This window comes from Delphinapterus leucas, chromosome 3 (genome assembly GCF_059928025.1).
Source record: "Delphinapterus leucas isolate spDelLeu-1000000601 "Yukka" chromosome 3, BTC_Dleu_Yukka2, whole genome shotgun sequence".
Lineage (NCBI taxonomy): Eukaryota > Metazoa > Chordata > Mammalia > Artiodactyla > Monodontidae > Delphinapterus > Delphinapterus leucas.
The window spans coordinates 37,707,472-37,851,650 of record NC_143131.1 but is presented as its reverse complement, the minus strand read 5'-3'; the positions used below and the strand labels follow the sequence as shown (position 1 = coordinate 37,851,650).

At 39.3% G+C, this 144,179-nt stretch overlaps 1 protein-coding gene across 8 annotated transcripts; it reads right to left on the bottom strand.

Moving 5' to 3' along the window:
* Positions 1-42,642: 42,642 nt before the first annotated feature.
* NNT (nicotinamide nucleotide transhydrogenase) lies at positions 42,643-136,461 on the bottom strand. Of its 8 annotated transcripts, none has more exons than XM_022597912.2 (22): positions 136,365-136,461; positions 128,367-128,570; positions 123,106-123,335; positions 120,580-120,797; positions 116,867-116,954; positions 112,341-112,429; positions 108,407-108,594; positions 90,975-91,108; positions 90,281-90,472; positions 89,576-89,729; positions 86,043-86,204; positions 85,111-85,221; positions 84,108-84,253; positions 82,708-82,903; positions 79,648-79,881; positions 78,190-78,350; positions 76,841-77,020; positions 69,473-69,632; positions 67,275-67,356; positions 48,154-48,272; positions 45,984-46,099; positions 42,643-44,446 (listed from the first exon to the last, which is right to left on the bottom strand). In XM_022597912.2, exons 2-22 carry the CDS (start codon positions 128,515-128,517, stop codon positions 44,297-44,299), a joined length of 3,261 nt encoding a protein of 1,086 aa, XP_022453620.2. In that variant the 5' UTR covers positions 128,518-128,570; positions 136,365-136,461; the 3' UTR covers positions 42,643-44,296. The 8 variants fall into 8 exon arrangements, with proteins under 8 accessions (XP_022453620.2, XP_022453602.2, XP_022453611.2 ...); XM_022597894.3 differs by lacking the exon at positions 136,365-136,461 and adding an exon at positions 136,233-136,356; XM_022597903.3 differs by lacking the exon at positions 136,365-136,461 and adding an exon at positions 135,825-135,961.
* Between the last annotated feature and the right edge of the window lie 7,718 nt (positions 136,462-144,179).

Sequence of the window (144,179 nt, the reverse complement as noted above, 5' to 3'; positions counted from 1 at the left end):
CCTCCATTTAAAAAAAGGAGGGGGGGAGTAGCGTGCCCCAAGAGCACGGAAGCTCTGCACCCCTTTCCCCATACCTGCCCTATGCTTCTTTTCCATCTGACTGTTCCTGAGTTATATTCTTTTATAATACACCAGTAATCTAGTAGTAAATGTTTCTCTGAGTTCCTGAGCCTCTCTAGTAAATTAATCAAACCCAAGGAGAAGGTCATTAGAACCTCCAATCTATAGCCCGTCAGGAAGCCCAGGAGGCAACCTGGATTGGCGATTGGCATCAGAAGGGGAGGCAGGAACGGGGTGAGGGATCTTGTAGGACAGAATCCTTAACCTGTGGGGTATGATGCTATCTCCAGGCGGATAGTGTCAGAATTGAGTTGAAATGTAGGGCACCCAGCTGGTGTCAAAGAATTACTTGGTGGTGTGGGGAATCATCCCCCACCACACACACACACACACACACACACACACACACGCGCGCGCGTGCGCACGCGTAGGAACTGTGTGTCAGAATTATACTATGCAATAAAGGAATGATTAGTAAATTTGAAACTTTTGCATAGCATAACAGAAGACAAAAAACAAATGGCAAATTACAATACAGAATATAGATAAAGAACTAATTGTTCCTAATTTTTTTAACTTTTAAAATTTGAGAAACAAATTTAATAGAAGAATGGGCAAATGAACAGAAAATTTAGCAAAAATAGATATAAAAGTCCTTAAGTATATGAAAAGGTGTTCAAGTTCATTATAATGAGACATGCAAGTTAAAACTGCACTGAGATACAATCTTTCTCTCATCAGATTAACACATATTCAAAATATTGACAATTCATTTCGTTGGCCAGGCTGTGAGGGAAAAGAGCTTAGAAGAAGTAAACCCAAGTAGCAATGTGCAGCACAGCTTAGTGCCCCATCTTGTTTTCTAGATTCCATTTCTTACTTAAAGGAAAGAAATGACACCTGGAGCCCCTAGAAGAAATGACTTATTGCAGGGCTATCGGGGAAATTATAATCTGAGCCTGAAATGTCTTGTTGGGTAAAAAACTAAATGCTTCCAAAAAATGATGAGAGCATATCAGGAGGACACAGGAGCCATTTTGAAGGGGCTCCAACTAGTCAAATCTATGATCATTTGAGCATGAAAAGAAATAAGGCTAAATAATAAATTACAACCTTCTGAATAAAATAGGATTCATGAGTCAATACTGATAATAAATGGATAAGTAAATAGGAACGTACAGAGGGTTCTTCCTTACAGTAAAATTCCAACCGATAAATGTGAAGGAAGTGGAGGAGTTTGAAAATCAATATTTGACTGTCGTAATTTATTGTATGACAATTGTATGATATAACAAATGGTCACTACTACTATTATGGATACCAGTGAATGTCTACTTATTGTTTTTTTGTTGTTGCTTTGTTTGTTTTCTACTTATTGTTTTACAATCCTTGACAAAGAGTTTTTTTAAAGCATAAATGAATACATTTCCTAGAAGAAAACAGTAGGTTAGGGAACTTGTTAGGGTTTTGGTGCTCAATTCTTTACCATTTCCTCCTTAAGGTTGTCAAGCAAAGGCAATAACTGCTATTCAAGGAAATAACAACCAAATGGAAACTGGGTGCTGATTTACGAATTGCTGGGAGAGAGTCCAGTAATCTACAATTCCAGAAACTGTGCTGGGGATTAGAGATATAAAGCTAGCTAGTAATGTAGCTAAGAACTAAAGGGAGAGGGGGGATTAGGAACAAAAGGACTTTTAATTTTTTCCCTGATTTTGGAGGAAGTTGATAGTAAAATGCTAAGAATGGGAAATATGACCACTCAGATAAGCCATGGAAAATGAAGGGCCACCCAAATGACTTTTGAGAGAGAATTCTCTCGAAATATTGAGAGTGGGACCTCTGAAGAAGAGTCAGACATCGCCAAGGGCTTCAGGATTTCAAGGACTGGAAAATTCCTTGGATCCCCTTAATGACGTGAGTGACCCCATATACTATTTCAAGATAGACTTTCAGTTTCCATATGTAGTCCATAGATTCACTTTTAGGAGTGGTAAACAAGAGAGAAGGACTTTCTTTTAAAGCACTATTTATAGAGCTAAAGCACTGGGCTTTCCTCTTGGGTGGATTTTTCCCAGATGTGCTATGTGGACAGTCAGCCAATAATGTGTGATTTCCCATCCACTAGTCTATTATCACTCCTTGGTCTGAGGATAAAAGTGATTAAGAAAGTTTACAAAGTAGAAGTTCCAGATTGAATTACATGGAACATTGAAATCCCATGAGCAAATATGGCAAAACCACCAACCATGTAATTACAGGTTCAAAACAACTAAAGAAATCAAGTGATTGAAACTGGACCCCAGAATCTTTAAAAGATCACATCTGGAGATGTCACTTATATTGTGCAGACCATAGCATCATAAAGAAGCAAGTCAAATGTGAAATGGAACCCAACATTGAAATTTTGAAAGTACATTCACTTTCTAAGTCAGTGTAAACATCCAGGATATTGTTGAGTCCCTCTTTAAGTTCACACTTAAGATAGGCCCAACCCACTAGACTTTTTGCACTGCTCCAATCTCAGCCAGTCCAGAGAAGACTCCAGGAGAACAGACTTTTGCCTTTCCCTACACTATGGTTTCTTTCAGACAGTGATGCCAATTAGAAGAACAGGTGAGGCAATGTGTATAATACATTCCGTTAATGACATATTACCTACCAAAATTAGGTCAGTCAGCAGGAAAAGCAACAAGTCTGTAGTAGAATTTCCTGATCATGTGGGCTTGGTTTTATATATTTCTGTGAAATCACCCCACTTCTTCCTCCTTTACAACTGTTTTGACTTGATGCAGATTCTTTCCTCGTAACCTCCTTTAGGAAGGTTATACAGGCTCACTCTCCTTGGACATAACTAGGTCATTTCTTCCAATTACTTCTCTATGTTAACATTTTAACATAGGAGTGGTTTAGAGTCCCATTTAGTTAGGCGCATACATAGACCTTCCTTTGTGGCAATTAAATTAAAGCCAATTTTTTTAGTCCATATATTATACTTCTCTGGGTAAATCTTTGTTAGAGCTAGATAGTACTTGCATTATTTCTTGAGATGCCAATTGGTATTGAGCTCTTTCTTGCCATCCTTTACTTTTGGTTTCTTGGCAAAGGTCTCTTTTCTTAGATTATCCTTATTCTTATTCACTTGTTTCTAACACACTATGAGACCTGCTTTTATATTTGATCTTACTCCTATCACAAGGAACTTTTCCATGTCTTTGGTCTGTTAACATTGGGCCCTGCATACACCAGATACTTTGTCCATGTTAGACCAGTTAGAGAAACCAAAGAAGTTTGAAATCAGAAGCAAGTTTCCAGAAGAGATTCAAAAAGGTAGAAATGGGACACAATGACAAAGCATTGCTGATCAGGACCCTCAATTATATGCCTACGGCTTCACATACTTGATTAGGCCTCAAGTAACCCATGATCATCTTTGCTTCCTACCAAGGCAACTGTATTATAAGAAACCCTAAAAATACAAATTCCATCTTGGCTTTCTGGACCAAGAGATCATCATTCAAATAATACGAAAAACAAAAAAACCAAAAAAACAAAAATACAGAAAAACAAAGAAATGTAATAGTCGTAAAATTCAGAGCCAAGAGAAAAAAATTCACATTAGTGAGAGACAGTGGAACCACCTGAGGAAAGGTATAAAGAAGATACCTTTTAAGAAGCTCAGTATAGCTGCTGAACCATGAAAAATACCACATCCATAAGAAGCACATAGAAGAAAAAGAAAGGTACTTCAAAGGCCTCCAGTTTCCAGCCAAGATCAGTAAGATAAATACATGAAATAAAATTACTGTGGAATTTCAACTCTTTAACTCTTCAGCTGGAATATCTTGTGCTAGAAAGTGAATGATTCTGGAATAGAAAACCTCAGACTTCCAGGTCATGTGTTTGTTCACACCAATGAGCAAGGTATCCTCAGTTCCCTATGAAACCATATATTCTAAATTGTCAAATCTTTCCCCATAGTTCTTTGAGAAGGTCATCACTAGCCATGTTTTCAAGCATATTTTCCTAAAAATAAAATGATTCCGAATTCATTTTTGGTTAAACATACTGCTTTCTAATTGAGATCGTTTCCAACTTCACCTTATACTCCTAGTCTGCAAGATTTCCTTATCCTTCTAGAAGTTACTATCTACCATTCCAAAGCCTATAGTGAACAAAATGAACATGAGAAAAGTGAAAAGCATAGACTACATTAGTACCTACGATTCTTCTTAGAATGCCAACTATCAAAACAACTGCTAGTCTTCTTACTACAACTTTATTCCACACAAATCTATCCCTGGGATTCCTTATTCTTAAACCAGTTTTCTCCACCAAACCTATGCTAACATACCCAGGCCCTTTTGTGATCCCTCCATCACTCATTATATAACAAACAGTACAAAGATCCATTTGATATTGGCTCATAAACTGAAGAAAATAAAACAAGTTTCTCTTGACCAGGCCAAGTATTACTGTTGAGTAGAACATGGTTTTCTGTGGGGTAAAAGATGTAACTGTCTCTAAAAACCTATTTCTCATCTATCAAACTCTATACCTATATCACAGATCTTTCATTATTATTCAACAAACACACATGGCAGCCAAGCTTACCAAGGTCCCTCAGGATTCAACCCATCTTTCATGCCTCCTTGTTTGAGTTCTACCTTTTCAAGCAGGGTCATGTTCCACCAACAGAGGACCAAGCAAAAGAAAGCAGGAGTTTAGCTCTGGGGTAATCCAGGAGGAGCATCTCTTCTCCTAGGCAAATTTAGGTATCAACACCAGAAGATGAATCTTGGGTCTGGTGTAACAATTCCAATCATCTCCCAGAACCCCCCAACCTTGATTAGGTGCAAGTTTTTCATGGACAAATTGCAGCAACCTTTACGTATCATTTATTCCTCTTTTCCCTTGTACAGAAAAAAAAAGGAATTACTAAAAGAAGAGGTCCCAACAAAGGATTTAGTTAGTCTCACTCCAAGAAAAAACTCTTTTTAAACAATAAAAGAGAGATTATCCCTGTCCTGAGATGAATGTGTTATTGTATGAACCCACTTAACTGTTCAGCGTTTGAGAAAATTTCCTTCATCTCCTGGGTCCTGTCTTTTTCCTTATGCCTGGGTAATGTCCCAGCTTAAAATCCTACTCTTGCCTATGCCCAGCTACTGCACCTAAACCTCTTTACTAAACCTTGTCTGGGATCCCTGAGTACAAATCTGCGTTCCCTGTTCCACCAGGCTGCTGCAGACACAGGTTTCTGCATTCTCTAACCATGGACTTGCCTATAACTTCTGCTCAGTTTGAACCCCTGAATGTCCACCCCAAACTGTCTTCTCAAAATCCAAAAAAGTCCAGCTTGGGCTAAACTTTGAGGTTCTAACCTCCAACTTATCCATAAAATTCTCATTAATCAACCTTTCCCTCAGCTCTGCTTTCCCTGTCCCTCCTCCTTCCTGACCTAACATTTGTTCATGCTTACCACCAAGTCCAGATGTTAACTTAGAAGACATCATGGAACGCTTCAGGAATTTCTTCAATGTAATGAAGAAATGAGAGGCCTAGGCATATTCTCTATCAGTTCCCACATCAAGCAGAAAAAAGAAATGGACCTCAGTTGATCATTTCAAAAGAGTTATAGTTAAAGTGATGTGAGGAGAGAATTGACTGAAAACTATATATTTTTTGGCAAACAATTCTACCAGTTTGTAAAGTTAGGGTTTTTTTAAATGATTCAAGGAAGGTACCCTAGCCACACGTGTAAGGACTTGTTAGAGTCAGTCAGGTTTTAATTGTTCTACATCCTAAAGTGTCCCTCTTACAAAAAAGAAAAAGTTAATTCTTTTAGGGAATTGGCATTATATAGCCATCAAATATTTCACCCTCATAGATTTAAGACAGTTTTGAAATCTTGCTACATTCTTCCACAGTTCATTCCAATCTTAACATCAAAGGTGAAATTCCTGAATGTGTAAGACTTAGGTCTTTACATTAAGTTTTAGTAATACCTCTACACAACATCTCTAAATCATTTCTGCCTCAGGGTTCACCACTGGTCATTCACTGTGTGAATAGTGAAATATGCGGTGTTTTTGCAAATGGTACAATATTCCAGTGAAAGACATAATGCCCGGGCCCCTCATTCCATCTGCCTCTGGTTTGTGTCAAGCTGACACTCTGTAGGTCAGTTCACTCATCCTTAATACATTGTTTAAATATACAGTAAAAGCAATATTCATAGGGTGGTATAAATATCATACCCCCAAATTACAACAGTTTTATTTAAATACTTCCATCTTCTACAGAACTCATGGAGATTTCAATGTTTCCACAACTTGGGATTTAAACGGACCAAAAGAAATATTCTGAGATGGATGATACAAAAACAAAATACAAGAGACATAAGTGCAGTTTTTAAAGTCTTTTTTTCAAACATCATTGCTTTGCAACTTTGGGGGGGAATGCTAGTGAACGTATGGATCATTCTAAGGGTTAAAGATCTATAAAACACTTCTATTTATAAAACCCTTTCTCCATCTCCACTGAGGAAGTCAGAGTGATGAAAAGTATAGATGCTGGTGTCAGCAACACCAGACTACATTCATCATTAAGGCAACAAGACTAAGAATCAAACTTCTCCATGTAGAATGAAACTACTGAGACTGTTGAGTTGCTATACTCACCCAGGTGAGTTAGTCTAACATACGATCAGAGAGTAATTTATACCATTAATCACCAATCTCTCTGATGAAAAGGACTCGCTGTTTTGATTTCCCAGAAGTCTGACTATGCTGGTATTTAAACAGTATGCAGTTCACATTGGGTCTAGGGAATGCTCTGAAAGGGGGAAAAAAAAACTTTATTTTTATCCCAAATAATTGCTAAATAAATGTGTGACTTAGCTCAGAAATTAGAGAATAATTTGACTCTTCTTTTAAATATTTATCAAAAATAACCCCCCAAATCCAGAAAGAATAAAATATTTCCTTAAACATGAGAATTTCTAAAGCCAATACCTGTACTTCTGTTTCAAAAATTGTTGTAAGTATTTATCATTATTCATAAAGAAAGTAGATTTCATTTGGAAAGAAATATAAGAAAAATCAAAATAAATGTATATCTCGATATTTCGCTTAGTTTGATTGTTTGCACTACATATATTACCCCCCTCTTATGGTGATTCAATGCTAAAAGGAATACAAACAAGCCTAGCTGAAACAAAGCATATTAAAATAATTTTTCTTTTGAGAGGAATGCATGGCATATCTAAACAAATAGTTTCAGTAGATGAAGAGCTTCCTGACATGAGAGATGGTAACAGATAGTCGATAACATAAGGTAACACTGAGTCATAAACCAAAACTTTAGCTGAAAGCTTCAAAGACCCAAAGAATTACTAGTGAATAACATTTAAATCCATTGATATGAGAAGAATTTTAAGTATTTTTCAAATGCAGATGTCTGTAGAATAATGAATTCAGTGAATACTTGACCTTTATTGAGAACTTTTTTAAAGAAAACCCATCTCCTGATGTTGGTTCAACAATAAAATTTATTGAAATTCAATGGTTGTTAAGTGGGGCCCCCTTCCTCTGCTTTTTTGTAATTGTGGGCGATCACTAGACACAACATTTTCCTGACGTGTGAGCCAAAGCCCCAGATGCCTGCCCAGATTCTATCCTTTCCAATTTACTTTGACATCCTCAGTTCCTTTCATAGGAAATGAACATTAGCCTCTTGTTCATCTTGCCTCCTTGGTGATGTCCCCTCCGAAAAGCTATTGTCAGAAACCAGTCAGTTCCTACCTGACCCAGACACATCATTGAAATTTAATTCTACAGGTGTTTGGCAGATGAACTAAGAGAGAAGCCTCTGCAATTTCCATTTTCATTCTATAACCCCGCTGTCTGGTACTTAAATCATTTTTCCCCTTCTTCTCCTTGAATATAACTGAATGTTAAAACAGTTAATAAACTAAGACCACATTGTAATTTCTGCTATTGGCTGAAATCTGCCAAGCTGGTGTATTGTTTTCATTATTTTGTGAACTGTTCCACATTCTGACATGGGCCTTCTCCCCGTTTGACATGATGAGCTGTGGCATCATTCATGGAAGGATGAAGAGCTTGCCCAACAGCTAATTCCTTGACCATAGTAGTACCTTGTAAGATTTGGCCAAGGCCTCAGCCTGCAGACTTCAGGAAAGCCAGAAAATGGGGTGGGGGGGGGGTGGGGGGTGGGACAGGGCAAGTGTTGCATTTTTGGTTTTTTTATACAAGTTACCTCTGATACAATTTCCTTATGAGCTTGCTGGCAATTCTAGAAGAAAGCGGACTATTTGTTCCTCCATGGGAATTTTCAAAGCCACAGGATAATGGTTCCAAAGAAAGTAAGAGGGAATGATGAAATAAAAACAATGCTATTACCCTTTCAAGGATAAAAACTACCAGCATATTTCAACTGGGTGGTCCAGTGATTACAAATGAATATTTATTTTTTGTTTGTTGGTAGTGTGACTTATTCCAGAAAAGATTTAAAGCAGCTTCAAAAGAAACATGAAATACAGCAAGTTAAAATAACTCTAAAATACATATGGAAAAAAATCAAAGGAAAATTCAGGAGATGGAAAGTGAGAGGGAAAAAGGAATTCAGTAAATAAAATGTATGGTATGGCCTTTGCTTTGCTAAAGGTACGTCACAGATTATTATTATTATTATTAATTAAATAATAAATCCACAAGTAACGAAAGTACTGCTTGTAGAAGGAGAATATAGAATTCAAGAGCTGTAAAAGTTGTACTTGAAATGAAGATTGTAGAATTCTTTGTAGGACAGACGTTGGTGTCACTAACAGATGACCTCATTTTACTTTGAAAGCAAACATGCATATGCCATGACTGAGATGCTCTGCTGCAGTTTTAGTCCCCAAGTTCCTAAGTATTAAAGCTAACCTGAAATATAGCTTTACTGTGAGTTTATATTTATCTGTTAGGGACCATGGCCTGAAATTTTCCACATACAGAAGTATTCATGATTTGCATCCTGAAAGCTGATATCCTAGTATTTCATGGCAATGATAGATGAACTGTGGCACCACCTAATCACCCGTGCAATTTGGGTCCAGCTCTCTGTCGACTCAAGAACGGTTTCTTGCACACCTGTGGAAGAAAATTCACCACCAGATTAAGCAGGGGGAAATGACTCCCTTTCCCAAAAGAGCAGTCCTCCATGGTTTTGGATGAATTATTGCTCTGCACTGTGAAGTTGGCACCTAGAAAGCCAAATCACTGTTCACAGAATTATTCTATTCAAGAACCCTGTGCATGACAGGTGTTCTGATGTGGCAGGGTGATTTTTCAAAATCACTAGTGACTGTCCTTAGCTTTCCCCCGCAAGAAGCAAAGGCTTGAGAACTGCACTGGCTCCTCCTCCATTTCTGCTTTCTCTATTGCCAACTGGACATGTGAAAACATAAAGGACATAAGAGAAATTCAACTGCCTCTTGAATCTCTTATGCTACTCTATCCTTCAATGACATCATGGACTTTTCTGTACTGGCCAAAACACTGGCAACATTTTAAGCTAATGTTAAAATTTTCATCTTAAGGTACAGGTGGCTTGTATGAGCCTTTTCCTTGGCACCAGTGTGGTGAGGGGTGGTGAAGCTCCAATGAACATCAACGTGCTGAGAAGTGTCCTTGGAAACATAATGCTTCACTTCACAGTACAGAATTGAGATTTTCAAAACTTCTTCAAGATTGGTTCCAGCCCAAAGTTAAAATATGTCACAGAAGATGGCCAAATTCTCCTTGCTACAAATGAAACACTGGTTATTGGGAGGTTAAGAAGTGTTGAAGCATGCCTCCAGAACCTCCACTTTCATTTCCAGAGGCCTCTTTCGTGTATCACGGGCAGAATAACAACCTACCTATGTGCTCTCTCACTCTTATCCAGATTCATTCATCTATTCCTGTATCCATGGAAGTAGAAATAACCCACATCATCCTACCATCATCAAAACACCAATAATAATAGCAACAGTTCCCCTTTACAGAAGGCCTACTGATATACCTGGCACCATACTAGATGTTTTATTATGTCCTTTCATTTGGCCTTCACAATGGGTTTATGAAATTGCTTTTATTACCCTCGGTTTGCAGAGGAGGAACCCAAAAGTTAGAGAAATGAAGTAATTTGTCCAAGATCACGCAACTAACAAGTGCTAAGGTTTTAAAAGTGTGAGGCTAATGAAAATTTCTTTCAACTCCTCGGAGAAATATACCATATAAATTACAAATTATCTGAAAAGTATGAAAATTTTTCCACACTATTTATAGACCAACAATGAAATTATTAGGAAATATAATTAATGAAGCATAGAAGACCACATGGACAACACAAGATCTGCCTCCAGGCCAGACAAGCTGAATAGCTTGCTGGTACTATGTTTATGAGTCTGTTGCAAGTTGCTATTTGTTAACCTACACAAATTAAATAATGGCCAACTAAGTGTAGTAACCTTCAGGTCTTCCTGGGAAGGTGGGGCCCACTGGGTATAGTCCACAGTCATTCCTTGGTTCATGATCCACCCAGATACTCAAACTAGCGCAAGCTCCCTGAAAACACCCTATTTGTTTCAAGAATCCCAGCAAAACTCTATCCAACTGAGGGCTTAGTAAAATGCCTACAACTAATCCATGGCCTGTGGGTTCATTGGGAGCTAGTTCGGGAGGTCAAAGCTTAACACACAAGGGAAAACAGAACATGTGCGAATGTAGATGAATCTTTCATCCCAAAGCAGTGCTGGAAAACTCATGTAAATATACAAATATGCTGAGCTGTATTCTGAAAGGAGTCATTTGTTTTACTAAAACAAGTTGGTATGGTGCAAGATTTTTCTTGGCAAATAAAGAGAACACAATGGAAAAATTTGTAAACAATGAGGTTTTCTGGCAATCTTTTAAAAACTGAATGAACAATCTTTCCAAAAGGTAAAAAACTTCCTTTTCCTCAATCCCCCATGAGATACTACTCACATATTATCACTTTGAGACTCAAAGCAGATGAAGAAATATGGCTCAGTGACCAGCAGAATTTGATAAAAGGACCTTTTGGTCACTAACCTGCCAAATTTCCAACTTGGAACTATATAGGCCAAGCCATCCTAGCCAGAATGAGAAGTCACTCAATGATAGTCACGTACTAGAGTTCAGGAGGTGAAGAAATCACTCCTCTTCCCAGAATTCTTCTTAATGTGTAGTCTTCCTCACACTGACAAAGGTTCAAATACAGGAATTGCTTTACTTCCCAAATGTTACTACAGAAACCAAATGTTGTTGCTTAAACACAGGTTTCATTGGAAAAGTGTTGGCTAAAGTTTAAAAATACAGAGGAGAAAAGTTCTCCAAAGATAAGGTATATGACGTTGGCTTAAGAAATCTCAGCCTAGTATGGTCACACCTCTCTTCTGAGTGGTGCCAAACCAAATGGATGAAGTCTGTAAGTCTGTCCGTAGCAAACTATACATCTTTTTTTTCTACTTGGTCATTCAAAAGTGTTGGACACACACACACCATTTTGGAGTCATCGTCTGACTCATTTCATTCTTTAACATGCTTGGAAGGACATTTACATCATTTGTGTCTTAAAACTGCAAAGGACTGTGAATTAAATCTTTTCTTAGATTAATTTATGTCCAAAACATTTTTAACTGAGAACTTTGTACAGTTTACCATACATAACTGTATAAAACTACACATAAAAGATACACATTAGGATTTGCTATCCAATTCCTTCTCCCTATGGAACTGGTAATAACCCTTAATTACTGTGCCTAAGAGAATAATTCTGGTACCATTCTAGATCCTCTTTTCTGTATCCCACACTAGGCTTATTCCACCTGGTTTGCACTGGGATGTATCGTTACTTCAGCGTTCCCCCCATCAAAGTTCATAGATGCTACTTAAGTGCTTAAAGTCCTATCTGCCCTCAGCCAAGTAACCAATGTCAACAATCTGTTAACAACCTGTGTGTATATTTTATACTCTTCTGCATGCTCATATGTTCATGTATACACATATATATATTACATAGGTATGTGTATATACATAATTTGATATATATACTAACATACATGTTAGGAATTTTCTTTGACTGTCAAGAATGAGGCTACATACATACATACATATATATTTTTCTCACTTAAAAATACACCATGGAAATCTCTCCAAGGATTAATTTAGCTTATTCCTTTTAATGGTTGTTTAAAAGGTCATAGCAAGTATTTGCTAGAATTTAATCAACCATTTCTCTGTTGAGGGGAATTCATTTCCTATATTTTCCCACTTAAAATGGCTCTTTGCAATTAGAAGTAAAGCACAGTGGAGATACATGTAAAAGCTTAATCTGTATAGCTAAGAGTACACAAGTCTTACTCCAAATAGAACACCAAAGAGGGACTATACATACACCCTTTCTATTCTTTGTCCCCCTTCAATCCCATGTCACCACATAAAATGTGCAGTAGTTCCCAGCTGGTCTCTCTACTCCCACTCTTGCCCTTCTACATTCCATTCTTCACACAGCAGCGGGTGAACTGTGAAAATAATGAATCATTCCTTTGCTCAGGACCTTCCAACATCTTCCATTCACACAAAAAATGGAGTCCACAGCCAACTAAGTCCTCCGTGGTCCGGTCCTTGGCCGTCTCCCCAACCTCATCAGCTGACACCCTCCCCACACTCACCCCGCTAACCAAATTTCCTTTCTGTTGTTCCTCAGCTGCACCAAGAACCCTCCAAGTACCCATCTTTGCACCTGCTGTTCAAGATACCTGAAACCTCTTCCTCAGAAGTCCTTCACTTTATTCATCCTCTGCTTAAATATCCTCTTATCAGAGAAGCCTTCCCTAACTATCTTTTTTTTTTTTTGCGGTACGCGGGCCTCTCACTGTTGTGGCCTCTCCCGCCGAGGAGCACAGGCTCCGGACGCGCAGGCTCAGCGGCCATGGCTCACGGGCCCAGCCGCTCTGCGGCATGTGGGATCTTCCCGGACCGGGGCACGAACCCGTGTCCCCTGCATCGGCAGGCGGACTCTTAACCACTGCGCCACCAGGGAAGCCCTAATTATCATATTTTAAATAGCCTCTTACCTTGCTATTTTTGTCTTTGACTCCCTGATCACTTCCTGGCATTACGTCACGTAATTCTTTTTTTTTTTTGGCTGCGTTGGGTCTTCACTGCTGCGCGCGGGCTTTCTCTAGTTGCAGCGAGCCATGGCTACTCTTCGTTGCGGCGCTCAGGCTTCTCATTGTGGTGGCTTCTCTTGTTGCAGAGCACGGGCTCTAGGTGCGCAGGCTTCCGTAGTTGTGGCTCACGGGCTCTAGAGTGCAGGCTCAGTAGTCGTGGCGCATGGGCTTAGTTGCTCCGCAGCACGTGGGATCTTCCCGGACCAGGGCTCGAACCCGTGTCCCCTGCATTGGCAGGTAGATTCTTAACCACTGCGCCACCAGGAAAGCCCATGTCACGTAATTCTATAATTATTTCTTTTCCTCCATTAGAATGTAAGCTCCGTGCCTTGTCCTCCACAGTATCCCCAAACCCTAGAACAGTGCATAGCATGTAGTAGGTGCTAAGTAATTTCTGTTGCATAAATGAATGAACAAATCAATGAATCAAGAGAGTTAGAAAGGTAACAGTATGAGATAGATACCATACATGTAGACTTTGAGTCTTTTAGGAGAGTCGTACTTGGAGGAATTTTGCCTGAATTGGCTCCAGCATATGCTTCATCTTGTATTAATACTTTATGTTACTAAATCTTCTCCACAAGCCTAGACAGTTAAAATTTTCTATGAAAGTAGGCAATTTTGTATGGCCCTAAGGATTCATTATGTCATTTGTACTATTGCACACAGTTGCCTGAGTTTCCATTTAATTTCATTCTTTGTGGTCTCCCTGAGCATGAATGCAGAGTTATTAGTGGAGACCAATGACAACACTGGAGAGAAAAATATCCCTACATGTGAGAGGTGTTCTGTTTCCCTTTGGGGAGTTATATGAAAAGGAATAACGGGAAATGCTGAGTTGTATTGTTTCTTATTTTCCTTTGAGTCCAATACAATTCAAAAGACAGACATTCCCATTATCTCCTATTTCAAATATTCATAGTTTGTATACGGATTTGAGTTTCAGTAAAAAGAGCTAGTTAACTAGTATGGGACGAGCGTTCTATGAAATGGGAAGTGGTTGAGGATTCTGTTAAGCAGAATATGAGTAGACAGGGTTAGCTCTAACTAGTTTTAATAGAACAGTCTATCTGCTGACTTGTCATCATTTTACTGTTGTTTCTGCTCCCAGGGCTTTCCTTCAGAGGCAGCAAATTTAGCTGATTGCCTCTACCACAAGCTTTGTGGGATCCTATTTCTTATACTGGGCAGACTCAGAGGAATTTCCCAGTGGATGGAAGGAGGTAGGTTTACCAGATGGTGGAGAGACACGGGTCATATGAAAACAATCAGCCTGTGAATCCCTCCACCATTATTACCACAACAAGGGAAGCAGAGTCATGCCTTTCCTGGCTTGAGCTTTCTCCCTTTGTCCCTACCCCTACCTAAAGGCATCTTTGATGTTGATTTTGATTTAACTTCATCTGAAACAAGATGCTGACAAAGACAGTAAAGTGAAGTGTGTTCTTTTTGTTTTTAATTTATCGAAGAGTTACATAGCTTACTATTTGTCAGACATTGCTCTAAGCGTTTAAAATGTTATCAGGGGCTTCCCTGGTGGCGCAGTGGTTGAGAGTCCGCCTGCCAATGCAGGGGACACAGGTTCGTGCCCCGGTCCGGGAAGTTCCCACATGCCGCGGAGCAGCTAGGCCTGTGAGCCATGGCCGCTGAGCCTGCGCGTCCGGAGCCTGTGCTCCGCAACGGGAGAGGCCACAACAGTGAGAGGCCCGCATACCGCAAAAAAAAAAAAAAAAAAATTGTTATCAGATGCTCTAAGCGTTTAGAATGTTATCTGATTTAATCTTCACATCAACACTATTAGGTCAAAGCTACTTAATGATTAATTTGTTAATTGATTTGTCCACGTCACATAGCCAGAGACTAACCGTCCCAGTATTTGACCCTAGCAGAGTGGCTCTGGGGTCCACGCTTATAACCACAACTATGTTGCCCTTATGCCACTTGCCTCTGACAGTTTGGGGAGAGCAAAATCTTATCACAACTTTTTCTTTTTAATTAAAAAAAGCTATTTGTAAAAACTCAATTAAAAATGGAATAGCAACAAAATGGAATGACTATTTCTGTTTTAAAGCGTATCTACCACTTTAGCAAAACCTAGCTTGAGAAAGAAAATTTTTATTTGAAGAAAAGAACAAGTAAAATATTAATGCTTAACGTCCTGGATTTAGGTTACACCACAACTATTTGCCAATGATAATTGCACTTTCATTGATAATTTAACAGCCTGTTCCAGAAAGTGGTTCTCTTTCACAGGAACATCCATTTATAAGCCTTGTAATCTGTGGTTAATTCCTATAGGATTTCATTTACCCCAAGTTGTACAAACAAAATTAGGCTAGGTTTGTGTTGTATATACATTTGATTGCATGTAATTAAGAATATATGAGCTCAGTATTTCTATTATCTAATATTATTTTATAGCAAATTTTCAGAATGTTCTGTACTGTGGGGAATTTGTCTCATGCAATATAATATGAGGCAGGAATTGAAAAAGAGATTATGTGCTTTGAGAGAGGAAAATGTTAAGGAGAACTGTTTATAAAATACATAAACTAACAATGATGAGTTGAAGAATGCCTTACCACTAGCTTGCATTTTATAGCTCCTCTCATCCCACAGTCTGAGATCTCAAACAAGACCTGTTCCCTTTATTCTAAAAAAGAAAATTAGATTACAGATTAATTGGTGGATAGTCTAGAGTGTTGTAGCCAATTTGCAGTAGAGTAAGGACTCAGATTTTCCACTGATTTAAAAAATCAATACGGAGTATTTCCTGCCTTATCAAAACAGCAATGATCCAAAGCATACTTTTAAAGCAGGTTAAAAGAAATATCCAAAACCTATTTGAGAAAATTTTTAAAATTCTCTGAAACTCACAAAAGCAGAACAAATGGAAATATCTACCATGTTCTTAAAGAGAACTCTACATCATATAGATGTCATCTCTCCCTACATTTATTTATAAATTAACTAAATCCAAATAAAAATCGCTCTCATAATTTTTTTCAAAAACTAGACAAGTTGGTTATAAAGTCTGGAAAAAGAGATAAGCAATAACAGTAAGCAAAAGTCTTAAAACGAGAGCAATGCGAAGGGGTGGTCTTACAGACATTTAATATATTTTAAAGCCCCTGTACTTAAAATTGTATGATATTGACAGACCAATGAAATAGAAAATCTAGAAATAGACCGAAGTACATACAGAAATTTAATACATAATAAACAAAGCATCACAAATAACTGGGGGAAATGAGTTCTTAATAAGTGGTTTCGAGACAACTAAAGAGTCATATGAAAGTCAGCTTTCATACCAAGTAAATTAGGGATCTAAATGTATAAAACCACGAAAGTACTAGACACAAGCATAACCAAATTTCTGAATGATCTGAGAGTAAGAAAAACTTTCCTAACCAGAACTCAAAACCCAGAAGCAATAATCGCAAAGACTGATGTATTTGACTACATTTATACAAATTTAAAAATAATAATTTTATAAGGCAAAAAATTTCATAAGCTAGGTAAAAACACAAATGACAAAATGGGAAGATTATTTGAAATTTACATCACAGACAAAAGGTTAACACCCTTAATATAAAAGGATTATAGCCATCACAATAGGTTAGATTTTGCTGTAGTAACAAACAACCTGAAACGTTTCAGGGGCATAAAACATTATTTCTCACTTACACTTTGTGTCCTTTTTTCGTCAGCAGCGAGCGCTATAATCATTTTGCCTCAGGGACCCAAACTAATGGAGGCTTCATCTCAACACACGCTTCCGCAATAGCCGAGGCAGAGGGAAAAGGGCATGCCTGACCATGGGCTGTTTCTTCAAGCATCTACAGAGAAAGCGCTTCAGTGCTCATTTCATTGGCCAAAGCAAGTCTCATGGAGATGCTGGATTCTATAGGTGGGAGTATCAATCTTCGTGAACAGTGATATCAAACCCTACAAAGAATTTCTAGCAATGAGGAAAAAATTAAGAAATACAACTCTATATGAGAAATGGTCAATAGACACATTTCCAGTAGGGTTTTTCAAACTTGGCACTATTGACATTTTCAGCCAGATAACCTTTTGTTGTGGGAGCGCTGCCTCGTAAATTATAAGATGTCTAACAGCACCTCTGGCATCTATCCATGAGATGCCAGTAGCACCACCCTCCAGTTGTGACAAACAAAAATGTTTCCAGATATTGCCAAATGTCCCCTGGGGGGCAAAATCACCTGCAGCTGAGAAACAGTGGTTTACAGAAAATGAAATGCAAATGACCCTTAAACATATGAATATCTGATCAACCTCACCCATAATAAGAGAAATATAAATCAAAATTACAGCATACCATTTACCACTCATAAGGCTGGATAAAATCTAATAGTTGATCAACATAATCTCTTCCCAAAGATACAGGCGATAACTTCAAACTATATTAAATGGAAAATACAAGGTATTTTCCCGACCAGGGATCAAACCCTTCAGGGGAAGCACAGAGTCCTTTTTTGTTAGTTTGTTTGTTTGCTTTTACTTGTTGAATAGTTTTCATTTCATTTCATTTTATTTATTTTTTTAACATCTTTATTGGAGTATAATTGCTTTACTGGTGTGTTAGTTTCTGCTGTATATCAAAGTGAATCAGCTATATATGTACACATATCCCCATATCCCCTACCTCTTGCGTCTACCTCCCACCATCCTTATCGCACCCCTCTAGGGGGACACAAAGCACCGAGCTGATCTCCCTGTGCTATGCTGCTGATAAAGCACAGAGTATTAACTACTGGACCGCCAGGGAAGGTCCCCAGTTATACCATTTTAAACGATAAAAATTAAACTTCTGAAAAAAATACTTCTGAGTCATAGGAAGCACACAAGTTTTGGAGTCAGGCAAAGCTACATTCAAGGGCTTCCCTGGTGGCGCAGTGGTTGAGAGTCCGCCTGCCGATGCAGGGGACACGGGTTCGTGCCCCGGTCCGGGAAGATCCCACGTGCCGCGGAGCGGCTGGGCCCGTGAGCCATGGCCACTGAGCCTGCGCGTCCGGAGCCTGTGCTCCGCAACGGGAGAGGCCACAACAGTGAGAGGCCCGCGTATCGCAAAAAAAAAAAAAAAAAAAAGCTACATTCAAATCCTACTTCCCCATCACTTACCCAGGTGTGTATCCCATGTGCAGGCTGTTTAACTTCTCTAAGCCTCACTTTGTCAAGTGGATATGAAAATGCCTATTTAACAAGGCTGTTGTAAGCTTTAAAGAAGATCTTCACACACACACACACACACACAAGTGCTTAGCAAAACACATAGTGAGAACTAAATAAATAGTAGCTATTACAGTTACATAAGATGGATTGATGAAATTTTCTAGCCGTTTAAGATGGAGGCTCTAAAACTATTTTGCTACAAAACTGGAAAAAAGGATTTCAACAAACCATTTTAAAGACTATTTCAGCTGCATAACAAAACATGAACACTTTATGGATCATTTATCAATGTTGAATAAAAGTTTCCTCTGATGTGGTGGGAACGGGTATCTAACTCTACATTCAAGAGCTAAAATTACATTACTGAAAATGCCTTGGGTGAAGAGAACTGTTGGTCAGTGGAAATTTCAGTTCAGTTTCAGTTTCGATGGATGAATTTCCATCGCTCCATTTATCACATCACTGTTTCTCATTGATTCCTGCCCAGTCTGATATGCAGTTCCCATGTCTATGCCCACATTGTGTGCTCATCCATTACCTCGCCTCTAAAATACATTTACATTTCTCTTTGTCATGTAAATACAGACTTTCTTCAATGCCCGAGGGGTATTGGGTCAGGACCCCTCCCCATGCATACCAAAAATCCAAGGGTGCTCAAGTCCCTTATATAAAATGGCATAGTATGTGCATACAACCTTTGCTCATCCTCCCATATACTTTATATCATATCTGGATTACTTATAATACCTAATACAATGTAAATACAATGTAAATGCTATGTAAACAGTTGCCAGCATGAGGTTCAAGTTTTGCTTTTGGGGACAATCTGGAATTTTTTATCCAAATATTTTCCATCTGCAGGCCCGGAGATATGGAGGACCAACTGTACTTGGCTGTCCATTTTTTATAGTATAACTTCATAAATTTATTAGGAAGGTCATTTCTAGTGTATGATAATTTGGGTAGGCTAACTCTCACCTAGTGCTTTGCAAACACCATTTATGAAACAAACTAATAGTGTAAACATGCCTCAGTCAGTTGCTCATTCTTTGGTATTTGCAAAACACTTTGTATATGTTTGTCTTAATAACAATAATAGCTAATATTTATTGAGAACTCATCATGAGCTAATAACTCTACTAAGTGTCCAAAATGCATTAAATAGCATAATCCTAATAACAACCCTACAAAAAAGGTACTATTATTATCTCCATTGTATAACATGGAAACCGAGGCTTAGAAAAGTTCAATTCGTTTCTGAAATTCACATAGCAAGTACATGGAGGAATTGGAATAAGAGCTCAGTAAGTCAGATTCTAGAACCCTTCCTATTATTCCTATCATCTATTAGTATTTAGGATTCTGTCTTGTAATTACTGTATAAGCTGTTAATTTTATTTATCAAATAATAAAAATACAAGCTCCAAGCCAGTAGAGATCATGTCTCATTCTTCTGGGTGTCCCCAATGCTTTAAACTAGACCCTGGCACATATATAAACAACCAATCTTTGATGAATGAATAAATCAATTGATATCAAACAAAAATGTAAAATTTTCAGTAAAGTTGTTAGATTTTGCTCTGTTTTGTTTAACCAACTGGAGAATTTAGTATTTCCCATTTACCAAAGGCTAACATATTAATTTTTTTAAACATTAATACAAAACCCCTGAGAACTTCACATGAGCAATATTTCAGTAGCCTAGCATTTTTTAGGTACTTCGGAGTCAACTCCCTCGCCCCTCTCATAAATTTCTAGTTGTAGTAAAATCCAACTTTCTGCCTACTCTGCATAGCCTGAGAAACTCAGTGTGGCTAGAGAAAAGCAAACCACCATACAATGGGTGTCACTTTACACTTATTTCCAGCTACGTAAAAAGGGCTCTTCTTACTGCCTGGCAATTCTCATTTCCCTGGTCCATTCAATGTCCTACTTGCCCAGAAATCTATTTCACACTTCTTTATTCAAACTGCAAATACCTCCTCTGCCTCCTCCCCCTCAGCTCTGGGCTTTAGTTCCTATTTTACTGAGAAAAGAGAAGCCATCAGAAGAGTAACTTCCATGTGTTCCCCCCACCGCATCTACCACTCTGCATACCCTGCCTTCCTGCCTGTTAGAATCGGTGAACTGCCCATGCTCCTAGCAAGGACCAACTCTTCCATGTTTCCATGGTTCTCGCCTGCTCTCACTTAATCAAGGTCATGGCTTCTGCAGTTGCTCCTACTCACCTCTGCATCACCAGTTTTCCTCTCTGCTGGATCCGCAATCTTATTTCATTCTTTTGAAACACTTCCTTCTCTTGGCTTGAGACGTCACTCCCTCTTGGTTCTTTTTCTACTTCAACGACCACTCTTACTCAGTCTCCTTTGCTGATTGTTCCTTATCTTCCAAAACTTTAAATGTTAGAGTACTAAGACCTCTCCTGTTCTCTATACTCACTCGAAGATGAGCTCAAGTCTATAAATTCCATCTATACCCTTATGACCCTCAATCCCAATGTCTCCCTAAACTCCTGCCTCTTATGTACAGCATTTCCATCTAGACGATTAAAGGCATCTCAAATTTAATATGTCCAAAACTGAACTTTTGATTTCCGACCCCAAAACTTACTCCTCTCCAAATTGTTCTCATTCCAATAAATGGCAACACCATCTTTCTTCTTGTTCAGGCCAAAAACTTTAAAGTAATCCTTAACTCTTTTCACTCTATCAGCAAATCTTATTGGCACTGTCTTAACAATAAGTATAGGGTGTGACCACTGTTCACTGCCACTGTTAACATGCTAACTGGAATCACCGGCATTTTACTGAGAGACGACTAGCCTCCCAGCTGGGATCCCTGCTTCTGTCTCAGGTCCTCTTCAGTCTGCTCTCAACAGAATAGCAGAGAGATCTTTTTAAAAATATAAGTCAGCTCTTCCTATTTCCCTTCCCTTTTCTTTCCTTCCTTATCTTCTCATCCCTAGAAATTGGGTCCTAAAGCCATTAGGAAAAGCAAAGCAAGGTAGGCTCCCCCTAGTTGGGGGAGCTATGGTAGCTCAGAATAGGGTATCATAGCCTTGAGCGCAGTAAGTAGTATCCACATAGGAGGGCTTCCTGTGGTGGGAAGGCAGAGCCTTACTGAGGGGAGGACCGAGGGGAGGAGGGCATCCATAGACAGGGGTGGCTCGGGGTAGGGAATCACGGGCCAAGCAGCGTAAAGAGAGGATCAACGTGGGAGAGCAGTCTTAGCTCAAATAGGGTGAGAAGGACATCCATGCAATAGAGTGGTCTGATATGGGGTGTCCAACAGAGAGGTATCCTATGCAAGATGAGGAAGGAGTCCACATGGGTGTGGAGGGGATGGCCAGGGATAAGGCATTGGGTTCAAGACACGGAACAGGAGGAGGAGGACCTTCACAAGGGAAAGTGGCCAGGGAGTATCAGAGCCCAAGTGAGGCAAGAAGGATATCCAAGCCTTCTTGGATATAGACATATCCAAGTACTACTGTCTACAGTAGTAGACAAACTACTACTGTCTGGACACTAGAGTGTGTCCATACAGGTGAGTGACCAAGTGCAGAGGTGAAAACCTAAGCAGGATGATGAGGATGTCCACACACAGAGGTAGCCCAGCAGGGGGAAATAAGGATCTGAACAGAAGAGGGTTCCATGCAGGCAGGCAGCTAGTTGAGGGTATCAAAGCCCAAGCAGGGTGAGGAGAGCATTCACATAAGGGGAGCAGGTGCATATAACATATTGGAGAACCAGTGTGGTAAAAAGAGCATCCCCTGGCACGGTGCCCCAGCAGCATTAGGAACCTGGATACCTACAGAGGGATTGGTCACGTTAGTAAATATATTTAGGGTAATGTGAGCAAGTTTTCTCATTGTTGAGTTACAAATATGGAAAGAGAGAAAAATAGAACCCCGGTAGAATGGGGATGGAATATTGGTGTGAATTTATGGTTTTCAATATATAAAGAGAAATAAATATAATTATAAATATGTATGTGGTTGTGTGTATATATGTGCATGTATGTAAATGGCTAGATTTTTAACAATGAAATCAAGCAACGAACTATTTCCAAGTAACATATCTAAAACAGAAGGGCATAGAAAAGTTGAAAGTAAAATTATCCCAAAAAGGTACACCATGCAAAAACTAAAGAGGAAATCAAGAACCAAATTTTGAAGAACTTTATGTGACACACTAAAGACTCTGGATTTAACCACCATGATGGGTTGGGTATAAGAGGTACAATCTAGTTCTTGAACAAGGTACGTTCATGGGTGAGAAATTCACTCCCTGTGGCAACTGGATAACTCAAAGAGTGTTTAAGTTGAGATAATAACTGTAAAACTTTAATCAAAGAAGTACAGCTCATTCAACTGTGAAGTGGTTGGAGTATTTCTTTTCTGCCTGAGGGAGGCCCGTTGACTGCTCACACAACCTAGCACAAGGCAGCATTATGGTGAATTCTCCAAGCCCAGAATCTTTTTGTTTCTCCAGAGCACCATCCCAACAGGATCCCAGAGTTCATCAGACTCGGGGAAATTTACTCTGACAACACTTACAAAATCCCGGTTTATAAAACCAACATGCTGATTCATCAATATTTAATGAGGAAAAACACTCACGGGTCAGGCCGACCAGCGTATTCTCTCCGTGTACCTACATCAGAAGCCGTACCAGAAGATGATCTAATGAACTTGGAATTTATGTGGTTTTTCTCTGCTCCCTTCCCTTACTCCAGATCCATTTTTCTGCCCTTCTTTGCTTTGCACTATATCCAGAGAGGCTGGCCCCCATGGCCTGTACACACGCCCCTACCCTCCTGGCCAGAGGCTTCTGTTTGGATTCAGCTACTGAAAGGCACCAGCATGAAATTAGAGAGTGGAAAAAGGAAGAGTTGGGATGTTTCTTCCTTGCTCCCTCCTTGCTTGGTTCCATTTATCTGGCAGGAGCCTCATCCCTCAAGACCACAACTGCCACTGGGAATCTCAACATCTGTGGTCCAGCTCCACTCTCTCTGGGCTCTGAGCCTGGAAACACCACTTCCTCCTCCAGGTAGGTAATAATTTCCAGTTGTTCTAGTCTCTGTGGACCACCTCAGTATACACTGTCTGATCTCTCAACCTGTTCACACCTCTGTAAGTCTCTTCATTAGAATTATCTGAGCTGAACTGCATTTCCTGCCATTTGAATGAGTGACAGAGCATTTCTGAAACACCAAGCATTCTCATTTTCTACTTAGGGTGACCTAGGGTCTCAATTTAAGCAGAACTGAGGTGGGATTCAGTCCTTTCTGTTTTCCAGTCAGGATGAGTTGGTCACCCTAATCCTACCTGACTTCACCATATCTGCTTACCACACCTATATGATTATTTATTTAATGTTTTCTTGAAATGGGTTCATTTTGTTTTCTTATTAGTTTTAAAAGAAACTTTAAATCACTGCCTGAAATAGAAAACTAACATCATTTGCCTTTGATCAATTCAAGAAAATATATTATAGAAATAAAAGTAAATGGAAACTAAGCAATAATATTAAATTTAACTAGAAACTATTACTACCTGTGAAGGAAGTTTCTAAGCCTGAGGCCTGCTCTCTCTATACTTAAAAGGAAGATTAGTATCAGGCATTAAACACATACTAGCCCCAAAATTAAACTTTCTGCTTGTTGTATCAGAATATCTGGTAGAAATTTTAAGTGGATAACATTCTCACCACACAAGTCTACATTATTTACGAACGTACATACATTACCTACATCATCTTGACTATGCCCAGTGGTATGTGCTCCATCCTTCGGGAGACAACAGTTTAAAGGATGATCAAACACCTAACAAAGTCAGGCTCTACTACTCTGATGGCCCAATCTCCACAGTAGATATAACCAGCAGACTAACTGGGTGCTACATTGGCCTGACAGGACCTACTTTACCCATCAGTGGTTGCTTCTGACTTTATTTCTATGAATATAAGCCCTATTCTAATGGACAAAGCTTTTTCTTTGAATCCAGTAATTCTTTTACAGGAAATAGTCAAATCTTTTAAGCCACAGAACAATTCGGTCTCTTTAAGGTAACTTTGTAAGTCTATGTTAGAGTATGCATTTATTACACACTTTAACTCAGAATACAATCTTATTTCTTTCCTTTTCATATTTTTAGGTCACTTACTGTTACATTCACGTTCTACCTATAAATACAAAACGCTCTGGCACCTTGTTGGAGTGGGAGTGGTAGGTATATGAGCTGTGGCCAGCCCTAACGTCATAGAAGAGAGGACATTAGAGCTCAGGCTATCAAGATTAAGATGTTTCTCTAGATGGAGAGTGGAAGCAAAGTTCATCTAGGTGGAAGGAAAAGCATGGGAAATAATAAGTAATTCTACCCATTTCACAGAGTTATTATGAGGATTAAATTAGATAATATCCTTAGACCAGTGGTTCTCAACTGGTAATTTTGCCCCCCGCCCAGGGACATTTAGTAATGTGTCTGGAGATATTTTTATTGTTATGACTAGGGGAGGAGGGGAGGCTGCGACTGGCATCTAGTAGGTAAAGGTCAGGGATGCTGCTTAATATCGTACAATGCACTGGACAGCCCCCCACCACAAAGGCTTTTTTGGACCAAAATATGAAAGGTGCAGAAGTTGAGTATCGCTGACTTAGCCTAATGCCTGGCTTACAGTATGCATTCAGTAAATGTTTCCCAAAAGAGGAGGAGAAGGAAGATCTGGAGGAGGGATGGTGCTGTACAAAGGAGATGAGTTCACTGCAGCTGTTTTCTGTTACGGTGAATGCCAAGCCATCATGACCTGCTGTCATCAAGTGCATTCCCTAATCTCAGCCACCAGCTGTCTATCTACATGGACAATTGGTCATAGGGTGACTAGATAAGAAGTACAAACTGGTGAGCCCTTGAAGAGCAGTCAAGCACCAGACCACAGTGAAGTTTTATAAAAACAGAGAGAGTAATCAAACCTCCCTTTAACTCTAACACACAGCCACCATCCCCTATCCTGTGAACACGTGTCTCAGGCCTGAGAACAACAAATGGCAAGACCCAGTAGCCAAGGTTGGCAGTTCATTTGGTCCACCACCCTTGAAATAGTGAATCATTACAACTCAGATCTGGTGGACCAGACATGTTTTTAAAAGGGACCATAGCACACTATTTAAACAGGTCTTGCGTATAAAATCTGGGAGGCTTAAAGACTTCTGATGAACTTTCAATCCAAAGGATGGTGTGGCAAAGCTAAAAATGGCTGGGGACAAAAACAGAGAACACCCTGATGAGTATATAGCATCAGTGATAGTGCAGTCTTGTTCAAACTAAGCTTCAGCTAACCACACTTTGGCATAACGAAATACAGAAGTGAGGCTCTGCCAACAGAGCTTGAGCCACAAACCAAAGAGCAATCTGCATGTATACATGATGTGGAAAGAACCGCTTGTCAGATGTTGGTTTTTCTCAGCCACAGCCTCACAGGCGGTGGTATCATCTTCAAATTATGAAGGACAATTTGATTCTTTAACTGTCCAGGCATGAGGAGAACTAAGGAAGCATAATGCCCTGTGTCGACAAGTTAATGCCTCAGCAGGGAAGACCAATTAGGAAATGTGTCATTTAGGGTGCCGTCTATACCTCCAGAATCAACTCAAACAATGTCTTTGTTTGAACTGACATCTCAGTAAATGCTGAGGCTCTGGAGTCAGACAGAACTGGGTTTGAACACTAGCACCACTGTTCACTGGCTATGTAATCTAGGAAAAGCTATTTAACTTCTCCAAACGCCAATTTCATCAACTCTAGAATGAGGATGATAGCTACTTAGCAGAGTTGCAGTAAGAATTCAATGTAATACTTCAGGTAGAATTCCTACCACCACACCCAGTACAGAGTAACTCTTTGGTAAATACCAGATGCCTGTGGCCATCATCTTATGTTCATATATCATCTCCTACATTTGAGAGCAAAGGACACAGGTCCTATCAAACATATCACATGTTAATAACTGTGAATTGGGGCACCAGGGTCCATACACACTAAAAATAGAACTGTAGACAAAAACTGACTCATGAATTTGTTCATGATTCTTCCTAAAAGTGGACATAGCCTTTCTTCAGTTTTAATATATCTATTCGAATGTTTGTCCTTCCATGGTTTTTCTCACATCTGTATTGCCACTATTTTGACAATATATATATATTTCTTTTGAATAATTTCTGCCTCATATATTTGTCTATCTTTGCCATGATACTGGCCAACCATTGTGGCAACCTTCAGATACCTGTCAGCAACAGATGCTCCACTAGGAAAAGTTTGCTATCAGTCACTGCAATTGTTCAGTCTCAGAAACTAGAATGAGGAAATAAAACCATCTTTTCCTGAAATACAGAAGTTAAGCTATCCCAAACACCACACATTAGAATATAAATGCCTCTATTGAACTTTAGGCGACAGTTTGCTCCCAAAATAAGTAATTTGGTAAAATATAAGTCAGTTTCATAGATAGAGGCAGAGAAGGAATAGGTTAGAATACCAGAATGAGAGAAAGGAAGGAAAGGGCGTTAATGTAATTAAATTGGTATTTCCCCGAATTGTTTTGTGACTGGGAACTTATCAGTCTTCATTAGTAAGTGAAAAATGATAAGAAATGTCATGAAAGTTAACATTTTTTGAGGGTTTACTATGTCCCAGGCACCTGTTCTAAGTCTTTTACATATATTAAGTCACAGTAATCTTATGAAATGGAAACCACGGCACCCTTGTTTTGCAAGATGAGGAAAAGGAAGGTTAGAGAAGTAAAGTACCAAGATCACACAGCTAGTAAGTGACAGATCTGGGGTTTAAACTCAAGCAGTATGAATCCAGAGCCTTCCCTTTTAACTTCTACACTTTTAACTTCTAATACCTCTAAATGGAAGTAAAGGAATATTGCCTATCAGACACCATTTAAAATCTAGTCAACAACCCATTTCACAAAATAACATTATGAAATGAAATGATACTGTCATCATATAACAATTTAAATGGTTTTACTTCCAGCCAAAGATTAATGTTGTATTTTAAGGAGAGTAAGGAGAATTTTTTAGTTCCCTAGACTTGGACAATCAGCCCACAGAACCTTCAGAATTTGGTGATTTAATGATCTTAATGCACAATTTTTTTTCTCCCTAGAGCTTAACATTTTTACCAGAAAGGAAGATGAGATTTTTCTCCGAGTAGTCTAACAACTGTAAAGAGCTGTCTTAAATTTTTCTAATTTTTTATTGCCTTATTCTATTTAATTCACAAGTTTGTGTTTCCCCTTAAATGAATAAACCATGAACTCAATCTTTTTTCTCATTAGCTCATAAGCACCATCTAGTGAAGAAACAGAATAACTACAGAATGATTCTTCCTGGTGAACAGGATTTAATCTGTACTAATAAAGCCTAAGTTAGCACCATTTTATATCACTGTTCTCAAACAGAAGATTTGTTAAATGCAAACATTATGGCTAAGGTTTAAAATATGTATTTCAAGCTTTCTTATTGTTTTAAATTTTTAGAAATTAGAATTAGCTTGCTTTGTATTTCCAACTCCATTGGCCTTTCTGCTACTGTTGACTATATGTCCTTAGACAGCATTTTAAATGGCACATTTTACAGTACCAATAACCCTGGATGGCTTTTGAAATATGTTTTTCTATATCAGCCCACGTTCTGCTTTTTTCCTCCTTCTTTTCATGTATCACATTACGATCTCTTAAATACATTCACCTAATCATTTATCAAGGACAATCTCTGCCCTCCACGAGCCCATTGTCTAGTAAGTACAGACTTTAGGGAAACAAAGTATTACAGGTGTTATGATAGAGTATAATGTAGTGTAGAATCACTATACTACAATTAATCAATTCTAATCAGAAGGGTCAGAAAGAATTGGCTTCCATTTTGCAATTTCCTCAGAAGGCAAGGAACACATCTTATTCTACAGTAGATGCTCTCTTAATCAACCTCCATTTAACCAACTCACCACATTAACCAAAGCTCTCCATTACGTCTATAAAATATATTGACTCATACTCACTGCACAGTGAATGCTTAGGGCTAGAAGGCTTTCTAAACACTCATGAACATCTGTTCCTACCAGCTGAGTTGGATGCTTAACAAGAGGCAGTTGGATTTTGTTCCAAAATATGTTTATGCCAGTTTTAGTTGTAGTTACACAATATTAACTACACAACTTAAATAATTACTACATCAATCAATCAAATATAAGTTCGAAAACTGCTGTCAAATTAGATAGGAGTTAGACAAGTGTAGACGATTGTGGGGAAACAGAACATTCTAGAAGCATTCTGCATTCAAATTGGTTTGAAGATGTTTCTGGATTCTTGCCCTAATTTTTTAAAAAACTTGGAAATCTTAGCTGATACTTATGGGTATATTTTATGCAAGAAAGACAATGTACGGCATTCCTAGGATCTCAAACTTTAAAAGGAAGTAAACATCATAAAAGGATTCATAATCAAGAATAGTATTTTAAAAGTGGCACACAGGTATAAGAAAGTTGTCAAAGAAGGTAAAATATAACATGAGGTCAAGATTGTGGAACAATAGAACAATAAACTAGGCTCTTTAAATCATATTTAGATAAAAATGAGAGCATGAGAGGTGAAAGTCTTCGAACCATGGTAGCTGATGCCATAATAACAAGGAGCAGAGGCAAAGTTGATCTCCTCGAATCCTATTTTCCATTCTTCTGTGTAAAGTATATTGAACTTTAGCTGGAAAAGGTAGGAGACTTTATAAAGAACCTCCTAACTTCTCTACAATGTGCCCAAATGGGACTCGTACATACTATATCCAAGTATAAATTCAGAACACACCTTGAGATTGATGACTCTGTCATCAGCCATCTTTGAGGAATCAGGAAAAATGCTACAAGACTGATCATGGGCAAATATATTCCTTACCTTCCAGAAATGGCAAGAAGTTGATATTGAAAATGATGGATTGGAAATATACTAATTGTCCTCAACAACATTCTAGAACAAATTATTAAAATCTCAGACTATAAGCATCTAAAAAGGGAACAGTGTTGAGTGTGAATCATGATTAGTTCATAGGAAACAAACGCTACCAAAACTAACCTGTAACTATTTTTGTATGTTTATTAAGTTAGTCACTTTCCTATTTCTCTGTATTTTTGGAAAACATTTAACAAAGCTTTTAAAGATACGCTTCTGGACAAAAAGTGAAGAAATGTGAGTTCAATAGATTTATTGCTGCTTGTACTTAAAATGTCCTGATTAACAAATCAAAGTCACTCTCTTGGAGAAGAGTGTGTAGCATGTGTTGTCCTGTTTTGTCCTAAGCCCTACAAAATAAGGAAAATATTTTTCTTCTCAATGAATTCGATGAGAAAATTGATGCCATACTTGCAGGTGACACAAAGTTAGAAGTAACAGCCAACGCTTTGAATGGCAGACTCAAGTTCCTGATCCTCAAGGATAGAAAATAGGCCCAGGGACTTCCCTGGTGGTGCAGTGGTTAATAATCCGCCTGCCAATGCAGGGGACATGGGTTCGAGCCCTGGTCCAGGAATATCCCACGTGCCGTGGAGCAACTGAGCCCGCGAGCCACAACTACTGAGCCCAAGTGCCACAGCTACTGAAGCCCTCATGCCTAGAGCCCGTGCTCTGCAACAAAGAGAAGCCACTGTAATGAGAAGCCCACACACCGCAACAAAGAGTAGCCCCCGCTCGCTGCAACTAGAGAAAGCCTGTGCACGGCAACAAAGACCCAACGCAGCCAAAAATAAATAAATAAATATTTTAAAAAAAGAAAATAGGCCCAAATAAGTTAAAAAAAAAAAAAAGAAAAGTAAAGAAGTGTAAATGGGAGAGAAATTAATTATCAGCAGCCTGTGTAAGGAAAGGGTTAAGGATTTAGTTAAGTTCAATATAATAAAAATAAGTGTCAAAGAGGTAATGTGCTCACAGGCTAAATTAATTACAGTAGTTACAGTAGTAGGACCCTAAAAAAGGAGACATTTTCCATACTGGCTGGTCAATGGTGTCAAATGTTAGAGATGTCCAAGAAAATGAGTTCTGAGGTTTACATTTGGTGATAAGGGCATCATGGTTGACTTTCAAGAGAGTCATTTCTGCTAAATAATTAGGGTAGGAACCAACAACAAAGGTTTTTGAGGCCTAAAAAGAGTATGAGCAAAAGTAAACTACCCACTTGAGAGCCTGACTGGTAAAGGAAAGAAAATAGCATTTAAGTAGAGAAGATAAACTAGTATTGGATTAACGTTAAGTTCTCTTGCTTTAGAGAACTTTGCTAATTTTATGCAATTGCGAGCAAAAACCAAAACTATAATTAAAACTGAGAAGCAATATTAGTTTCCTTAGATTATTATACAGCTTCAGCTATGCTCTGCCCCTAATAATCCATATGGTTTTGTATTTTATTTTAATTTTACATGTATTATATAAATAAGCATATCAGAAAGACTAGTTCTAAGGTAATATAGAGGAACTAGAAAATAGTTTAGCAGAAATATTGGGCTAGTATAAAGAAAGGAGGAGTCTAAACTGTGGATAGAAAGGCAATTTTCTGCAAAAATTTGATCAGCTCTACTGTAAAGCATCAACCTCTACAGGAAACATGGACTAGCATGAAATAAAGAAGTTCAGAAGATAATGGAGAACTCAGATAATAACAAAAAGGAAAGCCAGAAATAGAGGCAGGACAGAGAATCTGCCCAAACCAGACTAGACAACAGCCTTCATAACTTTCCAGTAAAGAAGGAGAAGTAGTTAACACCAGAACCACGATGTGCTTTTGTAGTCGAATTATTTGTAGCCTGTTGTATGGATATGTATGCATAAGTACATAACAAGATCTACAGCTACAGTATTAGAAAGAAACAAAGAGAGAGAGAGAGAGAGAAAGAAAGAGAGAAAGAAAAAGGAAGGAAGGAGGAGAGGGAGGGAGGGAGGGAGGGAGGAAGAAAGAAAAGGAAAACTCAAGAGCAGCCTGCACTTAAAAACAAGTAGTTCATATTCTAGGAGTGATCCTTCTCATGGCACCATGTCAAAATGACAGATTCTGTATTTGTAAAAGGGGAAGAAATCTTTCGGAAAAATTGACTCTGCCAAACACATGCATGATGTTAAGTGAATGTCAAACTGGTACATTAAACTGTACTTCTTTGCTTTTTTGTTTAGAATCCCAAAGAGTTCACAAATTACAAATAGTTCCCAACTTACCAAGAAGTTGTTTTCTAAAAGTTAGTTGCCAAATGGGCTTCCCTGGTGGCGCAGTGGTTAAGAATCCGCCTGCCAATGCAGGGGACACAGGTTCGAGCCCTGGTCTGGGAAGATCCCACAGGTCGCGGAGTAACTAAGCCCGTGCACCACAACTACTGAGCCTGCGCTCTAGAGCCCGTAAGCCACGACTACTGAGCCCACGTGCCACAACTACTGAAGCCCGCATGCCTATAGCCTCTCTGTGCTCCACAACCAGAGAAGCCACCGCGTGAGAAGCCTGCGCACGGCAACAAAGAGTAGCCCCTGCTCACCACAACTAGAGAAAGCCCGCACACGGCAACGAAGACCCAACGCAGCCGAAAATAAATAAATAAAATAAATTTATAAGAAAAAAAAGTTAGTTGGCAAATCAGTTCTATGACAGCATAGTACTTGGTTCAGAGTGGAGCCAGACAGCCCAGGTTCAAATCCTGACTCCACCACCTACGTAATTAATTGAACTCTGAGCTCCCACATCTGTAAAATGGGATACCTACTGAAAGGATTGTTCTGTTGTGATTAATGAGTTATTACATTGAAAATCTTTAGAATCATGCCAGGCACATAGGGAGTATTCAATGAGTTTTAGCTGTTATTATAATTAGCACAGTTGTAGGAACAGAAACACAGTTAAGTAGTTCCTAGAACAGGAGGCTCATAGGGCTGTGGTTAAGGGAAACGACAGGAGAGAAATATGTCACCAGGGGTTTGGTAAATTTCTATACCTTCCCATATGTGTAAGAGGAGACTTCTCTCTGGGTTATATGTCCCAAAGTGTTTAGCAGAATACATTTAAATTCCAAAGAACATGTTAAGCAAAAAATAAATAAATAAAAATGCTTAATTAAATTTAAAAATTCAGTGATCAGATGACAATGGTAAATGCTGTATATTATATCCTTCCTTCTTGGAGATTTACAGCACATATCAGTCCTGTGATTAAAAAGAGAAAACTACCATTGAATTTTGTTTAATCCAGCATTTCTAAACTTCTATAACCATAGAACCTATTTTTCTCTTACCTGCCATTCCCATCACATTTTGGGAAATGCTTCCCCTGGTCAATTACTTCCCAAATATTCTAAATTGAAGAACATATAGCAGTTATCCCTAAAGAAATAAAACTGGAGGCTTTTGACTCACAGCCCTCAAAGAATTATAAAAATGCTATTCATAAGTGGAATATTGGTTAAATCATGATTGTTCTTTTTTTTTTTTTTTTTTTTTGCGGTATGCGGGCGTCTCACTGTTGTGACCTCTCCCGTTGCGGAGCACAGGCTCCGGACGCGCAGGCCCAGCGGCCATGGCTCACGGGCCCAGCCGCTCCATGGCATGTGGGATCTTCCTGGACCAGGGCACGAACCCGTGTCCCCTGCATCGGCAGGCAGACTCCCAACCACTGCGCCACCAGGGAAGCCCCATGATTGCTCTTCTTGCTCAACCCATTCAAAGTCAGAATAGCAATGTTAAAATAAAACATAAAGCTCCAATACTTCCTTTTTCTGCTCATATTAGTAAGCCCACTCTAAGCATTTTTTCTGTTCAACTTAATTATTACAGACTTTAATGAAGATAAATCTGAGAACTGCAAAGTGTATTAAAGCATTACAGTTCTGACTTATTGTGATCATTTCACAGTGTATACAAATATAGAATCATTATGTGGTAGACCTGAAACTAATGTTATATGGCAATTATACCTCAATTAAAAAAGCATTATAGTTCTTCCTTCATAAATCCAAAATTGTTTAATTATAAAAGAAAAGGAAGCTTTTAACTATTATCACATGGAAAAACAGAAATAATTTTTATGGCAGCCCAGTGATGTTTTTACAATGCATGCTAGTACTCATGTCAGCTCTTATTAGTTTTCTTGCTTCTGGGAATGTTTTTATCCATGGGTTAGAATTTAAATGAAGAGGCATTGTAAGGGAGTCCACACTGCTCTAATAAGTCTTAGTTTCACCGTAGCGCTCTTAGCTTTTATTTCCCCTCTTGAAATATCTCATGGAGCTTTTAGAATGCCATGTGCCTGCTTTCTTGCCCACAACAGTAACGAAACATCCAGTCCAGGCACAAAAATTTCTAAAGTACAGAGGTAAGAGAAGATTTAATTGTTCAGAATCTCAGTTCATTCATTCATTCATTCATTCATTCAACAAATATGTATTGAATATGTTCCAGATGTCAGAATATATGCTAAGTATTGACGATACTACAGTGGGCAAAATTAGACAAGATCTCTATCCCTTTGGAGCTTATACTTCCAGGAGGTACAAATATAATTACATATAAAAAAAAGTTGAATTAAAATTTCTCTGAAGAAGAGATATTTGGTTCTATGCATACATATAACATGAGAACTGATTTAATTGGGCGTTCTGGGACACTTCCCTAAGAAAGTATCAATGGAGTCAAGAGCTGAAGGAAGAGTCATAGTTAACTGGATGGCAAAATCAGGGGAGAGCCTAGCAGGCAGGAGTAAACGTGTGGGCAAGGCCCTCTGGCAAGCAAGGGCCTGGTAGCAGTCGCTTTCCTTTAGCCCTTTCTTGGGAAAGGAAACTAACAAACTAATCCTGGCTCAGTAGTGAATGACAAAGAATAATGCTATGTGTCCAGTTAGTTGCATGTTCATCATTGGAGATGTCAATTCTTAGCTTAGCGGGGAAATCATTATTTAAATAATGTTGAAGATTCAAGCACGAGGACAGACTGATAAGGAAGATATTCTGGGGTAAGCAGGGTTTCCAAGTGTCTCCCAACTCATGCTGCCTAGAAGAATGACCATCATGCTTCCACAGGAAAAGGGGAAGTGGAGACAATGGAAAGAAATAAGGAATCCAAGGAAGGGGTAGAAAAAGGAATAGTCAGAACTAAGTTAATGCATAGTTTAAAAAAAAAAAAAAGGGAACCAAGTTTGCTTTTAATGCTTTGTCATAGTTTGTTTCAGTGTAACCAACCACATCCAAACAACAATTTGTTATTTCACAGAATTCTGTTTGTTAGACATTCTGGCAAGGTTCAGCTGGTGGTTCTCCTGCCCCATGGATGTAGCTCATGCAGCTGCCTTCAGCTGGTAAGTCCAAGACAACACCAATCCTCCAAGACTCTCTATAAGTTGCCTCTCGTGATTCAGCCCAGCTTCTTTATACCAAGGCAACAGGCTCCCAGGAGGGAACTTTCAAAAAGGCCAAGCCCCAAGGCACAGGCACTTATCAAGACTCTGTCTGCACGTCACTCGTTAATGCCCCACTGCCCAAAGCAGAGTCAGAGAAGGACTGATCCCCACATGCAAGAATGAGTGCTCTTTGAATTCCTAAAAATGTTGTATTTCTCTGTATGTGAGCATATACTACACCAAAGCATCACTAAAAATATTTAGCCTTGGGCTTCCCTGGTGGCGCAGTGGTTAAGAGTCCGCCTGCTGATGCAGGTGACACGGGTTCGTGCCCCGGTCCAGGAAGATCCCACATGCCGCGGAGCAGCTGGGCCCGTGAGCCATGGCCGCTGAGCCTGCGCGTCCGGAGCCTGTGCTCTGCAACGGGAGAGGCCACAACAGTGAGAGGCACGGGTACCGCAAAAAAAAAAAAAAAAAAATTTAGCCTTCTCTTTTTATCAAATGTTCAAACATTCTCCCCACACACCCCCACTCTCTGCCACAAAGAAGACAGATTTTACAAGTGTTTTAAATCCCCCATGGTAGTAAATGATGTCCTCTGGAAAAAGGAATCATTTATTAGGAGAATCACTAACTGAATCTACCATTCAATCTGTTTGTAAAAGGTGGTGAAATGTGATTCACCTAATTTTAATATTTGTTAGGAGAAATGTTGAAGTCATTAAATGAGATGTTTTGATCATCATAACTTCAATGACTTATGTAAGGAACATTGTGAAAAATCCTAGGAATGTTATTTTTATTTTACTTTTGCTTGAAAGCAGCATAAGGAAAGCAAAATTGACAAATGGCTATTTGTCAAAAAGCTTATGCATAAAATAGGAACCATGACATTATTGAAACAACCAAGCACCCATAATTTAAGAAAAAAAAAGTGATTATTTCAACAGTCATGACCCCCAGCCTCCTCCTCACAAATAACCTAGAAAATACTCGTCCTCTAGCACAAGTTTTATTTAAAACATTAATAGCACTTAATAAAAAAACTATATTGTGATCCACATTGGAAGAGAATGACTACCTTTGAATTTTCTTGATTCAGTTAATTTTCACATGCTTTCTCCTCCATTTAAATATTTACCTGTTCCTTCCCTGTGTGCCTAATCATCTCTCATTTATCTTCCAGAACACTTCTCTGCAAATGCTCACCAGAATTTCCTACTCTTCCCCAGGCAATGATTCTCTTCTATAAGCTACCTCCGTAACTTATATTTACAGAGAAGAGGCCAAACCAAGTCAATGGTGGAGGGGACAGAATTCAGAACATTTCAAGTATAAGCAATTTCTCACATCATCTTCTAATCTAGAAAATGTCATTACTGCTACCATTAGCTCTTTTTATGGCTTCTTTAACTTTGAATTGCAACTCCTTACTCCACATCCCTTCCAAAAATATCACGCCAATGACTGATTCTTCTCTCCTTTGACATTCCTTACCTCCATATTTGGAATCTACAGTAGTTTGGCTTTCACCCATCTCATAAAATGCTCCTTTGGTCTCTCTCTTCCCAGGGGTTTTTCCTCCCCATACCACAGAAGTAAATGGTCCCCCATGCTCAGTGACTCTTCTCACGCTCTGTTCCACCTTGACAAAGCCCTCTCATCCTCAGGCTCAGTTACTTTGGGAACACCAATTACGCTAAGCTCTTCCTTATGGCCCCATGTTCTCCCTTGTAGTCTATTGCAAGTGGTAGCATGAAAATACTAAATCATGGCAGCTTTAAATAGCCGTGATTTAATACCTTCTTTGTTTTGCTCAATTTCCTGCAATTCCATGGGGGGAAAATACTATTCCAGAGGCACAAAAGCTTACGCATAAAATAGGAACCATAACATTATTGAAACAACCAAGCACCCATAATGTAAGAAAAAAATAGTTAATTGAAAGAAGATATAGTTCTTGTTGTTCCATCTGCCACAGGGTAATTACAGGAAGACTGCGATGCTCTGTTTTCCAATTTCACCAGTTGAAAATTACAATTAATAACATACACAGGGGATTCCCTGGTGGCACAGTGGTTGACAGTCCGCCTGCCGTTGCAGGGGACACAGGTTCGTAGCCAGGTCCAGGAAGATCCCACATGCCGCGGAGCGGCTGGGCCCGTGAGCCATGACCGCTGAGCCTGTGCGTCCGGAGCCTGTGCTCCGCAACGGGAGAGGCCACAACAGTGAGAGGCCCGCGTACCGCAAAAAAAAAAAAAACATACATACACAGAAATCACTATTTCTAAAAAAATATTTCATCAGGACAAAAAAAATTAGTTGGGATAGAAACGCTAACCTGTGTCCTTAAAAAGACGCTAATTATCAAAAGAGCTGTGTTTCGACCTTGCATTGTTTCAGATGTGCTCCGACTATGAACGAATGCTTCTTTTCAACTTTTGGCTATAGACTTAACACCAAAGCACTGCTGATAAACTAACAGAAATTAGATGATAGAGCACTTTACATTCCTCACAGGGCAGGGAGGAAAAAAACAAAACAAAAAACCCTTCCCCAAAACAACTCAATGTCTCACTAAATTTTTAAAAATACAGATTTCTGAAGCAATTCAGGTTTTCTCAGGAGAATAATTAAATGACTCCTCCTTAAAACTTCTTTGCTGGAATCATTTGGATCAATTCCATTTCAAATTATTTAAACAGTAGAGCACCTACTTCTTTCTTTGTGGAAATAACATTAATATTCCATTTTCACACAAAGGAGAAAAAGTTTATCCCCAAATATAAATTGTATTTTATTTTTAAAGTTTCACCCCAAATATAAATAGTAATAGGAGAAATTTGCCAAAATACATTGAGATTATCATATCCTTCACCTTATGTATTTCTTCCTCCCCATTCCACATTGCTTTAAACAATCTTGTAACTTCTTTGATTTCATTTAGTAGAGGATGTCAATATGCAAATATATTAGTAACCAGGACTAGACAAGACAATATACATTTCAGAAGATGCCAGACTTCCACCCCGCTTTGCCTCTGAATGAAGATGTGCCCCCAAGAGTAGGAGGACGAAACGCCCTGAATTAAGGTCAAGTTTCCACCACCAGCAAACGTGGGAGGTCTGAGGAATTAACTTCATTTATAGAAAAATAAAGCCAGTTTGTGAAAATTCCCAGCAAAAAAACTGTGGCCTGACTAGCTGTCAGGTGGGAAGGTGCCGGAGGTCAAAGCAGGCAAGGAAATATAGCAAGTATGGTCCTGGAAAGCAAAACCCTGGAAAGTGGAGCACCTACTCCAAAGTCTCCTTTATTCTGCTCCTGAATAGGAGGCATCCTCAGGATTTAGGCTTTTGTGTATGAGGCAAAAAGAGAGAATGAGTGGAAGGACAAATCCTGACTGGATAACCAGCAACTTCTGTTACGCTATATAAAGAGAGTAGGCACTTGTTTCACATTTCTTCCTGTAAGTGGTTGGCATCTTCTTGCTGAAATTTTAAATGGGTTTTTTTATAAAGTATTTAAGGGCTCCCCTGGTGGCTCAGTGGTTGAGAGTCCGCCTGCCGATGCAGAGGATATGGGTTCGTGCCCCGGTCTGGGAAGATCCCACATGCTGCGGAGCGGCTGGGCCCGTGAGTCATGGCCGCTGAGCCTGCGCGTCCGGAGCCTGTGCTCCGCAACGGGAGAGGCCACAACAGTGAGAGGCCCGCGTACCGCAAAAAAACCAAAACAAACAAATAAAAAGTATTTAAATAGTTTCTAATGATGTGGATCTTCCCTTTCATGAGTGCTGTCCTTTCCTTCAGCTATTTTTGTTTAACAAACATCAACAGGGTGGGTAGTGGACCTGCTGGCTGTCAGCCAGATCTGGGTTTAAGTCCCACTCTACCACATGGCAGAATGCACTGAAAACCCTCAGGATGTTGATAGGAGGCTGTCTAGCACAAAATGAGCATCATTAACTAACAGCTGTTACTATTACCCACTCACTGAGCTACTAAAGTGAACTATAACGCAGAGTCTTGCTATCTAAAATTTTTTTGTAAAAGCTAAGATAAGCTTCAAGATAATGAGTCCTAAATACTGAATAGAAGTCAATTGTAACACACATAAAAATGCACCCCCCTCCCTCCTTCTGCCCTGCATGGTAATATATTTATTAAAATGGCTTAATTTACCAAAAGGTGACACACTCCAGAAGTGTAATAAGCATGACCAAAAGTGATTCATTATGTAGAAAACAGTAACATCTTTCATAGTGACACTGCTATCCAACTATTCAATCTGGGTTCATCACTAAAATCCACCTTTGTTGCTACTTTCACGGACAGTATTCTGGGTGAGACGCATTACAGCAAGGACCAAAGCCAGTATAGGAACTCTGAAATTCTTATGTATACAGTATCCTCATAAGATTTTTTGCCATAGTCTTTAAATGTTCTATTAGTCTCATTTACAATGATCATTCTAATCTTTATGAGACCATGTTTCCAAGTTACTATAATTCTACCCAACACTAATGAAGCAGTTATCCCCAGACACGAGGGTGTGGACCTGAAGTATGCCTAAGCTTCCATGCCCATATATATCCTAATGGGACAAAACCACAGAGCTAACTATAATTTGCAAGAATAAAATTTTCCATGAATCAGTAAAGCCCTGAAAGCTTTCAAAGGCCTTTTCTAGAAGGCGTGATTTCTGAAGCATAGCATTCCAGTAAACTTGGAGAGTAGTGACGAAACATTCTAAAGATAAAGCCATGACATTCTGTTTCATCCCTCTGGGGAAAAAATCATCACCCTGCTGACATAATTCAAAGGAGTTATGTATTTAGTCACACTTTCTTCCATTTCTCTGGAGAGGTTTAGATGTGACCTTTCAGTTCTAACCCTGTGTGTGCAGTAGAGGACTAGAATCACAAGGTCTGAGTAGAATTAACCAGCACAAGACTCTGCTGTACTGGTTTAGCCACTGTATTAAGCTCCGGAAAGCGCACTCCCTAATTGGGAGAAAGAAGCAAGAAAAAAGCCAAGGCTGGTGGAGAGCAACTCACTGGCATTTGGAAAATCAGTTCCAGGAAAGGACTGGTTTAAATCAAAGTTCACAGGCTAAATGTAGTCCTATACCTTACTGTAGAAGTTTCCAAGTTCTGCTTTTCCTACTGTAAACCAAAAACAAAGTAGGAGGATGGGGGAAAAAATGGCCTTATTTCAATTCCTAAATGACTCATTCCATGGGTTTTTACTATCCCGTACATCAGATCACATTGCTGCTGTGTTTTTCATCTTCCCAAACGCAACAGGAAGGAGAATGAGAAAAAGTTTATCAGATATTCCTCTTCCATCTTTATAGTAGAGGAAACAGGAGCACCCTTGGCCCCCTGCTGAGTTCTCACTCCCCTTTTCACTTCTCTCCATTGCAAAGGGAAGGAACTGGCCACCATCACCTCAGGTGTCACCTGCATATCCCAAATCCACATCCCTTCCTCAATTCTTCTCAAAGTCCATGACAACCACTTCTGGTCCCTGCCAGTCCACTGCTGCCACATGGACTTCCCCCCTGAACTCACCAGCACCCTCTCCATTCCAGTGCCTTCATGTCTTTGTTACTCACAGTGACCAAGACAATGCAGCCCAAGCACCCAGTTCTCTGAAGAAGTTGGTCTATGAGTGAAATTTGAAATATCCAGGGGCAAACTGGACTCCATATCATTTAAGCAATCTTTCCATTAGTATGATTCTTCACAGATGGCTTTTGGAAAGAACTGATAAGCAGAGCTCAAGGCTGTAATCTTTGGCAAGAATATGAAGTACAAATATTTCATATAGAACAAGGCAGTCATATGCTTTGACAATCAACATGACCGAGATCCAATATGGTTTTCCACTCTTCCCCCAAATGAATTATCTACTATGATCCAACTGTTTTTTCCTACCACTATCTTAATCATTATATGTAACAGTTTCAAATATTGGTCATTCTAATTACCGTCTCATCATCTATATCACTATTTTACCAGCATCCGAAAGATCTGCATCCAGACTTACAGTATATACCATGTTAAACGTCTATAATTACTTAAATAGTGAAGAAAATGGTTCAATTCCTCAGCCCAATACATAAATCTAAGAAATAAGAGTTTAAGAACAGCAATCTTGAGTGCTTTGAAATTCAAATGTTACTATTTTTGCTGCCTTAGTAAATCAACACTTCAAAAATTTCACTTAAAAAAGTTTTGTTTTTTTTTCTCCTTGTTAATTAACCTAATTCTTCTTTCCCTTGAGACTCTAAAGAGCAGCTGGATTATGAAAGTTGCTGCCACTGGAGTAAAGTTTTGGGTTTGTTTTTGTTTTTTACATTCTGCCCCAGTAATATTTGTTGGCAAAGACTCTCAAAAACTGGCAAGAGCTATAAATTAGATATCTGAACTATTCTCCCCTATCTATACAAAAGAGCTGTCCAACTTTCCAGTACTAAAATGCCTTAATTAAAAAGACTTATGCCTTAGGGGACTAGAAAATTTGCCTCTAAGTCAGATGAACATATGGGTTATAAGTTATTAATTATACAAACTAAGGCTTTGGGATCAGATAAATTGAATTAAACCCTAAAGCTAAATGATACATAATATATCCCATATTTGTGTTGGATAGGAAAACAGTAAAATCTGAAAGTTAGGGTAATGACTTAAATGGAATCAGAAAGGCCAAGGCCCACCTTCCAGATTCATTACCAAATACTTAACTGATATTCACTGGCTCAGGAAAAACTGAAAATCTACTGCATGAACAGATTAGTCCTCTCTATTAGTCTCTCTATTACAACCCTAGAAAGAAGAGCATATAGAATGATAAAGAGATTTATGTACCAGAAAACTGTCCAAGGTTAGATAGATAAATCAAGATAGATAGATAGAATGTATAAAAACTTATACATCTACTATATACTATTCCTTAGTTGGATGCGTAACTTAAACACAAACTCCCAAATTAAGACAAACATGAGAAAATAAAGGATGGTTAATAAGGGCAAAAAGACAAATCAATGTTAGCGCTTTACTGCCTTTTTTTTTTTTTTTGGTAACAGATTGTAGGGTATAATGGATTTTTAAAAAATTATTTCTAGGGCTTCCCTGGTGGCGCAGTGGTTGAGAGTCCGCCTGCCGATGCAGGGGACACGGGTTCGTGCCCCAGTCCAGGAGGATCCCACATGCCACGGAGCGGCTGGGCCCGTGAGCCATGGCCGCTGAGCCTGCGCGTCCGGAGCCTGTGCTCTGCAACAGGAAAGGCCACAACAGTGAGAGGCCCGCGTACCGCAAAAAAAAAAAAAAAAAAAAAATTATTTCTAGTTGAATTTCAAAAAGACATAGTGAACAACAGATCAATACAGAATAAAAATAAGTCATTATTTACCAGTTATATGACTTATCAGAAAGGGAGGAATAATAAAATAAGATGAACGAAAATTATTTTTGTTGCTTTTAGACCTCACCATAATTAATAACTCAAGATCAACAATCTTTTGGAGTATTACTTTAAGAAATTAAATATCCAAAAATCCCTTAAATCACTTAAACAATAAAGTAAAATAAAACCAACCAGAGCATGAATTTTCAATTCAATTAACACAACTGAATGACAAAGGATTATTAGCAAGTACCAAAGAAATGAGATCATCCTAAATTTTTAAAATATAGAAAAATATTTACTACAAATGATGGAAATAAATCCAAGTATAATTATTTTAATTTAAATTGAATGCAGGAATTATCTCAAAAAAAAAAAAATCCAAGTTGCTGCTTCCCAGATATACCTACAACTACTTTGAGAAAAGGAAAAGGGCATGACTCAAGATACTATTTACTTTCTTCTAATAGAACTTTCATGATATAATTCAGTCTTGAGGTTACAAATGACCTGAGATCCATTAACAAATTGCATTTTCCACTTAAAAATTAAAAAGGAGTCTTTCCTGATTTAAAACACATGCACACACAAATAGATCTTAATCTCAGGCACAGCAAGAAAGAAACTGATTACTAAACCAACAAATACTATGAGTTTTAAACTCAATAAACATGAGTATTATAGTAAAAAATTTCACACCAGTTATTTCTTTTTCTGATTTAGAGATACTTTTTACATGTTAATAATTGTTTCAAGAAACTTAATGCCAAATTAATTATATATAGAGAGGGAGATTCCAAATATTCTTCACACATTCAACCTATACAGAGATTTTGGCATAATGGCAAAGTCACGAAGAAAATCTACACTTTTACTGCAAAAGACATAATCTTTACTGGTGCTAAAAAGACATAATCTTTACTGGCGCTTAAACAAAGAGGTAGCTAAAAAGTGCCACCATTTCTCTCAAATGTTATCATTTACATAACACCTTAAAACACACTCTGATTTGGGAAAAAAATTATTCTTCCAAGCAGTTAAACAGATTAATCTCATCTATTTCATGGTAGCAAAATCTTCCTCAGATATTAACAACAGGCAGAATTACTTGAGTTTAACCTTTCGTCACCAGAGACAGTTGCTACATCACTATGCAAACATGGTGAACTCATTTTATTAGTCAAATAGTTGAATTCCATTCAAGTGCACTTAACACAGTACTACACATTATAAATTGACTGAAATTAGAGAGATCTCCAATTGGAAATGGGGTTTAAAAAATACAATTAATGCTGATTTCAAATTATATGTTTCATTGGTGTTCTAATGAAACATACAAAGCAAATAATTTGTTTCCAGCATCTCTGAAAGATTATCTAGTCCTTTAATGTATTAAAATAGAAGTGAGAAAATACACCCCTGAAATATAGAATCAGAAGTACAGTTTGAAAAATTGAAACTGATTTGATATGTTTAATTCAGATTATGGTTAAATGGTAAGAGGACAGCTCAAGAGTTGATGAAAGTTTCAAATTAGTCACATTTGTTGAAAACACATAAATGCAGGTGGCTGTAATGTTTACACTGAGTCAGATTTTTTCAAATCTATGTATAATATAAGTCCTAAAAAATCATAAAGACTTAATTTCTTAAAACACTGCTGACTGTTGAGGAAAATCCAAATGGATTACATCTAAAATGAGGCTGTTCCTTCTCCTTGTGTAAAATACTTTTGGAATTCATAACACAAAAACTATGCACAGGAAGACATTTAGACTTGTCAATCCTTTTTTAAAATTGAGGGACTGCTGCTCTTGAAAATTTTCCCTGTATTTGCTTTGCTTTCTTCAGAGTCTTCCTTTTCTTTCAAGAGCTCTGATATAGATGTGTATCAGCTGTATATGTTAATAACTTATTTGCCTGTTCCCACAAGTGAAGAGGTGGCTTTGTTAGACAACAGCTTGATCTTTATGTTTTACTTCTGGTAGGATTCTCTAACTTTCGCCTGAAGGGCATCACACGTCTTCTTGGCATCACCTAGAAGCATGGCTGTGTTAGGTTTGTAGAAGATTGGATTGTCCACTGCAGCATAGCCAACACCTAAGGACCTCTTCATAACAATGACCTAAGAACCAAAGATTAAGTGAGACGGTGTATTTAACAGACCTGGCCAGGACTTGTTCTGCAAACAAACATTGCTCTGCCCTGACTTTGAACAAAGCAGGTACCACTACTAATTCTTTACTACAAAGACTTAAAATACACAAGGAGTAGTTTTAAATGCATGTTTACTCTGTATTAACTTTAATTCTTTAAATGTGCCCATACTCTTATATCCATTAGAGAAAAGGTCATGTTAACAATAGTATATCTCCAAGTGATAAGTGATTTTTTTTCTCAGTGCTTTTCTCTATAAAGACTATGTATAACATTTTCTAGTCAGAAAAGCAAGCATCTTTCTCTGAATGGGCTAAAGAGAACAAATTTAGTGCATAAGCTTCTACTACCCATCCTAAGATAAATGTAGTTGAGTGGGAAAATGGTATGATTCTTAGTCCATTGCTTTAAAGTAAAGGATATGAGACAGAAAGGATATAAGACAAGAACCCAAAGAGCAATCTAGTGTGTCACAGAACAGAGCTAATGACTAATAGAATGCTTCCACGAAGAAAAATGAAGGGGTAAGTCCATCCATCTCTAATACTGATGTGTTCTACACATTTACAATTACACGGATTGTGGATGTTGCTGTCCTGTTGAATATCAAGTCAATTCTTCATGAAATGAAAAGCCTTTCTATGGTCTTTTAGGATACGCAGTCTATTCAAAAATGGAAGCAGAGCAAATTTATTCATGTTCCATATACCATTGATACAGTAATGTACCCTACAAACTCAAATATTGGTGATCAATGCAACTGTCCATATACACATGAACAAGTGCATGTCATATCTACTCACTCACCACAAATACTATGTTGAAAACTCACACATTTACAATAAAGAGAGACAAATTAAAGGGAAAATATACGTTACGTTATAATGATTCTGAAAACGCAGATATGACTTGAGAGTGGTAAAGAGACTTGCCCACAGTCGGGGCAGAGGGAAATTTATAAGCGTTTGCGTTCTCTACAATCTAGCAATCAGCTTTTTCAGAAGTAATGTGCTGTGAGCAGGGCTTGCTTCCTTCCATGTTATTGTTTGGTTTTCTAAATAACCTTTCTTCTGTACACTCCATAACATACAAATTCCCTTTCAAAAAACTTAAATGAAAAAATGTGTTCATCTTCGTATGTGAAGGCGATGATACTGACTCACTGTCCTGGAGGGAAGCCATTTGCTTCACTGGACTCAGCCTGGAATTCAGCCAGACTCATCCCAAAAGCTCACAGGTCCTTTTTCAGCTGTAGTTACAGATTGTGTTAATCCATCCAGATAATCTCTTTTAGTTCTAATCGAGATCAGGGCATTCACTCAGGTTCTCTGGTGACCACAGAACAGACAGGAGCTGGATATAGAGAGCTGGACCCTAAATCTACTCTAACTCCTGAGCCTCCTAAAAGGCATCATCATTTCTCATCAAGTGACCAAGGAAAGTTCTGTGTATGTGTTTTAAGAGACCTTTAATTATTAGAATGACACACAAGTCTGAAACTTTACCTGCTTTGATTTCCAGACCTCGAGGACTGGCATGCCTGCAATAATAGAGTTGGGGTCTTCTTGAGCCGCTGAATTAACAGTGTCATTAGCTCCAATTACAAGGACCAAATCAGTGTCTTCATAATAAAAGAAAATATAAAAATTAAAAGGGTCACTTTTACTTTCAGGCAAATTATGGTGACCTTACTTTATAACAACAACAACAGAAGCTAATATTTATAGGACAAATACTTGTGCTAGGCACTGTACAAAGAGCTTTATCAGAGAGGTTCAGTAACTTAGCCAATGTCACACAGCTTAAAAGCAATAGGTCCTGCATCTGAACCTGAGCACCCTGACTGGAGCTTGCATTATTATGCTTTCCCTCCCCTCAATGGATCTACCTAATCTGACTTTATAGCTCTTTTATGATCCCAAAATGATCTTGCCAGTAACATTAAAGACCTGCACTCCCATAAATGGGTGCTGTATTTTGTCAAAAGCTTTTTCTGCATCTATTGAGATGATCATATTGTTTTTCTCCTTCAATCTGTTAATATGGTATATCACATTGACTGATTTGCGTATATTGAAGAATCCTTGCATTCCTGGGATAAATCCCACTTGATCATGCTGTATGATCCTTTTAATGTGTTGTTGGATTCTGTTTGCTAGTACTTTGTTGAGGATTTTTGCATCTATGTTCATCAGTGATATTGGTCTATAGTTTTCTTTCTTTGTGACATGGATAAAGAAGATGTAGCACATATGTACAATGGAATATTACTCAGCCATAAAAAGAAATGAAGTTATCTGTAGGGAGGTGGATGGACCCAGAGTCTGTCATACAGAGTGAAGTAAGTCAGAAAGAGAAAAACAAATACCGTATGTTAACAGATATACATGGAATCTTAAAAAAAAAAAAAAAAAATGGTTCTGAAGAACCTAGGGGCAGGACAGGAATAAACATGCAGACGTAGAGAATGGACTTGAGGATACAGGGAGTGGGAAAGGTAAGCTGGGACGAGGTGAAAGAGTGGCATGGACATATATACACTACCAAATGTAAAATAGATGGCTAGTGGGAAGCAGCTACATAGCACAGGGAGATCAGCTCCGTGCTTTGTGACCACCTAGAGTGGTGGGATAGGGAGGGTGGGAGGGAGACGCAAGAGGGAGGAGATATGGGGATATATGTATATGTATAGCTGATTCACTTTGTTATACAGCAGAAACTAACACGACATTGTAAAGCAATTATACTCCAATAAAGATGTTAAAAAAAAAGATCTGCATTCCATTTTCAACTTTTAAAATGACTACTTAATATGCAATTCAATGTCTAAAAGAAAATGGTCTAAGAGTCTGTACTATATTAAAGCTGTGTCCATAATTCCTGGAACTGGCAGGTTTCACACATAATTTAGCAACAGTGAAATCTGAAAGGGGGCATAAAATTAAAATGGTCTAAATTCCCTCTTTAAGGATCATAATATAAGGTACCTTAGAACTCTGCCAAAAATGCCATGTGAATCTAGACATACACACAATTTCATTATTTTTCTCTAATAAACAGTTACAGTGGATACGTGCCAGAGGGAACTGGTTTAATTTTAACAAACATGATCTTGGGCCAAACGTCATTAGCATTCAACATCTACCCAGTGACAGCCACAAAGTCCAACACCTTATCTAGTGAAGTCCTAGTACTTTAAAGAAAACAGAAAACTACTTACTGACCATGAGGTGGTACAACTGAAAACCAGTAAAATCTCAGACACTGGCAAGAATCAGAGCCTAAATCATCAGCGGAAGCAATTTTATAAATGAGGGACCCGAGGCTGAGTACCTAGTTCAAGGCCACAAGCAAATGAGACTCAGGACCTGGATTCCAAAGCCAGGTCTGTTCCAAATCCCTCTGCAACGCAGTCCACTGCACTGCCTCCCAAGATTTTCCCCATCCTTCAGCTCTCCTCAGAGGGAGAAAATTACCCATGCTGCTTACAAATCTGTTGCACCTTTTTCAGTACTGTCTTTCGCTTATTTAATTTCAACCGCAGCCTTACTAGGAGCAGGTTACTCTTCATCTGACTAGTAGGTCTTCAGTAATCCCACAATTTATGCCCTAAGACTGGCATCACTCTATTCATACTAAGAACACCTAAACTTCACCATTATCCCCGTCGCTTACCTGGGAAATCATGGTTGATCTCATCCATCTCCAACACAATATCATATGGCACCCCAGCCTCAGCCAGCAGCACATTAAGCTGACCAGGCATCCGGCCCGCAACTGGGTGAATTCCAAACCTAGACAGGAAACAAATGAACAGCTGGCCTTACTTGATGGGCCGAAACGTACAGAGACCCCAATATCACCTCCAAATCTGCACACTTTGTTCTTGGCATCTCTGCTTCTCCTGGTACTATCCGATCTCTACAAGCAGGAATAGAATCCGTCTAGATATACGGTCAATCTACAAATAGTAAGGTTTGGAGATTCAAGATCTCAGTATATACAAACTGTAACTCCTCTCAAAAAAATAAGTGTGACTTTAGAACCTGACTCTTCCATATACGTTTTAAGTTCAATGAACTCCCAACAACATTAATAATATCACCTTACATTTAATAAGCATTATGTTCTCTCATGATACTTTATAATTTTTGAATCTTTTTGAAGTCAGCCTGGAATTAAACGTTTGCCATGAAAAACACTGTCATGCACATAAGTTAAAGGCCTACTTGCAGCGAGTAATATGCAGCATTACTCCACATCACAGAAGAAATGTGATAGTAACACGCTGGAGTGTTTAAAAGGCAGAGTAATACGCAAGTCAGATATCTGCTCTTTTATTAAGGCAAAAGAAACTGAAGCATCAAGCAATTTCGTTCAGCCACAGCCATAATGGGATCTCTGAAGTCATGTAATCCAACCTCTTGCCCACAGTATTGATCTCTGTCTCCTCAGCACTGGGCACAGTCCGTAGCACACAGGAAGGACCAAATAAAAAGTGAGTGAGTGAGTGAATGAATGAATGAATCCAGTGAAGAAATGCATTTTATACTACCTCTAGGCAGGGATCCATCCAACCTCAGCTTAAATACCTTCAGTGACCAGAAACTAACTCCACTCTAGCTCTATTCCATTACTAGAAAATCCCAATAACTATATATATATATATATATATATATATATATATATATATATATATATATATATATATATCATGTCACACACACACACGCTTATTATATTAAACCAAAAAGAACCCCCAACTCATTGCTTTCCAAGGTCTGCAGTCTGAGGGTCTACTCCCTCTTTCACATGTGGATTCCTCTGAGCTAACCTAGGATGCCTATTAAGCAAAACATCTTCAGTTCTTTCAACTGTTCAATGACTGACAGGACTTCTAGACTCACTGCTGTCCTAGTCACCTGTTCCTATATTGTCACTGTCCAGCTCAAACCTCAGTCCCCCACCGTAAATACAATATGCTGGATGTGATCTAGATGCACAAGGCACAGCAAGAAAGTCATACCCTCAGGCCCCTTTCAGAAGCCTAGGTCTGTAACAGCTCCCACACCACACTGCTGGTTTTTATCACTGACAGTTATGTAAGATGCCCTATTGGAACTCTACTCAGTGCTCTGTGGTGACCTAATTGGGAAAGAAATCCAAGGAAGAGGGGATATATGTATACCTGTGGCTGACGCACTTTGCTGTACAGCAGAAACTAACACACCATTGTAAAGCAGTTGTACTCCAAAAAAAAAAAAGACGCCCAGTTACTTTTCACAGGAACTGCGGCCAAGCCAGACCTCCCCACTCGTAACACAGTCCCTGTTAGGAACAGATTAAAAAAGCATAGGAATTGACCCCTCCCAAAAGCAGACCTGAAAAGAGCTATAAAATGGCTGTTTATATTGTCCAAATAACTGATATATAGTTTTCTACATCTTTGAATGAAGATAATGAAGATAATCTGATAATGAAGAGCCTGAATTACTGGGGAGCTTGTAATTGGAAAACAAGGTATCAAATGATAGGTTCTCTTTAATCAATTTTTTTAAAATTTATTTTTGGCCGCATTGGGTCTTCATTGCTACGTGTGGGCTTTCTCTAGTTGTGGCGAGCTGGGGCTACTACTCTTCATTGCGGTGTGCGGGCTTCTCATTGCAGTGGCTACTCTTGTTGCAGAGCACGGGCTCTAGGCACAAGGGCTTCAGTAAATGCAGCACGTGGGCTCAGTAGTTGTGGCACGCAGGCCCTAGAGAGCGCAGGCTTCAGTAACTGTGGTGCCTGGGCTCAGTAGTTGTGGCTCACGGGCTCTAGAGCACAGGCTCAGTAGTTGTGGTGCACAGGCTTAGCTGCTCCACGGCATGTGGGATCTTCCCGGACCAGGGATCAAACCCGTGTCCCTTGCACTGGTAGGCAGATTCTTAACTACTGCACCATCAGGGAAGTCCCTCAAATTCTCTTTTTTATAATCTTCATTCTGGGACCGCTGAAAGTTCCTAAATAATCAACTTATGTTAAAAAAAACAGAAACTCAGGGCTAAAAGGAAACAAAACCGTTATCTCTAGGTGGTTGTACAACAGATAATCATTTTACTTCTCCTCTATTTAAAAATGTTTTCCAAATTTTCTATGAGAATGAACAACTTTATGGTGGGAAAAAATTAACTTCATTTAAAATAAATTAATACTTCATGCTTTTATATTGTGATATAATTTACAAATTTCTTATATATTATTTCATTCTATCCCTAATCATCTTTAATAATCTCCATCAAGAATTAGAATTTAGAGCAGCTGATTCAAATCCAGGACTTAGTTAAATAAACTGGGCTTTAGAGCTACATTCCTGTACCTTAAAAAAAGAAGAGAGCAAGAATATACATAAGAGGGGCTGCCGGCATATATTTTGGCACAATGACTAATACTGACTCTTTGAGATGTGCTATACAATTTGCACAACTTTTCTAGTATAGCTAACCTGTAAGTCAAACTCGGGTCTTTCTGCCTCAAGAGTCTTTTCACTACTATACAATATAGGCAGTATAGTCAAGCATTTAAGAGGTATTTTTGTTTAGTTAGTAGCTCAAGTTAACTAGTTACATGATGTTCAGTAAGTTACTTAATAGCTCCCTCTCTCTCAATTTTCCCATAGAGTACTAACGAGCTGTTATTACAAGCCCACATCATGCCAAGGGCTATATTAAACTCTGTAGAAGAGGTTTGAGAAATACCTATTTATCTCTGCTTGAATGGGTGAAATAAGGAATTCTAAGAATCCAATTTACAGTGTTGAGAAAAACTGAGCAGCACCCAGAAAGTTTCAAACAATACTATAAGCTATAAATTTTTTTTAATTTAATTAAGTATTTGCATGGACATAGGAGAAAAAAATGTCTCTTAGTACACAAAGTACCTGCAACAATGCAAAACATTTACCAGCACCTCTTAAATGCTGGGGAAGTAGGTTCTGAAAAATTACTAGGGGTAGGAGGTAGAATGAACTGTATAGAATGGACTATTAATAATCTAAGACTTTTTAAAATTTTTTATTGGAGCATAGTTGATTTACAATGTTGTGTTAGTTTCTGCTGTACAGCAAAGTGAATCAGTTATACATATATATCTCCATTCTTTTTTATTTTTTATTTATATTTATTTTTGGCTGCGTTGGGTCTTCGTTGCTGCGTGCAGGCTTTCTCTAGTTGCGGTGAGTGGGAGCTACTCTTCGTTGCAGTGTGCAGCCTTCTCATTGCGGTAGCTTCTCTTGTCGCCGAGCACGGGCTCTAGGTGCGTGGGCTTCAGTAGTTGTGGCACACAGGCTCAGCAGTTGTGGCTCACGGGCTCTAGAGCACAGGCTCAGTAGTTCTGGCGCACGGGCTTAGCTGCTCCGTGGCATGTGGGATCTTCCTGGACCAGGGCTCGAACCTGTGTCCCCTGCACTGGCAGGCAGATTCTTAACCACTGTGCCACCAGGGAAGTCCCTCCACTCTTTTTTAGATTCTTTCCGCAAACAGGCCATTACAGAGTACTGAGTAGAGTTCCCTGTGCTATACAGTACGTCCTTATTAGTTATCTATTTTCTATATAGTGGTGTGTATATGTAAGACTCTTCTAAAAGGCATTTATCATCTCTTCCCTCAGTGGGCTACCTACAGTTTTATTTTTTTTATTGAAGTATAGTTGATTTACTACTTTATTTTGGTGAGAATAAAATTAATACACAAATAAAATTAATCATTTTTTGGAAATGTAACAGTTCAACAGTTGAGTAAAAATTTTTAAATGTTCTCTAAAAACAAGATTTTTTTTTTTGGCTAGACACTGCTATCCTAATGTCATTGTCTGTTCCAAACCAGGGTTTTTAATCACTCCTGAAAACAAAAGAAATGAGGCAAAATACTGACAATTCATGTTCATACTCTCCATGTAGTTAACACAAACTATATTCAGCACTACTGCAGCTATTTTCAAACTGCCTCAAGCATTTGAGGAAAATGCTGTTTTGGAAAGAAAGCATTTCCAAAATGTTACACAGACTCTTGAGTTGAGATGTCTACTTTAAAATTTTAATACCTTTACAATGGCAATAAGATAAAACATTTGAAAAAAAAATTTCTCCAGGCACCAAACTGTATGCTCATTAAATGGGAGTTATTAATACTAACCCTCAATCCTGAACATGAATGTCATTTTAATATTTTAACAATAATATAGAATTTTAAGCATGAATATAAAAAATAGAGAGAAAAATGCAGTATATTGAAATAACCAAAATATACTCCTAAGCCTGCGGATTACATGAATGTAGAAAAAGAAAAGGCATGACGAATGAAGTTTCAGAGGTGCTTGATTTTGTAAACAAGCATCACAGTCTCCAGTTCAGGACTTTTAAACCTTTCTTCAATGATGGGGAGGGATGAACAATCCCTTAGGTTCACAGGGAATAACAGAAGCAGTAAGAAAAAGACAATAACAGACTCAGAGAAGGTAAAGCTCACTAACATGTAATAAACAATTGAATTGTAAAAAAGAGGAAAGACTGAATTTGTGTAATCCTTACAAAAAGTGAGAAAGAAGGCAGAGCACAAAGCAAACTAAATGTGCATGAAAGAATGACATGGACCTGGGTCTTTAAAGGCACGTATGACACTAAGGTGTATAAAGAAAGTAATTTGAACATCAAAATAAATAAGGATAGGGCTTCCCTGGTGGCGCAGTGGTTGAGAGTCCGCCTGCCGATGCAGGGGACGCGGGTTCGTGCCCCGGTCCGGGAAGATCCCACATGCCGCGCAGCGGCTGGGCCCGTGAGCCATGGACGCTGAGCCTGCGCGTCCGGAGCCTGTGCTGTGCAACAGGAGGGGCCGCAGCAGTGAGAGGCCTGCGTACAGCCATAAATAAATAAATGAAAAATAAATAAATAAATAAATACGGATAGTCATGGATTATAACCCACTGTGGAAAGTGGGAATTCATGAGTCAAGACCGATAACAAATTCATAAGTCAATAAGGAAAGGATGAAAGGAAGGAAGGGAGGGTGGGAACACTCTCCCCTATAGTGGTGGACCATCAACTGATAAATGTAGTGGGGTTATAAAATCACCATTTTGCCACCATCATAATAAAGTTTGGTTCAGATAAAAATCAGCAACAGCACATGCTCAGTCTAAGGAGTAAAGCTTGAATGAGGAGCAGGATTTTGCAAGGTCTTAAAGAGAGCTCAACAGAGAAAGAAAAAAAATCAGTAAAGACTTTCAGTGCTTTCTCTGACAGCTACTTTATTGTAATTGATCAATAATAAGTAGTTATTAGAACATCTGGATACTTTGCTCAATGGGCATTTGGTTAAGTGGGCAGAGTCTGTATTTCTTTTTCTCCCCAGCTAACAGTTCCTTATAATACCTAATAAAATAAATTACCAAGATTAACAAACCAAATCTCAGCCAAGAACTTAAATTGAAACTAATTTTTTATGTATTTTAAGGCACTGTTTGGTATACACAAAATATTTAGTGTACAGAATATTTTAACTTTATGTTCTTTAAATATCAAGTGGGAGCAACAGCCAGCTCTACCCACCACGAGCCCCTCCCATCAGGAAACTGGCACAAGCCTCTTAGAGAGCCTCAGCCACCAGAGGGCAGACAGCAGAAGCAAGAAGAACTACAATCCTGCAGCCTGTGGAACAAAAACCACATTCACAGAAAGACAAGATGAAAAGGCAGAGAGCTATGGACCAGATGAAGGAACAAGATAAAACCCCAGAAAAACAACTAAATGAAGTGGAGATAGGCAACCTTCCAGAAAAAGAATTCAGAATAATGATAGTGAAGATGATCCAGGACCTCGGAAAAAGAATGGAGGCAAAGATCAAGAAGATGCAAGAAATGTTTAACAAAGACCTAGAAGAATTAAAGAACAAACAAACAGAGGTGAACAGCACAATAACTGAAATGAAAACTACACTAGAAGGAATCAATAGCAGAATAACTGAGGCAGAAGAACGGATAAGTGACCTGGAAGACAGAATGGTGGGATTCACTGCTGCAGAACAGAATAAAGAAAAAAGAAAGAAAAGAAATGAAGACAGCCTAAGAAACCTCTGGGACAACATTAAACGCAACAACATTTGCATTATGGGGGTCCCAGAAGGAGAAGAGAGACAGAAAGGACCTGAGAAAATATTTGAAGAGATTATAATCGAAAACTTTCCTAACATGGGAAAGGAACTAGCCACCCAAGTCCAGGAAGCACAGAGAGTTCCATACAGGATAAACCCAAGGAGAAACATGCCGAGACACATAGTAATCAAATTGGCAAAAATTAAAGACAAAGAAAAATTATTGAAAGCAGCAAGGGAAAAACGACAAATAACATAAAAGGGAACTCCCATAAGGTTAACAGCTGATTTCTCAGCAGAAACTCTACAAGCCAGAAGGGAGTGGCAGGACATATTTAAAGTGATGAAAGGGAAGAACCAACAACCAAGATTACTCTACCCATCAAGGATCTCATTCAGATTCGAGGGAGAAATCAAAAGCTTTACAGACAAGCAAAAGCTAAGAGAATTCAACACCACCAAACCAGCTCTACAACAAATGCGAAAGGAACTTCTCTAAGTGGGAAACACAAGAAGAGAAAAGGACCTACAAAAACAAACACAAAACAATTAAATATCAAGTGGAAGAACTAAAGGCACAAAGAATGTGCCCCATCGAAGGCAGAGATTCTATAATTAAATTCAGGGACCCTCATGTGTCATTATTTTTTAATAATGATGAAACAAAATAATTTCCAAAAGAACACATCTTAAAGTCAAAAATTTTAGTTTGAAAAGGTCATTTCACATTATGGAGGTTCTTAGTAATATAGTTAACATAGCAAATTGCATTAATCAGCTGATTTGTATTCAAAGTTAATGCCAATCTGCATTTCAACTGTCAACTTCAAGTCAACATTCAAAATTAATGCAGGGTTGTTTTCGCACATCAGGATAAAGGTACTCTATCTTCTACCACTGACTAGATCCAATGATAAAACTAAATAACTAGATTTAGTTCAGGGAGTTGCAGCTTAAAAGGATCAGAGGGCACTTGGATAAGTTTCCAGAGAAACACAAAATACCTAACAACTTAGAAAATAACATGCTCTAAGTGAAAAAAGATAAACTGGCTAGAAAAAGAAAAGCAAAACTGATTTTCAAGCAGACCAAATAAAACAGAAGTTGACCAAATATTCCTCATTTTCATTAAACAGAAGAAAAGAAAATAGTCTTCAAACGCAAGAGAAAGAGTTGCAATTAACTTAAAAAAACTACTTTCTGTCAACAATTAGAACAAATTTCCTAGTTAGGGAAAGTTTCAGGCTTTTCTGTGGATCAGGCAGAGACAGGTTCATTAATCTGAGCTGACATACAAACCACCAATTCAGTACAAAATGGATTCAAGGGGATTTCGCAAATAAATGTAAAGGATGGTTGGCTGGCAGTGGACATAGTCAAGGCAGTTATGATAGCTGAGACAGCTCTTCACTCATGGGAGGAGGAGGGATAAAAACTACTAGTAAGAGAGAGCAGCAGCTTTGGTGGAACTGAGGATTCCCAGAACAACCGCAAGACGTTGCTCTACCTCAGTCCTATACTACTAACTGCAATGAATGTGCTCTCTTGAGATCTTCATAGTAAATCTTGGACACCAAAAATTTCTCCTAGGGCTTCCCTGGTGGCGCAGCGGTTGAGAGTCCGCCTGCTGATGCAGGGGACGCGGGTTCGTGCCCCAGTCCGGGAAGATCCCACATGCCCCGGAGCGGCTGGTCCCGTGAGCCACGGCCACTGAGCCTGCGTGTCCGGAGCCTGTGTTCCGCAACGGGAGAGGCCACAGCAGTGAGAGGCCCGCGTACCGCAAAAACTAAATAAATAAATAAAATTTAAAAAAAAATTTCTCCTAATCTCCCAACCCTTCTGAGCATCAACAAGTGCTTCCTGTTTCCCCCAGGTCCCTTCCTCTCCCCAAAACCTGATTGGTGAGGCTTAAGAAAGACTAAGAGTCACTGTGCTACATGACATTTAAGGTCTGTGCTAGCTTCCTATTGCTGATATAGCAAATCACCACAATTGTAGTAGCTTAAAACAACACAAATTGATGACAGAGGTCTGACATCCAAAATCAGTTTCTCTGTGCTAAAAAATCAAGGTGTTGGCAGGGCTGCACTTCTCTCAGAGGCTCTAGGAGAAAATCCGTCCCTTGCCTTTTCCAGCTTCTGGAGGCCCCCATTCTGTGGCTTGAGGCTACATCACTCTGACCTCTGCTTCCATTGTCACACCTCCTTCTCTGATTCTGACCCTCCTTCCTCACTCTTGGAAGAACCCTAGTGATTACATGGGTCCACCCAAATAATTCAGAATCATCTCTCCAGCTCAGAATCTTCACTGAATCTACAAAGTTTCTTTTGCCATATAAGGTAACATATTCACAGGTTTGGGGGTTTCGGAGGTGGGTATCTTAAGGGCCATTATTCAGCCTACCACAAACTCCCTTTCCAGTCCTAAAATTCCATGAACTAGAGATTCTAATTTACCTGAGTAAACCAATACACACTTTGTGGTTTACTTTTGTATTTCAATTCTGTATCCCTCCTTGATTCCAGTAATTTAAAAAAATTTTTAATTCATTTATTTGTTTTTAATGCTGCCTTTGCTTATCTTTAAATTATTCCATCTGGCAATCATCTTTATGCTTTAACTGAGGTGTCTTGGTCCAAATTAGAAATTAAAGACCTCCAAATGTATTTGTTATTATTGTAATATTTGATTAGCTGCAGACTGCATAAAGACAATGTTTCTGTTGAGCTAGTTGTGAAGGGTAAACAATCATAAAGCTAACTAACATGTTATGCTGAATATCCCAAAGGACAGATCACTATATATCTGTTTGCATAATAATTTGTTATAGTAAACTTTAAGAATCTAAAGTTGGAAAGAAACACATGCCAGGCTATTCCAAGAGAATGCCAATGTTTTGAGAGAAATGACAGAACACACTAAGTTTGGAGAAATATATATGTGCAGGCTGATGAGTCCATGTGAATTTACAACAATTCTGGCCCATGCAACTGGCTAATCTTCAAAGTATGGATTAAAGTTAATTATATCGGACATTGGTTGCCCATGACCAGCAACTGCCAGGAACTAAGGGCCAAAGCTCATCAACATTCCGTCACCACATAAAGAATATCCAGAATTCCAAAGTGCAAAGCCTACCAGCCTTTTGGTTCTTCCCCATGAACCATGAAAATTATCTTTATTGTAATGCTTCACAAAACAGGATCAGCTGTCCTTGTCCATAACGTAATGCTACAGAAGGGGAATAACTACTAAAACGCGATCACAGAAAAATCCTCCATGCTCCCAGAACTCTTTCTTTATGCTCCTCCTCCTTACGATGCACTGCAGCATAGGAACTGGCTGAAGGCTGTGCTCTCCAAACTGGGAGCAACTTCAGAATAGGAACTGTGTCTTATTTATCAGTTCCCACAGTACCTGGCACTCTATTAGAGCGACTCAAATAAAAGGAGGGAAGGAAAGGGTTTGTTTTGTTTTGTTTTGTTTTTTTGCGGTACGCGGGCCTCTCACTGTTGTGGCCTCTCCCGTTGTGGAGCACAGGCTCCGGACGCGCAGGCTCAGCGGCCATGGCTCACGGGCGCAGCCGCTCCGCGGCATGTGGGATCTTCCCGGACCGGGGCACGAACCCGCGTCCCCTACATCGGCAGGCAGACTCTCAACCACTGCGCCACCAGGGAAGCCCCACCCTCCATTTCTTTTTACCGTTGCGGAGCACAGGCTCCAGACGCGCAGGCTCAGCGGCCACAGCTCGCGGGCCCAGCTGCTCCGCGGCATGTGGGATCTTCTGGGACCGGGGCACAAACCCGCGTCCCCTGCATCGGCAGGCGGACTCTCAACCACTGCGCCACCAGGGAAGCCCAGAAAGGGTTTTAAGGAACATAGTGTGCCCAACAAAGTACACTGACTCAAACTTTCTATCATCTCTTTTTAGAGAAAGATCTCAGGGAAGTAGTAAAGAGTAGCAGTTAAAAGCTCTAGAGTGCCACTGCCTGCGTTCAAAACATTTGGACAATTTACCCGTGTGCCTCACTTTCCTCATGTGTACAATGGGATTCATAATAAAGCCTCTTCAGAGGATTATTGTGAGATTTAAGGGAGACAGTTCATGTAAAGAGCTTTTTATACTTTAGACCAATGCCTGGCATACATAAGCCCTTAATAAATGTAACCTGAAACTATAATAGTCTATTGAAATACATTTTGTGATATAAATGCTCATCTGTATTGCTCAAAAAATTGCACATTTTTAATGATCATTTACATTTAAAAAAAACACAAATTTTTACACTAAAACAAATGTGGTTTGTTATCAACATTTCTGAATTAATTTTCTAATTTTTAGCTTGAAATCCCACTAAGTACCAATATGGCCCAATGAAAGCCAGAAATTCTTTGTACTTGCAACTACACAAAAAAAACTAGAGAAATTATATTGTCAATATAGACTGAGGCCAATAACTGCCAACAGCGCACACACTGGCAACTTGGTCGTAGTTAATATTCAAGTGTCGAATAGTGTCAAATTTCAAAAGGCCACGTTTAACCCTTCTATAGATACTATTAAGGCAAAAAAGTACTGTTTCCTAGATTGGTTCAAGAAGGCGGAGTAGAAGAACGTGCACTCACTCCCTCTTGCGAGAGCACCAGAATCACAACTAACTGCTGAACAATCATCAACAGGAAGACACTGGAACTCACCAAAAAAGATACCCCACATCCAAAGACAAAGGAGAAGCCACAATGAGACAGTAAGGGGGGCGCAATCTCAATAAAATCAAATGCTGTAACTGCTGGGTGGGTGACTCACAAACTGGAGAACACTTATACCACAGAAGTCCACCCACTGAAGGTTCTGAGCCCCACATCAGGCTTCCCAACCTGGGAGTCCAGCAACAGGAGGAGGAATTCCCAGAGAATCAGCCTTTGAAGGCTAGCAGTATTTGACTGCAGAACTTGGACAGGACTGGGGGGAGCAGAGACTCCACTCTTGGAGGGCACACACAAAGTAGTATGTGCATCGGGACCCAGGGGAAGGAGCAGTGACCCCATAGGAGACTGAACCAGACCTACCTGCTAGTGTTGGAGGGTCTCCTGCAGAGGCAGAGAGTGGCTGTGGCCCACCGTGGGACAAGGACACTGACAACAGAAGTTCTGGGAAGTACTCCTTGGTGTGGGCCCTCCCAGAGTCTGCCATTAGCCCCACCAGACAGCTGGTAGGTACCAGAGCTGGGTCGCCTCAGGCCAAGCAACCAACAGGGAGGGAACCCAGCCCCACTCATCAGCAGTCAAGCGGATTAAAGTTTTACTGAGCTCCACCCACCAGAGCAGCACCCAGCTCTACCCACCATCAGTCCCTCCCATCAAGAGGCTTGCACAAGCCTCTAAGACAGCCTCATCCACCAGAGGGCAGACAGCAGAACTACCATCCTGCAGCCTGTGGAACAAAAACCACATTCACAGAAAGACAGACGAGATGAAAAGGCAGAGGACTACGTACCAAATGAAGGAATAAGATAAAACCGCAGAAAAACAACTAAATGAAGTAGAGATGGGCAACCTTCCAGAAAAAGAATTCAGAATAATGATAGTGAAGATGATCCAGGACCTCGGAAAAAGAATGGAGGCAAAGATCAAGAAGATGCAAGAAATGTTTAACAAAGACCTAGAAGAATTAAAGAACAAACCAAACAGAGATGAACAATACAATAACTGAAATGAAAAATACACTAGAAGGAATCAATAGCAGAATAACTGAGGCAGAAGCACAGATAAATGACCTGGAAGACAGAATGGTGGAATTCACTGCTGTGGAACAGAATAAAGAAAAAAGAATGAAAAGAAATGAAGACAGCCTAAGAGACCTCTGGGACAACATTAAATGCAACAACATTCACATTATAGGGGTCCCAGAAGGAGAAGAGAGAAAGAAAGGACGCAAGAAAACGTTTGAAGAGATTATAGTCGAAAACTTCCCTAACACGGGAAAGGAAATAGCCACCCAAGTCCAGGAAGTGCAGAGAGTCCCAGGCAGGATAAACCCAAGGAGAAAGACACTGAGACACATAGAAATGAAATTGACAAAAATTAAAGACAAAGATAAATTATTAAAAGCAACAAGGGAAAAATAACATACAAGGGAACTCCCATAAGGTTAACAGCTCATTTCTCAGCAGAAACTCTACAAGCCAGAAGGGAGTGGCACAATATACTTAAAGAGATGAAAGGGAAGAACCTACAACCAAGATTAATCTATCCGGCAAGGATCTCATTCAGATTTGATGGAGAAATCAAAAGCTTTGCAGACAAGCAAAAGCTAAGAGAATTCAGCACCACCAAACCCGCTCTACAACAAATGCTAAAGGAACTTCTCTAAGTGGGAAACACAAGAGAAGAAAAGGACCTACAAAAACAAACCCAAAACAATTAAGTAAATGGTCACAGGAACATACATATCGATAATTACCTTAAATGTGAATGGATTAAATGCTCCAACCAAAAGACACAGGCTCGCTGAATGGAAACAAAAACAAGACCCATCTATATGCTGTCTACAAGAGACCCACTTCAGACCCCAGAGACACATACAGACTGAAAGTGAGGGGATGGAAAAAGATATTCCATGCAAATGGAAATCAAAAGAAAGCTGGAGTAGCAATACTCATATCAGATAAAATAGACTTTAAAATAATGTTACAAGAGAAAAGGAAGGACATGACATAATGATCAAGGGATCAATCCAAGAAGAAGATATAACAATTATAAATACATATGCACCCAACATAGGAGCACCTCAATACATAAGGCAAATGCTAACAGCTGTAAAAGAGGAAATCGACAGTAATACAATAATAGTGTGGGATTTTAACACCTCACTTCACCAATGGACAGATCATCCAGACAGAAAATTAATAAGGAAACAGAAGCTTTAAATGACAAAATAGATCAGATAGATTTAATTGATATTTATAGGACATTCCATCCAAAAACAGCAGATTACACTTTCCTCTTGAGTGCACATGGAACACTCTCCAGTATAGATTACATCTTGGGTCACAAATCAAGCCTTGGTAAATTTAAGAAAATTCAAATCATATCAAGCATCTTTTCCAACCACAATGCTATGAGATTAGAAATCAATTCCTGGGGGGAAAAAACATAAAAAACACAAACACATGGAGGCTAAACAATACATTACTAAATAACCAAGAGATCACTGAAGAAACCAAAAAGGAAATCAAAAAGTACCTAGAGACAAATAACAACCAAAACACGATGATCCAAAACCTATGGGATGCAGCAAAAGCAGTTCTAAGAGAGAAGTACACAGCAATACAATCCTACCTCAAGAAACGAGAAAAATCTCAAATAAACAATCTAACTTTACACATAAAGGAACTAGAGAAAAGAACAAACAAAACCCAAGGTTAGTAGAAGGAAAGAAATCATAAAGATCAGAGTAGAAATAAATGAAATAGAAAGAAAGAAAACAATAGCAAAGATCAATAAAACTAAAAGCTGGTTCTCTGAGAATATAAACGAAATTGATAAACCTTTAGCCAGACTCATCAAGAAAAAGAGAGAGAGGACTCAAATCAATAAAATGAGATCAGAAAGAGAAAAACAAATACTGTATGCTAACACATATACATGGAATCTAAAAAAAAAAAAAAAATGGTTCTGAAGAACCTAGGGGCAGGACAGGTATAAAGACGCAGACGTAGAAAACGGACTTGAGGACACGGGGAGAGGGAAGAGTAAGCTGGGACGAAGTGAGAGAGTGGCATGGACATATATATACTACCAAATGTAAAATAGATAGCTAGTGGGAAGCAGCCGCATAGCACAGGGAGATCAGCTCGGTGCTTTGTGACCACCTAGAGAGGTGGGGTAGGGAGGGTGGGAGGGAGACGCAAGAGGGAGGGGATATGGGAATATATGTATATGTATAGCTGATTCACTTTGTTATACAGCAGAAACTAACACACCATTTTAAAGCAATTATACTCCAATAAAGATGTTAAAATACATATTTTGCTCTGAGGGATTACTGGCAATTTTATACCATAGATTGAATATAGAGATGTAAGTGAATACACATGTACTCTTTAGCTTTCCTCTCTTCTACCAAAAGTTTCACTCATTTGACTCATTACACAAATAACTCCCATCACATCCACCCACCTGTCACCATGTTTTACAAGAAGGCAGGCTCAGTGCAAAGCAACACACCATATTCTTTCAGAAAACCAGAAGCACTGGCTAACTCATCACCAAATAGTGCCAGCTGTAACTCTGAAACCCAGATATAATGACCTATGCTCTTGCTGTTCTTCATCATTTCAACTAGCATCTGAATTGGAAATACAATGAGGTTATAAGCGTCCTCAATTCAGAATATCTTAACACCTATTATCTAAGTTCCCAGCAAATGTAAAACTCCACAGGGTCAGGAATTTTGATCTTTGTATTCACTGATGTATTCTCAGGACCTAGAACAGTGCCTGGCACAAAGTACTGTATAATTATTCGTACAGTGAATTGTCATTAACATGAATAGTCATGGCTGATAAGAAAGTATTGCAAAGCTGGTAAGAAACTCATAAATAATATCTATTTCTTTATTTAACTACTATACTGGATCTTTTATCTGGCCTAACTTCTACTGTCAGACGCATGTACCTTTATTACTTGATAAATTTGCATGTCCTAGCTCTTCCTGTACCCCAAAACATAACAAAATCCAAGATGGCTGAACTCTTGTTTATTTAGATTACATTTAATCCATGAAAAACAGGAAAATCCAGTTAGATCAACAAAATATTTCATCTTCAACTGTCTCCAAAGAATGGGTTTCCTAGTAAAAATAACATATATTTAAACTTATAGCCAGGTCACACAAGACTGTAAAACACTATTAAACTGCAAATACCACTGGCAGCTAGATGTGTTTAGACAGAGGATGAAAAAATAAATATTTATTTTTTAAAACCTGCAAAAAAAAATGTCATGTTATGAGTAGTATAAAAAGTTTAAAATATCCCCCGGACACTTATCTACTCTTCTCTTTTGCATTCCTACCTTCCTTCTACTCTACTCTTCTTAGCATACTATCACATTAAATGGAATTCATTCACTGATTCATTTGTTGATCAATTTGTTCTCTTTATATCTATAAACTTTTAAGAGTGGGAACTGGGGCTTACACATTCTTGCATTCTCAGTACCTAGTAATAAGTTTCTATCAATAAATTATTAATAGAAAGATAGAGTTGAACATTAACACGAAAGCAATATATAACATCAGTGAGTCAATCAAAGAAGTTGAAAGGTGGTCTCATAAATTTAAAAGCAATAATGTCTTTATACAAAGAAAATCAAGCAGTGATTAATTGCAAAAAGAAAAGAAAATATACCTCTTTCTAAGAATTATTCCTTGGACAGATTATCTCAGCTTTACAATGAAAAGCCTATCACATCAATCCAAAGATTGGGAAATAAAGAGAAAAAAATGTCTGTGCTCTTGTATCATAAGATTTTTGTAATAAAATGCTTTCAGAGATCAAGCATAAATTAGGTGTTCTGGGTGCCCAGGAAGCAACAATATCCTGGCCACTGAAGAACAGCTAAGTCAGTGAACTTCCATGACATTCTGAAATGAGCTCTTGTCATGAAATGTCATGTGCTTCACTAGATAATCTCAACTCTCTGTGAGCATGTTATGACTATGGCCAGAGTAAAGGAAAACAGGAGTGTCTCTAAATCAACCATGGGCCATGAAGCCAGACAGACTGTATGACAGATGCAATTTTTCTTGGCACCACTAGGGCATAACTAATTGATGACAATCGTATGTCCACACTGGCACATTTCCATGCGGAATGTGTGCTAATATGTCACCACATCTGGATGCTGGGCATGCTGGGGTCCGGAGGCACAAAGATCTACTAACAGCAGAGGCCCAGCAGCTGTGCTCAATGAACACCGTGGGAGCTCCACAGAGTGATGAAAGGACTAAATTACCACAAACTGTAAATACAGATTTATTTCATTAAAATACGAGGTAACCGCTGCAGCCATCTCTTGTTCAAACAGACATTTGCCTCTTAAGAAAAAACTAACATCCATGTATATACACAGTCCTAACTTCATAAAGAAAATCTGCATCTCTCCTATGGAAAGATGACACAAGTAAAGCAAAATCAACAAAGTTGCTATATTCCCTTTAAAAAAAAAAAAAATCCCACACGGACACTAGGAAGGAAAAATATGATAATATACTCTCATCATGTTAGCAAGAATAGTTCTCTTCCATTTAATTCAAATGTGAGATTTACATAACTGATTACAAAGCCCACGTTGAAAATTCAACATATTATAGTCAAAAAAAACCCTTGGACATATTAATATATATTTCATCTTTAATATGAAATAGATCAGTATAAATGGCTTACTCTTCCTAACTCACAAGTAGAGATTAGGCTGACCAATAATTTTATTCTGATCCTACATAATAAATTATTAATAAATTTATTATTCATAACTTATTTGAAAAATTGATGATGATTATATGAAACAAAAGCTCTCATGAAAAGCCTGATGCTCTGGCCACAGAATTACTTCAATAGAAAACAAATTATAACTGAGAAACCCTTCATATATGTTTAATTAAATACCTGCTATAAATCTTAAGTCAAATAATTAGTCTTCCAATGCAGTGTGACAGAAATCCTCCTCTTAAAACAGCAGTTTATATTATGTCCTCATGGATAAAATTCAAATTTTAATCAGGTCAGAAACTAAAATTTCATTTGTCTTATCCCTTTTTTTTTCAGATGATTTTTTTCCTTCCCTCTTAATTCCTTTCCTTTCACATCCTGCCTTCCGTCAAGCTGCTCAACCTGCCCCCACAACCTGGACTGACCAGTGGGTAATAAGAGAGGTATGTCAAATTAATCATTCCCCTCCCTAAGGATAACTAAGACATGAAAGCCATCTTTCTCTGTTTTATTATGATTGCCACTCATCTCCTAAACAGTTATGTGGTGATAGAAGGCATTACTAATACATTAGAATTTTTCACATGTGGATTGAATAAAGAGAAACAATTTCTTTTTAGGAAAATCATGAAAGATTCTGTAACACATCCTTTCCACTTGCAGGTCTGCAAATGCTTTAAGTGGCAAGACTACGACTAAAAGGGAAGCACTGTTTAACACCCTCTATGAAAACAGGAATAAGTTATGAAAATGAGACCTTTTATATGAAAATTAGAAAACAAAGAGGATGCCTTTTCTCATTTTCTATCTTCAATTCATCTAAGATTTTACCGAACGTGGAAACCGTCTACATCACAGAAACGATGGTCCTATTATGAAACAGTATTTTGATTCTGTGTATTTGAAAAGCACAGACTCACTACATAGGTCAAGCGCAAGAAAAGGACTGAAGAAGGAAAAAAAGGGTGAGAAGAAAGGAAGAAATAAAATGTAGCTGACACTAAAATATTTTAGATAACCCTCTGATTTCATCATCTAAGTCTCTTTTACCACTATGAATAGTTGGGACATTCAAGCTGAAGATTATAGGACTCTGCATCCAGTCTGGCACAGATAGTCTGACTAGTTCTAGGCGCACTGTGGCTTATTTTCTTATCAACTGCCTCCAGACAAAAGTGTAGGATTGACAGCTCAAAGGAATTTTTATTAACAGACATTAACTGTTTTGTCAACATACATTAACATCCTGGTGAACAGACTAGTTGTATTTAACAAGAGAGTTGTCTTGTCGCTCTGACTTACGGTACCGTGTCAGTGAAACTGCTAGGGAACCCGTCTCCCCACGCAACACGAAGCAGCTATGCTCCAGGGACAATTCCAGACGGTCCCTTCTTCGCTGCTTCCTAACAGTGGAGTTCCAGAACGTGGATCCAAAGGTGAGCAGAACAGACGCAAAGTACTGCAAGGGTTCACCACCCTCCGCCCCATTTTTACACCCCACAAAATCCTTTATCCAAGGTCATGGGGAATAATCTAGAAATGCAGAGTCCTTGACTTTGCCATTCTGCTTAATATCCGCCCAAGAGCAGAGTCCAGTGCCCAAATGGCAAGTAGCAAGAACAGCTGCCATTCCAATTCACAATTCAAAAAGTGTACGGCTTTATTGATTACCTATTTTATATATAGGAAAAGAAATTTTTCTGCAGTCTTTTCCAGCCTGAGTGTGAGAGTTTTATCAGTCAACTACTAACCAGCCACAGTTTCACCACCAGGTCTCACCCTTCAGAGACCACTCGTTTGAGATGTTTTTCTTCAATGTAAACAACAGACACCAAAAAGACACAACTTGACGTGATTCAGATGCCTTGCTTGACCTCCTTCCCCAAATCAAACCACAGAGAAACCAGGTTTCTCTTTTTCCCTACTGATAACTATCCTGGAATTTAGGATAGTTAGAAATAAAATTTCCTTTTCTAAAATGAGACTATAGTTAGGTTCGAGGCTATCAGAGATAGCGACAACTAACAGGTAAGCCTAAGGCTAGAATAGAGTCTTTTACAACTTATAATAGTTTCTCTACCTAGTATTCACAGGTAAAACTCCACTTGAAGAAACAGTCACCTAAAGGAGGTCATCTATTTTCCTTTCCTTTCACACACGAACTGCAAGCACTTACCTGACTTTTTTGCCCTGTTCGGAGAGCATCTTTACCAAATCAGCAATGGGGTACTGAGCTTTGGCTGCACAGAGACCGTAGCCTACGAGGAACATTAAGAACACAGAAGAATGTGGTTTTATTTCAGATTGTATGAACTACAATTTCTCTCTTGATTGAAACATATTTTTATGCCAAAAAGGGCAATCAGTTAACAGGACTAGAGGTGAAAACAAAAAACTTACAATATGGACTTTTAAAAATATTGGCCTAAATTTCAAATTCAAATTCTCATGGTCCCTTCTCAGTCTCCTACAGTGTCTGACACTGCTAGGCACTCGCTCCCTACATCACATATCACACATCTCACATACACACTCACACACACACACACACACACACACACACACACACTTGTGCACAGGCTCTCACTTGCTCTCACATAAACATTTTCAAACTGTCTCCCTACTTGGCTTTGATAACATTACAGTCCCCTGGTGCCCTTCCTGACTTTGTCACTACTCTTCCTCGATTTTCTTGAACAGATCTTCTCCTTCGGTGCCCTCGCCCTTAAACGATGAAGCTCCCCAGGGCTTTAACTTTGCACCTCATTCTCTCTTTGGAAAATCTCAGCCCATCCCACGGCTTCAACAACCACCTGACGGCTCCCAACCTGTCTCCAGGCTCACTGAGCTCGAGTTCAGCCTGTCTGCTGTCCCAGCTCCACCACAAACTTAACGTTTCCAAATAAGAACTTAAAACCTTCCCCCTCTGCCAAAAAATAAATAAATGAATAAAGTGTTCCGTATTTCTGATGGTCCTATAGGTATGACCGAAAATGTCAGTCATCTCCCTTCCCCTTGAACCCCTGTGCTCTGTCCCTCCTCTCTGTGCAATGAATCTCACATCTGTCCCCACTTTCCTACACTCATTTTTCCAAAGACCAAGTCTCTGCTCAAGGTACTCCCTCTGCCCCCGCCCAGTGCCATCCATCCTCTAGGGCCCCATACAAATCCTCACTTCCCAACAGTCCTTCTTAGGTTTCCCATGGTAGAAAAAGTGTCTATATCATCCAATTCAGCCCTATCATAACCCACCGTGCATTATTTATCTATCTCACTTCTCCACTAGATGGAAAATGCCTAAAGGGAAAAGAGTGCTGTCTCTTACTCTCACCCTTCACACTCCAGCACAGCGTTTCTCAACAGGTAATGCCAAAGCACTCTGGCTGGGACAAGTCATGCTGCAGGAATGTCCCAGGCTTTACAGAATATTTAGTTTACCTGCTCCCACACACCAGCTGACAGTAGCAGCCCCGTCCTGGAGACAAACCAAAACCCCAAACCCACGTGTTTCAAACGCCCCTAGAAAATGATATTGCCCCCACTTGAGAAGGCTTGCACCTGAATATTCAATCCTGCTAAGGTCTGTTATTTATTTACATCTTAGTATATAACCAACCAGCAAACTACCCACATATCAAATCAATTAACTTTCTTTATAGAAAACCTCTATGATAGCATGATAGAGTTAAAAATCCTAATCTGGAATCAATGTATTGCCTGTAATAAATACAATGGCATTCTGCGATGAGTAAAGAAGTACTGGGCTAAACCTCAGAAAATTGGGAAACTGAGGCCTGAAGACATTAACTGACTTGGTCCACATATGTCAATTGTCAGAGGCAAAATTAAAAACAGAAGTAAGGTGTTATGACTCCTAGATGAAGTCCTTTCTACTGGGCCTTGTTACCTCATCTTGTTGGAAACCACATGATTCTCAACGATTTTTTAAACATTTACTTTTGGAAAGAAAGATATTAACATTTACCAACCTTTACTGAGCGAGTCTAACAAGTAAGTTAGACACTTTCATATACTAATTTAATGCTGACATAGGCCCAAAATTTACCAATGAGAAAAAAAAATAACCAAGACTCAAAGATGATTTAAACATTTGTACAGAACCACAAAAAGACACAGGTAGAATCCACTACCTCAATTTACAGAATCTCTATGTGACTCCCAAAATATTAACCTAAGCCAAGAATTCTCAGTACTTTTCACTTAGCAATCACAGGGCTGCTTCTAAATTTCCATTAAGTTTTCAAAAGTGAAGACGTTCCACTTTGATTTTTTTCCCTATTACAAGAAATTAATGTAATCAATTACAACAGCTATTACAGGTTGTTTGTTTGCTTTGGGGTTTTGGTTTTTTACCTGGAGTAATAATAATGCTATTAGCTTCTCGAATCATGTCAATTGCGTTGTCAAGGTTGATTTCTGTATGTGTGCCAGAAATTTCCATGGGTTTTCCACCAGCTGTTGAAGTGGTACCGTAGCCTCCAAGAATCACATTAGCCAGGGAGCGATTCATTGCCTGGAGAGTAAAATTGTAGCTGTCAGAGCTTAATCCACATAACTTTTGAAAACGGTATGAATCCTGTGTATATGGTATTCAGAATCATTTAAAAATGCTTGTTTGATCACATAAAACATTTTAACCAAACCAATTTGATCTAGCTTCTGAAAATTATTTCAAAAATTTAAATGATAAGAAGACATTTGGGAAATCACATCATTTTTTTCTATAAAATCAAGTGTACACTGATATCTTTTCAGTCAAAATAAATGTTTAAAAATTTAATGGAAAATTACCAGTCAATTGACATATATGTGAAAAACTCAGATCTAGTCATTATTATCTGTGTACTGATTGAGCAAGTTCTACCTCCATATTGACATGTATTTCACCAGAGTAAAAGAGAATGATAGCCATAAGAAATTTTACAAGGTGACTCTACAGATCTCAGGTGAATTCTGATACCAGCTGCAAGCTGTCAAAAGGCAACAGGGAGGAATCAAAGGACAGGGATCCCTATCATTTAGAAGTCTGCTGCCCTCTGTCATCAGGAAAAAAGGAAATGTGGGAGTTGATACTCTCTTATTTTCCAAATCAACTACAGCTCCATGAAGCAATAACAGAAGTGACTGGATTCATCATTAGCCTTCTAAAATATTTCACTTCCAAAAAAGGTAAATGAGTTAGTTTATACACTGCTTCGCTAAAATTTATACCCATCTTTTAACTAGAAAAATAATGTCAGGAAAAAGTAAGAGGAAGGCATTTATTGCATGCTCATTTACAATCATCCAACAAAGTACCATACAAACACCACGGCTGGAATATGTGACAATAACGGATCTGGTTTTGAAAACTGTTTGGAGACCTCTAGAGGTGTGGTGGTTAAAAAAAAGACAGGAAGCTAGATGTTTTGAGTAATCAAAAACATTTTAAGGGGCTTCCCTGGTGGCGCAGTGGTTGAGAGTCCGCCTGCCGATGCAGGGGACGCGGGTTCGTGCCCCGGTCCGGGAAGATCCCACGTGCCACGGAGAGGCTGGGCCCGTGAGCCATGGCCGCTGAGCCTGCGCGTCCGGAGCCTGTGCTCCGCAACGGGAGAGGCCACAACAGTGAGAGGCCCGCGTACCGCAAAAAAAAAAAAAAAAAATTTTAAGAATTCAAATCACTGTGTGATCAAAGTAGTCATTCTAAATGATCATAGCTGAATGTATCACTTCATAAAGAATTCCAAAAAATTAAATCCTATTTTAAGGGTTGTAATAAACATATCATTGATCCATCAGTTATACTATTTTAAAGCTATGTAAGTGTCAACCTATACTTTAAAAAAAAGACAACGCTTTATTTTTAAAGAGCAAAAAGCACCTGGAGATTTTCAGTGATAAGGAACACATCAGAGAAAAAAAAACATGACCACTCATCCAAAGATAGGCAAGCCTGCTACCACCTTAGGAGAGAGAATTACATATACTGCAGAAGTGGGACAGAGGCAAAGGCAGGGAAGAAACGAGCAGAGAAGATGAGCAAAGGGCCACACTTGACTTATCATAAGTTTCAAAGATGTGGATCAAAATGTTGTCAGAGTTTTTTAAATTGTTCTTTTGACCTAACCCCATTTATCAGATATAACATTCACATTTCACAAAGCCCAGAGTCTGGTGGATTTGTCTAAGTTTCTTACATATAAAATAAAGTTCAGAATATATTTATGCATATTACTAACAGACAAGAGGGTCAGAGAAAAATTAAAGTGATGCTTTTAATTAAGTTCTTCATCTCAATCCAACGTGGAGTTTTAAATTCTTAACACAACCTCCTATACTTAAATCCAAGGTTGAACGAAAATCCAAATAGCCATACCTGACACTTCCCAAACATTCAACATTTGCTGATTTTGATAAATCCTTTCTAGTTTTAAATCACAGGATTCTGAAACAAAATTACCAGAAATACATTCTACCAAATTCTTGCCCTTAAAAACCGATTCAAAGGCCAATTTCAGACACTGAGATATTTCTGCAATAGATAACTTAAAAAAAAAAAAAAAAGTGAAATGTACAAAGAGGCTCCATCACCTGCATCACACAGTCCTGTATAAAGGGAGAGATGACAGAGGCACAGGATGTAGAAGAATATGACCACTTTAACTTGGCTTAAAAGGAACCCTCCTTTTCTTCCTATAAAACTGAATGGAGGAGAGGGAAAGAATTTCTGAGGACATTTTATTAATGTGTACCCACTTCTGATGGTATCTTACAAAGAGAAATTAGGGAATCACACAGTAGTTTAACAATCAAAGTCAACTTGTTAAATACATATCCACAATCATATCACCATTAAGCTAATTCCATGTGGTCTCTTAAAAACTAAACTAAATTAATTTTCATCTCTGAATTTACCAATGCAACATCACAGTTCCAACAAATGTTTAGGGTTTTGTTTTGTTTCCTTCTTTTTTTTTTTGCTTGCTTAAGTGATTAATGAGACTATCCTGTGACCACTGATCCACAGATTGAAGAGTTGCCAACTTCCAAGACAAAGTATTTACAACACTGTCCAAGACTGTTCCTTTCAAGTTATTAAGTCCTGTAATGAAAATTGTATGCTACATTAAAGAGATCCTTAATTCACATAATTCCAAGCAAACCAAGAAATAAATATGAAAACAAAGGAAAGGTCATAAAATAGACAAAGCAATAACAACATGTATACCATTGACTAGCATCTCTCATTTCAATGCTTTGTAGGTGCTAATTAGTTGATTGCAAGGCAAAAAAAAGTTATTTTTGGTTTGGCTTTGATCTACTTCATTCTGTTTTCTTTTCATTTGGAAACAAGCAGCAAAGGGCAAAAATCAGAAAATTTGCTCTGAGAATGCTGTTGCATTTTTGTAAGCCTTCTATATCCCAGGCAATCGGGACACTATCTCAAGTAAATGGACTGCAAAATCATAAAGAGTTTAATGTCTATACGACATCTGGATATAAAACAAATCATTCATTTGAGCTGTCTGTCTGACACTGTCAACATTTTTCAGCTTTTATAATATTGGGTGTTGTGTAACCAAGCGTTAGGCTCAGAGGATACCCAAAGGAATTCTCTGTCAGAACAACAATTCGATTTTCGGGATGCTGGTTACACTCAGGGCGCATTCCATTCCCTCTCACGTAATAAAACCACTCTGTGCTGGTTTGGACTTGCATGTTTCCTTCAACAAATAATAAAGTAATGAAGGTAAACATACTAGTAATATTAATAGATGTTTGATATGTGGTAGTATTTCTCCTACCATAACCTGTCTGGAGAGGATTCCAAAATGTGAAATGAGCTAACAAACAGAATATTCATCTAATGTTCATTTAACAATTATTATATTCATTTGAATGTGCTAGGTGCTGGGGCAGGCTCCATAAACACAAAGGCGAATGATAAATGGTGTCTTAGGGCTTCTCTGGTGGCGCAGTGGTTGAGAATCGCCTGCCAATGCAGGGGACATGGGTTCGAGCCCTGGTCCGGGAAGATCCCACATGCCGTGGAGCAACTAAGCCCGTGCGCCACAGCTACTGAGCCTGTGCTCTAGAGCCCGTGAGCCACAAGTACTGAGCCCACGTGCTGCAACTACTGAAGCCCACGTGCCTAGAGCCTGTGCTCTGCAACAAGACAAGCCACTGCAATGAGAAGCCTGGGCACCACAATGAAGAGTAGCTCCCCGATCGCCACAACTAGAGAAAGCCCACGTGCAGCAATGAAGACCCAACACAGCCAAAAAATAAAATAAAATAACAAATAAATTTAAAAAGATAAAAAATAATAAATAAATAAATAAATGGTGTCTTAAAATATCTTGTAAAGTGAGAATAATATTTCCTACCTCCAGAATTAGTTTGGGGATCAAAAGAGTTAATATTTGTAAAGCACCCAGCATATTCTACTATGCCCAATTACGAGGAGCTATTTCACTTATATTATTATTATGAACCACTCTGAGCTGCTAAGCACAAGCCATGGAGAAAGTTTCTTATAATAAACAGTTTATTATAAGAAATAAACAATTTCTTATAATAAAGATAAGAGTCAATGAGTATTAATGTGAAAAGTCAGAGCAGGAAAACCTAGAAGAAAAGGAAATTTCTATCTTTGAAATTGAAAACCATGCAGGTGTGTTTTTGTTGTTGTCTTGTCTGTTTTGTAATAAGTCATAGGAGTAGAACATGAGCAGTAAAACAAGCACTCTGCACATCACTGGTGGGAGCTTTGACTGCAGAGTCCTTTGGAGATCAATTTATCAATATCTACAGCCAACAAAAAGATCTTATTCCGTTTAATCAAGTAATTGTACTTATAGAAATTTGACCTAAGAAAATAATAAACAAGACACAAGGAAGAATACTGCAGGAAAAAAATGTTAAGAACAACTAATATCATGGACTTGGATAAATAAATTATGGTATATGTTTGTGATATAATAACATGTAGACACTAAAATTTATTGGTTAGAAAATTAAACGTTAACATAGAATGTATTTAAATATATACATATGAAGAAAGACAAGAATTAGAATATTAAGTGTTAACAGTTAAGTGGTAATGGGATTATAGATTATTTTATATCCTTATTTATCTTTTTCTATTTCCTTAATGAAAGATGTTTCATTAAACATCTTTTATTTTTGCAACTGAGTAATATTTTTTAAAAATTAAAGCTTCAACTGCTTTCAAATCCAAATTACTACAATTTACTATTACAAAAAACATATCTGACCCAGTGTGATACTTATGGTCACAGACAGCTATGAAACCTTGTTAGCCTTACATACAATACAGGAATAAAAAATATCTGAGGTATGCTGACAGTGGAATGGCATGCCTGAGGCAGTGGAAACAGAACGAAAAGAAACAGAAGAACTAGAAAAAACAGATCAAGAAATATGAAAGAATGGATAAAAATTAAGAGAAAGATGGTATAATTACAGAAGCACATGTAGAAAAGAGTACTTTCAACAAGTGCCTTTTATACCTTATTCTAGTTAATGCTACTGCAACGGTTACTATAGTTACTATAACCAACAATAAAAGAAACTAAATAAAGAAGGGAAAGGAGAGGAAATAAAGGACACAGACAGAAATTTGGGAAATACTGTTGATAAATTTAAGAACCTAAAGAAAACCATTTAAGAGAAAAAGGATAAAGAGAAGAAGGTACCCATGCTGACACTCCAAGAACTATATACAAGCCCCGACTTCCTCTCCCCATAAGTATGCCACTGGCCTTGTAAAAATACAAATACTCCCATTTAATTTTAAAATCAGTTTTTGACAAACCGTTAAGTTTAAGTATTAATGACAATCTGCTGCCCCCTGCTGGTCACTGAAATTCACCAAATGAAGCAAAGTCAAACTAAGGGTTAAAAGTTCATTTTTAGAGAAAACTATTTCTAATACAACTGAATAAATTTTTCTCCTTCATAAACATTTGTTTTTAAAAACTCCACATCCTCGGGCTTACCTGGTGGCGCTGTGGTTGAGAGTCCACCTGCCAGTGCAGGGGACATGGGTTCGAGCCCTGGTCCAGGAAGATCCCACATGCCGCGGAGCAACTAAGCCCCTGCGCCACAGCTGCTGAGCCTGCGCTCTAGAGCCCGCGAGCCACAACTACTGAAGCCCGTGCACCTAGAGCCCGTGCTCTGCAACGAGAAGCCACCGCAATGAGAAGCCCGCGCACCACAACGAGAAGCCCACGCGCAGCAATGAAGACCCAAAGCAACCAAAAATAAAAATAAATTTAAAAATAAATAAATGTATTTTTAAATAAATAAAAACTCCAAATCCTGACACTTTTCCAGTAGGAAACACCTGTCCAAACTCCTTGAACTTGGGGGATTTAATTTAAAACCTCTCAGCTTGTTTTGAACTTAGGCTTTCAAATTTTTGTTTTTTACAATATAGCCAAAGCAAACTAATTTTTTATTATGAAAAGATAACTTCAGCATTCAATTTACAATGAGATTTTTCAATTAAAGACGTAAGAGGAATTCTGAGTTGTAAAATAAGGTATTTTTTAATTGTAATAAAAGAATGAAGGTGAAGTTATTTTTCTGCCTGAGTTATTAATCAGCATAAAGTCGCATTCTAACTTCACCCAGTTTCGTGCTTGTCCTTTCACAGCCATTCAAAGCTATTATTTAGAGAATAATATCTATAATTTGAAAAAGTTTTTTAGTCAAACCTTTAATTATTTGCAGGATATCTTCTTGCCATTAAGAAGAGAATTAGAAACAAAAAGGAAGCTAAGAAGTATGTGTCTTGTTAATTTTTTTTTCTAAATCATGCTGACCACAAAACTTCAAGATAGGCACTCTCACAGATGACGAGTGGGAGTGTAAATTGGAGCAAGCTTTCTGGAAACCACACAGCAGTAAGTAGGCAGAGCCCAAAAAATGAGCACACCCTTTCACTTCTAGGAATCATCCTAAGACAAAAATCAGAAGCGCCAAAATGTATTTAGGTACAAAGAGAAAGATAAATCAAACAACCTTAAAGTACAGCATTAGGGAAAATTAAATCTTGAATATCCATATTCTAGATTAGTATGAAGACCCTTAAAATCATATTTTAAAAGCATTTTTAATGATAAGAAAGTGGTAAGACTATAATTTGGAAGATTAAAAAAATTCAACGTGGGCTTCCCTGGCGGCACAGTGGTTGAGAGTCCGCCTGCCGATGCAGAGGACGCGGGTTCGCGCCCTGGTCCGGGAAGATCCCACATGCCGCAGAGCGGCTGGGCCCGTGAGCCATGGCCGCTGAGCCTGCGCGTCCGAAGCCTGTGCTCCGCAACGGGAGAGGCCACAACAGTGAGAGGCCCGCGTACCGGGAAAAAAAAAAAAAAAAAAAATTCAACGTAAGACAGTGTACAATATGATCAGATAAGTAAACACACAGATATGTAATACACAAAGAAAAAGAATAGAAGGAAATAAAATCTTAAGTGTTTATCACCAGATGGAGGGAGTTAGAAGATTTTTATCTTATATTTAATTTTCCAAATTATCTACACTTGTGTACTTTAAAAGCAGTATGGCAAATGTATTCAAACGAAACATCTCTGATATTTCTGCTGGAGAGAGAAAGAACCAACACAGTCATTTTTACTGCAAATAAAAGAAATGACAAACAGGTCCTCATTTTCAGAACAGCATTTCCTTTTCCTCCATTGGCTGTTTCCTTACCACACACATGATGTAGGACAGTATCGCACCGGAGGAGCCGATGAGCGCACCCACGATGGTCAGCAGACTGTTGTTGAGCAGGAAGCCCTCTGCACACAGGGCCCAGCCTGAATAGCTGTTCAGCACAGTGATGACCACAGGCATGTCAGCACCCCCAATGGCAGCCGTCAAAGTCACACCCTAGCACAAAAACCAGAGCGGAACTCAAAATTCATGCAATGAAAAGAAACCTCTGACACTGAGCATCATGGCTCCTAATCATTCCGGTTTTCCAATTAATACATGTACATGTAAGTTCCACACCTGGTAATGACCGAGTGACCCCTATCGGACCAACTCTCCTACAGATATAACAAGTGCAAACGCTGAACCACAACCCCTGTGCAAAAGAATCCCTAAATCCCTAAAAGGGAGTGATGAAGAGCAGGCAAAAATTGGAGAGGGGTCTACACTCGGAAAAAAGTAACAGCGCTGAGTAAATGTCACCGTGTTTATGACTTTAGCTGGTGAGGAGGGTCCTGTTGGTGCCAAGTGAAGCAGCTAAAACTAAAATATAAGCCCAGTCTTACTAGCTTGAAAATCTGAGGATAGGGTTTAGGGTGACTAAGCAATTACTGTATGTCTAACTTTGTGCTAAGCACTGTAGATGACTTAAAAATTTTTAAACATAAACCTTGTCTATAAAGTATATACTAAGAGTATACTAGACAAACATGAAGTAATCAGTGAATGGCACAGCTCTATACACTGCTCTATACACTGCTATAAATAGAATGCTAAACTGTGACATACAGACACCTAAAGAATACCGTATGTATCCATATACTAAAGCAGTAACTACAGAGGAAGAGGGGGGCCAACCTATCCTGAAAGGTTTCACTGAACTCCCTCACTGAACACACAGGGTTTATTAAAAGCATTTCATTTCATATGATTATTTGGTTTGGTATCAGAGCTTCCAACAAATGTGAGAGCAACTAACGGGCAGGGACTCTCTGACACTTATTTTATAGGGCTTGTCACACAGCAGGCACCTAATGAACAGAAATGAAACCCCTGGCTTTTTAAATTCCCATTCACCAACACATTGATCCAGTGAAAAGACCCCAGAGCAAAAACGATGTCACACGTGACAACTTTGACAGGAATTAGTAAGTGAAGAGAAAGAGTAACTTTCTCCTTACATTTTTCTATATTTTCCAGACTATCCAAAGATGAATACATAACAGCATTTTAAAACATTTTTATTCCATCAGGGGTCTTGAAGAGATAGAAATAAGATTAGACTGTAACCTAACAAAATACTTAGTTCCTCGCTAAGAATGTGCTTTCCATCTCTGACCTCTTACCATGACAGCAGACAGAGCTGACACAGAGCCCAGACAGGTAATGCCAGTGGTGAAGCTGGGGTCCATCATGAACGGGATGATTCCACCCACACTAGCAGCCAGCAGGCCAGCATTGAGTAGGTGCCTTCCAGGGAGCAGGAGAGGGGCGGATTTCAGGATACCTAGGGCCAAGCATGTGGGAATCAGAACCTAGAACGTGTCACAAGAAACTCCCTCACATGCACACACTCTTAAGTGTGTGTCATTTGATCCTAAACCACCAAAATTTAACATTAGGATAAAAACATGCTACTTAAAATATCACTTTATATCACCAGCTACTGAAACATAAAAGTAAATTAGAGTTCTTACACATAAATATTAATGGAAGTAGGAAAAGTAGGGCTTGACTTAATTGTCCTTTACTTTGATCACACAACAATTTCCTTACTCTTTGTCATGGAATCATGAAAAGTGATTTTTTTTCCCCCCGTATGACCAATACAGAAGTTAAGTGTGGTTTTATTTATTGAAAATGTCAAAACAGAGTCCTAGAACATTAGCCTTTCTGATTCTATCAACTGAGCCCAAGGGAGAAGGGTCCTTGTTTGCTAGTTGGTTCTAAAGACAAAGCATGTACTAACATCTTACTTATGGTACATCTTCTCCTTTTCTTAGCCCCTTTTTGTTTCTTTTGTAAAAATTGCCACTGCTGTTTTATTTATTTTTTGGTTTACCTTCCTTTTTGATTGTCTCCTCCCCAAGAATATAAGCTCCATAAAAAAATAAAATAATAAAGACAAAGCGTGAGACAATATCGTAGGCTTTAAGTTCTTTTGTGATTTTTAAGTTTCATGGAAGTTCCCCACTTAATTCTAATGACTTGATTACTGAGAGACAAGACCAGGTTTTTAAATCACAAACTAGTTTCTCTAGAGACTTGCTTTTTCATGAAAACACTGAAAGCAGCTATGTGAGGTTTTCCCCTCCACTTCTATTTTCATGATTGGCTTTAGCGGTAGCAAAAGCTGCCAGGCTAGCCCCCTAAAACGTGTATTTGTTTTAAAAGTAAGCACTGTATACTAATCACACAAATTTATTCAATACGCCTCTCTCTATTCTGGAAAATGTATGAATCATTTCTGTGAACGCTACACCAGCACCTCTAACCAAGGATTATAAAGACGTTATTTTGTTCATACATATTATCAAATGTCAACTAGTCCCTCTATGTGAATTTCTGTGCATTAGTTTCCTTCACTAGCTGTCTGCAGACGACATGGCTTCAAAGCTTTGTGAGATTTGTAAGGATCAATAAAGGGAAGCCATGTTTATGGAGAAAAAAAAAACTTTCATAGTGTCATACAAATACTCTTCACCTAACAGGTTCTACCACTAAGCTATTTTCTGAAATTGAAATGGACCCCTAAACACCCTAAATAATAGATATTTACCTCTATGTTATACTGAATCACTTACCCTGCAATTTTCCATAGGCAACAAGAGACCCACTAAACGTGACACCACCGATGTAAGTACCGAGGTAGGCCACGGTCTTGGTAAGATTAGCTGCTGCATCCGTAGCGAAATGTGGATATTCTACAATGTACTCAGCTATGCACGTAAGCACAGCTGCCAAGCCCACTAAACTGTGGAAAGCAGCAACTAACTGAGGTAAATCAGAAATCTGGATGCGTTTCGCAATTGTCAGTCCTGTTGGAAAGTGAAAGTCAAAGAGAAATTAAAACTTGACAGACCTCTGAGAAACAACCCGATAAAGACCACACTTGAATATTACTCAGCCATAAAAAAAAGGAAATCTTGACATGGATGGACCTTGAGGGCATTATGCTAAGTGAAGTAAGTCAGACAGAGAAAGACAAATACCATAGGATCTCACTTTTATGTGGAATCTGAAAATAACAAACAAACAAAAAACCAAGCTCACAGATACAGAGAACAGATTGGTGGTTGCCAGAGGCGGGAGGTGGGATGGGGGGGGTGGGCAAAATGGGTGAAGGGGGTCAGAAGGTACAAACTTCCAGTTATAAAATAAATAGTCCTGGAGATGGAATGTACAGCACGGTGACTATAGTTAATAAAGCTGTACTGCATATTTGAAAGTTGCTAAGAGAGTAGATCTTAAAAGTTCTCATCACGGGCTTCCCTGGTGGCGCAGTGGTTGAGAGTCCGCCTGCCGATGCAGGGGACGCGGGTTCGTGCCCCGGTCCGGGAAGATCCCACATGCCGCGGAGCGGCTGGGCCCGTGAGCCATGGCCGCTGAGCCTGCGCGTCCGGAGCCTGTGCTCCGCAACGGGAGAGGCCACAGCAGTGAGAGGCCCGCGTACCGCAAAAAAAAAAAAAAAAGTTCTCATCACAAGAAAAAAAATTTTAACTATGTACGGTGACGAATGTTAACTAGACTTATTGTGGTGATCACTTTGCAATCTATATACATAAATATCAAATTATTATGTACATCTAAAACTAGTATAATATTATACGTCAATTATACCTCAATTTTAAAAAAGGCCTCTTAAGGTTATTCATCATTGTCATTAATAAGTATTTATCTGCTTCCTGGCAAAATATTCTCTTACAGGGACTATTCCGGCAAGAACACTGGCTTAAATACCCTTTCAAATAGCAGGCTCTTTCAACACACCTCACCAATGCCCAACTCCAAAGAACCCAAACACACAGCATCAACGTTCCTTACAACCTTTGAACACTCTCCCAGACTAACGCTTCTTCAGATTACTTAAAGCTCCAACTAAACCGCTTAAATTCCCCCCACTGCATGAATAACCCAGGCTCTCTTCCCTATCAGCCAACATTTGCCCCTGAGCACACAAGGAACAGCTGGAATATGAAGAAGGTCTAGGTTTTCAGGTGAGTGGATGGGAGCCAAGTCCAAAGGTAATGAAATGCAAATATCTGAGTAGTAAACAACCAAATCAGGAGACTCTGAAGGAGTTGCCTGGCTACAGGTAGGGGGAATAGAAGGACTGGGGCTCACAACATTTGCAAAGGTCATGCCTAAAGGTTGTCCTGCCATGAACCTACAGCACAAGCATTTTCCTTCAAGTGCTTTTCCAGGGACTGTCAAGAAAGGATGCACAGCTTTCCCAGGTAAGTATAAAAGGAGATGTAAAGCTAATGCTGTGCTTGGTAAGTATTTAACCACCAGCCCCTCAGAATAAAAACGTGCGTGTGTAAATACATACATGAGTTTTTACTCATAAAAATGTATGCAGCACACAATTTTTAAACAATAAAAATATATACAATACTCTTTACTGTAAGTTTCATATAACCAATTGACTCACAGAATGTTACCAAATTCTGGTAGATGTAGCCAACCTAGTGTTTGCAACTGACGAATGAGTGTGGTTCCCACATGAATGTTGGTTGAGATTTTTGTTTACTCTAACAAGTAAGACGAGAGTGAAACAACGAGATGTACGTAAGAACTTCACTCACTGTCAACCATGTGAGTGGCAATTTTGCTGAATCTGGTAACAGTTTCCAAGTACTGGAAGAATATTTGCTCAATTTTTTTGTGCAACTCACCGTGTAATGACAAAACACACTTTTAAGTTTAAGCTTGCATTATTAATATTTTCTCCATCGCCTTACTAGGTATGGGCAATGAACAAAACAATAAATGAAACACAGATTCATAGAATTTGTTGATTTCCATGGTGTAAATACAACTGCCATGGCTGCTCTCAAGCTACCAACATGATGTCATTAAATATGGGTTCAGGAAGAGATGTACAGAAGCCCCATCATTACATAGTATTTCTACCACACAGACACAAGACACATGGATAATCTCAAAAGCAGAGATAATAAAAGCTAGCGAATTCATTAGAAAGTCATGAGTGTTTAGGATTATTACCTTTGTTTCTAATTTATTTAATTTTAAGTTTATATAATTTAATTTTTGATAATAGCTGTGTTTAATAACCAGCTCGAAAGATTCTTGAAAATTTAACAACCAACCCCAGCACACCACTGAATAAGACTAAAAGAGTGTTTTTTCTGCTGGCACGTGTTTTTCACGTTTTTAACAGGTCTCTGAAGCAGAATCTTCTGCTGTTATTTATACCCAGCAGAATAAAAGATGAGCCTATAGATAGCACACATATAAGTATTCCAATTCCCTGTTCAATTATCAGCTAACTGGACAGAGTCAATAAAGGAAAACAAGAACTGAGCACAAGGCATTTCTCAGCCCACTCTTTCGACACAGTTGATATTACTCAGTGTTTCAAAATGTTTACTTCTGAATGAGAATTACACCAACTGTGATGACTTTTTGCCAAAAGAATATTTACTGAAGCAACTTCCATTAAGGCAATTTAATTCCTTCATCAATATGGGCCTCAAACAGAAATATGTATATTCAGAAACTGAAGTGCAATTAAAAAGTTCTTACTCCTAAAAAAGTATTCTTAAATCTCTGAGCCTAACTGCCATCAGGTGTTCAAAGGGCATGGACTTACATAAAGGCAGAAACCCACAAGTGCTTACCAATGGTACCGCCCAAAGCCATTGCTCCAGACATCTGAGCTAACAGTTCTGGGCACGGTTTTAGGCCTCCAAGGGTGGCTGCCAGGCCTCCAGCCACCCCAATCATGCCCAATGCATTGCCAAGACGCGCAGTTCCCTGGGTGGAAAGCCCGGCCAGGGCACCAACACAGCACAGGCCAGAGCCCAGGTACACAATCTTTTCAAAGGAAAGGGAAGAGAAAGAGAGAGATTATCAAAACCTTCAGTCTACTAGCTTAAGGAGAACTCCTCTTGAGGAAACATGATTCTCTAAGGACAATTTTAAATTCAGACAATAGAAGGACCAATAGAGCTCTTTTTTTAAATATTTCAATATATTTTCCTATCCATTAAGGATATTACCATATTAAATACTTTAAATTGTACTTGCAATTATACCATTTATGTACATTGGCTTCTTCTGGACTTGATAGCATACAAATGCATATAAAAGTACCTAAATTTAAATGGAGTTATTATGGGATCTAGACCTGACCTAATGCTATAAGTGAGCCATCCCCTGAGGTTGTAAGTGCCAGAGACCATGCTGTATACTTTACTTATGCTGTAACTCAGTCTCATGAGAGTCACAGGAGGAAAGAATCATCATCCTCATTTTATAAAAGAGAAAACCAGTGCTTAAAGAGGCTACATAATTTTTCTAAGGGCAAACGATCAGTAAATAGCAAATCTGGGATGCAGACATAAGTCTCCCTGACTCACTGATCTAACTCTTCTCAAAAAAGATTCTGTTCATTCAACAAATAGTTCATGTTAGAAACAGCAGAAACCAAAGGAGACGTGACTTTTCAGCTGTCAGAGAGGCTGAAATAGTCATTGAAAAGAAAGGTATGACTGAGTTTGGAACAAAGTTGAGTCTCTATTATAAATTATATCTAGACATGGAACTTTCAAAGTTCAACTTGATTATTTCTGTTTCTCTACACAGCATGCATTTTTAAATTAGCTTTTTTAAATGCACTGGCATAACATCTCCTGGATCCACAGGGGAAGAAAGTAAGTAGGAAAAGGACTAAGGATATCTAATAATAAAAATTTTTTACTGATTATTTCATTGTATCCCTACAACAATCCAGCCAGATACATAAAAAGGGTACTAATAAACTTCTTGCCTCTTTTTACATGTGGAAAAACTTAGGGACAAACAGGTAAACCCATCCTTGCAGACTTGGCAGGCAAATCTGTCTCTAGAATCCAAGGTCCTGATTCTTAGAGGATGAGAATGCTCTATTTGACCAAGATGTTTCAAAAGTTACTGTCGTATTTGCTTGATAGAATTTGAATTTTGGTAATGATAATGTTAGGTCTACTTGGGATGAAGACACAGTACAAAAGTGAAAGCTTTCAAAAGAGACTCTTACTTGTTCAATGTTATAACCACTGGAGAGGGCAGCTAAGTATCCTCCAACAAAGGTACCGGCAGGGAGCAGATACAGGTAATTGTGTTCTGGGGGGTCGGTGGGACGTTTGAACATGTCCAGCATTCTCTGAGTCACCAGAAAGCCACCTTATCAAAGTAAATATAAAACAGAAAGAGGTATCTCATTGAGCAACATAATTTTTAAAGGGCTACAAGTTTTCTATTTTAAGCACATCTTTATCATCTAGGAATAAATATCATTTTAAGTAACATTTTAGAACCTCGAAATTAGAAGTTATTCTATTATTCAAGCCAGTTACATTGAAGGGAGGAACCCTTAATACATTTAGGAAGAAAATTTGCTCTCAGAGTATAAAACCAACTATTTCTGCGTGACTAACAATAAACAGCCATTCAAACAGCTCGGGAATGCAGAAGATCAAAGGCCAGGGTTTTTCTTCTAATAGGTTATTCTGTTTGTTAAACCCTATAATAAGTGATAAAAGAAAAAATACCATATCAGCTGGCACCAGGTTTGTTTGGACATGTTAAAGAACTTATAGCTACAAAATATCATCGAATCAGTTTCATATACAAGTGATGTGCTAGGCTTTCAGTTTTCAGGAACATAGGGCAGGATAAGGCAAAAGGCTAAAGTTTTATCTAAAATTATACCCATTTAAAGATGTTATGGTGATAGCTCTAAGTCAGCTTAATTCAAAACTATGCATTAAATAACTTTCCAGTTAACCTGTAGGCATTGTAGTTAACCTTTGGGGCATTCAGGGGGAGGGGTGTTCTCTTATCAAATAGTTTCTAAAACTTACCAATGGGCAAAATAACTAATTTTCCTTCACACAGAGCATTTATCATCTGAGTGAAACATTTTTTTAAAGGCATGATTAAATTCTTAAAAATCAGGATGTTTGTTTTATATTGATTTATATTTGCTTCTCGTGTCTCCACTAAAAATCGCACTCTGGGTTCTTTCACTGTCCTCATACCTGCAATGTTGACTGAGGATATGAATGTAGCAAGAGCAGCAAGGCCCTGAGAAGTTGTGGAAGGATACAAATGTCCTCCCATCAGCACCAACCCACCAACTGCGGTCAACCCTGGGAAGAAAGCATGGATATATTAAACAGTAGCTAATAGTCGTGCTGCCAAATCAAATGTCATCGCTGAAAGACCTCACAAGCACATGCATCATAAAGGAGAAAGTTCTCACACACATTCTCACTAAAGTACTTTTGTGGGCAAAGAGTTACCAAAACATTTTCTCCTTTTGCATAAGAATTTTAACCTTTACTTTCTAGCTCTGTTCCCCTGATAAAGATATAAATCAATAATGTTACTAGACAACATTGTTCATGGTGCAAAGGGACCTCTGGTGGTTACACAACTGGAAAATACTACGCATGAACAATAAATATATGATGGTGAAAGCCCATAGCTCTGGGCTTTCCTGAGCATAGTACTTCTTGGAATTGGACCTGTTCCCGGTGGAGATCCTGAAAGCCATGCCTGTGCAAGAGATGCCCACTGGGGCCATGGTTTCCAAGCCACAGCATGGTTTCCAAGCCACATCTGTCCACGTAGCTGTGTGGACCCTGCATGGACCATGCTGCTGCTGTGAAACACTGTTCCCAAATTTTATCAGAGGAATCCCTTCTTTAAAGGAAATCATAACTGAAAGAAGGAACAGTAGCTCTGCACTGCTTGCAACAGGAGCAGCCCAAAGGTATGACACACTCCATCGGCCTCTCACTTCCAACCCCACCTCTGCACCCTCTGGGAGCCCGAGTCACCACAACCACCAAGATGCCAAGCCCTACAATTTGGAAAACACAGACTTTATAAACCTCATGGAAAGCACTCCTAGAGTTGAATAAGCCCTTGAAAACTTAAATTGAGGGAAAATAAGAGGCGAACAAACCTGAGATTGCATTAGTCACAGACATCAGTGGTGAGTGGAGAGCGGGGGTCACTCCCCAGACAGTGTGGTAGCCCACAATGCCAGCCAAGCCAAAAGTGGTCACCATCTGGGAAAAGGCTAAATTGGGAGCCGCAATGCCCAAACCCAGTATCCCAGTGAGACCTAGAGAAAGAGAGGAAAGAGTGTGAGTTCACATCCACAAGTTCAATCTCGGGAGGATTAAAAGCACACACACACCCACACACAAACAAACATGTGGGATAGTCAATGCTTTAAAATTCCACACCCTTGCCAATAATGAGATTTTTTGAGATGTTCCATGACTGGGAAGAGGGGTGGTGAAAGGGAGTTAAAGGTATTGCGAACAAAATTCAACTTCCTGACCACCACTCCCCAAAATAAAATAAATTTTAAACATCTAGTAAAATTTATGAGTCGCCTTAATAACAATTTGCACATTTCCCTCTGTATAACTTGTCCTCTTCCCCATTTTAACTTTCACTGACAGTGCCACATGTGTTTATACAAGTGTTTTTATTCCAGAATTATAGGCCTATAAAGGATCTACCAAAGCATTTTCTACTTGGGCAACACACAACCTTTATAAGACAGACTTCTGTGAGGCCAAGTTCATGTCACTCTCAGATCTGGCTGAGGAAGAAGGATTTTAAGAGAGTAGGAAGGATTTCATTCACTCCAGCACCTCCCCAAAACATATGGCTTCCACCCACCCGGGACAGAAGTTTTGCAATTGCTCCTGAATCTGGACTGGACTGCTGGCCAGGGCAGTCAGCTCCAGCCTCAACACTAAGTCAGCAAACAGGATTTTACAAAGAAAAGGAAAAAAAAAAAAATACGAATTAAATTAAGAATGTGCAGAATACAAACAGTCAGCTCTCAACATACATCTTTAATTATCGCCTTTCCTAATAGCAAACATGTGGATGGCTGTTCTGCAACAGAGGAAAGGGTTACCTAGTGGTCAGTGAAAACCAAATGATAATGGGTGACCAGAAAGCTGGAATTTAACTTTTTTGAATAAGGTACTTTTATCCCTTGATATAAACTATTTCTTTATAAGTGGCATAGCTGGAACATTAGCAGTTGACATTCATTTTACTTTACATCAGTCAATAAGACTGTAGTTTTAAATTTTTTTTTAATTTTTTTCACTTCCCCACACAGCATGTGAGATCTTAGTTCCCCAACCAGGGACTGAACCAGTGCCCCCCGGAGTGGAAGCACGCAGTCTTAACCACTGGACCACCAGGGAAGTCTCTGTAGTTTTAATTTTTATTTTCCTACCCACATACAAGATTTCCAGTGTTCCAATGGATGGCCTGTTAACCATCTGGAGGGAGAGTTAGACAGAATATTGTTTTGTGTTTCAGTTAAACATCAGAGAAGGGCTGTGCAGGGTTATATTTAAGGACATGTTTTCTTAAGCCAGACTGCCTGGTTCAAATCCTGGCTCTACTGCTTGTCAGCTGTGTGATCTCAGGCAAGTTACTTAACCTCTCTGTGCTCCAGTACCCTCATCTGTAAAATTATTAACCCTCTCTGTCATCATCTGGAAAAAGAAAATAATAATATGCCTACTTTACTGAGTACTTATAAGGAATAAATGAGCTAAGGCACGTTAAGTGTTTTAGCACAATGCCTAGCACTCATTAAATGCCCACATTAGTTCAGAAGCACTAAATTACCATAACCTGCAGTCAATTGTGTTGGGCATCTAAGATAGAAATCCCACATCTGAAGGTTTTCTTTGCTTTCGTTTTTTAATAAACTTATTTATTTTATTTATTTATTTTTGGCTGCGTTGTGTCTTCGTTGCTGCGTGAGGGCTTTCTCTAGTTGCGGTGAACAGGGCCTACTCTTTGTTGCGGTGCGTGGGCTTCTCATTGCAGTGGCTTCTCTTGTTGCAGAGCACAGGCTCTAGGCACGTGGGCTTCAGTAGTTGTGCTACATGGGCTCAGTAGTTGCGGCTTGTAGGCTCTAGAGAGCTGGCTCAGTAGTTGTAGTGCATGGGTTTAGCTGCTCCGCAGCATGTGGGATCTTCCGGGACACGGATCGAACCTGTGTCCCCAGCAGCGGCAGGCGGATTCTTAACCACCGCGCCACTAGGGAAGCCCCAGGTTTTCTTATTAACTATTTAATAAACTAAAGTCTTTTCTATAATACATTCAGTAATGTCAAATGTGCTACATTTAGTTTGTATAACAGAGGAAAAAGAAAAGAAAAACAGAGAAAAAAAGAAAAGGGAAAAAAAGCAAATCACATTCTTTGAAGAATGCTAGTCAACTAGATTCCTAACAAATACACAAGAAAAATGCTTGGTTTTATTATAAAGGAGGAAGTTTTAGGGTACAGAAAATAAATATAAGGCCATCCTTTTATTCACTGGAATATGCCAATGTCATATCTATTAAAATGCAATAAACCTTGACTCAATAAACATAAAAGAAACCTAGAAAAATAAATCATCATTCATGCCTCACTACATTTCCTTATGAATTGTAAAGAGAGATGGAAATTTACAACCCTGCTGACAATACTCTCCATGCACAATACAGTAATATGGTTTCTTTTTTTTTAACAAGTAAGAGCAAATAGGGACACTGCTCCATCTATTCACAATGTTCACAACTAAAGGCTTTTTCAGTCATTTTGCTGAGACTTGCTCTTTATTCAAGGAGAGTTACATATTTGGCTTTAAAACAGCTGGACTCACATGGGAATTTGGAGAATGCTGAGGCTACAAGAATTCTGTGTGCTTTGTACTGGTCCTTATTCTTTATAGTTTGCTTTTGTTTTGTTTTTATTTTGGCTCTAAGCAAATCTAAACATTTTTACTTCATTCTATGAGACAGAAACCAATTTAAAATCAAATATCCATATTTCAGACTCTAACAGTTCATAGCCAGAATGAATATTTATCATTATTTTACGATAATTCTTTACTGCCTTCATGAAGGTGAATTAGAAAACAAAGAATCTATGTTAAATTGTAAAGAAAGAGATAAAAATTTTTAAATTGAATTTTTTTTTACTAGGTGAATAACTTACTATTTATTCTTCAACGCAAATATTTGGTTCCCCAGTCTTACCCAGAGGTGCAGATAACCACAAATGATGTTTTATAAACCACAAAAAATAAACCAATAACCACATTTACATGCACTTAACACCAACACAATCTGTCATACATCAATACTCATTATATTTGATATATATAAAAATATTAACGATATTTTAAATGTTTTCTATAAAAGTATTAACAGCCTATGTATTATTTCACACTCATTCAATCCAGCATTTATCCCAGTGCCTGCATCTCTGAGGGTACACAATGCAGTCTCCACGTCCACAGAGGTGGGACAGATGACATGTATGTGAAAACTGCTTCTAACAGGCCCAAGTCCTGATGGAATCCAACAAAGGACAACAGCATTTCATTTACTAATTTTGACAATACATAACTCACAAAATTCAAAGAATTTGGACTAAATCTTCATAGATGGGACCCTAACCTGCTGTATATACAGAAGCTGATGTCATCGTCTTCCTGAAGGGCGTGACAGTAGCTGCTTTTTCAGCCTCCAGCTCAGCCACTGTCCTCTGTTTTACTGGGGCACCTTGAGGAATGTTTTTCGGTGTGGGAGCAGGGAAGATCACTTCGCCATCCTAACAGAAATCAGAAAAATAGCACTTTTTAAAGTCAATCCAGCATTCAGTCAATCCAGTGTTGGGGAAAAACTCTTCTTTGAAAAGTAATTTTAAATAAACATAGAAATTCACGTAATTTATAATATCACTTTATATAAATATATACCACACATGTATATAATGTCTGTGTCATGCATACACACATAGATGTACAATTAGTACGTGTACAGAACATATAAGGAAGAATACAGAACAAACTTAAAAGCAGATAGGTGGGGGAGGGGGAATATTTAATTTTTACTTTATTCAATTCTGGGTTTTTTGTCTGTTTTTTTGTTTCTGTTTATCAAAAGCAATGCATATTTTAGGTGAGTCACACATGTATATAAATCTTGCAATATTTTTCTTTAAAATGTTCTACATTTTTAAGCAATTTTTATTGGCATAAACCCAACACATCGATACTTTATTAGAATATATCCCAATTCCAAAATAGGATCATTCTGTAAACAAAAATCCTAAAACAAATATATAATGAAAACACAGGAGAAACAGATCTCTTCACTTACCTTCATCACTACAGTTCCTCTAATGACGTGACCCATTGTACCAAAGTCAAAGTCATCTTTCACTTCAAAATAAAAATTGTCTTTGTCAGAGCTGATGGCCTTCAGGAGCTTGGTGATGTTGTTGGAATACAGGGTGCTGGCCTGAGTGGCCATTCGGCTGGGAAGGTCTGTGTAGCCTATGTGAGTAATCCCCTAAACAAACAAAAATATAGTCAGAAAGGTCTGTTACTAAATGCCCATATTCTTTCCAGGACAGTTCTCAGTCAAGGCTAAGTTCTGAAATTACAAATCTTTATAAATATACACACACACCCACAAATACATATTTCAAAAGGAGCTTTAGGGCTTCCCTGGTGGCGCAGTGGCTGAGAGTCCGCCTGCCGATGCAGGGGACACGGGTTCGTGCCCCGGTCCGGGAAGATCCCACATGCCGCGGAGCGGCTGGGCCCATTAGCCATGACCGCTGAGCCTGCACGTCCGGAGCCTGTGCTCCACAATGGGAGAGGCCACAACAGTGAGAGGCCCGCGTACCGCAAAAAAAAAAAAAAAAAAAGGAGCTTTAAATGTGACTGTTTTTAAGTTTAGAAAATTTCAGGCCTCAGCTTCTCTAAATATTTAAAGCAATAAACACCCTCTCACAAATCAATAAAGATATAGGAACAGGTTCATAGATAGAGGAAGCTTTGTGCTGTACCTTATGAACATAAAGTTCTCCTGGCTTGGTCGTTTCAAAGTTTCCGCCAGCCTCAGCAGCTAAATCCACAACAACTGAACCTTCCTTCATGGACTCGATCATTTCTTTACTAAACAAAACGGGAGCTTTTTTACCTAATAAAACCAAAGAAAAGAGTACAAATTACATGGTAATTCTTAAAACTTTATATTCTAATTATTACAGTAGTCTCTGGGTACCCAGGAATTTAACATCTGAATATATAACTCTTTCAAAGAGACCCCCTAAAGTTCATAACACAGGTGAGACTGGTCAGTCCCCTAAGGAAGAAATAGGATGAGTGTGAGCTGCAAAGCCAGTGGGTGGGAGGGAGCCGCTTAGCCAGAGAGCAAGCCTTGTCATTTGCTAAGCATGGAAATTTCAGCTAGCACTGCTCTTCCCAACTGGTTTACACCCTGTACCACTCATGAAGAGATCAACATTTTGCCTGTTTCTTTAAAAATGCATAATAAATAAGCTAGTAAGGAAACTATGTGCACCCAAATTGGACGATTCATAAAGATCACAAATGTCAAGGGAACATTCAATAGTAATCTATGAATGACAAAATAGAGTATTTCCAATCGTCTTAACCAATGTCACCAGATTTTCCCACATGCTATATTAATCTACCTTAATTTAACACAGGATAACTTCGAGGAGAGACAGGGAAGTGCCATGAAATGGAAACAGTAGGATACCACAACTCCAAAAAATCTTAGGAACCACTCATACACTTTTATTCCCTCTCAACAACTATTTATTCTGCACCTCTGGTGAGTCGAGCTCCATGCCTGGTGCTGGGAGTGTACTGGTAGATAAACAGAAAAGATCCCTGTTCTCATGGAGCCTGCCCCTCATGAGATATTTCACATTTTATAATAAATCGTTTACTAATTCTTACATAGAGGATAAAGCACCAAACATAAGGATTTTTCAAGCTAACATAAGTTAATATGTTCAACAGGGGTCCACACTGTGGGTATAATACCCTGTTCAAGTTTCATAAAACAGTGTAAATATCTAAGCCAAAAGAGAAAGGAAATAAACTTGCGAGATTGGCCACAGGAAAGCAGAGAATTAATAGCCTAATTATCTTTTTTTTCTTCTTTTGAAAGTTTTCAACTCTGTGTCTACAGAATTTTAGTAAAAGCACTGTCAGTTTTATAAATGGAAATCAACTCAAAGTAAAATTTGCATGATAATAATCTGCTTTTCAATCTACTTGACTGGAATATACGTGATTCAAAAAAGAAAAATAACCTTTTTTTGTAGCACATGTGAAAAACAAAGTTGTCAAGATACGTGTGGGTGTACCTCCTTTCTCAATGCGAACCTTATACTTCCAAGATCAAGTCCAACTCCTAAGCCTCCTATTACCCAAGACCTTTCTCCCCGGGCTGAAGCACTCTTCTTAGCATTTCTTCTCACTACTGCCCCACTGGACCTTCTGCTCCAGCCACAATGGTTTGTTAGAGAAGCTCTGGTTCTCTCTTCTGAGTCTCCATGAAAAAGAACAAGAATGAGGAGATCTTTTCCCAAAGACAACACCCTTTGGTCCTGGTAGTTTCGCCACTTCTCAAAATTCTCTGGAATTACGTATTCCTTTCCTCTACTCTCCCGCACTGTAGTCCACTAAAGGTACCTTGAATACTTAAACTTTACTCAAGCATGAGAATTTGGGGATGCAAACAACAGCATCTGAGGACTCGTCCCAAACTAAAGGTCATGCTGACCAGCACTGCAGTGATGTAAAGCTCTGGATGACGTGGCTGCATCTACATAAAGTGGCAAGTTTAAAGGGCTAACCTGTACTTTGCAGGTATTTACTGTCATCACCACCCACCCCCAGCCCTTGTCCAGAGCCTCTTCGTTATTAACCAGACTCTCGTTTGCCACAGCCTTTCCTCCCACCTTACTTGTACCCTCCAGTCTTACGTCGACGTGCCTTAAGCTACTCTTCTGGCTAGAACCAAGCTGGATCCAGGCGCAACCCCTTTGAATTCTAACCACACCAACTTTACGACCATCGACCTCACAAATTGGATTTGGCATCTAACTAATTTCTCCCGCCCTAGACATTCTGGATTCCTTCTTCCTTCTGAGATATCTATAGCTACAGATCAGACCCTGCATCTGTAATGTTGCCCACTTTATAAGACGTCAAGTGGCCAAAACCATTTAGGCTCCCTAGAAAACATCTGATGTACCACCTATTTCTCTTCTTTGATTTTACTTATTCAACCTTCACAGAACAATTTTGCAGTGGCTGACACAACACACACACATGTGTGTGTGTCATAACAGAGATAACAGGTGTTCCGTCCATATTATCACTCTGAAATTCAACCACTTTTGAAAGGATAGCATTTTCTTTCACATAACAGTATTTTACTTAGTACATAGCCAAATAACTGGAGGGTAAGTTAAAAAGATAGACTTAAGTTACAGAGGAATGTTTAAAAGACATGGAATTATTACAAGTAAAAGCACACAACAAAACAGTATGTACAGGATGTTCCCATTCAGTAAAAAAAAAATTTACATATACATATGTATGAATGTTTCAAGTGTGTGTGTGTGTAGATACAAACACACACACACACAATATTACATATACTATATAGTTCCTAGCAAATTCTATAGAGTATAATGTTTAACAATAACAGGACGTCTTTGAGTAGTAAGACTAAATTTATTTCCTTCTTTGAGCTTTTTCTTATCTCCCAAGTGTTCTAGAAGAGCTTGTTTTCATGTTATACTTTTAAAAATTCAATAAGGCCTACAGGGAATACAATGATGAATGTAACAGTGCAGCTGCCTTTAAGAACTCACATGTGGATTAATTTTTTGAAAATTCTGAAAAGTGCAGAAATGCAAATTAAAAACAGAAGAGGGGAAGAAAGGGAGCCAAAAGAGGAGCAGAGTAGCACAAAAAAGTTCCAAATGAGCAAATCCTCAAAAGATTAGGTCAAGGGAGGGAAAGACTGAGAAGGAAATTTCAAAATACTATCCTACCCTGACAGCCTACTGTGATAAAAATGTAATGTAAGGTAAGTGCGGCATCACAAAATGGAAGGAACAAAAGGAATAAGATGATTAGCTAGGTTTTGGGGGAAAAAACTACCCAAACCTAATATCTTACTTCAAACTGAACTCTGAACTCTATAGTCAGAATTAATTATAAAAGAAGGGCTTCCGTGATGGCGCAGTGGTTGAGAGTCCGCCTGCCGATGCAGGGGACACGGGTTCGTGCCCCAGTCCGGGAAGATCCCACATGCCGTGGAGCGGCTGGGCCCGTGAGCCATGGCCGCTGAGCCTGCGCGTCCTGAGCCTGTGCTCCGCAATGGGAGAGGCCACAACAGTGAGAGGCTCACGTACCGCAAAAAAAAAGAAAAGAAAAGAAAAAAAATAAAAGAAAAAAATCAACCCATAAAGAAAAGAAAAAAAGGAAACACTTGGTGAATATCTCTCCTGTCTTTGGATTGAAAAGTACTTCCTAAATTTACAGCAATGGGAAAAATTACAAAGGAAAATGTCAATAGGCTTAAACATGAAAAAGGTATGTATTACTATCCTCAAAAAAAATAAACATGACAAAAAATTAATACAATAAAAATCTCACAGAAATTTAAATAAAAACAAAACACTAAGATCCTAATTGATAAATGAATAGCAAATACAAATGGCCAATTCAAAGAGAATGGTAACAACCAAATGAAGAAAGTTCACCCTCAGTAAGACTAAAAGAAATGTGAGTACAAAGAGTGAGATACCTTTTTGCCCTCAAACTGAAAGAGTCAACAAAATCCAAATACTTCTGAAATGAAACAGTTAGCTGGAAAATCTACTAATGAGATTATGAACTGTATAATCTTTCAACAAAGCATAGTAGATCAAGTGTGTATCAACAGGCCAAAAATACTGATATTCATTCAACCAGTAATTCTACTTCTAAGGTTTGATTAATCCTGGGGAAATCAATGAAAGTACAGATACAAGAATAAAGCAGAAAAAAAATGTTAGAACATTATTTTTAATTGACAAAAACTGGAAATAAATGAAAAGGCTAACTTTGGGAGAACAGTTAAATTAAATACAGCACATTCAAACAAGAAAATTCCACAAACCATTAAAATATATTTGCAAAGAGTTCTTATTGACTTATTATGTTAAGGGAGAAAACTTATGATATAATAATATTAAGTGGAGAAAGTAAAAAAGATATTTTATCTTCATCTAACATGATAAAAATGCATGGAAAAAAGGCTGAAAGAAAATGGTAAAATGTTAAGTGTATTTTTCACTGAGTAGAAGGATCACAAATGATCTTTATTTTCTACTTTGTACTTTACTGCATTTCCAACAAGTCATACTATTTTTATAAACAGATAAAGCATAAAGTTTTAAAGTTTCCCCGTTTAAGCTGAGGACAGAGATTAAAGAGTTGCACTACAAGAATTAAAATAACTTAGAAATGCCCTTAACCAGTCTGTTAACTTACCAATTGAAAACACCGCACTCAAAATCCTCTGCCCTCCCTGCTACAGCAAAGGAAGCTATACAGTTAGGACAGCCTTTCAAAGAGTGAATCCAAACACTTATACAGGCAGGCAGAAACATAACTAAGGATGGATAACAGACAGGAAGATGTGCACAGATTTTTTTATAATATGTAACATAGAAAAGAATATATCCAATGTTTAATTAGAGATGTCCCATATAGAGATGTCCCATAATTACCCCAGTGACAGCCCTGTGCAGATCCTAGACACAAGGATAAAAGATCAAATGAGCATATCATGTGTTTCAAGACAGGATTGTAGAAGGCAGAAGAGTTAATAAAAGAAGGCAGATAAGAGGTATTTTTTTAGAGGCACAATTGGGCTTCCCCCTTTTGACTGCTCATTTCTGTTAATTTTATCATTTATCTGCAAAAGATGAGATATACAAAAAGACCAGGACTGTTACATCTCTTCAAACCACCCTCCCCCAAAAATCACTGATTGAAAAAATTAACAAGGAGGAAAAAAAATTTTTAATATATTTACTGGCACAATACAAACTGTGGGTGAAAGATGTTCAACTTCATGAAATATTTCTTGGTTCCTTATGGTTCATGGACATTAAGTTCCTGATAAGATTATTCAGTTCCCTCCCAGTTGGGAGTTTATTTCCATACTTTTGCCAAGACAGTGGTAGGACATCATGCACTCACAGTCATCATTCAAGGATTCATCCATTCATAGACTCAAGCAATAACTTAGTGCCTACCATGTGCAGGCTAGATGGGGAAGGAAAGCTTTACTTACAGCTCTAAGATCTAATAGTTTAGGATTGAAAGAGGTTGCATTCAAAGATTAGTGAACATTTTTATTAGGAGAATAGCTAAGATACTTATAGCACTCATCTAAAAGTTTTAATTATAGTTTCCCAGTTGGATGGCCATTATTTAGGGTGAGTAGAGGTGCCATAGATTAGTATAAGGCATCCTTGAATCTCTGTGTGCACCCAGAACTGACAATAGACAGAAAAAAATGCCTCACACATGTGCACTGTTTCTAGATGTATGTATGTATGGCTGTGATTCACACACAGTTATTCTGAAATGTGACTGAATTCATAGTATCTTTTCATACTCATGTGTTTACTCATTAAACGAATACTAAGATGCAGTTTTTAAAGTAGTAAATTCAAAGATTTCTAGAAAAAAATTACTTCTTTCTAAAAATAGCTTTAACAACTTTTCACTATGCAGCAAAAGAATATACCACTGGCCTCTCTACAACAGTAAATTAAAAAAAGAGAGATTTGGCTTAAACTAAATCTCAACAGCTAAAGATTTACTGGAAAGTTTTGCAATATATTATACCTCTCTGAATAAATCAGACCTAACGTGATCATCTGAAATCAATAAATTCTCAGATTCTATCTTACTGGAAAAAGAATCAAGCCCTCACAAACAACTTTAAAAAAAAAAAAAAAAGAAAGAAAGAAAGAAAAATTAATAGGAAACCACTAAAAATATTAAGAACAACAAGACACCAAGATGAAAAAGGCTTACCACAAAATTTTATAATGATTCCCAAGAGCATTTAGCATTATTTACCGGAATTATTCAATGGCATTTAATCAGATGGGGAAATTCCTAACTTCCTGGCCTGTAAGCCATCAAATTAAGCAGGCTCAAGCAGGCTCAAGAAAAACTTTCTGGGCTTCCCTGGTGGTGCAGTTGCTAAGAATCTGCCTGCCAATTCAGGGAACACGGGTTCGAGCCCTGGTCCGGGAAGATCCCACGTGCCGCGGAGCAACCAAGCCTATGCGCTACAACTACTGAGCCTGTGCTCTAGAGCCCGCGAGCCACAACTACTGAAGCCCGTGCACCTAGAGCCCGTGCTCCACAGCAAGAGAAGCCACCGCAATGAGAAGCCTGCGCACTGCAACGCAGAGCAGCCCCCGCTCGCCGCAACTAGAGAAAACCCGCAAGCAGCAACGAAGACCCAACGCAGCCAAAAATAAATAAATAAATTTATAAAGAAAAAGAAAAACTTTCTGCTTTAACAAGAACATGGTATATTTAACAGTATAGTAATAAAGAGATTAATAATATAAATTATAGAGTATATGTCTCCAAACCAAAATAGATTTCTCATGAACAAGTACTATAAAGGATAATTTTTAATGTAACACAATACTATATATTGACTACATGTAAAACAGAGCATGTAAAAATGTTCTGAACTTTAGTATTTATACAGTAAGAAATGTCATTCTAAGCATACAATTTTATACTGAGCACTAGTGTTTATCCAGCATCCTCTTGTCACTACTCTGATTTCCATTTTCTCCACACAGTCCATGAGCTTCAGGAGAAATGACCTGAAACTACTGCAGAGGCAGGCCTCGCTGGCCTAAGGGTAATCTCAGCACCTACTGAAGACCAGTTCAGAAATCCAGGTGTAAGCTGAGGGGCATCTCATTGCCCTGCCTACATGGATTGGTTCAGAAGTGGGGATGTAAACCAGTCAAGGCCAATAAGAATGAGGGAAAGTGTGCTAAGGGATTGTGAAAAAGAAGTTCCCTTGCTCTTCAAGAGGGAGCCATCAGAACGGCTTGCCTTGCCCTCCGGATGTGTGCTGCGCACAGTGGAGGCCTGCCTCTGCTCCTGACCATGAAACCAACTCAGAGAGGGCGGAGCTAAAAGAGGACAAAGCGGCACAGCAGGGCCCCGACGCACACCTACCCAGCTGTAACTGGCTTCCTTCACCTACGCAACCCAGCAAATCTCCTTTCTTGTTTAAGGCAGACTGTGTTGGAATTTCTGCTTCTGGCAGCCAAAGGCACCCTAACTGATACACACCAAAGGCTCTTTTGGAATAACAAAATCATAGATGGGGTTAAAATATTGTCTTTTTTTTTTTTAACACATTCCTATTCTTTATGATAGTCTACTTCTTTTTTTCTTTCTTTCTTTCTTTATTTATTTATGGTTGCGTTGGGTCTTGTTTGCTGCACGCGGGCTTTCTCTAGTTGCAGTGAGCGGAGGCTATTCTTCGTTGCGATGCGCGGGCTTCTCATTGCGGTGGCTTCTCTTGTTGTGGAGCACGGGCTCTAGGCACGCGGGCTTCAGTAGTTGTGTCATGTGGGCTCAGTAGTTGTGGCTCATGGGCTCTAGAGCGCAGGCTCAGTAGTTGTAGCACACGGGCTTAGTTGCTCTGCAGCATGTGGGATCTTCCCGGACCAGGGCTTGAACCTGTGTCCCCTGCATTGGCAGGCAGATTCTTAGCAATTGCACCACCAGGGAAGTCCAAAATATTGAGTCTTAAACTATAAAAATGTTACAGATAAGGACAAAAGGCTTTTTATACATATATGTACACATATGAAAAAAAAGAGATAATTGGTTATGTAATAGACTGGATGTGGCAAAAAACTGCTGAACATTTGACCCACTGATCTAATAAGTCTCTGATTCTGCCAGCCCCGAGGTGCACAGAGCAACACACGGATACAATCCCTCTATCTCTGTTATCACTAGAGAGGCTACAGATAGCTTTGTTCATGAACATAAAGGGATTCTGACCCAAGCTTAACCAGTCAAGCTTTATATGTGAGTTCTATTCCTGGAACTAGATAAAAATTTTCTCTGCCTAATTAATTATTTGTATAAGGAACCAGAGAGAAAGCCAGGTGGCAAAAACTTGACTGTTACAAATTGGATGCCTTGAGATATTTCTAAATGTAATATGTAGGAAATATGATTAGTCAACAGCATGCTTTAGCAGATAAGAGAAATCCTTAAAGATCTATTTAAAGAAGAAACCTAAAAACAAGCCTTTACCTAATAATTAAAGAACACATTTATAAAAATTTTTTGAGGATTACCTCAATAATTTACCTGCCATAGCTGCAAAATTCTGTATAGATAAAAATCAAAATCAGTCAAGGCTTTACCATGGCTTCATAAGCTACGGGAATTCTCAAAGAAAGGAAAACAACTTACCAAACCTAAATGGTAACATAAAAAGGAAACATATATAATATATAATATATTATATATATATAATATATAATACATTAAATAATATTCTTATATAAATTATAACATTCTTTGTTTTCCCTCCAATACATGTCTAGATGTACATTAGCTACCAATCCCTAAAAAATTAATGAGTATTTATTATACATTTGTTTATAAAATAATTAGGAGGTTATTTTTTAAAAGAGAAATAATGCTGTTTATTTCATTTTCCATGTCAGAAAACTTAGGTCAGGGGACTTCCCTGGTGGTGCAGTGGTCAAGAATCCACCTGCCAATGCGAGAGACACAGGTTCGATCCCTGGTCCAGGAAGATCCCACATGCCAAGAAGCAACTAAGCCCGTGCGCCACAATGACTGAGCCTGCATTCTAGAGCCCGCGAACCACAACTACTGAGCCCGTGTGCCACAACTACTGAAGCCCACACGCCTAGAGCCTGTGCTCTGCAACAAGAGAAGCCACCGCAATGAGAACATGTGCACCGCAGCGAAGAGTAGCCCCCGCTCGCTGCAACTAGAGAAAGCCCACGCGCAGCAACGAAGACCCAACGCAGCCAAAAATAAATAAATAAAATTTAAAAAAAAAAAAAAAAACTTAGGTCAGAATGAGATTGACAGAAAAGCCTTAATGAAGTGGGTATCTTCAGAAAAGTCAGATAAAAAGCAAGTTAAGCCATGGTTTTCCACAGTGAAATCCATGCTAGATTACCATCTAATGGCAATGTTTTTGTAACTTCATGAGTATGTCCATAAGCCTGATGATTTCAGAGAACATCTTTGACATGCCACATAATGCTCAAGAATGTCTGGACTTTCTATTGCAACAGTCAGTAAGCTTTTCAGTCTGGATACCATTTGCAAGACCAAGCATCACCGATGGAAGAAAGGTGATTATGCTAATGATCTATGTGCCAGGCCCTACACTGGGCTTTTTTCTTCATGTAGTCCTCAAAACAACTCTGCAAGATAAAAAGGTTTACTTCCTTTTCAGAAATGAGGAATCTGAGGTTCAGAGAGCCACAGCTGTTAAGCAGTGGAACTGGAATTTGAATCTACTCTATCTGGTTCTAAATCCATGATCTGATTGCCAATGAATGGATTAAACATAAGCAGATAAAATTAAAAACTGGGGAAGAGGAAAAGAAGCTTTTAGTTCCTCACCAAAATCCATATTTGTTATGGGCTGAATTGTGCCCCCAGAAAAATTCACATGTTGAAACCCTAACCCCCGGTAACTCAGAATACGACTATATTTAGAGATAGAGTCTTTAAAGAGATGATTACATTAAATGAGGCCATCAGGGTGGGCCCTAATCCAATCTGACTGGTATCCTTAAAAACAAGAGAAAATGTGGACATGAAAAAGACACCAAGACCATGTGAGGACACAGCAAGAAGAGGCCCTCTACAAGCCCAGGAGAGAAGCCTCAAAAGAAACCTTGATCTTGGACTTCTAGGCTCCAGACTGTGAGAAAATAAATTTCTGTCGTTTTAAGCTCCCCAGTCTGTGAGATCTTGTTACGGCACCCTTAGCAAACTAATACAATGTTCTCTTATTCCTGGGGGCACAGTTAGACAACCATTCCCAGCCTCCTTCGTAGTTAGGTTTGGCCATGTGACTAGGTCTTTAGCAGAAGAAATGTGAGCAGGGGTGGTCTATACCACTTCTGGGCATCCCATGCACGCTCCTCCCTGGCCCTTTACTTCTAGCTGGCTGGAACAGAGACAGCGCCCTGAGCGACCTTCACGGCCTCATAATGATGATGGCAGTATTGCTATACCTGAATCCCCAGAGGACCACCTGAAGGAGAGCTGCCCTCCAATGTGTCAACCACCTATTACTGTTAACTGAGCAAGAAGTGAATTTCTATAATGTCTGAGCTTTTGCGTGAATTTGTTTTAGCAGCTAGACCATCCTAACTAATACTGAGGCATAAGAAAGTATAGAGAAAGTGGAAATAAGGAAGAACAGAAATGCCCATGGTGGAAAGTGCTGGTTGTAGCTGTAACTCTATCTATTGGGTGCTGTTTCACCAGAGACGGGACAGCCTCAGCCTCCCAATCCTTTTCAGCTCAGGGACTGCCACAGAGGGAAGCACAGTGCTTTCCAATCTTGCAACATACTTTGGGAGAAATAACAGACCAAACCAGAAGATAATTCTGGGCCATAAATCTTCCTACCAGGGCATTTGTTAAATTTGGCCCAGTCACTCACTAAATGTGCTCAAACACACTCTAAATCGTCAAGATTGATAAATGACGATGGAAAACTCCACAGTTTTGGCATCTTCCTCTTAAGGACAAGTTGCCCTGCCTCTGTTGAAAGCTACCAAGACGTGTATAGACAGCCTGTGGTTACCAACCCTTGATGTTGCAACATTTAAGTATTTTTCTCTGTCCTTCCAAATTCTCAAAACAAATGAAACTCTGTACAAGAAATATTACAAAATTCCATGCAATCATACAATGCATTTAAAGGAGAGGATGGTAGATGAATCAGATTAGTCAGTAAAAGAAAGTTAAATCATTCAAAAAAAGCTGAAAATCCCTGATCTATCACTGTCCTGTAAGACCACAATGTTTACAGAATGAAAAGAACAATCTGAAAAATAAAGCTTTACTTTAGAGAAAGACCTTGTGTAGTCATCAAAACAATATTATCTTTGTGGAATTTCACAAACGAAGAGTATACTGCTATATCAATTATTCTCTTGCCTAAAAGAACAAGTGTGGAAATTACTATGGAGGGCTTCCCTGGTGGCGCAGTGGTTGAGAGTCCGCCTGCCGATGCAGGGGACATGGGTATGTGCCCCGGTCCGGGAAGATCCCACATGCCGCGGAGCGGCTGGGCCCGTGAGCCATGGCCGCTGAGCCTGCGCGTCCGGAGCCTGGGCTCCGCAACAGGAGAGGCCACAACAGTGAGAGGCCCACGTACCGCAAAGAAAAAAAAAATTACTACGGAAAGTTACTCTTTTGTACTATATTTCTACTCCATATGAAAGATGGCTTCAAAGAGACAGGCAGCATCCAATGCAAAACCAATGTTGATTTTCCAGGAGACTGTGAGATCCCTCAGGTTTGGTCTCACATGTGTAAGGCCCTTGTATATCAAGGGAAAACACTCCCTCCCAATTCTCCATAGCCATACAAAATTGCCACAAAGCTCCTTTGATGGGTGTATACTACAGACCCTATCTGATATAGATAAAAATAAAAAGGACTGTTACCCTAATCTGGATCATACCTAAAAAGAAGCCCAAGGATATATGGCCTAAGGGATCATAATTTATAATCAAGCAATGAATATCTTCCCTCCTGGCTGATAGGACACTTTCTAACTCCTGAACAGACCTTCCCACTACTTCCTAATTCTATCTCCTGAGAGGCCTAGCTCAACACCTCAAACTGCAAACGTGGCAAGTGTCCTACTTCTGAAAATTTAAGAAAGCTAGCTTCCCAGTCTTAAACTAGCCTCTGCAGTATTCCTATCCAAGAGTGTTCTTTCTTGGATAGCACCAGAAAAATAAAGGGGATTGTACCAACTGAGAACTAAGGAAGGAACCCACATTAGCTCAGGAACATCTGCTGAGCCACAGCTGTACACAAGGCTCCCTGGTAAGCACCCTCGTGGCACAGATGAGACAGGGCAACTAGAGGGCAGTGAGACTGAGAACTACTGGAATTTGAGGCACGGGCAAATGCTATGAATGCAGAAAAAAGAGGGTTTACTACGGAGCAGGAGATGGCAGGAACTCTGGAGAAACTACTGAGCTCAGTAGGACTTCAAAAGACAGGGAATAGAGACACAGACCTACTAGAGAATGGACTTGAGGACACGGGGAGGGGGAAGGGTAAGCTGGGATGAAGTGAGAGAGCGGCATGGACTTATATATACTATAAGTAAATGTAAAATAGACAGCTAGTGGGAAGCAGCCACATAGCACAGGGAGATCAGCTTGATGCTTTGTGACCACCTGGAGGGGTGGGGATAGGGAGGGTGGGAGGGAGGGAGATGCAAGAGGGAAGAGATATGGGAACATATGTATAACTGATTCACTTTGTTATAAAGCAGAAACTAACACACCATTGTAAAGCAATTATACTCCAATAAAGATGTTAAAAAAAAAAAAAAAAAGGCAGGGAAGGGCAGGGACAGCATTCCAAAGAGAAGGAACAATACGTGCAAGGCCTGAAAGTCCTTGGCCTCCTTGTGGAGATAATAGCAGCAAGCATGACTGAAATCAGGCCCAGAGAGCAAGACATGAGTTTCACATGAGATCCAAAAGCTCAATCAGGACTAGAAACTGAAAGGCAAGAAATACCTTACCAAAGGGTGCAAAATTTAGGGCACCGGTAAGGGTGGGGTGGGGAGGGAGGGGAGGTGATCCAATCCTGAGGACTTTAGATGCCTTTACCTAATGATGCTGGGAACTTGAGTGGTCCAAGTTACTGTCGTTACTAAACAAAACCCCAGGCTTTCCAGTAGCTATGATTCAATTACGAAATGAGGGCAGGGCCTGAGGTGGGGAAGGGGAGAGCAGGAAAGCCAGATGACCCTATGATGCTTATGATTTTTAATTAGGCATCATCAGGAAAGGTTCTAAATGGAGAAAGTTGTCTCTGTCAGGGTAGATTTAGCGTGTGCCCCACAGTACTCCTAATTCTCACAGGAATTTAGGCAAAATTTGCCTAACACACAGTCACTGCTAAACCACTGTGATTCCTCCTCACACCCCCATCCCGTAATCCCTAATTTACGAATTAGATTTTCAACCTGATTCAGTTTCTTCCTGATTAAACCTTCCAAGTCTATGAAAAGTCTCTCTAAAAGGGTTTCAGAACAATAAGAATGCTGAAAAAATCTCCTGTGTCTCAAAAGGTTTACTGGAAAAGATTATGAGCACAGCCTGAACGTTATCAGAGAGGGGGGCTGCCGAACTTTTTAGTGGTAACCCTAAAGGTCACGGAGCTGGACAGGAAGGTTGGGAGCTTTCCCTCGTGGGCACAGCACCACAAAATGAGACTGTCCGCTAGGCCCTCTCTTGAAGTTACCTGCACTAAGTGAAATGCTAGCCCTGCATCCATCGCCCAAGCCAATTGAGGGGGTCTAGACAATGGTACAAGACACCAGGCAGCATAATAAGTAGCTAGCTACAGAAACGTTTCATTTTACCCAGGATCCTCATGAGTACAACGTTATTGTGTGTCCAAGCCCACTGACTGACGTGTGCGTAGGAGGAATGAAAATTTACCAGCTCCGCAGGATTGCTACCTGAAGCAAGCTCATTGCCCATGTTCCTCTCTCAATGTTCTTATCCACGCCAGGTCTTCAGTACAGCCGTGAGGATCTCGGTCTAAGGAATCACAACTTGGAGAACTTCTGACATTTAATTTAATCCCCTTTGGATCCACTCAAGGAAAACTTTAGAACAACTTCTGCTCCAGGATTCTTTCAGGAGCAAGACACACCATCAGGTGACTTATGCAAAGGCTCAGGACCAACACCAGTAAGGGTACAATGCCAAGGACACTGTTTTTCAAAGGGCATGTGGCCCTTTATATAATATTTTCAGTTTTTTTTTTTTTTAATGCTCAGAGGTTTTCAGGTTTCAGTCCCCTAGGGATATGTAAGATCTTTAGAAAGATCATCTTCTTCCTTATTATATTCAAATTAGCTTTTCTCTTTTGGGGGGGCTTACCAAAAAAGTAACAGAAAGGTGCTTTTCAGACCAGCCTTGTGAGTGTGAACTCTGGGTCAATCCACTGGTCAGGGACTTTGTGCAAGTTTAAAGTGCTTTGACCAGATGGCTTCAGAAAAGACTGAAAACAGGAAAGGCTCAGCAGAACAGACTCGTAAACCTTCTTCAACAAGTCCTCTTTAACACTATCATATAATTTGAACTGCTGCTAAGGTACACTTACTGTAAACTACTTATGAAAAATAAGAGGTTAGGGCTTCCCTGGTGGCGCAGTGGTTGAGAATCCGCCTGCCGATGCAGGGGACACGGGTTCGTGCCCCGGTCCGGGAGGATCCCACATGCCGCGGAGCATGGCCGCGGAGCCTGCACGTCCGGAGCCTGCGCGTCCGGAGCCTGTGCTCCGCACCGGGAGAGGCCACAACAGTGCGAGGCCCGCGTACCGCAAAAAAAAAAAAGAGGTTAAATTTTAGTCAACTGTTCACATGCCCTTTTTTTGTTCAAAAAAAAAAAAGATACTATGGGGGGTAGGTCCTAAAAGTCCATATGTGTTTTATACAAGAAGTCTTGAGTTCTATAACTTAAAGATTTACCATCAATAATAATTCTATATACTATATCCAAAGTATACTCAGTTCTTTTTTTTAACCTAGTGACATATATTTTATTTTTTCTATTTTTTTACTGAAGTTTAGTTGATTTACAATGTTGTGTTAGTTTCAGGTATAGAGCAAAGTGATTCAGTTTTTATATATAGATATATAGATATAGATATTCTTTTTCAGACTTTTTCCCTCATAGGTTATTACAAAATACTGAGTAGAGTTCCCTGTGCTATACAGTAAGTCCTTGTTGGTTATCTATTTTATATACAGTAGTATGTATATGTTAATCCTAAACTCCTAATTTATCCCTCTACCCTCTTCCCCTTTGGTAACCATAAGTTTGTTTTCTATGTCTGTGGATCTACTCAGTTGTTTATAAAGAGAATGATTTAAAACTACCAGCTTCAGGGCTTTCAGGGCTTCACCATTTACTGCATGAGTAAATGCTTTAGCACCCTCTACTGGCCACTTGTTACATCCAGTCAGTTCCCAGCTCATCTCCCCAACAGGCAACTACCTTTCAAAGGTCAAATGGTGGCTACAGCAAAAGCCACCCCATCCTTCCTTCAAAGCCACCTGCAACAGCTGAGCCAGAAGCCACCGCCACAAAAGGAAAGGATGAATCCTGAAGTGCTCTCCTGCCACCACCTGTCCATGAGTCCTACTGTCGCTGGCAGATTTCAAACACCACCTGTGGCCCCTGCCTTGTCTGATCTGCACCCACCTCCAGTAACCAACCCCAGCCTCATTTCCACACACACACACAGATTCTTCTAGGGGCTGAGCCCATGTCACTCTACCGCTGTCTGCTTCATCTAGCCAGCTCCGGTGGGATGGGGATGTCTGGAGAGAAGAGCTCACCCACTGGGTATCACATGGGTAAACAGAGGACAAAAAGAAGAGCCTGAAAGGCACGTTTTCCCCCACAAGTTCACAGATATGCTGCCAATCAGCTTCCTGCCCCTGGGTGTATATTAGCCAGATTGGGGGAAGGGGGTGCCAGAAGAGGACTTCTCCTTTCCCAGAACCTCATGACAAAGCAGCTTCTCCTAATTTTCCACGGTCCCCTAGAGAAAGCAAGGCTCCTTTAGGAGGATCGAACACAAGTAACTCGAACCCTGTAAGTTCTCATTATCTGGCCCACTTTCTTTTAGAAAGGGAAAACAATTAGAGTCAGCATGGTATTCATTATTCACTAACAGAAGCAAAGGACAGGAGAGGAGATAGGAATATAAAAGGTAGAGAGTTTCTTCACTCCCAGATCTTGCTAGATCAAGCTACTGTTTACTGTTTATTACTGATTAATAAATGCTGGCTGGTTTGACATCAAGCATCTATTCTTTAGGAAAGGATGTTGTAAAGGACTAAAAAGTAATTCCTGCCATCAAAGAGCTCATGATTTGATTGCAAAGACCAAACAAGTCAAAGGAAGTAATTACAAAGTAACAAAGCATCATAACCTTTAGTAAAAAATATATATGGGAAATTCCATAAGTAAATATACACACACACAAAGTCCCCCTCTCTTTCTCATGTATAAAAAAATGATCATCAGGGCTTCCCTGGTGGCACAGTGGTGGAGGGTCCGCCTGCTGATGCAGGGGACGTGGGTTCGTGCCCCCGTCCGGGGGGATCCCGCATGCCGCGGAACGGCTGGGCCCGTGGGCCATGGTCGCTGGGCCTGCGCATCCGGAGCCTGTGCTCTGCAACGGGAGAGGCCACAGCGGTGAGAGGCCCGCATACAAAAAAAAAAAAAAAAAAGATCATCAAAATATTAATAATGGGATTTCCCTGGTGGTGCAGTGGTTAAGAATCTGCCTGCCAATGCAGGGGACACGGGTTCGGGCCCTGGTCCGGGAAGATCCCACATGCTGCAGAGCAACTAAGCCTGTGCAACACAACTACTGAGCCTGTGCTCTGGAGCCCACAAGTCACAACTACTGAAGCCTGCGCGCCTAGAGCCCGTATTCCGCAATAAGAGAAGCCACCACAATGAGAAGCCCGCGTACCACAATGAAGAGTAGCCCCGGCTCGCCGCAGCTAGAGAAAGCCGACGCGCAGCAAGGAAGACCCAACACAGCCAAAGATAAATAAATAAATAAATAAAATTTTAAAAATAATAAATAAATTTTTAAAAATATATATTAATAATGGTCACTCTGGTAGAACTTCCAATCTGTACATTTTCTTTCATATTTTTCAGTGCTGTTTGGATTTCCTACAATAGAAATGTAGTATCTTAACAAAGAGAAAAGAAATAAATTAAAAAACAATTATCAAGGGTGTAAACAAAGCAAACTGCTTACAAATATAATACTGTACACAGAATATGATCTATGAACATAGATAAAAATACACAGAAGACTGGAAGAAAACATACAAATTATTAATGACTGTGTTTGTCCAGGGGCCACAGTGATTTTGTCTTTTCTGCCTTTCATGTGCTTTCTCATTCTCTAGAAAGTAAATCAATCTTTACTTAAAGAAATGCAAACGTTAAACAATTATTCACCCTCATTTTAAAGTATCATTAGTAAAAGTGCTTTATCGATAACCACTGATGTAATGACACACCTGGAATAAGTGCTGTGCTGATAAGGATATCCACCTCCTTGCACTGCTGAGCAAATAGCTTCATTTCAGCCTCAATGAACTCTTTGGACATCTCCTTTGCATATCCTCCTTGGCCCTCACCAGATTCCTTCAAGTCCACCTCTAAGGGCTCAGCACCCAGAGACTTGAACTGCTCCAAAGCTGCGGCCCTGGTGATTATTGAAGGGAAAGCAGTGGTCATTTCAGGTCCTTAATACAGAAATCAAGATCATCATTTACATACACATTTTTAAGAAAACTCTATGTATTCAAAAATAGAAACTTTCTTTTGAGGTCTCTGACCAGACCGTTTGAATTTTTTTCTAAAGGCAGGTAACACCCTTATGATAATATATTTTTCTGGAAAAAAAAAAAAACTATAGGAAATTCCAACTCTTACTTAGTTAAGTTACAAAAGGAATTTCACTACTGCCAACTCCAGTCATCAGTCAGTAGAGTTTCTTGACAGTAGTCCCACTGTTGATGATGTGAGATCTGACCTACGTCCAGATTTGACATCATTCAAATCACTCAAGTTGAGGTCTTCACTTATGGGGACTTTTCCCACATAAACGACTCTTTTATTTAGAAATATTGTTACAAAGTGATTTTTGCCCCTAGTCCTCATTAAATTGTGTTTGAGAAAAGCGATCTATAAATGGCATAAATGGCAAAATGTGAAGAGCCAACACATTTAACTTATGTAAAAATACATTCAGTTTAAAAATAAATAAATAAATGCTAGCCAAGTTCTGTGTACTAGTTGGGAAACCAGAGCCAACAAAGCTCTCAGCTCTGTGGCGGACAGTGTTTAACTCACCAACATCCATCCCACTACAGTGAATCCCAAACCTCCCTAACGACCACAATCGCTCCAGGCACTTGTTAAAAATTCAAATCCCCAGGCCCATTCCGAGACCCACTGAATTACAATCTCCAGCAGAGGGGCCAGGAGCTCTATTTTTAGCAAGAGCTGTAGGTAATTCTTGCCTTAACGGAAGTTTGGGAAACAGTGGACTGAGCCCATCAGTCCCCTGGCAACTGTCATGATCGGGGAGCAGACACAGAGGTGGGATAATGAAAGCAGGGCAGAAAAGGTAAGGCATGGATGAACAAGAGCTTCTCTCCGTTTCTGCTGACTTGAACAAGGAAGCTTGTATCCCAGATTGTCTGCGAAGGTCAACTTGTGACCACAGGGGGGATCAGCCAGAGCTGAGGACAGCAGAGAGGAGAGACAGAAGGAACCTGGTCCTGGATGGCACCGACCAGCGGCTGCCTCTAGTGTCAAAAGGGAGTCCTTTCCATGGATTTTCACTTCGGAGAAATAACACATTTTCTTATAGTTTAGGCCAATCTGAGTTGGTGTTACTCAAAGGGATACAGGTTTAAAAAGTTTTAGAAATGCCTACTATTTTATTTATTTATTTTTGGCTGCGTTGGGTCTTCATTGCTGCATGCAGGGTTTCTCTAGTTGTGGAGAGCGGGGGCTACTCTTCATTGCAGTGTGCGGGCTTCTCATTGCAGTGGCTTCTCTTGTTATGGAGCACGGGCTCTAGGCGTGCGGGCTTCAGTAGTTGCAGCACGCAGGCTCACTAGTTGCAGCATGCGGGCCCTAGAGCGTGCTGGCTTCAGTAGTTGTGGCACATGGGCTCAGTAGTTGTGGCTCGCGGGCTCTAGAGCGCAGGCTCAGTAGTTGTGGCTCATGGGCTTAGTTGCTCCGCAGCATGTAGGATCTTCCTGGACACGGATCAAACCCGTGTTCCCTGCACTGGCAGGCGGACTCTTAACCACTGCGCCACCAGGGAAGCCCCAAGTCACTGTATTTCTATACAATGAATCTTGTGCAGCCATTAAATATATTTGCAGATAAGTAAAGAGCTTCATGACCTACTGCTAAGTTAAAAAAAAGTAAAAAAGTAAGTTAAGTAGTACTATTAGTAAAATTACATTTTTAATTAATGTGTAGAAAAGGGAACATATATAGTAAAATGTTAATAGTTATCTCTAGCAGGGTTGTAGGGTATTTTATTTTCACTTTTTGTACTTTTTTATATTTTTCTGAATTGGGGGAATAAGCATTTTTACAATCAGAAAGAAAGTAAACTGGATAAGTTATTAAACTGATTTATATTTCTTTTAACATTATGTAAAATAGGGTTATTTATTCCTATTGCATATACTTACAATAAAGAACAAATAAAATAAAGCGTAGAGCACAATGCCTGGAAGAGAGTAAGCATTTAGTACAGGTATTTTAAAACTAAAGCTCTTGACCGGCCAATTGCTTTTGCAAATAAAGCTTTTTGGAATACACACCAAAAAAGGAAAGTAAAGACTTTATAAACTTTGTAATAGAGACAATAGGCAATGAGTGGAATTTCCTAGTTATTGTCTGAAAGAATTTAGAAAATCACACCCATATAATATCGCTAGGCAATGAGTTGTCCTTAAGTTTTTAGGATGTTTAACTGAAAATAACACCATTCAGTTTTCCAACAAGAATTTATAATCAAGTGTGTTTTCCAATATATTTAGATTTCATATTTATAACATGATACTAACCCCCAGTCTCAAGATAGTGATTAGATTAACTAATGAGCTATAATTATAAGAAAAGCATTACATCCGATCAGCCACATCTTTCTTCACTGTATACTTATCTTAATAAACTGTAAATAAAATTGAAGTTAAGCAACAGCTATATTCTAGCTGTCTACTCTCTACATAATCTAAACCAAAGACATCAACATAACTTTTATAAATTCTCAGTAGTTAACTCAACACTGAGTTTCACATCATCTCCAAGTTAAATATATACACTTCCACTTTAATAGTATTCTCCACTACAATGAAAACTTGAACAACCTACTTTTGCCAGATTTGGGGGGTCTTCAATAACTTCACATCTGCAAACATTAAAAATTAAAAGCTAGGACTAATGACATGCTTAACTGTGGCTATCCCTGGCTTGTGTCCTGGTTACTTCAGAAATGCCTTTTCTCATTTCAGCAAGACAGCATTTTATCAGCACATCACCCCTCTAAACTCCCGGTAAGCACTGTAAACCATATTCTATTGGAACAGTCTTTACTCTGAAATGTCATATTCTTTTTAACTTTGAATGGTTGCATTTCTTTTTCATCATTCTATATTCAAGATTAGCAATGGTATTTTTCCTCTACTGACTTCAACTGATAATAACTAACTACATGTTTCAACCTTAAAAAAGTATTAGAACACATAAATGATAACAATACTCAGTAAGCACGTAATAAAAGCTAGTATCTTCTGAAATGAAGAACAATTTTAATTGAACTTCTCTTTAAAGAAATTCCAGGAAAATGATGATACGTCTGCTTTAAAGAAATATGCAATGAACATAATCAAGTACTTTCACCTGGCGGCTCTACTGCTGCCCAAGCAGCTTTATCTGCTTCCGTCTGTTGGATGCCCAGCACATCCCTCACCCCCCCACCCCAGTCTGCTCTCCAAGATGTCTCCCATACTACTCCCCTTCTTCACACTCACAAACATCTTTGTTCATGCCCTACCTAGTGACTAAACACATTCTGAGTAGAAATAAAACACAGTAGAGCAACATGTTAGAAAGTCAGGATGCAGAGAACTCTGGTCCCATTGCTAATCTACATGAAAATACAAGACTTGAGTGTGAGCGGTTCATATGCAACTTTTAAAAATTATTTCTGCTGTACTGGGCCTGAGTCCTTAAATTTTTTTTTCCACTGAGTAATACATTTTCACTTTGAGTTAACTTTGAACAAATGGATACATTTTTAAATGAAAAGAGCTTACAGAGCAGTTTCAGCGTGCTACTTCAATTTGCAAAAGGAAAGCATAACATCCACCTAAAACAAAACGTTTTTACCTTAACAGCAATCGCTAGTAAAGCCCTCACCTTGTGTCAAATCCCCGAACAATCGCACCCATCGACTTTGCTGCACCTGCAGAGGCCAGCCCTGCCACACCACCACCGACTATCAGAATCTAGGAAAGAAGGCAGAACCCATATGTTTTAAATAAAGTTCATGATCAACTGATTATGTAAAATCATCCGCTAGTAACTCTCAGGGCCGGGTACACAGTCAGCACGCAGTAATACAACAGGTGGTGCTGGTGGCGATGATCAGCCCTGAATAAATGTACTGTGTGGATAGGCTACTCTGTACCTGACCACCGCTGTTTTTCGGGTTTTTACTTTCTTAGTTGCAGCACACGGGATCTTCCTTGCGGCATGTGGAACCTTTTGTTGCAGCTCACAGGCTCTTTGTTGTAGCACAGGGGCTTCTCTCTAGCTGTGGTGGGCAGGCTCCGTATTTGCAGCACACGGGTTCTCTAGATGTGGCTCGCCGGCTCAGTAAAACTTCACTAAAACTAGTGTGACACTCAGCATCTCAGTGTAAAAGCTACATACAGCACCATCAGTGTTACGTATGTTAAAGACTGACAGGTTCTTTCCCACACTACCAAAGCTACTTCTACTAATACTATATATTATAGTATTCTAGCTCCCTCTCCCCTCTCAAATTTTAAGGTTTTCTATGTTCACAAAATATCAAAATAAGTTTCAAAGACGGGTACAACTTTGGTGAAACACCTACTCCTATTTTGAACTTCTAAAAGGAACAGCAGGTGACCAACCACCTAATTTTGATCCACTTTCAATGAACTGCACCTGAAATCCGAAGCAATGTAACTAATCTCCCTAACCAAGGAAGGATCAGAGCCAAGAAAATCATAGAATTCCTCAGAAACAAGAGTCTCTCCGCCTTCTAAGAAACAAACTAAGAACAATGTCATCTGGAATGGGCCTTCCAGAGAAAAGACCTATTATACTTCGCAGTCAAAAAAAAAAAAAAAAGGCCACCCACAGAAACTGAGAAGTTTATAAATTCCCACCCACCCATCATGCCCACTTCTTCTGCCTCTTTAAGAAGACTAGGCTAGTGGAACTGTGCTCTGGTGACCCCTGGGCAGTGTCTCAGAGATTATGTGAATTGATCTTAATGTAAATGCTTTCTCTGGGGGGTCTACAAGAAAGGGGACAAAGAGGGACCAGAGGGAACAAGACGCTGCTGGGCTCCAAGGCACCAATCCCCACTCCACACACTGAAGCCCCACCACCACTAAAAAAAAAAAACGAAATGAAAATAAGTAAAAGTCATAGGACTGGGCCAAGTTATCCTGAATCAAGAAATAACAGCAAAAAAAAAAAAAAAAGAAAGAAAAAAAATGGGGCTTCCCTGGTGGCGCAGTGGTTGAGAGTCCGCCTGCCGATGCAGGGGACACGGGTTCGTGCCCCGGTCCAGGAAGATCCCACATGCCGCGGAGCAGCTGGGCCCGTGAGCCATGGCCGCTGAGCCTGCGCGTCCGGAGCCTGTGCTCCGCAACGGGAGAGGCCAGAACAGGGAGAGGCCCGCGTACCGCCAAAAAAAAAAAAAGAAAAGAAAAGAAGTAACAAAAGACCCCATGATTTAAGACACAGAATCCATTCTTCAAAAAGGGAAGAGGGGCTGGAAATGGAGTTAATGATCCATCATGCCTACGTTATGAAGCGCCATAAAAATCACAAAAGTACAGGGTTCCAGGAGGTTCCGGAAGCTTCCAGGAATGGTGTCCAAAGAGGGCATGGAAGCCCCACACCCCATCCCACGTACCTTTCCCTAGTCATCTCTCTCAACAGGATGTTCATCTGCATCCTTTATCATAGTCCTTCATGATAAACTGGTAAATAGGGAGTAAATTGTTTTCCTGAGTTCTGTGAGCACCTCTAGCAAATTAACTGAACCCAAGGCGGGTTGTGGGAACTTCTGACTTACGGCCAACCTGTCAGAAGCACAGGTGACAACCTAGACTTGTGACTGGCATCTGAAGGGGGGTGGGGACAGTCCTGTGGGCCTGAGTCCTTAACCTGTGAGATCTGATGCTATCTCCACGCAGAGAGTTTCAGAATTAAGTGAAATTGTAGGGCACCCAGCTGGTGTCACAGAATTACTTGGTGTGGGGAAAATCCCCACACATTTGGTGGCTGGAAGTATCAGAAGTGAAGTGTTCTATATGAAAGTTAAGGAGAGACACAGGAGCAAGAGTGGAGTTTTTCCTAAACAATCCTAAATCAGACATTCCCTCATCTGCAAGAGGATCTGGGACTTTCCTGGTGGCCCAGTGGTTAAGAATCTGCCTGCCAGTGCAGGGGACACGGGTTCGAGCCCTGGTCTGGGAAGATCCTATGTGCCGCAGGGCAACTAAGCCCGTGTGCCACAACTACTGAGCCTGCGCTTTAGAGCCCGCGAGCCACAACTACGGAGCTCATGTGCCGCAACTACTGAAACCCACGCGCCTAGAGCCAGTGCTCTGCAACAGGAGAAGCCACCACAATGAGAAGCCTGCGCACCGCAATGAGGAGTAGCCCCCGCTTGCCACAACTAGAGAAAAGCCCGCGCACAGCAATGAAGACCCAACACAGCCATAAATAAATAAATTTTAAAAATAAATAAATAAATAATTTTTTTAAAAAAAGAGGATCTGAACTCTGTAACATGACCTATAAGAAAGGCTCCACATCATCCAGCCCTGGCCTACCTTTCCAACATCATCTCAGATCACTCTCCACCTTACTCACCACACTCGAAGACCAATGGCCTTCTTTACTCTCCTAGAAGCACTGAATTCTTTCCCATCACGGCACCTTTATGTGTGCTATTCCCTTGGCCTAGAATCCTGAACCCCGCTTTCTTTCTTCCCATCCTTTAGGTCCCAATCAAATGTCAGAGGCGCCTTCCCCATCACCCTAACTACAGTAGCTTGCTCCTATGACTCACCACCATATCATGCTGTTCCTTTCTTTTATATCTAAAATGATATCCCATATGTGTTTGATGGTTTATTTATCTCTTCGCTGTGGTCCCTACTATGTGTAAATTTCTGTGGCAGGGATTTTTTTGCCTTGTTCATGCCATATCCCCAGCTACTAGAACAGTGCCTGGCACATCAAAAGCCATCAACCGATTGATTTTTAGCTCATTCTAGACATGTAAGAACACTCCATGTTTAAAGGAAACCCAAATAAAATATTATGCAAGCTACTTTTTTTTTTTTTTTTTTTTGGCTGTGCTGCACAGCATGCGGGATCTTAGTTCCCCAACCAGGGATCAAACCCACGCCCCCTGCAGTGGAAGCATGGAGTCTTAACCATTGGACTGCCAGGGAAGTCCCTAAGCAATCTACCTTGATAAGTCCATCTATTGCCCAATTCTTCAATATCAGGAAAGTGTTTCTGACATGTAACTAAAATCCCTTAAGCTGCAATTTAAATTTTCAGTAAAGAGAGTCACTTTTCCACCTTTTAAAAGCTGACTGATTCTCCTTCCTTTACACCTCTTGTCTTCCGTTTCACTTTTTAATCCCTTATATTAACAGCTTTCCTCTCACCTTCCAGACAGATTCTAACCAAAACTGAGTAGTGGATTTGTGCATCAAAGCATTCAGCCAGTCTAAGAACAGCAGCCAACTTCTGGCCACCATGAGGGTCAGACCTTTTCTTACGATCCTGAGAAAGAAGTCAGATGTAATCACTTTACGTATCACACCTCTGTGCTGTTTGCTCATACTCTCTGGTTAAGTTTTCTGGCCTCCACTTGAACCACGTGCCACCGTCTTCACCTGGTCTGTTTTTAAAGCCATGTATAACTAGATTTCTCAAAGCTGCTATTATCTTTTTTTCATTTTTTCTAGGAGATTTATTTTGTGTGAGAGCTCTGGGTTGATATAACAAAGTAATTAAGAGCAGGAAGCACCAAGTAAACCTGTACCCTACAGAGTATACTCTGCAGATAGATGACAACGTTTAAGGTCCTGTTTCCTATACTTTGCTGAAAGGCTTACACTATTATTTAGGGTCCGTGGCCTCGAAGGGGACCATAATCGATTCTTTCACCTAGCCACCACTACCTCTCATCAACTGCTCTTCTCTGCTCTCAATATAGATTAAAGAAACTGCACCCTTTCCCCCTGCCAAACACCCTGACTATACCACCTACTATTTCCTGTCCTCTTGACCCAAAATTTGGCAAAAAGTGAGAAAACCAAGTCTTTCCTGAGCCCATGTGTCACAATCATTGGGAAGTTGAGAATTTGCTGAATGTATCACGAGGCTTTTTAAACGATTACTAATAAACAAGTCATCCAAAATCCCTTTAAGAATTCAAGTTAGAAAGTGAAAAACAGGAAAAAAAAACCTGAACTTCCAGAAATGTCAAAATTCATTGTTTTCAAGTAACCTTAAGTAGCTTTGAGGCTCTGCCATATATTGGTATATGACATGAACATCGTAATTTGCAAACAAAAAATTTTTAAATAACTATTTAAAAACTACAATACCCTTGCCTAATTCATAGTATGAAGAAACATTAAAGTTTTACCTACCTTAGCTGGAGGAACTTTTCCAGCAGCTGTGATCTGACCAGTAAAAAAACGTCCAAAATGATTTGCTGCTAGTACAACAGCCTTGTAGCTTAAGAAAATAGAAAAATAAATGGATAAATAATTCTATAAAATTAAAGAACTTAAGTTTATATAGGAGAAATTATTAAAGAATAATAGTTAACATTTTTATAGTGACTACTATCTGTCAAAAACAGTTCTAAGTGCTGTATATATGCTTACTCCTAATCTTCACAACAATTCTATGTATAAGTATAACTATTATCTTCATTTTATAGGTGAGGAAACAGACACACAGAGGTGAAGAGACTTGACTGAGGTCTCTCAGCTAGTAAATGGCAGAGCCAGACGTCTGACCCTGGCATGTTGCCTACAGAGGCACACGCTTACCCGTGACGCTCTCTGACCTCTTTGTAATGAGCACTACAGAAGCTCAGTTGGGATAAAAAAAAATGAAGGGAAGACAAGAAAATGCTAACAATGGTTTTCTTTGGCAGCTGGGACTACAGATACTTCAAACTTTCTGTTTTACTTTATTGTTCAAATTTTCCTTGTTGACTGTGTAGTCTTTATATAATAGAGGAAAAAAATCTTTCAAATTAAAAAAATGGATTGGCTATATGCTTGTACATAATAAAATTCCAACCTCACAACAAAAAACACTTCCCTTGATCTCTAATGGTTGAAACCATGGGATTCTGAGACACAGTGACCTCAGTTCAAGTCCAAGTTCTATCACTAACTAGCTTTGTGACCTTGGGCAAATTTCTTTAGTTCTCTAATCCTTGGTTTGCTCATCTCTAAAATGGGAACAAAAAGAGTCTCTTAGTGTTGTGAGGACTAAATGAGATAATGCAGGTAAAGCCCTTATCATAAAACCTGTTACAATAAGTGCTTGGTAAATATGTTTTTAGCTAAAGAAATGCTCTATGTATCAAAAACTAGTAATTTATACCACCTTTTCTTTAATAGGATATTTTTATTACACTAATTTCATTTCCTATTACATTAATTTCATTCTATTATTTTATACTTAAAAGGCACTTCTGCACACTCTCAGTAACACACAGTCTACCTTAACACTATGATACAAAGATTAATATCATAATGCAAATATTATAATGATAAGATCCACCTGCTAGTTCACAAAAAAACCCTTTCCCTGGTCATATTTTTGTAAAATAATACTTGATACAATAATTAATGCAAAAGCATGGAACAGTTACCACTATTACTTTAAGTTAAATCATATTAGAGCAGAAAAATATTTTAATGATTACATTATTTGTTAGTTTTGAATCCAAGTGATAGAAATATTCAGAGAGCAAACATGATAAAGATTCAAAGGCCACTAGAAGGAATTAATTTTGGAATTCACGTTTTAAAAGATTCAGTTGTTATACTGGAAAAAACCAAAAACGAGACCGATTACACAGGAAATGTACAAGAAAACGCTGATAGTGGGAAAAGGTGATAAAAGTGGGCCTGTTTTTGATGAAAGCAAAAAGGCTCAGAATGAACATCAGGGAACTAGAAGGAGGGTGTCTTCACGGTAATACAGCTGTGTGTGTGAGTTAGATAATGATTTATCACACATTGTATGGGTAAGTATACTAGGTGATTCATCTCAAACTATGCCTTTTGCATATACCAGCTCAGGACGTAAGACAGTGATTCTTTAAACTGTGTCCCTGGATCCCCAAAAGTTCAAATTTCAGCCAACTCTGGGGCCATTGTGGCTGGGATGGAGAACAGAGAGAGAATGTTTCTAGACACCCTTCCATCCCTCAATTCAATGAAGACAACTCTGTTCTTATTGGATTTGTTTATACTGCTTCATATTTCATTTGCTCAAAAGATTCTGCAGCAGAAAACCACTGATCTAGAGCTACTGGTGGGGATAACCTTTCACACATGTGCATTTCACATGACAAAAATCAACAGCACCCTTAAAACTTTACGTTGTACATTTCCTATATAAAATTTTAAGTCCCATATTGCATAACTCTTCCAGAAACTAAAGAAATATGACAAAAGTTTATTTTGTCCCTTAGTATTAATTCACATCACAAGATATATCTTCAAACCAACCATTTGCCATACTACATAAGGACAACAAAATGTGTTGTTAACTTGTCCTTTTTGTTTACTGCATCTCATTTATATCAAATGTGAACAAGTTGAAACCCAAAGTGGAACCTGTGGCACATTTGATATGCTACATCTAAGACATGAAACCTAAGAAAACTTTCAGTTCATGTGTTAGCTTTAAGAGTCTATTCAGGTTAGTCTTTTTTCATGCGCCGTTTTATTCTTTAAACATTTTCATTTGTCAGTGCCTCATTCATATTAGCAAGTTGTCACTACTAATAGTTTTCATGCTTAAAATCTAATTCAACAGCCTTCTTAGATGAGCTGATTTCATAAGCATCATCTAACTTCCAGATTTTTCCCACTCTCCAGGCAGAGTCAGCAATACACTGTACTCACATAGTTATTCCTATCCCTGCCCCGTGGCAGGCATGGTTACTCAGTCAGAGCCACATTCCTCTGAGCTGATTGGGCCTTGGAATTCTTTTATACACAGTGGTCCAGGCAATCAATGGGGAATGAATTAGTGCTGGTGGGCGAATGAAGTTTACTGCCATCTTGGCCATAGTTAGCCCTCAGTTACCAATATGGGTTTTGACACCAGATGAAACTTCCTCAAGCGCACGCATTTTCCCTATTCATTAAATATTTTATAAATTTACCTATGTAAAAGCTAATTAAAATGGTAAATCTACCAATATGTATATATTAGATTGAACCATATGAAACTGCTAATATCCAACCATTTCTGACCCTATGACAACAGCGATTTATGTTGACTAAACTTATTGTGGTAATAATTTCACTATATATATATATATAGCAAATCATTGTTTACACCTTAAACTTATACAATGTTCTATGTCAGTCATACTGTAATAAAACTGAGGAAAAAAACAGTAATTTCAACCTAATACATACAAAAATATACACATATATACACACACACATGAAATACAGTGTATCCCTGTTAAAGTACAGATAAACTCCAAAGAACAAAATTTGGGACATTATGTATTCGGAAGTACTTTCTTAGCATACACTCAGAAGCCTTATAATTAGTAAACTAAAAATAAGACTTTCTACATTGCACCCTTTCCCTTTCTCATCCTTTATGACTAACAGTCTAAAAAACAGTACTAGATCTATGTGAATTTTAAATCATTTGTCCTAAATTGTTATCACTACCCTTGCTATCGACTTCAGTAAAATATGAGTTTACTATATTAAGGTTTTTGGATAATTAGAAATTACTAACACTAAGGTTTACTTACCATACAGTTTTTCATGAAAACAGATATTAAGATATTGCATTTCATTAAAAACAAAAAGTCATTTCCTTTGGTGGAAGGAAATACTACTTCCCTTCTCCCCATGAAGATTAAAAAGTAGTGTACAATAGCATGCAAAGTGAAGAGCCATTTCCCACTGATGACTGTGAAACAATACAAGTCTTCAAAATAATTTAAGTGCACTCTCAGAAGGCTGCAATCTCCAACAATCATTACAAGTAAAATCATTGTGAGAGAGAAGAGCTACAGTGAGAGTGTTTCTATAGTACCATTGTGCTTTTGTTCAGCTGGAATGGAAAAGAATCAACCTACCCAGCAATGTTGGCCATGGAGCTTAGCGCATCGTATCCCTGAGCAATTGTGACTCTTGGAACCTGGTCCATCGCCAGAACTGTAGTTTTCCTTTTGGAAAGTTTATTTAGCAAGTCTGGATTTTGGGTTGGGTAAATAAAACTAATCAGTGTTCCCGATGTTTTTAAAAGGTCAGCTTCATGAACACCTAACGTTGGGTTAAGCATAGGGGCTCGCACCTAAGAAAAAAGTCATCACCAATTAAAAATGTAAATGCCTCTATAATATTTTTAAGTAAACAAAACAATTAAAATAATATGCCATGATTGAAATAACACTCCAGAAGTAATCTCTCAGCAATAAATTTCTGACTCAATTCCTAAACAAAATAAAGCACACAAAGATCTATGCCACCTATCATCTCACTGAACCTATGACCTGGTCCTGAGTAAGGAGCACACATATCTGGAAATAGTGTTGGGACAGGTTTGATAATGACAGGTAGAGCAGTAAAAAAATATGTAGGTTCTACAACAAACCTGTTCTCCCAAAATCTATTACTCTGGTAAAATTAAGACATATTAGAATAAACAGGCAGGAAGTTTTTGTTGTGTGTTCAAAGATTCAACTCTTGTTAATTTTGGCAAGCACAAACATTTGGAGTGGTGAGAAGTTAAGAACAACATAAACTAAAATATCCATGGTAATATGTATCAATTTATGTCACCTTAAAATTCCAGAAGAATATTTATAGATGAACACAACTCAAACTAGTAGCCTTACTGAATTGGGTTTAAGCAAAAAGCTACAATATATTCTGTTAAGTATCAGTCAATGAACACACACTGCACATGCTTGAAAGTTTCAAACGTCCACTTTTTCAAGCCAACTTTTTTAAAATTCCATTTAAAAAGGTGTTTTAAAATGTGTTTCACATCCCTGTTTAAAATCAATCTGAAAGTATATGATTTCATTAGCTCCCAATTTGCAGCAATAGTGCTTTTAGGCTAGTAAGCACAGAAAAAGAAAAACAGCTCTGAGACTTAACGTTTTAAAAGGAAACAGAAACACAAACACTGGGTCAATACTGTCATTTCACAGCATTTCATCTCAATTTACCTATGAGACACCTTTATCTGTTATTCCCATTTCAGTTGTTGATCTGGTGATGCATGTGATTTTAGGTTCTGGACTTTAATTAAGACTCTCTGACAAGGTCTATTTTTCCTCAGTGAGAATCTATAATATAGATTTAATAAAAATTAGAGGACAACTTTGAATTAATTCTCCTGGCCCCTATCAAATGCTCAGCTGAGACTGTTGACATCTGAGCGAGTTAAGCCACTAGAACGTTTCCCTGAAGGTGCTTTTTGGGTCTCTAGTTCCTCAGGATATTAATAGACTTGACTCAAAAAAGAGACCCTAAGATCAAGTAGTTTATTAGTACAAGTATAAGGTTACTTAACTTTTTATATTATAGGATTTCTCAGTGCATTTAACATGCTCATACACATTGTGAATCCCTAAAAGAAACACCACAGAGCATTTCTAAAACTTATGTGCACCCTACTAATCCTTTTTTGTGTGACATCTCAAAAGGTTTTGGTCCCTATAACATACATTACAATGGATTATACTCATTTTTCTATTTTCTCTAAGCTCTTTTATTATACCAAGTTACATTACCAAGTATCAGTATACCTAAACACTTAAAAACTTAAACTGAATTACTATTTATCTCCATATCATATTGTTATTAATTTTCTATAGAAGAAAAGTTTTGTGTCTCTGCAAAAAACATGATTTAAGACCCTATCAAGTTATTCAGTGGACTGTATGTAAAAAAAACGACGCGATTGAGTTCCCCTTAGAAATTAATGTAGGAAAAAAGCGGGTCTATCCTGAAAAAGTAAGCAGTTTATTTTAACCAGATAATCATGCTTATTTAATCCATACTTCCTTACTTGCCTTGGTTACAGAAGGCTTAGGATTTCAGTTAACATTCAGATACAGTCTCTCTTTTCTCTACATGATTTTTTACTTAAGATTTTATTTGTAAAATTGCTTTTTTATTTGTAACATTGCTTTTTCCAGAATAGTCCTCCCTCTCTAGAAATAGTACCTACGTCAGTTAAATCACTATTCCTTCAAGGTATCAGAAGATCATTCTACATTCGGTCCCAGGAGGAGTTCCATGCCTCCTTTCCATTCTAGAAGCAGTTAAACACTCACCTGAGGGTATTGTGGACATATAGGAACCATGCACTGCAAATTTTCCCTAGGCAATAAGAAGGGCATTTCCACATAGCAAATGTAAAAAGGAAGATCACGTCTTCTTTTCTCATGGTTAAATATAGGTCACATTGCCTGATAAAAGTTCTACTGGAACATGAAGAATATTCACAACATGCAACCATTTCTTTGAGAAAAAAAGCATCATTTGAAAGTATGGAAAACTATAAGCATAGAAGAGGTAATTTAATCTTTCTACAAGAAGATTTAGAAAAGTCAGCAAGCCACAAATGGAAGGGGGAAAGGAATAATTACTTTGACCACCAAATCAGAAGCCAGCACTTCCTTCGCCCCTTGGATCTGGGCACCTGCTGCTCTGTAGTGATCATCTGAGAACTTGGAAGCTTCGCCAGCACCCGACTCCACAACAATATTAAAACCCTGCTTGACCAAGGCCTGAACGCCAGCAGGAGACAATGCCACTCGCTTCTCATTTTGGAAAATCTCTCTGGGGACCCCAATAGTCAGTTGCTTATATGGAATTCCTACAACAAAGACAAAAAAAAAAAAAATTTGGTAAATAACACCACCAAAAGTCAGTGTTTTAATAATACCGTTCAGAAAACAGAAATGGGCAGTCTGTTCAAAATATACTGCACATACAGGTTGCTGTTCAAAATGATGTTCCTGATTCATACTCATAATTTTTAGACTTTTTTTGATAAGATGACTGGAAATTTTTATATCCACTCTCCTGAAAATCCTAAATATTTTATTTAATCAAATGGCTCTCTTCAAGGCCTATAACTAGCTTAGTTTATTCTTAGGGAAAAATACGTTGAAAGGCCACTCAACAGGCTAACCCCACTCATCTAACTAACCCTCTCAGGTTTATGGTCTCCTGGTCTTTACCTTTAAGGAAGACAGAAGTAATTAACTATTTTGAAAAACAATCCTACACTAGACACTTTGATGGCCTGCCACACCCAAAGTCCTTTTCTTGACAACTTGGCCAAGATTTCATAGATTGGTCATAGATTTCCAAGTGTTGTATCTTAAGACCTTCCATTCTTGACCACAACTGATTAGACCAGGGGTGGGCAGCTGGGTCAGAGATAACAGTCTACAGGCCAGACCTAAGGAAAACCAGCAGCCCATGAGATGACTTACACAGGAACTCTGCCTGAGGACACTCCATGTTGGCCAATGACTATCCAACCCAATCAGGTTCTCTCAAAGGGAGTTTGGATGCAAGACCCACCGAAAAGGACAAAGAGAGTAGAATGGTGCAGCAGCTATTCATAAACACAGCCATGAGATAATCAAAGGGAGGTCAGCAGCCACAACAGTAGAAACATCAGTAGTGGACATGCAGAGGAGTCATGGCTATGAAATCCAGAATAACATCCCACTTTTCCAAGAAGTAGATGAAGGGTCTCCTGGGCTCCCATACTTCCCAAGAATCCATAAAATAAAAATAAACCCTCATCACAAAATACAACATGATGTGATTGTGTTGCCTGCAACACAAAAGAACCTGTATAACACAGAGTTAAATTATTTATATATGGTTCAGACCAGACTTAGCTAAAGTAGACTAGTTTCTTCTGTTGTTTTACTCAATATATGGACAAAACAGATATTTTTTTTTAATGAAGAGCGTCTGCTTCTATATAAGTTTTACTAAAGTTCAGAAAACCCACTCTAGCAATCTAAACTCTGAATATATATAATAAAAAGATAAATCAAATTATCTCTACAGAGTAATTTATTGAGACCTTAGAGAGACTAAATCAACCTAAAATAGCTGCATTTGGACATACAGTCTTAGATCCCACACTGTTTAAGCAGTAATAATTGACAGTAGGCCAAAGGCAAACATATGCTGAATCTTGCTCTCTACTTAAAAGAAGAGGGAGGAAAATAACTGAAAGCTGGCAAATATCTTGAATTAATGTGCAAAATTAAATCACATAAACTAATCTGGAGTTCACTTATCTGACAACCTCAAATTATCTAGGTCCTACCAAAGACAAATGAAGTTGTATCAAAAGGATTTAGGATCCAACCTCAAAGGGCTTCCGCTGGCCAAATATGAGCCAATTTGAGCATCAAAAAGATAATTAATTGCAATGCAGTAAAACACATCTAAAGATGTTAAAATCCATGAGTTCAGGATAATAATAAATATTTCAAAACTCAAAAAGTAAATATTTTCTGGGCTTCCCTGGTGGCACAGCGGTTGAGAGTCCGCCTGCCAATGCAGGGGACACGGGTTCGTGCCCCAGTCCGGGAGGATCCCACATGCTGCGGAGTGGCTGGACCCGTGAGCCATGGCCGCTGAGCCTGCGCGTCCGGAGCCTGTGCTCCACAATGGGAGAGGCCACAGCAGTGAGAGGCCCGCATACCGCAAAAAAATAAATAAATAAAAAAGTATTTTCTAAAAGCTTCATTGGTCAACTCTGGAGAAAGTAAGGTGTGATAGGCAGAATCATGGTCTCCCAAATATATCCATGTCCTAATCCTCAGAATCCAATACATGGCAAAGGAGAATTAAGGTAGCAGATGGAATTAAGCTTGTTAATCAGATGACCTTGAAACAGGGAGAATATCCTGGATTATTTGGGTGGGCCCAATGTAATCACATGGGTCCTTAAATGTGGAAGAAGGGAGCAGAAGAGTCAGAGTCAAAGAATAATTTGAAGATGCTATCCTGCTGGACTGGAAGGCAGAGGCAGAGGCCATGAGCCAAGGAGTGCAGGCAGTCCCCAGAGGCTGGAAAAGGCAAGGGCACAGATTCTCCCCTAGAGCCTCTGGAAGTGAGAACCATCTCAGAGTTTGGCCTCCATAAGTGTAAAATAATAAATTTGTGTTATATGAAGTCAGTAAGTTTGTGATCATCTATTACAGCAGAAGTAGAAAATGTATACATAAGAAAACCAGCTGATTAGCAAAACTAGTAAATAATGGAAAATAATCAAACATCTACCCACCCTTCCAGTACAATCTCAGAGTGACTAAATACAGTTGGCCCTCTGTATCCACGGATTCAACCAACCACAGATCAAAAATATTAAAAAGAAAAAAGATTCCAGAAAGTTCTGAAAAGCAAAACTTGATTGTATTAGGCATTATGAGTAACCTAAGATGATTTAAAGTGTACAGGAGGATGTGTGTAGGTTATGTGCAAATACTACACCATTTTATATAAGGGACTTGAGCATCCGCAGATTTTGGTACCCACGGGAAGTCCTGGAACCAATTCCCCATGGATACCAAGGGATGACGTAATACAGGGAAAGATTTTTTAATAGAAAAATTCTAACTAATAAATGAAGATAAAATGATGGAATATCACCGTTTTAAAGCCCCTGATAAAATCACGGATTTACTCAATGATCATCAAATGACTGCTACAGCGTTTGAGTGAAAAACTGATGAGAACTTCACAATAGATGGATCACACTGACAGCATCTAAACTCACTGATGAATCTTCTTGATGTGCTGCAACAGATAGTACACAGCATCACCTATGAAGTACACTTGCCAAAAAAAGCAAACCTGGGTCTGATCAAGCCTCTAGCTCTAGCTAAATGTTACAGAAAATACAAGGGACAGAGAAACTGGTTAAATAATACCAAGGGAATTCAATAAGCTAAACCTAGATAGAATGTGAGAAATTCTACAGAACAACTAAATTCTTCAACAAATAAATTAAAAAGAAAACAGAGGAGAGGAACATACAGACCAAAAGAGACCTAAGAGACAAGCAAGCAAATACAACACAGGGACCCTGTTTGGATCACCATTTGAACAAAGCAACTGTTAAAAAAAAAGAAAAGAAAAGAAAAAATTGAGAAAATATGAATACTGACTGAAATTACCTTTCATGCTTTTCAATGTGGTAATGAAAGTGTGGTTATATTAAGGAATAAATAGAGGTAAAAAATAATTATCTAGGAAACAGTCAAGAACCAGAAGTTAAACAAACAAAAAAAGTCTCATGCATAGTTGATATAGAGATCTTGAAGTCCGAGCTTTCACTCACAAGGACAATTCCCATGTGCTTAATGTAGTTATTGGCTTTTACTTTATACACAATTTTATCACACTGGATAATCTGGCTTTTCAGAACACTTTAAAAAAATCTGAAGATAAGGCTGAGGGTTCTCAGAGGCAGGTACCCTGCCAATAGTGACTTGTCATGAGAGAACAAGAAAAGAGCTGTGAAGTCTACAAAAGGCAGACATAAGAACTCAAAAAAACCTTGGGGCTTCCCTGGTGGCGCAGTGGTTGAGAGTCCGCCTACCAATGCAGGGGACACGGGTTCGTGCCCCGGTCTGGGAAGATCCCACATGCCGTGGAGCGGCTGGGCCCGTGAGCCATGGCCACTGAGCCTGCATGTCCAGAGCCTGTGCTCCGCAACAGGAGAGGCCACAGGGGTGAGAGGCCTGCGTACCGCAAAAAAAAAAAAGAACTCAAAAGACCTAGCAGTTTAGGCGTCCTTAATGTACAAATAGTCCTACAAACAAAAAGGGAATTATTCTAGTTGGCAAAGACTTCTGGTTTCTCTCAAATAACCACGCTGTTCCTCCCCTAAAAATAACAGAATGCTATTTTTATTTGAGTATGTTGCCATGTAGAATAAAAAAACAAAATGGCCAAGTCTCCCTTAGAGCTACATATTGCCACCTGTCTGAGTTCTGGCCAATGAGGTGTAGACAGAGTGCTAGGAGGGTCTCTGGGCAAGATGCCTAAAGCGATCTGACTCAGCTTAGAAGGTTCCCCTTTGACACTCTTCTCCTTCTGGCTTGCACCCCAGAACACAAGCAAGTGGGGGTCCTAGCAAGGAAGGCCTTGGAGGCCACTAGAAGACTTCAGCTCTTCCTCTGTGTGACCTAGGAAGCTAGTTGCAAATTTTGAATAGAAGAGTGACATGATCTTTCGTTTTAAAAAGATTATTCTCATTGTCATGTACAGAACAGACTGTTGTCGGGGACAGAAGTAGAAAGCAGAGACCACTTAGAAGACTAATGCAACAATCCAGGTGACAGATGACAGTGGCTTGGACCAGGATGATAACAGTGGTGATGGTGAAAAGAGGAGAGATTCTGGATAAAAGGTAGAGCTGACCTATACCTACTACGCGGATCTGGAATGTCTCCAAGGTTTCTGACCTGAGCAACTGAGATGAAGTTGCCATTTACTAAGTCAAGAAACATTAATGCAGATCAATTAATACAACTAGTTCCTAATTCCTGAGCATAGCTGAGCCATATACGTACAATTCCCCAACACCGACCAGGAAAGAGGAAGAGCTGCTAGGAGATGGATACTATGAGCAATAGTTTCCTGGGTACAACTCAACTGATTTGACATTTTTTTTTCTATTATATTTTCTTTTCTGTTAGCACTGACAGTCAGGAACTTCCATGCATGGAAAATATAAGAAAGCACTCATTTCGTTTTTTACTCAAAATGATCACTGTCAAACACAGGGCTGTAAAACTGCATGCCTTATTTTATCTATCATCAGGAGATCTATTGGCTCCTATGACATGAAGTGAGACTTTACCTGGTTTTACAGGGGCTTTACACCACAGCGCCTGATGAGTATGAAATGTTCGTAAAAAATCCTTCTTCCTAGGCAGAACCTTACAGGACCCCAAATTGCTAAGGAAAGGGCAGGAACAGCCAGTCGCCACTGTTTTCAGTAGGTTCGCCATGTTCACAGGAGCTCCCAACTTTCTGAATCCCCAATTTCCTTGAAGGTAAATCACTAAAGGAAAGAAAACGAAACATTTCTGTGCTGAGAAAGACACACTTTGCCTTTTGTACATCAAAAACATTAAAAACAAAAAAGAAGCTAATTCAAAGAGGTTGGAAAATAACAGTTAAATGTGGGCATCTACAATGAATTTATTTGCCAAGTCCTTTACTTATAGAAGATGCTTCAAAAGTTTGTCTCTAACTCAGGTATTTAAAACTTGGAATCCGTTTTCCCACTTAAATTGTAGTTATAAACTCACTATTGAATTCCAAGCCTAGGTCACATAAGTCTAATTGATCCTTCATGTAGCTGGAAAGTTTTTAAAAAATGCTATAAAGTCCAGTCACGTCTTACATGAAAGTTACTGTCTAAGTCAGCTTGTCCAGCAAAAACTGCATAAAGTCAAAATTACCAGTAATTTCCCTTAGATTGTCTAAAATACTGTACAATACAGTAGTACTTGTTTAGCCACCACGCTATACAGAAAACACCCACATACTTTTCAGTGCATCAGGATATTCATCCTGTGAGATACCCCCCAAACCCAGACTGACTGAGTGAATGATAGATTCACGTTTGTTAGGTGTACATCGCAAGAAAATTAAACATGCATGGAATATGACTCCAATTTTAAAAAAGAAAGAAAAATTCCATGGTTAACCTTATCACATAGGTTTGTGCTTGCAGATGTGGGCATAACTAGGAATTCTCTCAGTGGTTCCCACAAGCGGCCAGTTTTTGCCAGCTCTAACTGAGCTAGGTGAAGTGTCATCGACCTTTGCTGTTTCTGAGGCTTCAGTGGCTACCTCCACCACCCTCCGTGGCAGATCCCCAGGGGTACATAGAAGGCACTCCCACCATCCCCCTGACTCCCAATGCTCTCTTTCCTTCAAAAATGGGAAGAAGTAGAGGACCTGGAACTCCATCAATCAACCTCAGCTAACTCCACTAACTATGCCTTTAGGCTCTGCCCCATCATGCGGTCCCTCCTGGGGTCCAGCACCCAAACCCAGCAGACTCCATAAACATACTTCCAGCCTCCAGAGGAAGAAGGGTCTAACTCATTTTTTATGTCATAACTACTGCCACAACTCCCGGAAGCAACTTCCTACAAACACCAGAAAGCAACAATGGGAACAGAAGTGCGCGATCCAGGTAGGGCTTATTCTTAAGATGTCCTTTAATTCAACAAACATGTACTGAGGGCTGAGTCTCAGAGGCACGGCCGTCAGGAGCATCTGTAGAATTAAACTGGAATAGGTCACAGACTTGGAGATAAGAAAAGTCAACAAGTAATAACACGGCAAGCAGAGTAACACAAATCCAAAGTTCCAGGCATCAAAGGAGATCATGTCCTCCTACAAGGCTAAGAAAAGGAAGGCAAAGGCATTTGAGAAGGAGAGAATACTATGAAAAAAGCTAAGGAAGAGGGAGCATGCAAGATGTGTTCAGGCATGCAATCAAAAATGTGAATAATTCTTTGCATTCAAATAGAAGGTTTTATATTTTCACAGCATTTCCATATATGTCATTTCATCGCAGTCCTAAAGCATTCCTGAGTCAATAAATACCTTCCTCATTCATTCACAGGTCACTTCTACTGTTATTCATGGCTGGGAATGGAGAGCAAATAAGTTCAGAATTGAGCCACCCATTGGAAACATTCACTGAATCTATGCCAAGAACTGAGGGAGATACAAATATATATAAAATATAATTCTTGGAATTTGGAACCAAGATGGTGGAGTAGAAGGACGTGCTCTCACTCCCTCTTGCGAGAACACCAGAATCACAACTAGCTCCTGGACAATCATCAACAGGAAGACATAGGACCTCACCAAAAAAGATACCCCACATCCAAAGACAAAGGAGAAGCCACAATGAGACGGTAGGAGGGGTGCAATCACAGTAAAATCAAATCCCATAACTGCTAGGTGGGTGACTCACAGACTGGAGAACACTTAACACCTCAGAAGTCCACCCACTGGAGTGAAGGTTCTGAGCCCCACGTCAGGCTGCCCAATCTGAGGGTCCGGCAATGGGAGGAGGAATTCCTAGAGAATCAGACTTTGAAGGCCAGCGGGATTTGACTGCAGGACTTCGACGGAACAGCGGGTAACAAAGACTCCACTCTTGGAGGGCACACACAAAGTAGTGTGTGCATAGGGACCCAGGGGAAGGAGCAGTGACCCCATGGGAGACTGAACCAGACCTACCTGCTAGTATTGGAGGGTCTCCTGCAGAGGCGGGGTGGTGGCTGTGGCTCACCGTGGTAACAAGGACACCGGCAACAGAAGTTCTGGGAAGTACTCCTTGGCATGAGCCCTCCCAGCGTCCGCCATTACCCCACAAAAGAGCCAGGGATGCAAGGCTTCTTCAATATATGCAAATCAATCAATGTGATACACCATATTAACAAATTGAAGAGTAAAAACCATATGATCATCTCAATAGATAGAGAAAAAGCCTTTGACAAAATTCAGCATGCATTTATGATAAAAACTCTCCAGAAAGTGGGCATAGAGGGAACCTACCTCAACATAATAAAGGCCATATACGACAAACCCACAGCAAACACCATTCTCAATGGTGAAAAACTGAAAGCATTTCCTCTAAGATCAGAAACGAGACAAGGATGTCCACTCTCGCCACTATTATTCAACATAGTTTTGGAAGTCCCTGCCACGGCAATCAGAGAAGAAAAAGAAATAAAAGGAATCCAAATTGGAAAAGAAGAAGTAAAACTGTCACTGTTTGCAGATGACATGATACTATACATAGGGAATCCTAAAGATGTTAACAGAAAACTACTAGAGCTAATCAATGAATTTGGTAAAGTTGCAGGATACAAAATTAATGCACAGAAATCTCTGGCATTCCTATACACTAACAATGAAAGATCATAAAGAGAAATTAAGGAAACAATCCCATTCACCATTGTAACAAAAAGAATAAAATACCTAGGAATAAATCTACCTAAGGAGACAAAAGACTTGTATGCAGAGAACTATAAGACACTGATGAAAGAAATTAAAGATGATACCAACAGATGGAGAGATATACCATGTTCTTGGATTGAAAGAATCAATATTATGAAAATGACTATACTACCCAAAGCAATCTACAGATTCAATGCAATCCCTATCCAATTACCAATGGCATTTTTTACAGAACTAGAACAAAAAACTTAAAATTTGTATGGAGGCACAAAAGACCCGGAATAGCCAAAGCAGTCTTGAGGGAAAAAAACAGAGCTGGAGGAATCAGACTCCCTGACTTCAGACTATACTACAAAGCTACAGTAATGAAGACAATACGGTACTAGCACAAAAACAGAAACATATATCAATGGAACAAGATAGAAAGCCCAGAGATAAACACACACACCTATGGTAAACTAATCTATGACAAAGGAGGAAATGGAGAAAAGACAGTCTCTTCAATAAGTGGTGCTGGGAAAACTGGACAGCTACGTGTAAAAGAATGAAATTAGAACACTCCCTAACACCATACAGAAAAATAAACTCAAAATGGATTAGAGACCTAAATGTAAGACTGGACACTATAAAACTCTTAGAGGAAAACATAGGAAGAACACTCTTTGACATAAATCACAGCATGATCTTTTTTGATCCACCTCCTAGAGTAATGGAAATAAAAACAAAAATTAACAAATGGGACCTAATGAAACTTAAAAGCTTTTGCACAGCAAAGGAAACCATAAACAAGATGAAAAGACAACCCTCAGAATGGGAGAAAATATTTGCAAACGAATCAACGGACAAAGGATTAATCTACAAAATATATAAACAACTCATGCAGCTCAATATTAAAAAACAAACAATCCAATCCAAAAATGGGCAGAAGACCTAAATAGACATTTCTCCAAATGGCCAAGAAGCACATGAAAAGCTGCTCAACATCACTAATTAGAGAAATGCAAATCAAAACTACAATGAGGTATTACCTCACACCAGTTAGAATGGGCATCATCAGAAAATCTACAAACAACAAATGCTGGAGAGGGTGTGGAGAAAAGGGAACCCTCTTGCACTGTTGGTGGGAATGTAAATTGATACAGCCACTATGGAGAACTGTATGTAGGTCCCTTAAAAAACTAAAAATAGAATTACCATATGACCCAGCAATCCGCTACTGTGCATATACCCAGAGAAAACCATAATTCAAAAAGACACATGCACTCCAATGTTCATTGCAGCACTATTTACAATAGCCAGGTCACAGAAGCAACCTAAATGCCCATCAACAGATGAATGGATAAAGAAGATGTGGTATATATATACAATGGAATATTACTCAGCCATAAAAAGGAACGAAATTGGGTCATTCGTTGAGACATGGATGGATCTAGAGTCTGTCATACGGTGAAGTAAGTCAGAAAGAGAAAAACAAATATCGTATAGTAACACATATATGTGGAACCTAGAAAAATGGTACAGATGAACTGGTTTGCAGGGCAGAAATTGAGACACAGATGTAGAGAACAAACGTATGGACACCAAGCGGGGTAAGCGGCAGGGGGGTGGGGGTGGTGGTGTGATGAATTGGGAGATTGGGATTGACATGTATACACTGATGTGTATAAAATTGATGACTAATAAGGACCTGCTGTATAAAAAAAATTAAATTTAATTTAAAAATAAAAATATAATTCTGGTCTTGAGGGTGATTTTGAACTACCATTACCAAGGACCTAGTCCTATCCCAACTTCCCCACTTACCCTAGTTTCTCTTCTTGGATCATCCCAGGTCCCCAACAACCACCATTCTCCCTGGTCAGGCTTAGCCAGACCTCATCAGCAAAAGAACAAAGCTGCCTAGAATACAGGCCGGGTATAGTCTAAGCCTGCCACTCACTCGCTGTTTGACCTGAATCTCTCAGCACCTCAGTCTGCTCATCTACAAAAGGAGCACAGGAAGGCTCCTTTGTAGGACCCCATTAGGCTCTAGAGGTTTTATGATTAGATGAGATTTTGCAATGCTTTAAAGCTGAAGTCCTATTTCATGGCCTGGAGCCTGGAAAATTAGCCCTGACTGCTTGTAAATGTCACTAAGCCTAAATAAAATAAAAATGACCCTGAAAGATATTCAGAGAATATTTGAACCATGCTATCACAGCCTAGGACTTGTTAACATCAAAGATAGTACAGTTGACCCTTGAACAACGGGGGTCTGAACTGCATGGGTCCACTCCTAGGCGGCTATTTTTCAATAGTAAATATTAACATTACTACAATATACACAGTCCGTGGTTGTCTGAATCCTCGGATGGGGAGCAACTGCAGATAGAGGGCCCTTATTCAAAAGCCAACTGTATTCCATCTTAACTGTCACATTTTCCCCTATCTTCGCTTTAAAGCTCTTTGCTGTTTTATTATCCATGTCTTCTATGACTTTCAAGCAATGGAGAAAAACTTTACAACTCAAAATTGAAAAAAAAACTGTTTTTTTTAGTATGGCATTCATACAGCCGTTTAATGTAAGTTATTTTGGTAAATATCTCCCCTAATAGATTAAAATCCTTGGAGGCAAGCACCTGAGAGAGGATAGCATTGAGGCTAAGAGGGTGAACTCCTGGTTGGAAGGCCCCACTCTGCAACGCATTAGCTGTGTCACCCTGGCAAGTCACTTCTTTGTGTCTGATTTCACCACCTTTAAAATGGGTTAAATAATAATGGCACCTATCATATAGGGTTATTGTGAGGATTAAAAGGACACAGTATCTTCATTGCTATCAGTGTTCAGTTTATTACCTCTGGCCCAGTGCCTTGCACAAAATAGAGGAAATCAACAAGTATTGTTTGAGTGAATGAATAACTAGGGCTAGGTAACCTGAAGCCTGGGGATCTATGAACACATTCTCCAAGGAGCTTCAGGAAATTTCCTTTAAAAATTAAATGCTGGGCTTCCCTGGTGGCGCAGTGGTTGAGAGTCCGCCTGCCGATGCAGGGGACACGGGTTCGTGCCCCGGTCTGGGAAGATCCCACATGCTGCGGAGCGGCTGGGCCCGTGAGCCATGGCCGCTGAGCCTGCGCGTCCGGGGCCTGTGCTCCGCAACAGGAGAGGCCACAACAGCGAGAGGCCCGCATACCACAAAAAAAAAAAAAAAAAATTAAATGCTATGTAGTTTTGTGGAAAAGTGATTCCATCAGCAAAGCTAAGCAGCCTGAGCACACTTGCTAATAAGAAAGCAATCCTAAACTGTCCATTCAATTAAAAACAAAAAGCCAAAGTTTGCAAGTAAAAGGGTGCCCTGGAGAAGAGAGAAATATTTTAAATTAAAGCACACAAGCCTCACCGTTCCTAACAAAGACTGTCCTACAAGACTCCTTACAGATTCCTTAAGGACTTCCCTGCACCAGAGGGCGAATAAAGGACGCCTGCAACTTTAATAAACAAGTTACACTTCTAAAACGAGACATACCAACCAAGGACACAATACCCTACAAAAGCTTAGACTGGCAGGCAGCGTGACTTCGCCCAAAGCCACGGGTTCAACTCCTCCCTCTGCAACTAAACTGCCACCCTGCTGGCATCTGCCCGGGACCGCTATTTATAACCTTCCCCGGAAGCCGATTGGCCGAGGCGGCGTAATAGTCATTCCCCCTCCGGAGTTCGAATCAGCTCTGCCCCCTCCGCTGTCTCTCCCTCATTGCCAACCCCGGCCCCACTCTTGGCCCAATAGAGGCATGCCCCGACCACCACCAGCCCGCCTCCGACATACACTCACAACTTTCGACACCAACTGTGTCTCCAGCCAGTCACCCACCCCAAATTCCCTCCGGGTTCAAGCACAATTTCGGAGCGTCCAGGTGCCACCTCTCTGGGTGCACCCCGTACCAAGAGTCCTCTATGACCTCCTTCCCTTCTTCCATCCTGTAACCTGAAACAACCCCGTACAACTCCCGCCGCCCCACACAGCTCCAAAATCTGCACCTGCACAGCTGACACCTCGTTCCCTGCCCTTAGCGAAGACGCAGTTTTCGAATCCACCATCCCCCACTTGCTTCCACGTCGCCCCCGCTCGTGACAAGAAAGGGGGCCCTCGAGGCACGGTTCTCCTTCCCGGCCCAAGGCTCCCGAGGGTCCACCACGTGCAGGGGTCACTGCCGACCCCGCCCCCTTCGGCTCCTTGACAGATCTCCTTCTCCGCGGGCGCCGGGATCTTCTGGACCAGCCCCGCGCCCCTTCCCCAGCTGCGCCCCAGGAGCGCGCCCGGGCTGCCCGCGCCTTGACGCTCACCTTGGCAGGGAGGCCGGGCGGCCGCGGGTTGCGAGGGGACGCCGCGCTGGCAGACCTGGGCTCCAGCCGCGCGGCGCGGCGCCTCCAACCCGGAAGAACAGCCCCAAGCCGGTGGTGGCTGAGGCCACGTGACGACGGCACAGCCCCCACCCCGGCCCAGCGCCCTCTCCTCGCTGGGCCCTTCTTCCCGCCCGGCCGCCTCCACCAGCCCGCCCGCCCGCCAGCCCTCTCTCCGAATGAAAAAACGACCTCACGAAATGCCCCTTAGCGCACAAAGGCCAGTTACCCCAAGGAACCCTTCCCTCTCCTTGGTGGCAGCCAAAAACCTCTTTGTCCCGGGCTCGACCTGTGGCCTGTCCGCCCCCCCCCCCACCGCGTTTTCCCTCGGCCCGTCCTTGTCAATCAAACCTGGAGCCCAACGCAGGCGCTGAAGTTTCCAGGGCTACATTGGTCCTCTCCTGGAGAGCCAGTTACAAAGTGTGATCGCCTCTCCAGTGTCCCACCATAACAAATGAAATAACAGAACTCCACTTTTGGTACCTGACTTTCCTCTAGCTGTCTAGGAAAAATCAGAACTTCTAAAACAGAAGACCAAAAGGCAAGTGGGAGGAGGCCAGGAGGTGGTGAAGGGCGGGAATGGGGGCGTTGTTTTTCCATTCCGGACGGAGGGTGGAGTTAAATTCCTCTGAAAAGAAGTCAGGGCCCCAAAATTAACACACATCTGCTGACTGGTCTTCCTAGGCACGCCCACAGAAAGTCGTGTGCTTCTGTTCGTATTAATATCCAGGGGCTGGAGAGCGCCCTTGGTGGACGTTAAGTGTCCTGACCAGGCCTAGGCTGATTTCGGCAAAACAACTAAAGGACGCTGAAACCTAATGACTTGTGTTACTTAGTCTGCAGGTGTCTTCTGATTAAAAATGGGAATAATAAGGTAGAGAGTATAAATTGGTTCACTTACCCAAAGCTGAATCATCATCACGAAGTGTCAGTATGGTCACTGCATTTTTACTTTAATTGAAATATCTAAGATGAGTTAAAAATTATGAATCTCAAAGGCATGAGGCAAACAGATATTCCATATCCTTAAAAAGAAATAAACTACAGGGAAACTCTTATTTTGAGAACTTTTCTTGTCTTTAACCAGCACAAAAGGTCATACAACTTGAGGACTTCCACTGTATCCAGACGAGGTAAAAACACTGTTCCTGTCCTGGAAGAATTCACAGACAGGAAAGGACACAGCTTCATGTTTTAAAATAATAATGAACTGTGATAAGTGCAACCCTAGAAACAATTGCAAGATACTGCATGTACAGTAAGGCAGGAGTAGTTGATAAGGATTAAAACTAAGCTCCTTTCACAATATACGTAAGTCACATCATTATGGTGTATGCCTTAAACGTATGCATTGCTGTGTGTCAACTATATCTCAAACTGGGGGAAAAACTAAGGTAGGTTTAAAACACGTGTTGGAGGGTGGAGCAGGGGTTTGCTTCTTTTCTCTCCCAAGGCTTAAACAGTGGTTCCCAGCTGGGGACAATTTTATCCCACAGTGTCAGGAGACATTTTGGTCATCACAGCTGGAAAGGGGAGGCATCTAATGGGTAGAGGCCAGGGATGCTGCTAAACACCCTATATGACACAGGATAGCCCCTTACAACAAAAAATTGTCTGGCCCCAAACTTCAACAGTGCTAAGACTGAGAAACCCTGGCTTAAATAAATGCTCAATGGCTTATTTAATTTGTGATTATATGACTGGAGAGCAAATCCAAAGATGATATATCGTTTTTCACTTTTTCTGTTAAATAGTAAGTATATGGTAATTTTATTTTTTTCATAAATTATTTTATTTATTTTTGGCTGCATTGGGTCTTTGTTGCTGCGCACAGGTTTTCTCTAGTTGCGGCGAGCGGGGGCTACTCTTCGTTGCGGTGCGTGGGCTTCTCATTGCAGTGGCTTCTCTAGTTGCGGAGCACGGGCTCTAGGCACGCGGGCTTCAGTAGTTGTGGCTCGCGGGCTCAGTTGCTCCGCGACATGGAGGATCTCCCAGGACCAGGGGTCAAACCCATGTGCCCTGTATTGGCAGGCAGATTCTTAACCACTGTACCACCAGGAAAGCCCAGTATATGGTAATTTTAAAAATTCATTCTGCTCATTTGTCCAACATAATTTGAGTGCATTGCTCCAGATGAAAACATTTGTCATTTGGAGGATTCTGTTTTAGGCTTTAAGCTCCTACATAATAATTACAATATAGTCATAGGAATTACCACAGAAAATAGGAATATTTCCAAAAGTTTAAGTTAGTTGCTTCTGAATCTTAGACGCTGTCTTGTATAAAATTTTTGCAAAGATTTTGTATCCCCTATTAGGTGGTGAGGACTTTGTCCATTTTCATATCTGCTCCTTCCTCCTTGGCCTTCTCAGCCTTCAGCCCTACTTAGAACAGTACTTCTCACATATATGCAAGTTTTCATTACAGATTGTTCTGTGATTGGACATTTTAATTTAAAATATATTTTTAAATCAAGATACACATCAAAACTTAAACCCTCTAAAATTTAGGAGACTTTGTACACACAAATGCTTAAAGATATTATTTAATATTTAGTCCTAATCTATCCAAAGCAAAAAAGATTTAAATCTTTAGAAGAGTGTAACACACCATTAGAGTCAGCTTTGAAGCCTCAAACCACAGAGGTGCCCAATAGCCAAAAATCAAAATGTAGGCTAAGCCTGAGAAAATGTGTGATCAGAAACCGAACTCTAAAGATAACATGTTACCAAAACCCTGCATCTAGTTAAAACCAGGCCAGAGAACAGGTCAATTTAATGTGTTTTCATTGTGGTTATTACTTTAAACAGTTATCAGCAGTTTGTTTTTTCAAACTTCCCTTTTATAAGTACTTATAAAAAGTAAACAACTCCAATGAGGTAATATGCTTAGACTCTGGGGATTTTTAATTATAGAGACACTTGACAGGTTTTGAAGCAAACATCACTAACCTCAGTCTCAGCCCTCTTCTCTCAGGCAGACCAATCAAAAGTGTGTTTGATTGTAGGAAGCAAATATTAACTGACTGAATGGACTTACACTAATCAACATTAATTGGAAGAGGATAGAGGAGAACTGACAATAAGCAGCCAGCACAAAGTTAAATAATTGGCAATTTAAGTTAAGTAAAACAAGTTTGCATTTAGAACTGTAAGCATGTAAAACACCAGCTCTAAGCACACCTTTGTTCTCTCCATGTAGTAAGTGCCAGTGATAAAAATCTATGGTTTTTTTAATGAATACAAAAAATTATTTATTTAATGAGATCTTTGGGGGCCTGGGGAAATGGTGAGGGGTAGGAGCTATATTAATATCCTAGGGCTGCCGTAACAAATTACCACAGCCTGGGTGTCTTAAAAATGACAGAAATATACTCTCTCATAGTTCTGGAGGCCAGAAGTGTGAAATCAAAGTGTCAGCAGGGTTGATTCCCCTGGAGGCTCTGAGGGAGAAAATATCCCATACCTCTCTCCTAGCTTGCGGAGAAAGCTTCTGGTTGTCAGCGATCCCTGGTGTTCCTTGGCTTGTAGACACATCACTCCAATCTCTGCCTCCTCTTCACATTGCTGCCTTCTCTGTGTGTCTCTGTGCCCAAATCTCCCTCTTCTTCCTCTTACGAAAACATCAGTCAGTGGATTTAAGGCCCACCCTGAATCCAGGATGAGATCCTTAACTAATTACGTCTCCAAAGACTGTATTTTCAAATAAGCGTAGTCACAAATTTTGGGGAGACACTGTTCAACCCACTACAGGGGCAGTCTGTGTGTTTAAGGGTACAAAATGTAAAGACGGGTTTTTGTTGTTTTTTTAACATGGGTAGATTTACTAGCTCTTGAGTTTAAAGTGAAAGTTCAAATTATTTGGGGGAAATTCAGGTGAAAGTTGTTTTGTATTAATAATTAGCATTTTCCTATAAACTTCTTTGCTTTTTTAATACTCAACCTAATTGAATTTTTTCTTCAATTTTTAAAAAAATATAACTATATATTACACAGTTACCATTGTCAAACTACTTGATCATAAACTCCATAACAGCAGTTAACATGTTTATACTTAACTTTTTATTATTTTATTTTTTTTAACATCTTTATTGGAGTATAATTACTTTACAATGGTGTGTTAGTTTCTGCTTTATAACGAAGTGAGTCAGCTATACATATACATACACCCCCATATCTCCTCCCTCTTGCATCTCCCTCCCACCCTCCCTATCCCATCCCTCTAGGTGGTCACAAAGCACCGAGTTGATCTCCCTGTGCTATCTGGCTGCTTCCCACTACCTACCTATTTTACATTTGGTAGTATATATAAGTACATGCCACTCTCTTACTTCATCCCATCTTACCCTTCCCTCTCCCCATGTCCTCAAGTCCATTCTCTATGTCTGTGTCTTTATTCCTGTCCTTTCCCTAGGTTCTTCAGAACCATTTATTTTTTCTTTTTAGATTCCATATATATGTGTTAGCATATGGTATTTGTTTTTCTCTTTCTGACTTACTTCACTCTGTATGACAGACTTTAGGTCCATCCATCTCATTACAAATAACTCAATTTCATTTCTTTTTATGGCTGAGTAATATTCCATTGTATATATGTGCCACATCTTCTTTATCCATTCATCTGTCGATAGACACTTAGGTTGCTTCCATGTCCTGACTATTGTAAATAGAGTTGCAATGAACATTGTGGTACATGATTCTTTTTGAATTATGGTTTTCTCAGGGTATATGCCCAGTAGTGGGATTGCTGGGTCTTATGGTAGTTGTATTTTTAGGTTTTTAAGGAACTTCCATACTGCTCTCCATAGTGGCTGTATCAATTCACATTCCCACCAACAGTGCAAGAGGATCCCCTTTTCTTCACACCCTCTCCAGCATTTATTGTTTGTAGATTTTTTGATGATGGCCATTCTGACTGGTGTGAGGTGATACCTCATCGTAGTTTTGATTTGCATTTCTCTAATGACTAGTAATGCTGAGCATCCTTTTTGTTAGCAATCTGTATATCTTCTTTGGAGAAATGTCGATTTAGGTCTTCTGCCCATTTTTAGATTGGGTTGTTTGTTTTTTTGATATTGAGCTGCATGAGCTGCTTGTATATTTTGGAGATTAATCCTCTGTCAGATGCTTCATTTGCAAATATTTTCTCCCATTCTGAGGGTTATCTTTTCAACTTGTTTATGTTTTCCTTTGCTGTGCAAAAGCTTTTTAGGTCTCATTTGTTTATTTTTGTTTTTATCTCCATTACTCTAGGAGGTGGGTCAAAAAGGATCTTGCTGTGATTTATCTCATAGAGTGTCCTGCCTGTGTTTTCCTCTAAGAGTTTTATAGTGTCTGGCCTTACATTTAGGTCTTTAATCCATTTTGAGTTTATTTTTGTGTATGGTGTTAGGGAGTGTTTTAATTTCATTCTTTTATATGTAGTTGTCCAGTTTTCCCAATGCCACTTATTGAAGAGGTTGTCTTTTCTCCATTGTATATTCTTGCCTCCTTTATCAAAAATAAGATGACCATATGTGTGTGGGTTTATCTCTGGGCTTTCTATCCTGTTCCATTGATCTATCTTTCTGTTTTTGTGCCAGTACCATACTGTCTTGATTACTGTAGCTTTGTAGTATAGTCTGAAGTCAGGGAGCCTGATTCCTCCAGCTCCATTTCTTGTTCTCAAGATTGCTTTGGCTATTCGGGGTCTTTTGTGTTTCCATACAAAGTGTGAAATTTTTTGTTCTAGTTCTGTGAAATATGCCATTGGTAGTTTGATAGGGATTGCATTGAATCTGTAGATTGCTTTGGGTAGTATAGTCATTTTCACAATGCTGATTCTTCCAATCCAAGAACATCGTATATCTCTCCATTTGTTTGTACCATCTTTAATTTCTTTCATCAGTGTCTTATAGTTTTCTGCATACATATCTTTTGTCTCCTTAGGTAGATTTATTCCTAGGTATTTTATTCTTTTTGTTGCAATGGTAAATGGGAGTGTTTCCTTAATTTCTCTTTCAGATTTTTCATCATCAGTGTATAGGAATGCCAGAGATTTCTGTGTATTAATTTTGTATCCTGCAACTTTACCAAATTCATTGATTAGCTCTAGTAGTTTTCTGTTAACACCTTTAGGATTCCCTATGTATAGTATCATGTCATCTGCAAACAGTGACAGTTTTACTTCTTCTTTTCCAATTTGGATTCCTTTTATTTCTTTTTCTTCTCTGATTGCTGTGGCTAAAACTTCCAAAGTTGTGTTGAATAATAGTGGTGAGAGTGGACAACCTTGTCTTGTTCCTGATCTTAGAGGAAATGCTTTCAGTTTTTCACCATTGAGAACGATGTTGGCTGTGGGTTTGTCATATATGGCCTTTATTATGTTGAGGTAAGTTCCCTCTATGCTTACTTTCTGGAGGGATATTATTACTTAACTTTTTAAATGTTGCATTTGATGAAAACTCTAGTTCGAATACTTTTAAAGCAGTTTTGTGAACGTCATCTCTTTGTAGATCTCTTTTTAATGCTAGATGTTACCCATAACAAAAAAGCAAAAACCAGATTCTGGTTTTCATTGGTTTTCATCTTACCACTTTCCTATCTGCTCCTACTTCTTTAACCATTCTTTCTCAGTTCTTTCACTGCTTAAATCTGCAAATGTTCTCTTGGCCCTCTTTCCTTTTAACTCTAATATTGTCTTCCTTCCAGTTTAATGTCAACTGTGCTATCACAACTCCCAGAGCTTAATGTCCAGCCCCAATCTCTCTCCTAACCTCCAGACTCATGCAGCCAACTGCCTGCTGGTCATTTCCACTGAGATATCCACATATATCTTAAACTCAATATGAGAAAATTCTGTCCTGATCTACAAAGGACTTGTATTTAGAATATAAAAAGAACTCTCAAAACTCGACAGTTGGGCTTCCCTGGTGGCGCAGTGGTTGAGAGTCCGCCTGCCGATGCAGGGGGCACGGGTTCGTGCCTCAGTCTGGGAAGATCCCACATGACGCGGAGTGGCCGGGCTCGTGAACCATGGCCGCTGAGCCTACGCGTCCGGAGCCTGTGCTCCGCAACGGGAGAGGCCGCAACAGCGAAAGGCCCGTGTACCACAAAAAGTAATAATAATAATAATATCACCATGAAATCTTGTTCATGGCTGATTTAAAAAAAAAAACAAAAAAACTCGACAGTTAAAAAAATCCAAATAGAAAATGAGCAAAAGGCATAAAAAAAATTTCACCAAAGAGGGATATAAGCACATGAAAAGATGTTCAACATCATTAGCCATTAAGGAAGTGAAAATTAAAACCACAATGAGGGCTTCCCAGGTGGCACAGTGGTTGAGAGTCCACCTGCCGATGCAGGGGACACGGGTTCGTGCCCCGGTCCGGGAAGATCCCACATGCCGCGGAGCGGCTGGGCCCGTGGGCCATGGCCGCTGAGCCTGCGCATCCATAACCTGTGCTCCGCAACGGGAGAGGCCACAACAGTGAGAGGCCTGCGTATGGCAAAAAAAAAACAAACAAACAACAACAAAAAAAAAACACAATGAGACATCACTACACATCTATATGAATGTCTAAAAAAAAAAAAAAGATAGTGACAATACCAAATGCTGGCGATGATGGGGAGAAGCTGGATCACTCACACATCACTAATGACAATGTTAAATGGTACTCATCACTGGAAAACAGTTCAGTGGTTTCTTAAAAAACTAAACTTGCAACCAGCATATGACCCAGAAATTATACTCCTGGGCATTTATCCCAGAGAAATGAAAATTTATGTTCACACAAAAACCTGTACATCAATGTTCATAGTAGCTTCATTCATAATAGTCCAAAACTGGAAACAACCCAAATGTCCTTCAACAGGTTGAACAGACTGTTGTATATCCTTACAATGGAATGCTTTTCAGCAATGAAAAGGAATGAAGTATTGATACACACAACAGCTTAGATGAAACTCCAGAGAATTATGTTGAGAGAAAAAAAGTCAGTCTCAAAAGGTTACATACCTGTATGATGCCATTTATAAAACATTCTTGAAATAACAAAATTGTGGAAATAGAGAACAGATTAGAAGTTTCTAGAGTTAAGAAGGAGGGTGGATGTGACTATAAAAGGGCAACAGGAGAGATCCTTATGATGATGAAGATGTTCTGTATCTTGACTGTATCAATGTCAATATCCTGGTTGTGACACTATACTATAGTTTTGCAAAATGCTACCATTGGGGAGAAGTAGGTAAAGAGTACAAATATTCTCTTTGTATTATTTTTTACAACTGCACGTGAATCAACAATTATCTCAAAATA

What these genes read in the sequence shown, in the direction of transcription:
- NNT (XM_022597912.2), bottom strand. Translation starts at nt 128,517, where the DNA reads ATGGCGAACCTACTGAAAACAGTGGCGACTGGCTGTTCCTGCCCTTTC. An exon ending in GGCTTTGGGCGGTACCATTG is followed by an intron (nt 79,882 to 82,707) that starts GTAAGCACTTGT and finishes ACTTTCCAACAG; the next exon opens with GACTGACAATTGCGAAACGC. An exon ending in TGTCCTACATCATGTGTGTG is followed by an intron (nt 69,633 to 76,840) that starts GTAAGGAAACAG and finishes TTTACTCTCCAG; the next exon opens with GCAATGAATCGCTCCCTGGC.